Here is a 131,768-nt window from a genome sequence, read left to right on the forward strand (position 1 = left end):
CTAGGTATATACCCATGAAAATTAAAAACATTAAGTCCACACCAACATTTGTACAGGAATATTCATAGCAGCATTATTCATAATAGTTACAAGGTGAAAACAACTCAAATGTCCATAAATTGATGAATGGGTCAATAAAATGCAGTACATTCATATACTGAGATATTATTTGGCAATAAAAAGGAATAGAGCACTGATGTATGCTACAACATGGATGGACTGGAAAAACATTGTGCTAAGTGAAACAGAGCCAGACACAGACGCAAAACACATATTGTATGATTCCATTTACATGAAATGTCCAGACTAGGTAAATCCATAGAAAGGGAAAGTAGATCAATGGTTGTCCAAGGCTGAGGGAAGTAGAGAATGGGTGACTGCTAATGGACACAGAACTTCCTTTGGGGAGATACTCTGGGATTACACAGTAGTGATAGTTGTACAACTCTGTGAATATACTAATAACTATTCAACTGTGCACTTTAAAAGGGTGAATTGTGTGGTATGTGAATTATACCTCATTAAAGCTGTATTTTTTAAAAATTATTTTGTTGAACTTGTTTGGATCCCGATTCAAACCAGTGAAGTATAAAAAGACATGTAGGCGACAATCCGGGAAGTCTGAACACTGAGTATTAAATAATGTTAAGAAGTTATTGTGGGGCCGGGCATGGTGGCTTACGCCTGTAATTCTAGCACTCTGGGAGGCCGAGGCGGGAGGATCACTTGAAGTCAGGAGTTTGAGACCAGCCTGAGCAAAAGCAAGACCCCATCTGTACCAAAAATAGAAAAAAATAGCCAAGCCTGGTGGTGCTTGCCTGTAGTCCCAGCTACTTGGGAGACCAAGTAAGGGAGGATCACTTGAGCCCAGGAGTGTGAGGTTGCAAGTGAGCTATGATAACACCACTGCACTCTAGCCTGGACGACAGAACGAGACTGTCTCCAAAAAAAAAAAAAAAAGAAGTTATTGCTAATTTTGCTTTAGATGTGATAATGGTGTCATGGTTATTTAAAAATTATCTTCTACAGATACATTTTTAAGTACTTACAGATTAAACCATATGATACCTGGGATTTACTTTTAGATAATTTGGTGGGGTGGGGCATAATAGGTATAGAAACAAGTTTGGCCACATGTTGATTTTTGACAAAGCTGGGTGAGGACAACATGCTCATTCATTATACTTCTCTCTCTACTATTGAATATGTTTTCAAATTTCCATAATAAAAATGTTAATTAATGATCTGTTCATTTGTGTTCTAAAAGTCTCCCTTCCAGATCATCTATTTCCCAAAGCTCGTCTTAGCCAGGCCCAATTCCTTTTTTGCTCTGGGCTTCCCCAGCACATAGCTTACTCTTCTAGTAGGGTGTCAGAGTTACTTGTCTGTTGAGTTGTATTTTCTGTATAAATACATATTTATTATAATTTCAGTTCTCTAAAATTGTCAAGGTTGAGTCATTCTAAATAAATACCTTTTTTTTGGATCATTGAGGATTTATCCCTTGAGAGGTTAATCATTTTAGTATTTTGGATAAAAATCTTTGTAAAATATGTGACATAACCTGTAGCTTTCTAGTCAGTATTTATTAAATTGATATATCTTATATGAGTTTTTAAAAATTAATCATTATGAACATTAATCTTTGTGCTTGCTGTACTACTGTGCGTGTTCCCTGTACTACATGAGCCCACGTTGCTTTGTTTGTTTGAACATCTCTTCATTTTGTGATATTTCTGTCCCTTCACTTGCTGGTCCTGTCCTTTCTCTCTGCCCTGAGTGTCCTCTTCAACCCATTTCTAATTTGCTACTCTTAATTTACCATATGTGTGAAGGAACCAGACAATTAAACTTCTTACAATTATACATAGAATGACCATACTTCCTACCCAGAACAATTTCAGTTAACCTATTTCAGTTTATACCCATTGTCCCTGTGTAATTAATAAATAGCATCCTTTTAAAAATTCTTGGATGCATCCTGGATTTTAATAACAAATGATCTGATCATCCTAGGTATATGCCAAATAAGGGCATATCCCTATTAAAGGGCATGGTGGGCCAGTCTTATCAGTTCTGTTAAATGGCCTCAGGGGCTACACTTATATTCTCTCCGTTCAAGTGCTAAAGTGTAAAGGTATTGAGGTTTTTCTTTAAAATTTATTGTGCATCCAGCAGGTGCCACGCACAGCACTAGTTCTTGTTCACTGGGAGCTCATAGAATAGTAAGGAGATAATGGAAACAAGTTATTTCAGTGCAGTGTTGTAGGAGCTTATGTCTAAAGCTAGAGGCATGTATTTGGGTGCCCCATTGTCAAGGTCAGCCTTATTGACATTTTAGACTGGATACTTTTTTGTTGTTGCGTGGGCTGCCCTGTGCATTGTAGGCTGTTTTAGCGGCATCCCTGGCCTCTACCCACTGGAAGCCAGCAGTACCCCTTCAAATCATGACAGGGAAAAGTGTCTGCAGACATTGTCAAATGCCTCCTGGAGAACAAACTGCCCCCGGGGGTTGAGAACTACCCTAGTCTAAGAACGACAAGGTCAGCGTGGGGCACTGCCTGAAGATTCTTCCTGGAGGAGACAGTGCTGAGCTAGGTCCGGCGGACTGAGGAGAAGTTAGACAAAGAAAGAAAATGGAGTGGAGGAGAGGTCTTTGCAGACAGAGTGACAGTGTAGGGGCTTCGTTTGGTATTATGAATCTATGTATTTCTTCATTTTTTGACTTGTTTTCCTCACTCTCTGTGTTTGGGTTAGTTCAAGGTCAGACTGACAGCTGAATTCTGAACAGATAATATATGCAAAAGCACTTTGCAAACCCTGTGAAGCGCTATTAGTATGTAAATAATATTATTGCCCTAACAGCAGGGAAAACAATGTACTTTAAGTCTTTATTTTATTCGTATGCACTCTATAATCCTTAGGAATTCTGAAGAACAGAACATTGGTGTGCTGCTTATTAAAACATTGTCTCCCAGCTTCAAACACTCCTATTCTCTTGTTGTGACGCTGGGGCAACCCCTGCAAACCTTCTTTCTCCTTTGCCAGCCTGCTGCTGGTTAGGATTGGCCAGGAGGGGGCAGTAAAGGGAGATTGCAAGGCTGGAGAAGAGAAAAGGAATTATTCCCCTGCTTCCTATTGCTCTCAGGGTCTCCTTGACAGTGTTTCTTCACCCCAGTAGCTCAGTTTGAGTTTCTGCAAGTAGCTGCTGGATTGACAGACTCCTCAATCACACAAGGACCACTGATGTTTTCTGGATAATGCAGAAAGCACTTGAAGAATCGGAAGAACCATAGCACCAATTTCCATTAACCAGTAGATGAGAAGGTGGACAAGTGTGAATGACTCAACATTGATTCCTTTTTTTTTTCTTTTTTGAGACAGAGTCTCACTCTGTTGCCTGGGCTAGGGTGCCAAGGCATCAGCCTGGCTCACAGCACCCTCAAACTCTTGGGCTCAAGCAATCCTTCCATCTCAGCCTCCCAAGTAGCTGGGACCATGCCCGGCTAATTTTTTCTAAATATTTTTAGTTGGCCAACTAATTTCTTTCTATTTTTAGTGGAGACAGGGTCTCGCTCTTGCTCAGGCTGGTTTCAAACTCCTGACCTTGAGAGATCCTCTTGCCTCAGCTTCCCAGAGTGGGAGCATTAGAGGCGTGAGCCACCACACCTGGCCTCAGCATTGATTCTTTAACATATTCTGGAAGCCACTATGAGGAACAAGTTCTGCTTGGGATTTGTTTGCATATTTGTTTTTGCTCTAATGACAACACCAATGTTTTCACCTATTTTGCTTTTATTTCTTCAACTCATATTGAGGTCCTGCTGTACACTTATAAGACAAAGTCTCTCCCATCAAAAAAAATTTAAAAATCTAATGCTAATAAAAGATAAAAACAAAAATGCCAAAACCAAGTAGTAAGGACATTTTCCAATTCCCTAAGTTTCCTATTATTAATGAGGCAACTGGTATTGAAGCAGTCTTGCCTCTTTGAAAACAGTTATTCAAATCTACATGTGGTTTTAATGCTAGTTTAATGTGCATGTAATTCCCATCACTTCCTTTCTTTACTCTTCTTTGAAACCTTTTTTGATAGTGAAATGTTATGCAAATATATAAATGTACAGCTTAAGGAACTGTTGTAAGATGAACATCTTTGTAAGCACCATTAAGGTTAGGAAATACAACTTCAAAAGCACTCTTTCCCATAACTCTCACCCTAGATACCAGAACTAACCACAATCCTTACTTTATGGTAATCACTAGTTTGCTTCCCCCCCACACACACACAACATATTCTCCACTAAATATGCATCCATAAGCATAGTAGAGTGTAATTTAGCATGTCTTTAATTTTTATACACAACATCAAGCAGTATATATTTTCTGGATTTTTGTTGTTCGATATTAAATGTTTAAGATGCCTCCTCTATGTTGTTGCATGTAGCTATATGTCATTCATTTTCACTGCTGTGTAGTATGGCAGTGTATGGAATACCACAATTAAATTAACCATTCTATCGTTCATGGGCATTTCACTTATTTCCAGTTCAGACACACACAAGCACACACTTCTTTAGGATCAATACCTAAAAGTGAAATCACTGGACCCTAAGGTACATCTATCCTGGCTGTACCAAACCATTGTCATAGCTCAGTTGCAGCAGTTCACACCCCCGCCAGCAGCAGATGAGGGTCTTTGCCCTACCTGCACCCCCCCCCCCACTTGGCACTGTCAGACGTGTCAACTTCCACCTGTTTGGTGAGTGCGGTATCCACTGCGGCTTTAATTTGCCATCTTCTGATTATTAATGAATCAAGCACCTTTGCAATTAACCACAAATATTTATTGGCCATTTGGATTTCCGTGTGTGTGTGTGTGTGTGTGTGTGTGTGTGTGTGTGTGTTGGCCATTTGGATTTCCTTGTGTGTGTGTGTGTGTGTGTGTGTGTGTGTGTGTGTGTGTGTGTGTGTGAAATACCTGTTGCAGTCATTTACCCATTCTTGGAATTGGCTTCTTTTCCTCCTTGATTTGCAGGAGTTCTTGCGTGTCCTAGCAGTTTTATTTGTGGTCCCTCCTCCCACTCGGCGGCCTGCCTTTCCTTACTTAGCCTTCCCACTTTGGAAGTCAGGGTGGCCGACAGCAGCCCCTCCCGGACGACGCCCTTGTCCCAAGGGTTTGCAGCGGGGTGCGGGCGGCGACGCGGGGAGGCCCAGGCCGCGCCCCGCCCGGCGGCGCTGTGTTGCCCGCGGTCTCCAGGGCAGCGCCTGGCGGCGGCGGCGACAACGCGGAAGGATGCCGGGCCGCCGGGGTCGCGGCCACCGAGGAGCGCCGGGCAGGTGACGGGTGGTGGCCTCCCGCGACGGGGGTGGGCGGCGCGCCCGGGCAGGGAAACGGCGACGGCCGGGGCTGCGGGTGGGGACGGCAGGGGACCGCGGGAGCGACTGGACCGGGTCGGGGGAGCTCAGCGGCGCCGGCGCCGGCGCCGGGGCTTCGGGCCGCGGCGGACAGGACGCAGGGCGGCCGCGGCTGGGCAGGCCCCGGCCCGCGACCTGGGAGCCCCCGGCGCCGGGCTCCCGCCTCAGCGGGAAATGCTCGGTAATCGAGGCAGGGTAGGGCAGCGGGCCCGCGGACCCGGCACTTCCTGGGCCTAAAACGCCCCTTGCGGCGGGTCTTGTCCCTCAGAAGCTAGCACAGGTAGAAAACAACCCGAACGCCTCTTAGGGGCAGCTTCCGGCCTGTTCCAAACGGGGCGCCGTTTTCTTTACATCCATCCTGGTGAGGCTAGCGGGGCTCCTTCTCACCTCCAGACGGAAATTCGTTTGTCCCCGTGCTGGTGGACTAAACCTAGGGTCTTGCAGGGGTCCCTGGGGAACTACTGGTCGTTTCTTAGCCCTTAGGTACCATCAGCGATGTCCCTGTCTTTCTGTTTACTTAGGAGACTGGCCAGCCTGTCTTGGTCAGAAATGTCAGTAGCACAACCATTTCCCCCCCCACTGCACTATAGTACCACGGAGCCACATTCATTAAATTGAAAACGCACACTTTCTAATTTATTCAAGCTGTCAGCTTTTCCCTCTTCGATCCCATGCTTTTATAGGACCAGGCCCCCACGGAAAACCCAGCTTTTGTAGTATTTGGCTGTGCTCCTTTCACACCCTTCCCAAATTTCACACTGATCTGTTAACGACAACAAAATTATCCTCTTTGGTCATTGTTTTACTATTTGTTAATTCTAAGAAACCCTAGTCTATCTCATTTAAGAAGAGAAATTTAAAGGACTGAATTATTTTATGAAAGAGTAATTGTAAATTGAACTATAATGATTATTTTAAGCTTGTTCTTCAAGATCCCAAATCCAGTGACCTGCCTCTTACAGTAAAACCAGTGTTTATACAAACTGTTTTAGATAAAATGTGTATCAATATTTGATGGATTTGTTGCTTTCTAAAAACAGCCTAAAAAGCAGCAGTTCTATCTGCTTATCCGTATCAAAACAGTAAAGCAGACTGCAATGTATATATTTTTAAATAAAATCTTAATACAGCAAAACAGTCTGTAAAATTAGACAATAATATATTAGTCTGCCAACAGGGGGAACTCTGAGTTAAAAAGAAAAACCACTTCATGTGTATTTAAATATTCACATTGCCTTTTGTCTGTCATGTTTGTTAAGGTGCTTTCCTCCAAGGAGTTGATGATGTTCCTTGGAAACCCTAGCAACAAGGTCAACATTATAAGCAATCCTAGGAATAGGAATAAGGTCGTGTTATTTAATTAAAGTTAGGATTTGCCAAAAGAACAAGAGCAAGCCATAAAAGCAAATTTTACAGTAACCTCCGATGGTGTAGGTTTCTGTTATCTGACTTACAGGAAAAAAAAATGGCATAAAGGCAGTGAGATAGAAGACAGACCAAAATAGAAATGCTAGGTAGAGATGAAAGGAAGCTCAATCCAAAAACATCATCTCCTTTCTATTCTACATGAACACAAAGCACCCTCTCCATGGGTTTTTACAATAGCCTTTAGAGATAGTGAGGGTTCACTTGGAATCACACCGTGGACTCCAACTAACTCTTAACTATTATTCAGGCCAATCTCCCACCCATCCAGCTTTCCCCAGCTCAGCATCCCTTTCAGGTATGTGGAGTTCCAGCCTCTTCTTTGAGTCACTCGATGGCAGAATTCATAAGGCCGTGAAATCTTTTGTTGAACAGTTTTAACCTTTATTATGGGTTTTTTTTAGATACTGAGCTAAGACTGATCTCCATATATGTCCACCTAAATTAAACATTCCTATCCAGTAGCAATATGGGTATCAAAAAAGTCTTTTCCAAACAATGTAACCAGTCACAATAGATCTAGGAACAAAACAGGTTCCCATTTACAGTTCCAACTATGGGAAGTCACACTCTTCTCTCTTTCTTTTCCTGCCCAAAAGGTAGAGCCTGAACCTGTTTTACTCTATCCATGAATACTACCGAACAGAGCATGTTTATATTGTTGCTCTGGGCATTTGAAAATGGCCATGAAAGAACTGTCCCTAATTAACCATTTGGCTTTTTCCGGGCTTGTCAGTAACAAGCCCTTGAACGCTAGAAATAGGAATCTGCTTCCCAGCAGCCATTTATTTCCTCAATAAAACCGCATTCGATTCCTCCGTCTGTTTATGAGCTCTACAGCTCTACATCAGATTTGTTTCTATAGAGAGAAAAATAGTCTTTCCAAGAGACCTTTCTCATGCTCGCAAAAGGGTGCATGCAAAAGCCTGCAGATAATATAACAAGGTTCTCTTACTCATTTAAATTTTTGATTAACATTGGCATTAAAGAGATTTCCATAGTCACACAGTAACATAAATATCATCTTTTTCAGGTAATGTGTTTAATGTGTTTGCAAACCACAACTTTAAACATCAGCCAACTGCTCCTGTCAACAAGAGTATCCCCTGTTAATCTCTGTATTTTTCAAGATGAGTAACAGTAAACTAATTCCCAAGCTCTCTACCCATTCTCCTGTCCGTCATGCCAACTTCAATAAACAGTCCACACACCCACCTGTCAAGAAAGAAGACTTACATGTGATTTCAAGAGACTCCTTGGAATCTGATTCAGGAAGCCTCCCTCAAGACATTAAGTCTCAGCCTGAACTTGAGGACCAAGTCCATGACATGGAGCCCGACAGCTTAGAGGAGGACAGCATGAGTGAGACGGAGGAGGAAGCCAGCCGAAAAGCAGCTCCGGTGGCTGGCGAGGAACACCTTCGTGCCCAGGACAACAGCGCCAATGACAGGTAAGGAAAGGGCTTGTGTAAGATAATAATGGGTTCTAGAACATATTGTTGAATAATACTGATACCATTCCCGGCGAGAGTTAGGACAGGCTCTCTTAACAAGCGCCTTATAATTGTGCATGAGACAGGCCTCCAGCAGGCTGGGTACCGTGCTTTTTGCCACATTCATTTCTTTAAAATTAAAAAATGCAATAGGTGTTAATAAGTGCATTTGCATTTCTCATACTATTTATTTCTTGTCCATATGCCAAATGTCTCCATTGTTATGAAATCAAAGAAGCCTGATATAGAAAATCACATGACTTGGAGTCAGGTGGTCTTGATCTGGTCCAGGCCCTGCTCTGCTGTTTAGTGTATAATTTGGAATAAGTCATGTAACTCTTTTTCATCTCACTTTTTGTCGTCTGTCAAATGGTCTGGCCTATCTGCCTCATAGGATTGCTATGAATGTCAATAAAGTACAAATAGTGGAAGATAGAATTCTATTTGGCCCATTCCTTCAGAGCTGGTAGGGGTCTACCTCGTGGGGCTTGTATGAGCATATAAGACTGTGGTCCCCAACCCCCCGGGCCAGGGACTGGTAGCAGAGCTCCACCGCCCACCTCCCATCCATGGAAAAACTGTCTTCCATGAAAGGTGGGGTGGGTGATGGGGAAGGAGGGAAGGGGGGAGGGAATCACTGCAGGAGGTGAGCAGTGAAGCTTCACTTACAGCCACTCCCCACCGCTGGCACTGCCTGAGCTCCGCTTCTCCCCCTGCTCCACCTCCCCCCATCCGTGGAAAAATTGAAAAATTGTCTTCAATGAAACTGGTCCTTGGTGTCAAAAAGGTTGGGGGCCCCTGATATAAGAATATACTCCAATAACCAATATTTATGGGATTTAACTTTATGCCATGAGCTACCAAAAATGTAAGGAAATATAAAATAATGTGGTGATATCCCTTGTTTTCACTGACTCACTAAATCATATAATAGAGTACAGAAGAAGTTAAAAGCTACTGATCTGAAAGGGGTTTTAGTGCAGTGGTGAAGGGCATAGGGTCTGAAGCAGACCACTTGGGTTCAAATACTGGTTCTGCCACTTACTAGCTTATGACCTTGGCCAAGCCCACTTAATGTGTCTGTGCCTCAGTTTCTTCATCAGTAAAAGTGGGGTAATGATAACAGTTATCTCATGGAGTTATCATGAGGCTAAAATGAATTAATACATATAAAGTGTTTAGAACAGTGAATGATTCTTTATAAGTTATATTGAATTCAAAAATTTTTTTTTTAATTATGGCTGAAATACATTAAGGAAAGTTTATTGAAAGGCCTAGAACTTGGGCAGGATCTTGAAGACAATGTAAGATTTGGATAATAGAATAGAATTAGAGCACATTAGGGAGCCCAGCTGGATTACAGAGGATTTGTTTTGAATGTAAGGAAAATAGACTGAGTTGGAGTCTGATTATAGGGCTTTGAAAATATGCCTTTAGTATTGGAAGGTGAATTTTCAAGTCAAGCATAACCATTCCACACTACAGATGAGGACATTGAGTAGCAAGAACTCAAACAACTTGTCCCAGGGATACACTCACTGCCAGGGCCCCTGTGGGAGCCTGAATTCCAGCCCAGACCCCAGTCTTTTTCTTCCTTTCTCTTCTGCTCCTTTCTTTCCCTGGGGATATCAGTCGAATCAAACTCCTACACTCTTAGGGGCTCTCACAGTACCACAATGAAAGTGATAAATGCTGCCACCAAGATGCTGGAGGCTGAAGAAGGGCTCAGGATGGCTTCAGAGAGACAGACAAGGTTGATTGGACTGGCCCGGGCAAGCCGGGAGGAGAGAATACAGCTTCCTGGGGAGGGAGCGAGTGGAAGCAGTGTTTAAGAAAGATTATTCTGCAAGCTGGTGCATTTTGAATTAGACAGTAAACAGCCAGTGGGCAAAGAGACTACCAGATGGACATGAGAGCAATAACGGTTATAATGGAAGCATTAAATCCTATAATAGAGTACAGGAGAAGTATCCGTATCTCATTTTAAAGGCATCGCTGTTAGTGTCACTTAATTCTTCATCATAATCCTGCAGGGAAAGTGCTGCTTTTCCCATTTTACAGATAAGGAAAATGAGGCTACCAGAGATGAAATTCTAAGGTTATAGTGCTCTGAGGGGATGTTTATTGTTTTGTTATTGATGTTGGTTTTTTTCATTATGAAAACATTCTGACCTACAGAAAAGTACAAGGAAAAACACAGGATAACCCATATTGCCATATTTGATTCAGATATACTTTTAAAGTCATTGAAATATTACAGATAAAGTTTCCTTGTAACGGCTTCTCAAACCCATTCCTTTGTCTTCCTCTTCTTCTTCCTCAGAGGTATTCATACTCTTACATGGGTGTGCATCCTTCTTACCAAGCTTTTACTCGTTTCTTTCATAGGTAGTCTATAATTCATGGGTAAATCTATATCTGCATATCTATATAGATATATATAGTGCCCTGTTTTGTTCAGTCAACATTATGTTTTTGACATTTTACTATCATGGTTTTGAATTAAAACATGTGGTCTGTATTCATTCATTTTTAACTGCTGTATAAATTGCATTATCTGAACATAAAATGTATCCATTTCCCTATTGATGAATACCTAGGTTGTTTTCAGTTCTTGTTATTTTAAACAATGCTCTGTGCACATCCTTGTATGCCTCCCCGGGTACGTGTGTAAGAGTGTCTTTAGGATATAAGAATCCAGAGGTAGAATTGCTGGTTCATAGGAGAATTGATGTCTTCAACTTTTCCTACTCACAGTGCTGTGAGTTCCCAGGCCACACAATTACCTGGTCTTTTAAAATTTTGCCTTTCTGACAGGTTATAAAATCCTATCTTTTTACAGATTTAAATTATTTTTCTCTGATTATTTGTGAGCTTGAGTATCTTTCTATGTGTTTTTAGCCAAAGGAGATCGATTTAAACATACTCCTTGGGATCTGGTTATTTTCCTTTAGTGAAACATCATGCATATCTTGGGTACCTTTCTATTCAGTCACCCTTTGTCTCTGTGGCTTCTGCATCTGTGGATTCAACCAATCGAGGATCAAAAATACGTGGGGAGAGAAAAGGATGGTTGTGTCTGTGCAGAACATGTATAGCACTGACTTTTCTTCTTGTCATTATTCCCTAAACAATATGACAACTATTTATGTAGCATTTATATTGTATTAGGTATTTTCGATAATCTAGAGATGATTTAAAGTATATGGGAGAATGTGCGTAGGTTATTTGCAAATATTTACCCCATTTTATATAAGGGATTTGAGCACCCCATGGATTTTTGGTCCTGGAACCAATCCCCAACAGATTCTGAGAGATAACTATATTCGTATTTATTGATTTACTTTGTGCTACATCGTATTCCAGTATCAGGAGGTGCCATAATGTATTTATCTAGTTGCCTATGGGTGGACATTGGGTGTTTCTAGTTGTTTGTTTTTTTAGTAATTTTTTAATCAAAATTTTGTATATATAAATGAAAGAATTGACAGAGCTTGGTGACAGATTGGATATGAGGATTGAAGGAACAAGAGACGCCAAAGACTAATTAAGGGTTCTAATAACAATAGCTAGCATTTATAGAAAGCGTCTCATGGGCCCGCCACTGTGCTAAATGCTTTACGTGTATTATCTCATTTAATACTTATTGCAGCCCTGGTAGACAGCTACTATAATGATCTATCATTTTGAAGATTGCAAATGAGGCTTAAAGAGGTTATACTATACCCATTTATTGCATTCAGTGAATGGTTGAGCAGAAAACTCGGGTAGTCTGACTCCATGCTCTAAATCTGCTGTCCCCAACCCCTGGAGTGTGGCCTGGTGCTGCTCGGTGGCCTGTTAGGAACCGGGCCACACAGCAGGAGGTGAGTGGCGGGTGAGCAAGCAGAGCTTCCTCTGTATTTGCAGCTGCTCCCCATTGCCAGCATCACCGCTGGAGCTCCACCTGCCCCCACCCCGCAGCTCTGCACCCCCAATCCATGAAAAAATTGTCTTCCGTGAAACCAGTTCCTTGTGCCAAAAATGTTGGAGACCACTGCTCTAAACAGACCACTGTTTCTATCCTGCCTCTAATCTAAGAGATTCATAGTCTCCTAGGTAATAAATGGAAGTCGATTTATTTACAGAAATGGGAGCATTGGGAAGGAGAAGTCTTTTGAAATGGATAGGTTTTCTTGTCTGTGCTTTTAAGATGAAGAAACCCAGGCAAGGATCCATTAAGTGACCTAATTTCCCCACTTGTTGAGTTTTTCCTCCTTTTGTCCAGTGCCCAGAGACCTGACTTTAACTCTTGTTCTTACCAAAGTACAATTTAAATACCACTTAATATTTTTTCTTTTTTCTTTCTTTTTTTTTTTGAGACAGAGTCTCACTCTCTTGCCTGGGCTAGAGTGCTGTGATGTCAGCCTAGCTCACAGCATCCTCAAACTCCTGGGCTCAAGCAATCCTCCTTCCTCAGGCTCCCAGGTAGCTGGGACTATAGGCATGCGCCACCATGCCAACTAATATTTTTTTTGAGACAGAATCTCACTCTGTTGCCCGAGCTACAGTGCTGTGGTATCAGCCTAGCTCACAGCAACCTCAAACTCCTGGGCTCAAGCCATCCTCCTTCCTCAGGCTCCCAGGGAGCTGGGACTACAGGCATGTGCCACCATGCCCAGCTAATTTTTTCTATTTTTAGTAGAGATGGGGTCTCGCTCTTGCTCAGGCTGGTCTCGAACTCCTGAGCTCAAGCAATTCTCCCGCCTCGACCTCCCAGAGTGCTAGGATTACAGGAGTAATCCTAGGGGGCCACTGCGCCCGGCCCAAGATATTTTAAAATAAAGAATAATGCTTATAGAGATTGAAATTAGGGTTAGAGTCTTGGTCTTCTGATTTAGAGATCCTTAAATAATGCTATTTTCCTTAGATTGATTTGACATACAAATTTTTAATAATAAACTATAAACCTGAGGGTTAGAATAGGTTATAGCCCTAGTAATTGTTTGGCTGTACAGTGCTACATTCATTGAACATTAGGATGATCAGTTTTTCACTACAAAGAAAAACCGAACTGAAGCATTTAGCCAAATAATGCCTCAAAAATATTATTCAGGTGAGTGTTTAGTTGTTTGCCTCTTTCTCTGCCTCACTTTAGTCTTGGAAACCTTTCCTAGGTGTTTTGTTGCTTGCGTTTGAGTAGTTTATGAGCCATAAAATAGACTAGTAAATTGATCTCAGACTCTCGATATGAAAGTAAGTGGGCCTTTATTTCTGTAAGGTAGATGGAATTCTGGGAATTGTAGTTCAAAAACATTAGTCAAAGCCTTGCCTTAAAACCAAGGAAAATTTCTTTCTCCTTGCTTTTATAGCAATAATTTTAAAAGCTGCCTGACAAATCACTTGAGCCTTACTCTTGTGTTTTGATGTTGCTAGAACCTCCTCAAAGCAATTACTCCCTTGTATCTCACCAAAGTCAAGCCATAGTTCAATATATATGGATGAGAGAAAACCTTTTACTTAATGGAAATTGGAGCAGTATTGACTGTAGTGAATGAATTAAGACTGGAGAGAGGGTCTTCATGTGATAATCCTTAAACCCCACTCCAGCACTGGCCTTACGACACTCAGCATTCACAAAGAAAGAGATCAATGTCATTCCTAGAGCATTAGAAATAACCTCTTCAGTCCTGGGGCCTTCTCAAATCTTGTATGTTAAAAAGCAAAAATCAGAGAGCAGCCATACCGTACGTTATATCTGTGTTCAATAAGGCCTTGTTTACAGGAATACTTAACATAATTAGCTACCATTCGTAGAACTGTTTGCTTCATATATACATCGCATTTATCCTTACAAGGGCCTCTTAGACAAGCATTATTATCCCTATTTTGCAGATAAGGAACCAAGGCTCTAGGAGTTGTGTAGGTATACATAATTACTAATACCAGAGACAGAAATTGAACTGAACTCTCTTCTATGTCCAAAGCCTGAGCCTCTAATTGTAAGTATCCAGCTAGATAATCAAGGATTGATGTGATAAAGGATTCCATTTTCATAATTAGACAAATTAAAGATAGAAGAATTTCAATTTGAACTAAACTGAAGCCAGAGTAAATATGCATGTAAAATTATATACTTTAGGAAAAATAATAAGAATTTTTAAGAGTGCTGTGTCCTTGGGATAAATAGACATGAATTGTATTTTCCTTTGGGCCTTGAGGTCATAGTGACCTTTATTCTTTGGCACCTCTCCTGGAAAACAGAAATGTTGTCATGCGGTGAGGGCTGCAATGCCTTCCTGTCTCATCACCTGGGACCATAACCTCCACGAAAGGGCCCATATTCTGTCTAATAAAACACCTCGTGTTAGATATTAATAGGAGGGAGATAAGGCATGATGAGGAATTGCTAGTTAAATAGAGTATTCAGAATTGTCTGAAATTCAAAAAGGGACTCAGTAATAATCATATGCATTTTACTGTGTTGTGGTGTATCATTTTTTTCTCCTGAACACTTCTATGAGTGTTGTTTCTGACTAATGATATGAGAGTCCGATGTAGTACTGAATGAAAATTTCTAGGACTTGAAGAGCAGCACTGGGTAACCAAAAGAGATAATGGGTAAAGAGAGACTTAGTGAAGACCAAAACTCAGAATTTTCTTTTCCCCCAAATTTCCTTCCCAGGGCTGCTTTGTAGAAAACATTGGGAATACTTATGTTGAGCCTAGACTACTGTCTCTCAGGGGTCTTGTAGAGATTTTTTTGTACTGGTTGGGAGATTAAAGAAGACATTTGAAACCAATTTTAATATACTAGGATTATTGAGAACATTCTAGGAGATTCTAGGAGTCAACTTTCCTTCCTGTTGATTTCTAGCAACATTCATCCATATTGTTTTCTATTGTCTTTTATTGTATATATTTTCAACTAAGGCCATTGGTTGGCCAAACTTTTCAAATACATCACACTACATACCATGTTCTAGGGGTTTCCGCGCAGTATTTTGGGAATAAATGCTAGCATTTTATTTATTTGTTTCTAATAACATGGAAACAGTTATATCAAAGAAGTTACTTTTTGTTGCAGGTATAGTCATTTCTGTTTTATGTTCAAATTATGCTTTGGTTAAACCCTGACACACTCCTCAGAGCAGGCATGGTGCCATCCTAACAGATGAACAGTCAGAAGGAAGGGAAGGGTGTGCATGGGCATGAATTGTGTCTATTAAAGGCAGAGTCTCCGCCAGAAATGCTAAAGCCATTGTGACTCCTGGGGCTTATTGCCCCCCGAGACAACCACTAGTTCCTGTCTAGGTTATTCCAAATTTGGGATGCGTTATTGTGTTAAAATAAGTAAATAAATAGTGAGTTTGAAAGCTCACAAAGTGTGAATTAAATTCAACTCTACAACTCTGTGAGTTTATCAAGAGGATCAAGAAGATTGTAACCAAATTACTAAAGGGATGGTTTAATTCATGACCTTTATATCTTCATTTATTTCTACTCCCTGACAAGCTTGAAAATATAGAAAACTGATTAATATAATTTTTAATGGTGTTGCATTTAAACTAAATTATTTTCCCAACACTTCTATATATTGCTGAGTTTTGCATCATAGGCTTAATCCTACTAAGAAAATAATAAATTCTTAGAGCTGTTAGGGCTCTTAAGGGTCAGCCCATTCCCTTCTTGCACAAAAGAGGAGCCTGTGATCTAGAGTGGGGAAGAGTCCCACCCAAGTTTCCTACCGTTAGTCGGCGGCAAAACCTAGACTAGAACCCAGAGGTCAAGACCTGTTCACTGCTTTTGCCATGATATCACAGCTACCATGAAATTTTAATGCTGTTATATCTGGCATTTAACAATATAAGAAACTCTATCTAAAGAAAGTTTAAGCATCCGGAAATTTTACAAGTCTAAGTCTCTGCCTCTAAGCCATTATTTTGGAGGATGAAAGGAACACCCACGCCTTCCATGGAAAATGTCTGGCGTTAGTGTTGTAAACTCTCACTGGATGAGAGGAATTAAGTTTCTAAATACTGTTCATTTCCCTTGCGAAAATGTAGCCTTGCTTTCACATAACTTAATTTTAATAGAAGTGAGGTACTAGAATTTTACATTGCAATTACTAATACGTCCTCTTTAGATAATTTATTTTCATTTAACCCTCAGATAGTCCTTGAATCATGACTGGTACTAATAAGAACTCAGGACAAATATCTGGTTATTTTGCAGCCACAAATATGTTGTCAAAGGAAAAAAAGGGACTTTGGTCGGAATTATCCAAATTGTATAATTGATGTAAATAAAATTCACTAGATAACAATCCAACCCCTTCACTTTAGTGTGTTTCTGTAGACAGTTTTTGGTCTTCATTTCCTAACACCATCTTATTTCTATTACAATGTTTAATTTTTTTTAGCAAAATAAATGCCTGCCTTAAATGAAATTTTCTTTGTTATAAATGATCTCCAAGAAGCATTTCAGTATATTTGTGGAACCGCTTTATTTCATACTTGCAAAAGTGAATTTTTAAACTTTTGGATTTATTTCATTTTATTTACTTAAAAAGCCATTGATAAGAAGACTAAGATGAGCATAGAATTTAGAAATCCTCGTAAACAATGGTCAGTTTTATAGCTTTTTTAAAGAAGCATTAAAAACTTTACACTTAAATGAAAATGAATTTGCTGTTCATAAACATAAAAGATTTAATGGCATATAAATTAGGAATAATTATTCTGTTTAAAAGGATTAAATTAAACCTAAATCAATAATAACATGTGCGGTTTCAATTTAACTGCCTACTTTAAACAAAGTGGCAAATAAATAACAGCTAAATGATTAATAGCAATGCTTTTATTCACCTCTCAACAGGCAAAATGGCCAGTTATTGAATATTCTATTGTAAGTGCAAAGGATGTTAATTGTACTAGAAACATGCTCTAATTTTAGTGATTTTTTGATTGAATACAATACTGAATATGAAGCTCTTCATTAAATGGAGATTTTATTTTATTTTGTTTGAAGTTATCATAGTAAGTAATCAAATGTGGTCCATTAAAGCCAGCAAATATCATGGCATATGCATGTGAGACCGTCCCCCACCCCCTTTCTCTCTGCTTGCATTTCTAACCTAGGCATCTGTTCTCTGAACAAAAGAGTTGTGTGCTCATTGTCTGTGTAACCTTTCTACCAAATGGGGAGGAAGAGAGGTGCATGTTTTGCGTGTAGATCATTACTGATGAAAGGGCACTTCACACTCATTTTGTCCCAGTGTGTTGACCCGGACCACAAAAACACAATTGAGCTTGTAAGCACGCGAGCTCAGTACAATGGGGTTCTTTAGTATCATGTTCTATTTCAACCATTAGATTTGTTTCTGTGAAGTATTACAGCTTTCCATGCTCATGATTTTGCAAAACATAACCTCCTATTTGTTTCAACATATGGTTTCCATCTAGAAAGGAGAGAAAGAGAATGTTTTAAGATAGTCATTGCTGGTGTAAATGGTGCAGCAAAATTAGAGTTCTAAGAGCCACATTTTCAGACTTTACCCCTGCTTGTACACATTCTTAGAGTTTTTCCGGTTCAAAAACATTATCAGCCAAAACAACTCATTCTCTCTGGCTTGTTGCTAAATGCTTTGTATTTTCTAGGTTCCACTGAATACATCAGTAGTGCTGAAAGGACCAGATGAATTATATATGTAAATGCAGAGAACCATGCCTTGCATGTGTAGTGTGTGATATTACTTCTACAGCCATTTAAGAATGGAAACTTGTTGAGGCTAGAGATTACAACTTTTTCAGAAGGTCTAAGTAATTTAATTCTCCCAGTTTTATACTATTCATCATCTTTCAGCAGCTGTTAAAATATCTCATCATGCGGAAACACTGACATTTCTTAATCCTGTTTCCTAAATTACGGTTCAGACATTCTCCACTGTGCCTCAGTTGTGATTTAAAAATGGATTTTTGAAGATAAGTGTTAATTCTTTCAGGCCACCAAGGTACCACTTAGTGCAGCACAAGATAACTTTGTGCCTTGGAAATAACTTAAGTCCCGGGGAAGGAAGAATCCCTTGAGATCTGTCAGCAGGAAACACAATACACAGCACTGTTATGTCGTGGTAACTGAATGTGACACACAGCAAGCAAAGCTCGCTGACATGCACTTTCACAGCTAGTCCTCAAGGCATCCTCACTCTGGGCCAGGGACATAGTTCTCTGCATTTACAGATATTCACTCACCTAATCCTTTCAGCAACACTATGAGGTAGACACTATTATTATCCCCATTTTATGGATGAGGAAACTAAGGCACAGAAGTTAAATAACTTGTCCACGTTCACAGAGTCTGGTGGCACCAAGAATTGAGTGTGAGCAGTTGAGGACCCTTGTCTTTAGTTGCTCTTCTGTATCATTTCTCAGAACCATAATACTCCACATCATTTTCAGAGACACAAAGCGCCACGAATATTACGTATGACTGAGGGAGGTCTGTAGCCAAGACTGGGGACGTTATGCCATAGTCAGCTGACACTGGTTACACACCATGACCAGTCTGAGTCCACCGGATTTCTTAGCATAACTGCAGAAGTGGAACCCAGGAAATCCATTTCGTTCAACCATCGAAGACTATCTAATTTAAAACAATGGTGGGCATCACTCGGTCGTTGATTCTTTTGTGAATCTATCACAGGATCATAGAACAATGGAGTTGGAATGAACTTTGAGGTATCATCTAGCAGTTGCATGTGGAAATAAGGAGTTAACATATTTTCAGTGATAAACAAGGTTATGCCCTTCTGTTTTAAATACCCATAACATGCTGTATTTATGTATGCATCTAAATCACTAGTTGATTACTGTATTATAGGTGGCGCATAAAGTCTGTCCTCACTGGAGGGTAAGATCCGTCAGCCTGCTTCTGTTTTCCTGACTGCTGCATCTTCTGTGTCCAATGTTCTGCCTGCCCACAGGGGGGTGCTCGATGCTTGCTTGGGGAATGGCCGCCTGCCCGATCCATACACTAAACTCCCTTAAGGCACTTGCTTCGCTCTTACCTGCGGGAATAACTGTAGGATACAAGGCAACGGATGGGCAGGAGCCTGTTCCGAGCAGACTGCCGGGCTCTATACTTTGGCTCCACCACTTGTTAGCTCTGTGACCTTGGGAGACTTCCATAAGCTCGCTAAGCCTTTATTTCCTCATCTATTAAATGGGTGTGATAATAGTACTTCCCTCAGCTTTGTTCTAAGGAAAACACTGAAGACTCACTACAGACATTCCCTACATCGCCACACAATAATGTGTGCTGTCTTTCCACATCCCACCCTGACTGAGTGGCAGAGCAGTGACCCTCAGTGTTGTCCCCTTTGAAAGGTGGCCAGCCCTGCTCTCAGCAGCCCAAAGGAGAGCACTACAAAGAGTCTGCGAAGTCCTTCGAGGTTTGACTTCTGCTTAACCTACTCCTCAGCCCTCCCTCGTCTCACCCTCTGTCTTACCCGCACCGAGTTTGTGCTGTGAGGGCGCCACGTCCTCCCTCCCCTTCACACCTCTGTACCTGCTGTTCCCTCAGCCGGGCGTGCCCTTCCTGTCCTTATCCTCAGGCCATCGCTTGCTCCAGAAAGCTTGCCCCGACCTCCCTAGACAGGATCGGATGTCCCTCCTGAGCCATCAGAGCATGCGTCACTCCAGGTTGTCAAGTGCTTATTTCCTGGTCTGTGTCCCTCCCTAGGCTGGGAGTTCACCGCTGCGCCATTTACCGCGTGTCCCCTCGCTTAGTACGCGCTCCATAGATCACGCCTGTCGAATCAATGAGTGTGCAAACGCGTGCGAAAGTTAAATTCAGTTTTATCTTTCAATATAGCATGGATATGGGAAAATAGCGCCCTTCTTCAATTAAAAAGAAATATTTATTTACTTAAAGTTAGTAGTTGAGCTTTCTTCTCCACCTAAACAACCACAGTCGAACCTTATGCTTAAACCTCTGTACAAAATAAGCCCCCAAAAATCATTCATTCATTTGATCTAATGCAAGAAGCCTCTGCATGTTTAGACTCTAATTCATTGCTATTGGTTTTTTTAAAATAAATATTCGATGCTATATTTGTGTTGACTGGAGTATTTTTAGAGACACAGTTATTTATTCAAGAAGCATTTGACTTTTCTGTCTGCAGCCCTATGCAGCTTACTAGGGCAAAGGGGAGGGAAGGACAGATCACTCACTGTCCCTGCCGCCCAGGAATCTATCTAGGTGATGAGACAAGATTATCACAGTGAAAAGTTAAAGAAGCACTTTAAGGCGCATTCTCTCATGTTGATCCTTTATGTAGTCCCGAGAAAGAAAAGAAATATAATTTATTCTTATTTACCGATGGGAGAAACTGGCTCAGAGATGACATGATTTGCCAACTGACACATAATACAGGTAGTGGCAGACCCAGAACTTGGGCCCAGGTCTGTGCCCTGCTGGGCGGTGCCATGTCCCATGTACATACCCGTGACCCTTAAGGGCCAAGTGAAAGGCAAGGCTGAAGCATACAGTGCGTCACAGATCGCGACATCACCTGGGGAAAAAGCTCCCCATCAAAGCCGCGGGGCATCCCGCGGTGCAGGCAGTGGGGAGGCTCACAGCTAAGCGTCCGTCCCATTTCCGGACGGATGTGGACCGTCCCCCTTTTGCCGGAGAAGAGTCTGTGTCTCTTCTCTTGTTGGAAAAGGGAGAGCAACCTATTTCGAGAAGTTTCCCATCTTAATATGTGAACTAAATAATTCAAAAAATGACACTTTAGCAAGGTATGGGAGTTTTGGCTTTTTGCTCTAGCTTTTGCTTTACATCAAATCAAAGAAATTGAAGTCCACATTAAAAAGAGTAAATTAACCCTAGGGGGACCATTAGTTTGTTTACTCAGCATGAAATTATGTCCTCTGTAAACGGGAATATCAAATAGCATAAAAAGCCTAGGTGATTTACATTTTCTTTTTGATTAGAGGATTGCATCTACTGTACTCAAGGAAGGAAAATCTCTCCCATTTAGCTTTTGAAGATCAAGGAGGCCATTAAATATGCCATATTACCAGCTTTTTTTTTTCTTCCTTTTTTGGTTATGACTAGGGGATGCTTTATAGATGGAGATTGTCATGGGGGAAAGGGAGGACTTTATTTGGGCTCATATGAACTGATTGTGGACTGGTTCACTTCCCTCAGGCAGGACCATGTGCTTAGCTTTTTATTCAAATGGGGCTCTCCTGCAGCTTCACGTGCACTCTGACCTGTCTGCTGAGTTTGTGTGCGTAGACCTGACAACCACCAGACTAAGACCCTTTCGGTGAGCCGTGGCCGGGTCTGACTCTAAGCCTTGAGGATATCTCTATAGTACATTGAATAAAAAAAATCTGCAAAGACAAAAATGAAGTGAAAAGTAAAATCACTGAAAGGAAGGATGAACCTATATATGTATTCAGTTGGGATAAAATCTTGGTTTCCTCCTAAAAGGAATGTGTCTAGGCAACAATCTATATTTCCCTTCCTGGATAAATAGCCAAATGTATATACAGCCATGTGTAGCTTAACCACAGGGGGCATATATTCTGAGTAATGTGTCACCAGGTGATGTCGTCGTCGTCGTCCTGCGAACACCATGTTGCACACTTACCCAAACCTAGATGGTACAGCCTGCCACTCACCTTGGCTGTATGGTATGGCCTATGTCTCCTGGGCTGCAAACCTGCACAGCATGTTACTGTGAATAGTGTAGGCAATTGTAACACAGTGGCAAGCATCTGTGTATTTAAACACATCTGAACATAGAGAAGGTACGGTAAAAAATAACAATATAAAAGATTAAAATAAAATAAAATAAAATGGTATACCTGTCTAGGGCACTTACTGTGAATGGAGCTTGCTAGACTGGAAGTTGCTCTGGGTGAATCAATGAGTGAATTTGAAGGACCAGGACATTACTATATACTACTGTGAGCCTCATAGACACTATACACTTAGACTTCTCTAAGTTTATTTTATAATAATAATAATAAATTAACCTTTCTTCAGTATAATTAACCTTTCTTCAATAATCAATTAATCTTAGCTTACTGTAATTTTTATACTTTATAAACTTAAAAAGTTTTTTTAACTCTTTTGTAATAACACAGCTTAAAACACAAAGACATTGTACAGTTGTACAAAAATATGTTCTCTCTTTATATCCTTATTCTATAAGCTTTTTAGTTTTAAATTTTTTTTTATTTTTTTACTTTTTAAACTTTGTTAAAAACGATGACACAGACACACACATTAGCCTAGGCCTACACAGGGTCAGGATCATAAATATCTCTGTCTTCCCCCTCCACAATCTTGTCCCATGGGAGGGTCTTCAGGGATAACACCATGCATGGAGCTGTCATCTCCTGTGATCACAGTGCCTTCTTCCTAAATACCTTCTGAAGGACCTGCCAGAGGCTGTTTTACAATTAAATATTTTTTTTATAAGTAGAAGGCGTGTAATCCAAAATAATGATAAAAAGTATAGTATAGTAAATACATAATGCAGTACAGTGTTTTATGATCATTATCAAGTATTAACTACCGTACTTAATTGTATTGCTATCCTTTTATATGGCTGCCGGCACAGTAGGTTTTATACCAGCATCACCACAAACAGGTGAGCAATGTGTTACGTTACGGCGTTATGAGGACTACGACGTCACCTAGGAGATACGAATTTTTTAGCTCCACTATAATGTTATGGGACCCCCGTGCCCGCCGTATATGTGGCTTGGCCTTGACCAAAACATCGTGAGTCAGTGCATGACTGTATTACTAGCTAAAGTGTGAAATACAATTTTACCTTCACCAGCTGAAATACTGAGTCATTGTTGGTGTGCATAAGTAATTGCATTCTTTGAACCACAGTGATTCATGGCTTAACAATAATTATTTCAGTTGTTTTCTGGCATTTAGAAATTAACTATCCCTTATTTTTATTCCATATTGCAATGAACTTGGCTAAGTAAGACCTTTTGCCCTTATGTGTAGTGTGTGGGTCTAATCGGAGCCTGGGATCCATCTTTAACATATAGACAGTAAGAGGAAAATTCTGGGAGAAAGACTGAGATTGATTTCAAATAAAATGATCAACTGAATACAATAAGTGAATTTATTTTGATTAAGGACTTGCCTTTTTTTTTTTTTTTTCCCTGCTTTGGGCAGCCAACAACCAATAGAAGACAAATATTCAGACCTTCGATATGACCCAAACTGGAAGAATAAGAAAGAGGAAGGGCAGCTGACTGCAGAAACATTGTCAGGGTCTGCCGACAGCTCTTCAGAAAACCTGCCTTTGGGTCCCCTCTACCCTTCCAAGGAGCCATCAATGGAACTTTCAAAGGAGAAGGACGGACAGAAAAAGAGTCCACAGAGTGCAGCCTCCTTACTTGGAAGTGAATTTTTAAGCCCAAAGTATGAGCATGGCACCCATGGCCATGAGCCCTTTTTCGAGCTGAGTGACAGTGACCCGGAGGAGAAGTCGAGCAGCAATCTCTCTCAGTACGTGAAGAGTTCAAGTTCACACAACGAGGTTTTCCTGCCAGGATCACGTGGCCCTCGGGGAAGGAAGTCCAAACAATATTTTGTGGAAAAAAACAAGCAGACTTTGGGACTACCAACTCCCAAAACAGACTCTTACCTTCAACTTCACAATAAAAAAATGGGGGAAATTCACCTAGAACAGGTACGTAGTCTCTACTTACCTACTTTAAATCTACTTAAAAATCTCGTCTGAAACACTAAACTAGAACTTGCATTTGTTTGAAATGCCCAGATATCACTTCCTTTGGGGTGACAGTATCATTGCAATCACAATCACCTGGCAGGGGAGAACAAACCCTTTCATAGTGTACCCTGTGTTGCCCATTCGTGTAGAATGATGGGAATTATTCCACAAATTCTTAAGAGCAAAATAAAAGCCATCAGTGGTTTATAGTGCTGTAATTGCTGCAATCACTATATCCAAAATTTTCCATTTTGGATACCACAGAATTTTTTTAAAGTGTGTATTCCAAAAGATAAAATACAGGGCTGAGCATCGGATTCCCTGTGTTGATTGCCTTTGTTTCCACCAAAGCATTGGTTTTCAACCCTTGTAAATGCCCCAACACGTTGGGGGTAACGTGACACTCCTATTAGTAACCACAGCTCACCTAGAGAGATGATTCTCTACTCAAATTCTATATACATATTGGGTGGTAGTGGGAGGAGCACAGGGTACAACATAGGAGATTGTTTTTTATTCCTCAGATGCTTCTATTACCTTTTTCAACCCCTATTGATAATCACTACACCATCCTTAATTGTCCTGTGCAAATATTATATGACTAAAGGTTAGTTTCTTCGTCCATAAAATTGGAAAAATAATAAATGCCCCCTCTTCCTCATCTGATCATTTTGAGGGTAAATTCTACCCCAAATGATGGATGCAAAACCTTTTGGGGCCAGTAAACTTCGTTCTATTTCATGGGTGCACATAAAGATCTTATTAGCCCTCCTCCTAGTGGATATGTCCATGGACACAAAGAAAGTATATGTCTGAATCATATAATCCACTACCCTTATTGGATAAACATCTTGAAATTCGTCACCTAGTAATGTGGGGTCATTTTTAAACACAAAGAAGAGGTTATTGTGTTAAATGTGGATGTCCTTAAACCTATTCCAAATCCAAATTGGTGTTATTTAACATACTCTAATCTGTCCTAACCTCTCAGCATTTTCTGGTGGAACAAGATGGATGAGATAGATGACTATTCATGCTGTTTCTTGATTCAGAAACTCCCCTGATAGTTTTAAAGGATTATGTCACATCTTTGTAACTAATAATAAAATGAAGAAGTAGGTATAGTATATTTAGCTGCATTATCATAACAAAACCTTAGGTCAATTCAAGCAGTTTTCAGCATTTTTTACCCAATTTTGGAATGTTAATGTACCTCTTTGTTTCATAAAACTTATGTAAAATTTTGAATTCTGTTTGATTGCTCACTTAAAAATACAAACAAATTCAACAGCCCTTTTAATATCTTTAAAAAATGTTTATAGCTAGCATTTTTTTCCCAGACCAGGACAATTTTTTTTTCTTCAGTGACACTGCAGTAGGACAAAATTTTTCATTACTTTAAAAAGTGTTCTTAGAAGAAGCTCAGGAGAGGCAAATAGTAAAAGGGGAAAAAATAAGTAAAACGGAAAATAATAAAAGGGAAAAATGATTTATTTATTTATTTATTATAAACTCTTTAATAGCTGAATTCTAAATTGCTAATTATATTAGTTGTTATAAATATTAATGTTAATTTCCTAGACAATACTGGGGTGTACTGATTGTCAGTGATTTCAAAGACTAATTTTCTTTTTGTTAAGCTATGGAGGAAACTTTCTTTAAGCTCTGGTGTTATTCTGTGAAGGAGCCATTGACCTTTTCCACCACTTTCTCCAGATTCAAATCTAAGTGCTAATTGTTAATTGTATTTAAAACTGTTCCTTCACCATTTTTCCAACTTACATATATTTCCTTCTTCTTACTCCTATTTTTTTTAAGAGACAGGTCTTGCTATGTTGCACAGGCTGGAGTGCAGTGGCTTTTCATAGGCACAATCACTGCACAGCATGGCCTCAAACTCCTGGGCTCAAGCAATTCTCCTGCCTCAGCCTCCCAAGTAGCTGGGACTACTGGCACATGCTGCCACACCTGGCTTCCTATTGTTTTAAAAAGGATAGAAATGAGTTTGACCTAACAGTGACATAATGATATGTGTAACTTATTCTAGTGAAGTATAGTCAGTAGCATGAAATGGTGTGGGGTTTTTTAAAATCATTGTTCATATATGCAGATCTGTTCTGCCCATATAGATTTTATGTTCCCTAAGGCCAGGAATTATGGTTTGTACATATTTTTAATCTTCTTAGTAACTAGCCTAACACATTTTGAGGGCTCAGTAAATATATAGGAAATGAAAAATATCTCACTTCCACTACTTCCAAACCATTCTCTTTAGTATGACTTGAAGTTTATGTGGGGAAAATGGCATTCCTACAGCAGTGGTTTGCAATCCTGGCTGCATATTAGAATCACCTGAGAAGCTGATTTTAAAAAGCGATTCTTGGCTCCATCCAGACCAATTTAAATCTCTAGGTGAGATCCTGAGCATCAGTTTTGTGGTGTGTGGTTTTTTTCCCCCTAAAGCTCCTCAGGTAATTCTAACATGAAGCTGGGTTCGAGAACCATTGTTCCAGACTAGAGCAGTTGACTTTTGATTTTTAGCATGCATCAAAATCAGCTGGAGGGCTTATTAAACTAGATTGCCAGATGTAGCCTCCCAAATTTCTGATTCAGCACATGTAGGGTGGGGCCCAAGGATTTGAATTTTCTGGGTAGTTTCAGGTGATGCTACTGCTACTATCAGACCTGCACTTAGAGAACTACTAATCTTTTCCTTCTCAAAATTTAAAATGCTTATGAACCACTTCAGAATCTTGTTAAAATACAGATTCTCAGCCAGTAGATTTGGGTAGGACTCAGAGTGTGTGCATTTCTAACAAGCTTCAGGCGATGCAAGGCTGCTGGCCAGTGGAGCAGCAAGGGGCTAGAATAAAGAACATAGAGGTTTTTATCATAAAGGTTTTATCAGAAATCTCAAAGTAAAAGTTGCATAACTTAGTATCCACAAATCACTGATTTTTTCAATGGCTGATAGGATTCTTCGATTGATTCGTGGGTAGGAGGTGGGAAGGTAGATGTGGCAGGTTTGGAAGCCTTTGTTTTTAGATTAAGCAGCATCCATCTGGAAGTTTTTAATATTTGAATATCTTTTGTTCCCCTTGTAATTTCTTTGAAAGAGTTGACAAATGTCTCACAACTAGAAACTTTAAAAGGTTAAATTACATCTACTGTTGAATGAATGAATGAATGAATGAATTACCATTACACAGCCAGGAAAACTCAGCTTTTTAATACATCATTTTGTTGCAAACATCCATGTCCAGCTGAATCAGAGAGGGGCTTAAAGTAGTGTGTTGTATTTTGGAAGATTTGAAAGTAAGTCTAAGTATACAACATCCCAATTAATGTGTCAATTTTTTAAAGTGAAAGTTGAAAAGCTGATCATTAAATTCATATGAAAAATATGCAAGAATACCAAAGAAAACTGTGGAAATTAAGAGTAATGAGAGGATCTAGCCATACTAGACAATATAGTATATTGTAAAGCCTCAATAATTAAGTACTAAGGTAATATTTACTGCATATACAGACAGGAAAATGGAATAGAACAGAATAGAAAGTCTAGAAATAGAACCAAGTTACTTATGAGAATACATTATGTGATGCTATGATTTTGATTTGATAAAAGCAGCATCTCAAATCAATGAGGAAATGATGGGCTATTTAATAAAACAAGTGGATAGTCATCAGGGAAAAAAAAAGTTGGATCCATACCTCATATCATACAGGATAAATTCCCAATGGATCAAATATTTAGTTTTTAAAAACTAAATCATAAAAATCCTAGAAAAAACATGGGGAAATTCTTCTATAACTTTGAAATATTTCAAAATTCAAAATCTATAAAAGATTGACAAATTTGATTTCATAAATACCAAAAAACTTCTGCAGGTAAAAAGAATAAGCAAAGTCAAAATATAAAGAACGAACTAGGAAAAATATTCCTACTTCATATTACAGACAAAACACTAATATCTCTAACATATAAAGAGCTCCTAGAAGTCAATAAGAAAATGACCAAAATCCCAAAGCAAAATACACAAAAGGTATGAATGGACAATTCACAGAAAAGTTACTACAAATGACTATTACACATATGAAAACATACCCAACCTCAGTCATTATAAGAGAAATACAGATTTATACTATAATGAGATTTCATTTTTCAACTATAATCAAACCATCAAAATTCTAAAAGTTTGAAAAATCTGTGGGCAAAAAAGTAAAGTCGAGCCAGGCAAGAGAATAAATTAGCATAACCCTTATGGGGGACAATTTGTTAATGTCTCTATTCAAAATACAAATACATTCCTTGAATGTAAAACATAATGGCTGAGACTTTGGAGCCAGGTCGATGGGCACTGCCACCTGCTGGCTGTCTGACCTTGTGCAGGTTACTAAACCTCTCTTTGCCTTAGTTTCCTCATCTTTACAATGGGGCTAATAATAGTACTTTCCTCATAGGATTATTAAGAAGATTAAATAAATGGGTTATATACAGAGTGCTTAGATTGGTGCTTGGCCCATAGCAAGCACTATATTAATATTTGCAATTATAATTTTTATTTGACACAACACATCCCACTCCTAGGAATTTATCCCAGATACATGTGTGCAGTTTTTAAATCACACCTGTATAAGGTTATTCATTTCAGCCTTATTTTTAATAGCAAAAGATTGGAAACTACCCAAATGTCTGTCTTATTTGGGGAGTAGTTTAATACATTATGGTACATCCATACCACACAGTACACTGTAGCTGTTAAGAAAAATGAGGACAGTTTCCAAGAACTGTTATAGACAACTTACTAGGATTTATTATGAAGAGAGAAATTCAAGGTGTAGCACAGTGTATACGATATTTAAAAAGTGGGAAGAAATAAAAATAAATATGTAATCGAAACGTTTGTACCCCTGTAATATTCTGAAATCAATAAAATAAAACAAAAATAAAATCAGCTAAGCCCTTCCTTAGGCAAATAAAATAAACCTGCAACAGAAATCAATTTACTTAAACTTCAGTATCACCAACACTACATTAACCCCCGTCCAATCTGAAATAATGAAAGCAGTTGTAAATATCTGGGGCATATTTATCTGACATCAGGTTTAAGATTTTAAATAAATAATAATTGAGATATAAAAATATATATTGTATTTGCTTGGTATGCATAAAAATTATGAAAGGCTGCATAAGTATAAGGGGTGTGGAGGGAATGGATGGGAACATAACTTTTCATTTTATACCTTTTCAAATTTCTCATTTTTGAACCATGCTTATGTACTATCTTTTTAAAAATTAAATTGAAAAATAGCAACAAAATTGGGGGGAACACTTACACATTTTATAGTAACCCATATAACTTCACTCCCCCGATTGCTCAGGCTCACATAAATTGCATTTATTGCTTATAATTAATGGCTTAGAGCAGAACCATTGATTTTTAAATTCAGTCGCTCCACAATCTTTTTGCCATTTTGCATAAATCTGTTGATTGTACGTTAAAATGCACTGGAAAAATTACCTTTGAATGCATGGTAAGATCTTAATCACACGGTGTGCGAAGCGAGGAACTGGCGTAAAAACCAGCACACGCTAGAGGGCACCTGAGCGTCACCGTCAGGCGATAACTCTGCTGCTGAATATTCAGCGCTTACTTTTATTCCTGCTGTATTCGGTAGCCACAAGTATTGGTCTGAAGCTCATTACAGTTTGAGTCCATTTATGATCCACATTAAAGGAAACTGTGTTTCGAAAAATGAACTACCTTTCTATCTTGATTCTAATGTTACTTTGAAGACTAATGAAGGTGAAATTTAGTATAGGTTCAGAAAAGAGCTATAAGTGCTTTATACATGTTATTCAGCTCTTTCTTTGTAATGTCTTGGAAAGAAATTACAGCTAGTTTACAAATGTGAATATAGAAAGCTTATTCAATCGCCTATAGCCTTAAAGACAACATAAAGCCACAAATAGAATTCACGATCCACTCTTCAGATTAACACACCTTAGTGGTTGTTGCTAAGACAGCAGGTCAGTCAGCCAACAAATATTTTACTGAGCGCCAAATATGTGCTAGGTGCTCTTCTCAATGCTAGGGCCAGTCACAAAAAACAATACACAACAGAGCTCCTGTCTTCAAGGAGTTTACATTCCTATCATGTGACAAAGATGAGAAACACGTAACAAAATAATTTTAGCTACTGATAAACCCCTCAAAGGAGACTGAATAAACTTGAATAAAATAATGAGGGGGGAATAAATTCCTTTATTTAATAAAGTAATGACTTCACTAAGTAAACTGGGATGTTTAGCCAGGCGCTTGGAGGTCTCTCCGAGGAGTCAGCGTTCGAGCCAAGACGTGAACAACTGAGAAAGAGAAGAGCACAACCCCGGGGGAAGAGCCTTGATTGCCCCCAGCCTTGGTGGCATTATCTTTGCCTATGAAGCAACAAAACATTGTGGGAGAAAAAAATAAAATCAAAACAAAATGCTGGTTTGGGGGTCAGACAATCACGGATTAAATCCTGGCTCTTGAGCATAGCACTTGTTAAGTATTTGAGCAAGTGACTCTAAACCTTATTTCCCTCACCTGTTACGTGGGGTCAATTTCTGCCTTGGAGGGCTATTCGAAGAATTTATACAAAGCTCCTGACATGCGGTAGACCCTCAGGAAAAGCCCATCATTACCACTAGGCATTCCGTGAGCCATGGCAAAGGAAAGGAGTCCACCCAGGGACTAGGCCCTTCTAAACAGCTCTCTCTTGTTTTCAAGCTACAGCGCCTCAACATGAAAGAGATAGAACTTCAGATAGAATAAGGGCAAAGTGTAGCCAAAAGGAGAATAACACCGCTATGCCCTCGTAGCCCATTCTATAGCGAGGCTCCCAAAAGACTGCCTACTAAGAGGTCTATCTAGGGACACCTCTCACCTGCCATGCTGTCTCTCGAGGTCCCCAAATCAATCAAACACCGTCCCATACATTACAGAGCCCGACAATCTTGTATCCAACTAGTCGGCAGTTGAACAATTACACTTGGCTTCAAATACTGTTTCAAATATGTACGCTTCGTAAAGAAGCTTTCGTAAGGAGCTTATGAATGATTTTGGGTCGTATATTTGGTACTTTTGAAGTACAACACCATAGCATTATTCTTCCAACACTTGCCCTCGTCAATTCCGTCTTCTCTGCTGTGTTCACGGTGCGCTTCTTGGGTGCAAATCTGATCATATCAACATGCCACCTAACGTGCCTCCCTGTTATCTTCAAGACAAAATCCTCGATCATTCCCCACTGCATCCTGTGTTGCCGCCATACTCTGGGAACTCACGGTGCCCAGACCCAGCTTTCCCGCTGGGCCCTTCTTTGTCCCCCTCTCTCCTCGCTCGTTTGCTTGGGAAAACGTTACCCCCCTTTTGAGATTCAGCCTAAATGTCTCTGCCTTTATGAAGACTTTCTGAAAACCCTCCCTCCCACTACTTGCCTCCTGTCTGAACATCTACCCCAGAACCCATAAAACCACACTGCACTGTTCTGCTTGTGTGTCTGTCTTTATGTGACCGTGAGCTCTTTAAGGCCGTGCACCTGTTCATCTCTGAATTCCGACTGCCTGGCCTACAGTAAGCATTAGCTGAATATTTGATGAAAAAATGTAATTTTTAAATACTTTTTCTTAGGCCCAAAATGAAAAAAAAAAAAAAACAAAAAAACCAGGGGCTAAGTCAAGCTGTGCTGTTGACTTAAACACTGGTATTTGAAACCAAAAGACCCAATTTGAGCCCCATTATTATTGGAGCCATTACTTTGGCGAATCACAAAATCTTGCCAAGCCTTATTTTTCCTCATTAAAGTAAGGCCAGAAATATTTGCCTTATCCCACAGATTCAAGATTATTGGGATGATCAACTGAGATACTGTTTGTGAAAGCTTTTTATAATCATATAGCCCTATATAAATGTAAGTTACTTTTATTATTGAACGTTTGGCTTGAATTTACAGTCAGTCTCTTAGGGGACAAAGTTACTACTCAAGTGAGAAATTGCTCTTTTCCATAGTTTTGACTTGAGTGAAACTTTTAGTTGTCCATAAGATTAAGCTTTACCTTTATTTAAATTATGGTCATCATTTTGTAATTATATTTGGTTACAAACATAGCATTCTTTTTTACAGAATTCTTCCAGTTTGGTAGTGCTGTTTGAGTCCCACCTATTATACTTGTAAAAAATCATTCTTCTGTATACGTAAAGCAATAAGCATAAAAAAAGAAAAAAAAAATCATTCTTCTGCAGCATAGGAACTCTGTAGATGTTCATTGATTAATACATTTTCTTAGTTTTCCCTGTACCACTACCACAAGAGCACTTACTTACGACAGTATAATTTCAATTGAACTTTATGCTTTTTTCAGTACAAGACATTTCTGAAGGCATCTTTCTTGTGTGCACTACTGAGCATTTAGTTGCTTAAACTACCAATTTGTATGATCTACAGAGTGGACACTTCATTAATTCGACATTATTGAGGAGGGATCCATAAAAAAAGTACTTTCCACATATCTAAAGCATGCCCTTTTGAAACCCAGAAATTTGACATAATTAAATGTTTTTAAGGATAGCTTTCAAAAATCTACCTGGTGTACCTGATTATCCTGTAGTATTTTACACAGGGCACGTTGCACTGTTCTGTGGTAAAGTCAGAAGCTGTGGCCACGTGACTGCGTCTTTGCCTCTTTGTTAAGTGACCCCGACTGCTATGAGTCTCTGGTCATTTCATGCTGCTGTCAGTGCATCTGCATGCAAGGGGCCTATGGCCGAGTGACAAGCAGACATGTGAACAGTCAGTACCAAGTGAAAACTGCTGTACTGGTAACAGGTAAGGTCCCAAAGGAACCAAGAAGAAAAAGTGCTTAAGTCTGTCCAGGGAAATCAGAGAGGGCTTCACAGAAGAGGCAATCGTCAAACTGATTCTTCTTCTTTTTTCTTTTTAGGTTTCAAATGTACTTTATTTCTTCAATAATGCCATATTTTAATGGGTACACAGTGCTTTTACTTGGCACCAATTATGAGTTGGTTTTGAAACAATTCGTTATTACATCAGCTGGGATGATTACTGCTCTCTCCACTTCTTGGGGTGACTCTGCCAACAGGGGACAGGTTCCATTGTATTCCAATCTGTGTTGCTACATATGTCCATACAGCAATACAGAAAGTGGCCCCAGTAGCTAATATAGCATTACCACATTTGTCATGAAAATCAGGTGTTCGTTTCTGGTGGCTCTGCCTTGCCATTGTTTGCTGAATGTTTCAAACTTGTAGACGGCCTAGTACGTTTTTGGCCAAGGGAAACATCATGAAGCTGAAGATAGAACTGTGAGAATTCCAGCTGCTGCTTGGGTGCAAATCTGCTTCAGGTACCCTTGCAAAAAAACCCTGAAAAACCCAAACTGATTCTTTTTTTTTTTTTTGAGACAGAGTCTCACTTTGTTGCCCAGGCTAGAGTGAGTGCCGTGGCATCAGCCTAGCTCACAGCAACCTCAAACTCCTGGGCTCAAGCAATCCTTCTGACTTGGCCTCCCGAGTAGCTGGGACTACAGGCATGCGCCACCATGCCCGGCTAATTTTTTCTATATATATTAGTTGGCCAAGTAATTTTCTTTCTATTTATAGTAGAGACGGGGTCTTGCTCTTGCTCAGGCTGGTTTCGAACTCCTGACCTCGAGCCATCCGCCCGCCTCAGCCTCCCGAGTGCTAGGATTACAGGCATGAGCCACCGCGCCCGGCCCCGAACTGATTCTTTAAAAGAAGTAGAAGCTAACAGGTGGAGGTGGGTAAGAAAGGCATTGCAGGCAGAGGGAGTTTGTGCAATGGTAAAAAGTCATGTAGAAAACTGTCAGTGTGGTAGGAACCTCTATACTGCTAGGCATGAATTGGTAGTTGGCCAGTTAAATCAAAGATCTCATGGAAGTAGAGTAGAATGATAGTAAACAGAAGCTGGAAGGGGGCGGGGGAGGATGAAGAGAGGTCAGTTAATGTATAAAAGCATACAGTTAGATAGAAGGAATAAGTTCTAGTGTTCAATAGCAGAGTATGGTGACTATATTTAACAGCAATGTATTGCATATTTCAAAGTAGCTAGAAGAGAGGACTTGAAACGTTCCTATCACATAGATATGATAAATAATCAAGTTGATGGATACCCCGAATACCCTGACTTGATTATTACACATTCTATGCATGCAACAAAATATCACATGTACCCTATACCCTATAAATATTTATAAACATTATGTATCAATAACAATTTTTAATTGGTTAAGGCAGATATGAAAAACCATAACTACATACCATAACTATTTGGCTTTCACTTAAAGTATATAAATATACATTGATTCACCAGTTTTTTACCTAGGGACCAAGGCCTCTTCTGTTAACATGAATTCTATTGATTGCAGTTTCATATTGTCTTGCATCAGTTTGACAGCATCTGTGATACTCAGTTTTGATTTCTTGAAAGCAAAGTGCAAACTTAAAAAACTTTTTGAAACAATGTTAGAACATAATCTCTAGATTTTTGTGAATGTTTCCCCTAATCTTTTACAGTTTTCTCCCCACATATTATTTTGCCATTTGCTTTTATTAGACCATTCTCAATCATTTAACATCTCTCTAGTCATCCTCAGATTTCTCCACATTACCTAATCTTTAAATAAATTTCATAATTTTAATAACATAATAGGAATAAACAGGTTTGTGAACAAATGTAACAGATTCTTGGTAAACATAAAACTCAACTGTTGGAAGCAGAAGTGCCAAGACAAACTAGAGAGAGCCGACCAGCTATGAGCATTCAGCTGTGGCCTCAGTTAGGATATCTTCGAGAAGGACTGGAAAGTGTCGCTTAAACCAGTGAGTTAGTTAAGTAGAAGGGAGATACTGCTGTAGCTGTATGTGGCTAGATCGTGAGGATGAGAGTATGGATATTAGGATGAGCGTGTGGATATTAGGATGAGAGTGTGGATATTAGGCTAGAGAAATTGGCGGGTGCTTTTCACATAGGCTCTTGCATGTCCTTCCAAAGCAGAAGTTCTCAGAACGTGTTCCCAGATCAGGAACATCACCATGACCTGGCAACCTTATACAAGTGCAAATTCTTGCACTCCATCCCAGACCTCCTGAATCAGAAAATCTGGGGTGAGGTCCAGAAATCTGTGCTTTAATAAGCCTTCCAGGGGATTCTGATACATCCTGAAGTTTTAGAACCTCTGTGCTAAAGAGTTGGGTCTTTCTTCCAGTTAATATGGATTCAATGAAGGATTTTATTAGGAATGGAGCGATTTGAGTACGATGTTTGTGAGCTTTGTGGCAAATGGGTTTTTTTAAATCTCTACTGTGACCAGAAGTCACACTTCCATGTTCTTAGTTTGCTATGGAGAGTTCAGATTGCTGGATAATCAACCTTCCCGTAAGTGATACAAGATATTCCTAAAAATCTCTCACATTCTTGAAAATGGCCAATTACTTCATTCATTAGTGTATATTTATTGTGAGCACTGTAAATCGATCTTTTCATTCAGTCATATTTATTGAGCATCTATATGCCAGGCACCTTCAGAGCCCTGGTGGGTAGCACCCCTGGAGCCGTGCAGCACGGCCACCCTGAACACAGTCCCTCCTTCTTCCTGCCATCCTGGAATTTACAGTCCAAAAGGGAAAACAAGCCATTCCCAAGATGACACTTGTTATAAAGGGAAAGCACAAAGTACTAAGGGCACGAGCTCAGGTGCAGCTATCGGTAGCCTCCGCTGGGGTGTCAGGGCTGACTTCCTGGAGGAAGTTAGGTTTCAGCCAAACCTGGAGCAGTGAATGGGATGGGTCAGAATAAGGGAAGTGAAGGGAATTTTCCAGCCCGTGGCCCATCAGAGAATTGGAAGGGGCACGAGGAGGAAGACAGGAAGCCACAGCTGGGACAGTGAACAGGAACTCGAGGCCCAGGGCGTGCAGCCCCGTAATGACTGAGGGCAGTGCAAAAGCATGGAAGAAGGGCTTTTAAGTAGGTTACTGACAACCAGTTTGGGGGTTTTAAAGCCTCAAGTACCTTATACTGAAAATGAATGTAGAAAATAATATATGCACAGGTTTCAGTGTCATCAAATTCTTATTAAGCATGTGCATGCTGAATACACTAGGAAATGTTCTCTAGGAATGGAAAAAATGGCCAAGAGCAGAGCCAATATATTTGATGTGTTTTGTCTCTAAATAGCTGAATCATACAAACCTTTGCATAATTTAAACAGCTGTGCTAAATATCAGTGTTGCAAACTGACAGTGGTAGACTACTGGCATTGTCATGCCTCAGCCTCTTTTGCTGGCCACGTATAAACACAGGCACAGCCGTGCTAACGCAAGCAGGCCTAAACTGACACACAGCAAAACGTATTAGAAGTAGGACAGACAAATACTTCAGATCACTGATTAGCCAAGTTAATAAAGAAATGCTCACTGAATCCAGTGATTATGCTTGGAAGAGAGAGACTAAATAACAGATGTGTTGGAATGATAGTAAGCACATACTACATTAATAAATCCAACTCTTTGGCCTATTTGATTTGGATGTGTGCTAGTTGTCGATACCACCAAAAAAGGACAGTTAACAAAGAACCCAATAAATTAATGTGGGGCTCCCTACAATATCTAAACATAAGGTTAGTAGTAAAAAACAGAATATAACGGAAAAAAGAGGCAAAACCTCCAGTGATTGCAGAACTTAATGGTAACATGCTTATTTAAACACGTTTCAGTGTGTGTCTATGCAGATCCACTAATTCACATATAGCGCCTGGTACAACATCAACTTCTTTTTTTGTGGTGCTGTCTGATTCTCTAAGAACCTGATGAGTTTCTTTGAGAGAGAAGTAGCAGCCCAATCTAGCTCAGCTGTACTCAATCTGAGTTGCTTTCCTACCTACAAACCCTCACTTCAAAGCAAGGAACATAATGTACAATTTTTTAATGGCTCTAGACCCAGGCACTCAGACTCTCTGCTCTGCGCCTTACCTCAGTGTAAACACCTAATCAAGATTGCCTGCGCTTCAACAATAGCAGCCAAATGCAATTGGAGAACCACAAGCCTTTGAAGTCCTCCCTGCAAAGGCCGGTTTTCTAGTCTGGGATAATGACATGCCATGATTGCTGTCTTTGTTGTATCTTTTCAGTAGAGAAGCAATTATAGGCCCCAATTTAACAGAATAGACATTACACAGCTTATGATGCTCAAAATGCAATTTCATTTGATCATTTTCTCGATTTGATTGGTATTAATAGAATAGTTCACAAAAAAAAAAAAAAATAGCTGGCAGAGGTTGTGTCCCATTCCACTTTCAAAGAGATAATGTAGAAGTATGCTTTACTTGCCCAGAGACTCTTGCTGGGTGATTCAGCCACTGAGTTCCACCAAAACAGCCGGTGGAGGGAAATATCGTGCATCCTATGCTCTCTGGGAAAGGAAGCATGGGACACTATATTTTTAATTTGTAAGCTTTAAATCAGAGCTGTGTAAGAGATCCCAGTGCCATCAATTGAACAATTAATGTCACCAGTGACAAACCGAATTAACTAAACCAAGTCCCCTTTATTTCTCAGACATTTACAAAAGTCAGGGAATCGACATCCTCGTGACAGATCTAAGAGAGAGCTCACCTTCTCTTTCTCCCAGCTCCAGACAACAGTTCATCTGAGAAGTCACCACTTTTTGAGGTTTGAAAAAGGATAATTTCCTCGCCTGCTTAGTCAGCCTAGTTAGACTTTTTTAGTCTTGACTTGCACTTCTCTTCCAAGACAGGGTTGATTTTTCTTTTAAATGATTCGTGCTTCTATTTAACATTGTGATCATAAGGGATTGAAACCTTTGCTATAATAATGACAAAAATTGTAAAAATCTGATATTTTATAATGATCCAGAGTTTCATCTTGAGCCAGCACTTGTGAGAGGGACGGAAAGATGCAAACCTGAGAAATGGCCCCTGACCTTGAGCAGTAGCATTCATAGTTCCAAACTTTCACGTGAGCACGAGTTAAACTGTTCCGTGATGTGAAGTTTTCGGTTTGCAGAGTAGGTGAATCATTCAGAGCCTGGTGATTACTTCCATTCATAATCAGAAGAACACTATGATCAAATAGTACATTTTTGTTCCTTTTTTAGGAGTAAAAATTCAAGCACAAGAATATTTTAGTTTCATTTTTTCCCATTTTTGGCTCTACCTTTAAGTAAACTTTTACCTCATCCATCTGCCTTATTTCTCTATAAATACAGGAATTGTGAAAGTTACTTCAGTGGAATTAGTAGAGAGAGTTCAGGTAGAGATAAGCTTCCACCCAAAATGACAGAAACAAAACGCCGTCTCTTTTGTCCCAGGGAAGCCACAGCGAGTGGTAGGGAATGAGAGTATCTTCCCTGTCAAATATTTGCTTATCAATTAATATTTGACAAATAAGTGGAAGTTAGCAGCAGAGGGGGAATTTGAACACAGACACGACAGATCCCAAATCCCATGTTCTGTCCGGTTTCACACGTTGCTGCTCCTCACGGTTACTACACAGCCCAGCAGGGGAAGTGTATCGGTAACAAAGCAAGTGTAAAGTCACGAATCTGAATTCACACAAATGAATCGCATCAATTCAGAAAGGAGAAACTTGACAGCACTTACAAGTGATGAACCAGAGAGTGGGCAAAGGAACCCGACCTGAGGACTGCGGCATAGGAGGGGTGGCAAAGAAATATTGAGAGAGGGTCTCTAAATAGGAGGAGGGTCAGAAGCAACACCCGGGCCAGCTTCTACCAGTGTAAGGCTGTCGTCTGAAAGAGGGATGGACCTATTCAATGGTATTCCAGAGGGCAGAGGGATAGAAAATATGGAAAGACATATTTGTGCTCGAATAAGGAAGAGCTTTCTGGCATTTAGGTTGCTCAGTGATGGAACAATATGTTTGTCGTGAAATGAAACAGAGATTTCTTCTCTCCTCCCCGATTCATAGATCTTTAAACATGTGCTAAAACTGACAAACAGGTGACTCCCACCGGGAGATGGGGCATGTGTTTCGGCAGAGAGTGGGGGAACATCTTCCAGGGATGGTATGGAGGTATTGGAGATTGAACTGGATGTTCTCCAGAATCTTTTCCAACATTAAGATTGTAGAACCTTAAAGTTGCTTTCCGCAACGCATCCTGATGGCTAGAATTCCACATGGCGCAGAGACTGTCTGATTTAAAACAAATAGCCAATGGAGGTAATGAAGGACCCTTGGATACTTAGGGGACCTAAATCCCATGTAGCTGCCTTCATCTGTGGTTCCCTAACCTGGCTGCAGATTAGACCCTCCTAGAGAGCTTTTCTTTTTTCTTCTTCTTGATTTTTAAATAGTAGATGGGGAGCTTTTAAAATATGCTGACATCTAGGGCCACCTCCAGAGCTTTAATTGGTTTGGGGTGGGACCAGGGCATTAGTACTTTTAAAAAGCTTCCTAGGTTTTCCTAATATCTAAAGTTGAAAACTACTGATCTACACCATTCAAATTCACTGAGTACCAAAACTAAAAATTCTGCAGATCTAAGATGGTATTTTAAATAAGTGAGTTAGCTTAGCAGAATTGTGAAATGTGCAGGTTCTGGAGTTAGACTGCCCGCTGCTCTACTTACTAGCTGATGATCCTGGAAAAATTACTTAACTTCTCTGTACTTTTGTTTTCTCTTTTGCAAAAAGGGTATAAAAATATTAATACATATCTGGTAAGGTTGTTGTGAGGATTGACGATATGTTATATGCGAGGTGCCGAGGACAACTACTGCCACACCATGAGCATTACCTGTATATTAATGATTTCTGTTGTTGTTATCATCCTGGAGTACAGTGTTATTTCACAGTGTTTCTATTGGCATAATCAAACATTACTCGCAGCATCCAGTTCACATAACTGTCCTAATATTGGGTCTCCTGAGTATGTATTGAATATTTAAAGTAAGTAGTAGTTTGACCTCAAAGCACCAGTTCTCCCTTCATGCCTGCAAGAGAAAATATTGTTTATTCCCATTTTTCTTGGGAACAACCCAGGTCCTTAAAGACTAAAGAGATGAATCCCTGATATTAACTGAAAATAAAACCTAGCCCTGCGGGACCTCTTTCTAAAGTACACAGACCTGAGCCTCATGGCTCTAAGCATAAAATGAATTCAGTTAACATGCTATATGTGTTTTCCCCACCTAGATCTCCTACTCCATCAGAGTAACTGACAAGACGCCTATTCAAAATGCCAAAGAGATTGAAAATGCTGCCATCGATCCTGAAGACAAATGGCATCGAAAAGCACAACAGCTAAAGGTTACCTGCTAGATTGCATTTTAAGTGTGTTTCCAGCGATACTGCTGAATATAAGCAATGCTTGCGACTGAGTTCTTATCACTTAAGGGTTCATTTTTATGCCTGACAATAAGTACCTACCTTCCCATGGGTTAAACTGGCTTCTGCCCAGATGAGCCATTGTTTGTTCAGCCAGCCCTACCTGTTTTTCCAAAGGTTCTATTGCATAGAAGAAAATCATATCCCACTTTAAACATACAGAGTTAAAATCCCTCCAGAAGGAAGGCATGGAAAAATGCAGGAAAAAAAATCACAGTTCCAAAGTATTGCGAATCAATATCCAATTCTGTGCTGCCTCCCAAGTCTGTTTCCTTTTTGGGTTGGCAGTTGCATGTGATGTCTCGGTGAGGGGAACACTATTTCTAAAAACGGATGGGAATCCCCAAAGCCTCACCAAACCCTCGTTCTTAGGATGTGAACGCTTACCAAGTGGTAATGTAACACGACAACACCCTTTTTGGCCACGAGTTTACTACTTTGAAATCATAAACATGATTTTGGGCAAGGTTTTTCTGAAATTGTCCCCACACACTGTTTTTCTAGAAGAAACAGAAAAAAACACTAGCAGTTGATTTCTTTCTTGAACCAGTGTATGCAGTTATGTGGAGCCATTCTTGGACCAGGTTTGATCCCTGCTTAGGAAGGGATGAGACCTCTGACACCACTGAGCCCATAGAGCCTGTTGACATCATCAGTTAAAACGTACAGTGGTTAACGTAATAAAAATAACAAAGTTGGTCCGAGCTTTGAAGAAGGGAGAAAGGGAGGCCAGCCCAAATTATTTCTCTTTCTCCCCAGTGGCCTCCAGGCAAATCTTAAGAGATGCAAAAAAAGAAATAAAAACAGTCCATTTGCCCAGAGTTTCCTGAAAGTTGATGCCAGGGAGGCCACAGCCAGAAATAGAGAGGAAGAGGACGGCAGTGGGATGCAGAGGACAGGATCTACTACCAGACCTGATAGAGAGCCGGGAACCTGGCCAACAGGATCCAGAGGACACAGGAAACACTTTAAGGCTTGTTATGCATTATGGTTATGGACTGAGTCAGAGGACATGAGTTTCTGGGGCTTACTTGATGCATGACTTTGGCCAAAACTCAACTTTCCCCAAGCCTTAAATTTCTTTTATTAAATGAAAGATTGACCTAAATGATCTTCAAGGTCCATCTCAGCTGCAAAATGCTATAATTCTAAGACCATTTAGGCCAGGTGTGTTGGCTCACACCTGTAATCCTAGCACTCTGGGACATCAAGGCAGGAGGATCGCTTGAGACCAGCTTGAGCAAGAGCAGAACCCTGTCTCTACTAAAAATAGAAAAATTAGCCAGGCGTTGTTACGCACACCTATAGGCCCAGCTACTTGGGAGCCGGAGGCAGAAGGATCACTTGAGCCCAGAAATCTGAGGTCACAGTGAGCTATAATGATACCACTGCACTGTACTCAAGAAACAGAGCAAGACTGTCTAAAAAAAAAAAAGACTTTATTTCTAGTTATTTAAATTATTATAGAAAACACATTTGAAGCATATAAAATTATTACAACCTAGAACTTTCATAATTGTCACTAAGGAAAAATTGTAGAATTTTCAGTCAATGATAAAATAATTAGGGTAATATCACAGTGCTTAATTCATGGCATGAACCTAGATAGAGCAGTAAAAAACTTTTTTTTTTTTTTTTTTTTTTTTTAAGACTAGTCAAGTGCAGTAGTGAGGAGGGGGGAAAGTAGTAGAACAAGGAGTTCAATCTGTAACTGACTGTGAACAATCACGTGAGATAACTCACTACCTTCGGACCAGCCAGTAAAAAACTTTTTATGGAAGAAAATCGGGAGAAAGCCAAAAGAATGCTTTTTGTTCTCTGTGTGCACCATAATTAACTTGTTTATAATCACTCCTGAATAAAGACAAAATGCAGCAAAACATCTAAGGGTTGGTAGACTTAACATGACAGCAACAAAGACTGGCCCAAAGGGTGTTCCCCTTTCTTTACTTAGAAAGGATTTGACCGCCCACTGCACGCTACACTCTGGCCAGACACTTGGGCACACGAACACTCAAGGCAGCCTTTCTTTTTCCTCTTCGACTTCCCAAGTTCCATGCCTTCGTTTTGGTCCCCCTCAAGTGCCACCTCCTGCATGAAGAGTTCTATCCCCACCCCATCCCCCGCCCCCACCCTCGGCCCCGTGGTGCCTGTGGTCTGGACACTCACTCAGGGCTGCCATACTCGGCCATGACTCCTTAGTTGCTACCTGTGATTCTTTTGTACACACTACACCATGAGCTCTTAAAGGTCAGGATTGTATTTTTCTCCACATCCCTTGCCACAATGCTTTGACCAAAGCTTATGCTCAATAAATATTTACTGGCTGATTAAAGAAACATTTAAAGGGGATTTAGTGTGTCTTCAAGTGAAAATGGACCTCATTTGAAATTTTTTTTTCTTGAAAGATGACTTTCAAATAATCTACAGATCCCATAGTGAACCTAACCTAACAACAAGTAACCCTCACTAATCAGAAATATCTTTATGAGAAATCAAAATAATTCACACAACAAATATTTACTGAGTATCTACTATATTCTAGGCACTGGGAGTTAGGTGCCTGGCCCAAAAAATATGGTTAAAAAAAATGAGCAAATAACAAACAAACAAAAATTCTTCAAAACAATAAAAAAATTTGAAGAAAGATTTTTTTTCAAATGGTCCCTCTGCTTTAGGAGTGCAAAACTTTAGTGGGAATAGTTATGTAATTATTATAATGCTATCATATGGAAGTGGATACGAAATGCAGGGAAACTAACTTCTGCCTGATTCTCTGAAGACAGAGAGAGCCTTCCCAGAAGAGATAGCATCTCAGCTGCCCCCACAAGGATGAATCAAAGGGTGCCATGCAGACAAATGGGGGGCAAAGGTATGGAAGAGGAAGAGAACATAGTACACACTGAGAATTGCATATAGTTCAATAACTAAGGAGAAAGTGTGCGGGAGGGAAAGGTGAAATGGCACTGGACTGGGTAGGTAGGGGACAGATTATGAAAGGTTTCTTATGTCAGTCAAACAGTTTAGATTTTATCCTGTGGACAGGAGGAAGCCAACTGGGTGTCCCTTTGTCGCCCAGGCTGGAGTACAGTGCCACCATCATTGCTCACTGCAACCTCGAGCTCCTGCACTGCAGTGATCCTCCTGCCTCAGCTTCCTGAGTAGCTGGGGCTACAGGTGCACACTACCAGGCCTGGCTAATTTTTCTTATTTTTTGTAGACACGGGGCCTTGCTATGTTGCCAGGCTGGTCTCAGTCTCCTGGGTTCAAGTGATCCTTCTGCCTTGGCCTTCCGAAGTGCTGGGATTATAAGCATGAGCCATTGTGCCCAGCCATTGACAACTTTTGAGCAACTTAATGACATAGTCAAACTCGCAAGTGTTAGCAAAATCACTCTATTCGTGATCTGAGGAATAGATGGAAAGGGAATAAGACTAGAAAGACAGCAAAACCAGTAAGGTAACGTGTGCAGTGGTTTCTACAAGAGATGAGAGGACTGGACTGATGGCGGCACTTGCTTTGTGTTTGTCATACAATCCACGTACCGTGAGTTAACTTTTCAGTATGTGGATATATCTTACTCCAACAACTGGATTAGACTTTTTGCAGGTCAGGACAGCACCTGGTTCCCCTGAGCCCCTGTATAGAGATGGTTAGGAATTGGGAGCAGCAGATTTAGCAATTACTTTAGTGGGGAATGGTTTCTTAGTGTCTGATTAGTGGCACTAATACCACTGAGAAGAAAAGGAGGTCTCTTGGTGCTGGGGATGGAAGGGGGAAGGGCATGAGGACAGGAGTGGCCGAAAGTGGAGTTTGGAGGTATCTGTAGAAAGGAGGGCATCTCATCTAGGGACAGAACTAGGAAGAGACATCTGTGTTAGCCATGGACATTTGTGTCAAAAGCACTTCCTGATGGATTGAAGCTGTAGGAATTGCTGACATGACCCAAGAAGTGTGGGGAGTGGGAGAAGAGAGTCAAAAACAGGGCCCCGCAAAGAGTGGCAGAATTTTAAGGGTGGGCAGAGGTAGAGGACAGAAGAGACTAAGAAGAGATTTCCAGAGTGGTGGAAAGCTAACCAGGAAAAAAATAATGTCACCTAATAATGAACCTAAGATGTGAACATTTAAAGAAAGAGGATTAGTGGACAACACAGTCAAACACTGCAGAGAAGACAAGTAAGAAAGTGCCATGGAAGGGGCATGATATATACAACTCCTTTATATGCAAAGCTCCAATGGTTCAGAAAAAACTAAATACCAAAAATGTAAATAATAATAGTATAAATTATATATGTGCATATATACCTATTTTGTGTGTTTATGTGTAGAGTGACAGAGGGATAAAAACTGGTGAATCTAGGTAAGGATCTTTGAGAGTTCTCTGCACTGGCAATTTTTCCGTAAGCTGGAAATAAATTAAAAATAAAAAGGTAAAGAAAAAATACCCATAGGTCTTATCCACTAAGAGGTTATCGGTGGTCTGAGCAGAGCAGCTTCAGTAGGGTGAGGAGAATGAACGCTCTAAGGCAGGAAGCAGAGGTCAGAATGAGAGATAGTGAGTGAGGACCGGGGCAGCCAACACTGGCAAGATGCTTGGCTATGAGCTGAGAGCTAGACAGAGAAGGGGATCAAGTGAGGTTTCTTTCGTTTTTTTTCACAGGAGAGACTTAAATACATTTACATGCTTGAAAGAACGAGAAACTAGAGATGGGGTGAGGAAAGAGAGAAGATATGCCCTAGAACACCCAAGTCTATGTATTTCCACTTTGAAAATACTGAGAATGGATAGTCATCATTTTCTTTGTTAGAATCTTCTACATGCCTTGGATCTTTGCTTCAAGCCAAGTAATCCCTCTTCATTTAAACTTTCCACATAGGTCTCACTGTCCTGAACCATTTTGTGCTCTCCCGTGAATCTTCCCAGGTTTTCCAAATCCCACTGCAGTTGTGTGCCCAGGGCTACTGCTGGGCAGTTCGAGGGAGCACACTGCCAATGGCAGAAGACTCTTCTCAGGTATATAGTCCACTTGGGCTGATATGACAAAATATCATAGGACTGAATGACTTACAAAGAACAGAAATTTTTTTTTTTTCTCACGGTTCTGGAGGCTGGGAAGTCCAAGGTCAAGACACCAGCAGATTCCGTGTCTAGGGAGGACTGGCTTCCTGGTTCACAGATGGTGACTTCTCACTGTGTCCTCCTGTGGTGGGAAGGGCAAAAGAACTCCCTCGGGCCTATTTTATAGGGACACTAATCCCATTTAGGAGGGCTGTCCCCTCGTGATCTAATCATCCCCCCCAAAAGGTCCTGCCTTTAAATAGCATCACCTTGGGGAATAGGACGTGACATATGAATTTTGGGAGGACACAAACATTCAAACCATAGCAACAGGCAAGGAACATGCCAGTAGAGAAAACAGAGAGTTCTGTAATTAATTAAGGTTTCAGAAGAATAAAATAGGATGCTTTCTGTCTTATCCCTCTAAAATAATTTTTGACTTTCCAAGCAAGGACAATGTAATGATAGTATCAAAGGTATGGAAGACCTTTCACTAATCATTAACGTGAAAGTCCTTATAATCACATCCTAAGTACTCTTCACACCTTTCCAATTTGTTTTTGCGCCCAATATTATCAGTTGATCTATGCTTCTTCTCTTATCTGAACACAGAGTTCTCCCTTATCCACAGTGGAAATTAGAGCCAATTAATAGCTGTGCTCAAAATTTTCTTAATATTATCGGATGGAATTTAGAACCCAAGTTCAAAGTATTCATGTTTTATTATTCATAAATACACAGAAAAATGGAACACAATAGAAACTTCTCTACATCAGAGCTGATCTTGCAGCCCAGGCTCCACTCTCAGGACTCCATGATTGAGTTAGGTTAACTAAGAACAAGAGTGGCTTTTGTGTTAAAGCAGATGAACTTTTTGGTTGAGATCATAGCATGCATTTTCCTTTCTGCTTATGACATGTGAACAAGGAAGTCATAAAAGATAGACAGCCAAGCACTGCCTTTCACAGGGTTAGGGGTAAACTTCCCTTGGATGGCATAGTATGAATGAACATTAATAACTAAGGATGGGTCTTACTAAGAAATTATCATCCCAGCTTTGGGCACCAGGATTCCCCCATGCTAACGCTCTGTGTGACACAGAAACCTACTGGATTAAGCAGTTATTCTGAGTGCATGTAGTATGTACTGACTGTGAGTGTTGGCAACAAAAGAACCCCAGTGAGAACAGGAGGGAATAGAGGATTTCAGTGCTGATGGAGATTAAATCGCCTGAGAATGGCTTTGTATATTAACTTCAGGGAACTCAGCTCTTGCCACCTAAAGAGTGACACCTGATGCCCAATTGTAGGGTAATAAATCTTCAGTAAACCACAGATCTTAAGTAGGCTGCTTGGAAGGTGAGAAAAATCGCATCAAGCCCATAAATGCCTTCCTTTCTGGGGACTGAAATGCCATCTCTGGGCACTTACATTTACATGAATAGCGGATTTAACACTTGAGACAATTGAAGTTTTTGTGAAATGATGAGTCCTTGGCCTTGTTGACAAAGCACCCTGCGAAGAGTACTATTGTGATCTGAGTTGTCTGTCAGCAGCAAAGGTAATGACATGATTAAAATCAAGTGGTGACCCAGAATTTCAGGCCTGGTCCCCAAGAAAAGAAATTTCTGATAGGCTTTTCCTTTTTTGGTGGGAAAGAGGAGAGAAAACTGGGAAAAGTACATTCAGATGTCAGCAGAAAGAGAGTTCCTGGTCACTTATTTCTTTAGTGTGTTAAAGGCTGAACAAATATTAGGAAGAAATGACATTATCAGCATCAATTAATATTTATAGCTCATAGTAAAGAAGAGCTTACTTGACCTTCATCAACAGTGATGACAGCTGTAAAAAGAGCTGTTGTCTTTCACGAACACAAATATACGATTGTAACACGGTGATTTTTTTTCTGGCTCCTCTACAAGGAAGGGTGCTCCTGGGTGATGTATTTGCAGAGACTTCTTGCTCCTACTTCCCCATGTAGCTCAGTATCCTGCATGGAAGGAAGGACTTCTTCTTATCTGGAGTACAGAAAAGGAAGTCTTTCTTTCTTTCTTTTTTAAGAGCATCACAGGTAAAAACCTAATGTAGGAGCAAATCAGAGCCTGGCTAATCTTGCAGAAAGTTCAAATTCCCTAGAGAACATACTCTAAATTTTAAATTAGAAGTCATTTTGGGCTGGCCAAAGTAGCTCACACCTATAATACCAGCACTTGGGAAGCCAAGGCAGGAGGATCACTTGAGGCCAGGAGTTTGAGATTGCAGTGAGCTGTGATGATGCCACTGCACTCTAGCCCTGGAGACAGAGCAAGACCACCTTGTTTTAAAAAAAAAAAATAATAATTGTCTTAAAAATTTGCTGTAATAAGGAATATTGTATATTACTGTTTTAAATTTAACAATCTCTCAACCTGATCATTACGTGATTTCATTAGAAATAGAATAGCCCTTAATATTATAGAGGAATAAGATGAGTCTTGTAATTGTATCAGAAAAGTGAAAGAAAAGCTGAACTCCTGCCACAATAATTTGATCATTTTTCACAGCGAGCTAAAAAACATCTGAGCAAAATATGATTTATTCACTTCAAGATATTTTTTCTTGAATAATCCAGCTAACTGCTGCATTTTCAGATTAATATTGCATAGATACAGGCAATAGAGATATTTTTTTACCTGTGCTTAGAAAGGGTGAAGTATGTTGCAGTTATATAATACACTGATGCATATTGTCATCTTACTGTTTTCAATAAGCATTTAATCATTCTTTCCAAAGGCCTCTTAACTCAGCTAGTTTTTCACAAAGTAATGAGTGCTTTATTCCTTGAAAAATATTTCTAAATAGCTATAGCACAATATAGTTACATAGTGTATCTATTATACTAGGAGTACATTTTGTTGTTAGGAGATTTTGAAAAGCATAAAGACTGTTCTGAAATTGAAATATTTCCCCCAGATGTTTGGTTGCCTAAGTGCAGGCTATATTAAGGAACAGAAGCAAAACAACTCTTGTGGTTTCACAAATGTCCTATCACAGCCCAGATTCTTTTATAACCACTCTGAATAAAATTTAATTTGTTTCATCTGGTGAAGAGGTCATTTCTAGCTTCTGACCTCTATGAGTAAGAAAATCTGATAATCTGAATTGTATTTCATATTAAACTTGTACTTGGTTGGTAAAGCAAATTGTTGGTGTTTTCTGGTTACGATTTTTTTAAATATTCACTTTAGTTAAAATAAGCTTGCATATTTTGATGTCGATTTGCATTTGCACTTTCTTTCAATGCATCTCTTTATAAATAAAGCTTCTCTGCCCCACCCCCACCCCACCCTACCCCCATCCCTACAATTTGGCAACACTTCATTTTTAAGTCAAAGATTTAACTTTTAAGACGTAAATTTTTATTTAATAAGTCAAATACTTGGCCTTAATATAAAGCCCATCCTAAGCTCTCTATTTCTTTCTAGGCTCATAATCCTAAATTTCCAGGAGGAATTACTCAGCTATTCACTCTCCAAATGCCTGAAATTAGGAAGGAACCCTCTCTAACCTTTCGTTACCTGTTTTCAATTCTGTGGTCACCTTCCTAGATGTTACAATCCTCAGTTTGAAAAATACTAATTTAAGATTTGTGAAGAGTGCCAATCTTCTAATTTTACATTAACCAAGACTATCTTTTTAGGATTATCAGGAACATTGGTCTCAATATGAAAGTGCAAAATCAAGCAATGTTCCAAAACGTCAATCTTCTGAAACAGCTCATGGCCAGCAACCTTCCAGAAAACCCTCCAAGCCCAAGATTAGAAAACAGCATAAACGCCAGAAGGGTCTGAAGTCTTTCGTGACTGAAAAGGTGGTTGTCAGCCAAGAAAACCAGAATAACACTCCCAGGCAACAGCAAAACCAAAATAAGCCTATTGATACTTCAATAAAGCACAAATCAATTGTGATTATAAATGCCTCTAAGAATGATGTACAAGACTCAAGTGCACTTAGGAGCCAGAATCCCAAAGTAACCTCCAATACATTTGTTCCACCAAAACAGGCTTTTGACAAGGTATTATATAAAAACTCTACTGGATATCACTCAGGGCTGAATGCTAATAGAGAAAGAGGACACAAAGACCAAGAAGAGAAAAGATTTTCCTATCAGCAGCTATACGGCAACACTCTTTCCAATATGGATTTGAACAACCTTAATGAACTTTCTAAGAGACAAGTGCTCCTGAGTCAGAAAAGCTCTCAGCCCGTCTATAACATCAATGTTCATGGACTAACCGAAAATAAGAAACAAATCAAACAGCCTTATACAGAGACAAAATATAAGAACTTAGAAATATTATGGTAAGAATTCCCTTTTCTCAGGTGGTTTTCTAGAGGAGAAAGGGGAGAGGCTGCTGAAGACAGGAGAGGGAGGAGAAGAAGGGGAGTCCCTAGGGAAATGTCCAGGCGAGAGGAAAAGTCCCCCCAACTTCCGAAGCTCTGATTCCTGCCCAAAACAGTCCACTTTTAATGTATTTCTTTTTCCTCTTCCCTGTCTCCTCTACTTTTTCACTGCCGTTAAACCAGAAGTTGGAGGGAGGGGAGAAGGACAGAGGAACCCAGTCACAAAACCTCTGTGTGTTTTGAGGATTGCAAGTAATGTTTGGAGGCAACAAATGATCTCTAACACTGTAATGGCCTATCCTGAGAAAATATATCTAAAATATAGAAAAATATCGTCCTTTATAGAAATGACCTAAAAATCCAACAATAGGGAAATGGTTAGATAAATTATGATATTTAGTATCATGTAACCATTAAAAATTATAGAAATTCTTCTATAAAAAGAAAATAGTAAGGTAGCAACTCATACGTAAGGACTATGAGCTCTACCATGATAAAAGGTGCACAGAAGAAGAAAAATTCACCAAAATGTCAATAGTAGTTATCTCTGGCAAGAGAGATTGGGATTATTTTCAATTTCTTCTTTATATTCTTTTAATTATTCAATTCCCATAAAATGTAGATGTATAACTTCTATAAATAGGAGAAATAAATTTATTACTTCAGGAACCATTTCTTGATGTTATTCAATCTAACATATTTTCTATATATCTAATGTGCTGAATATAATGCTAAAATGCTATAGAAGATACAAAAGAAGTATGATGCATGGGGCATCTTCAAAGAACTTACTTTCAAAGTAGGAGGACAATTATACACATATGAGTTGATCAGAAGGCATTTGAGTGCTACCCTTGGTGGTATGGAATGTACATTTAATAAGATTCAAAGGTAGCTTTCTAGAAGAGATAATGGCAGATAGTAGGTATCCTTGACTTTTTTCTGACTTCAGAAGAATTGCTTCCAACATTTTTACCATTAAAAATAATATATTTTTTAATTTTAATTTTCTTTTTTTTCTTTTCATCTAAACTTCAAATGTATAGTCAAAAAAAATAATAGTTTTTGACGCATAGAGAAATAGATAAGAAATTTCCTCCTAGTCCTCTTTACAAAGGACTTTTATCATAAATGGGTATTTAATTTTATCAAATACTTTTTCTATATTAATTGAAAAATTTTCTCCATTAATCCTTTAATATGATAAAATACATTAACAGATTTTCTAATGTTACACAATCCTTTTATTACTAGGGTTAACCCAACCTGTCATATTGTATTTTTAATAAGTTGCTTGATTTGATTTGTTAACACTTTGTTTTGGATTTAACATTCACATGCAGGAAGTGAGATTGGCTTATAGTTTTCCTATCTGTGCCTGGCCGTGTCTTGTTATCAAGATTATATCAGCCTTATAAAATTGAGTTGAGGACTATTTCCTCTATTCACATATTCTGGGACACTTGCTATATAATTGGAAGTATCTGTTACTTGAAGATTTGATAGAATTTTCCTGTAAAAGTATTTGGGCCATGTGTGGTTTTTGTGTGGCTTTTTATGTTATTTGTAGGCAGATTTCAAACTCCTGATTCATTTATTATAATGGTTATAAGACTTTACAATCTTTTTATTTCTTCTCTAGTCAGTTTGATAAATTACATTTTTCTGAAAAACTTTTTACTTTTGCTAAGTTTTAAAATGTATGATCATAAAACTTTTCATACTATTTACATAACTTTCATATTATTATTCAACCTCTACTATATTTGTAATCATGTCCCATGTCCCTCTTTTCATTTTTTTTTCTTAGACATAGAGTGTCACTCTGTTGCCTAGGCTGGAGTGCAATGGTGCAATCATAGCTCATTGTAACCTTGAATTCCTAGGCTCAAGTGATCCTCCCTCCTCAGCCTGCCAAAGTGCTGAGATTACAGGTGTGAGACACTGCACCTAGCCTCCTCTTTTCATTTCTAATGTTATCTTTTCTTTTTTACTTTTTAAATTATTATTTTTTATTATTTTTTTAGACAGGGTCTTGCTCTGTCTCTAGGGCTAAGGTGCTGTGGCATCATCATAGCTCACAGCAATCTCAAACTTCTGGGCTGGAGCAATCCTGCCTCAGCCTCTCAAGTAGCTGGGACTACAGGCTCAACCCACCACACCTGGCCAATTTTTCTATTGTTTTGTAGAAACAGAGTTTCACTCTTGCTTAGGATGGTCTTTAACTCCTGAGCTCAAGCCATCCTCCTGCCTCAGCCTCCCACAGAGCTAGGATTACAGGCATGAGCCACTGCACCACGCCGTAAATTAATTTTTCAACCAAAGTAATGCATGCACATATATTAAAAAGTCAAACATCACTTAAAGCCTGTGACAGTACAGTATTTTCCTGCCCATCCCCCCTCATTCTTTCCAGTTATCTATTCCCCAATGCTTGACTGTGAATAATATTTGCAATGGTAGAATAATGAAAACACTGAATATCAGCAATCTCTTTTGACTTTTTTATTTTTTCCTCTGTCATTTGCATGTGTCCATAATTTGCAGTTATGCGTATTATTTCTATATTTTGCTGCATCAATTTTAGATGTTTCTATTGACTTGCTGTTTTCATAGATGAGGATTTAGTTTTCTTATATCACCATCAGATCTGCTTCCCCTCACCTATCCTCCAAAAATAGTTATGTTACAATTTTTGGTCAAGCCAATAGTCACCATTTTCATTATGCCAATGCATCTATAATTCATGGTCTAACATTGTAAGAGTACCATGATTATACTTCACTTTTTCTTTTTTCCAAAAGTTAATAATTAGCTTGGCTTTATTTTTAACTTTTACTTCATTTTCTCTGTACATATAGCTATTTCCAGACTTTCCAGGAGCCTCTCGGTACAAGCCTCCACAGGGACAAACCCGTCAGCTGATCTATCAGTTCTTTTTTTCTTTCTTGGGGACAGTTTTCCCAGAGACCTTTCTTTTCTTTCTGTCTCTAGACCTGCTACGCAACTGTCCTGCTGAGAATTCCCTTTGTCTTTTTACCGATCAGATTCTCTTTTTCAGTATCTCACGTTGTCCTTATTTTGTTAGAGCACATCTTCCTGTATTTTCTTCAGATTAGAGACATGGTATCATGGCGGAGGAGAGGGTGATGGGCAGTCCTCAACGTGCCAGTGTCTCATTCTGCTCTCCCTTTCCAGACTGCGTTCTTCTGTGACAAGTGCTCACATGCTCCTTGCAGAACCTCCCTTCATTTCCTCATGGAGATTCTCTTCACTTTTCTCCTTCCTTGAGCCTCCTGTTTTCTCCATCCTCTGTTTTTCTCTTAGTTCCCTCACGCATTTTGGTAGAGAACATCCTCCTTGGGAGGCAAATGTTTTGAGATCTTTCATGACTGAAATTGTCTTATTCTGCCCTCACCCCCACTGATAGCTTGGCAGAGTGTTGTAGAATTCGAGATTGTAAAACCATTTTCTCTCAGAATTGTAGTCTTGCTTCCCTGGTGCTTTGAGAAATCTGAAGCCACCATATTCCTGATCCATTGTGCATGACCTGTTTATTTTTTCTCTGAAAACTGTAGGATCTTTTCTTTTTCTCTTATAAAGTGAAATTTCATAATAATATGCCTTGGTATAGATCTATTTCCATAGATTATGCTGGGCCCGTTTAACCCAGAAACTTGTGTCCTTTGGTTCTAGGAAAATTTCTTGAATCATCTCACGGGTAATTCCTTTCAGCTGTTTTCTTTCTAGAAACTCCTGTTACGCAGTTGTGTTCTTCCAGGAACATTCCTATGATTTTCTTCTGTCTCTTGTTCTTCATTTCTTTATAATTCTGTTCTACTTTCTAAAAGTGTTTTTCAGTTCTAGCTTCCAACCTTTCGACTGTTATCATGTCTTTCAATTTCCAAGCGTGTGTTTTGCTTTTGTTATAATAACATTTTCTGAATGTTCCTTTTTTTTAATAGCTTCTTTTTTTTTTTTCATCAATACAACAGTTTCTTCTCAACATCTTACATTCTCAACAAGGCAAAATGGGCTGTGAGGGCCCTTGTGACAGAATTTTTAAGTGTTTTTAATTTCCTGCTTCATTTCTCTTTCCTCTAAGTTTTTGTTGGTGATATTGTTTGTTTGTTTGTTTCTCTTCACCCATTTTGCTGTCTTTTGTATTAGGGCTTGTCTCAATGTCTGGTAATTTTTGATTATCTGCTCATAATTAAGTGTAAAGGACTAAAAAGCTTGTTGGAAACTCTGAGTGACGATACTTGTTGCCTCAGAATTTCTGTGGAATGATCTGTGTGGGCCATCTGATAGGAAGCCCCTCCTGTCAGCTTTAGGTCTTTTATCTTGGAGTCAGAGTTATTATGCATGTCTGGAGCTTCACAGGCAAGAGACTCCTTTTTCCTTCTTCAGAAGGCAAATCCCCATGTGCTGTGGAGATGGGGAGGGGACGGTCGCTTAGCTGAACAAAATGGGGAAAAAGATCTAGAGACTTGACTGTTTCTTAAACGGATCTTCAACCAATTCTTATTTAAAGTAATTCTCACATAGACTTTCCCCACCTCCTCCGGACATGCAGTGTATGAGCCTTTAAGGATTCTGCGGTGTAAACTAGGTTGCTTCTCAGCCTTAACCGCTGTTAAGATAGAGTTCTAGTTCTGCTTTCTTTTCCTTTTGTCTTACTCGACTAGAGTGCAGTGGCCTAATCATAGCTCACAGCAACCTCAAACTCCTGGGCTCAAGCCATCATTCTGCCTCAGCCTCCCAAGTAGCTGGGACTACAGGCACGTCCCACCATGCCTGGCTAATTTTTCTATTTTTTTGTAGAGATGGGGTCTCGCTCTTTTTCATGCTGGTCTCGAACTCCTGGCCTCCAGCAATTCTGCCACCTCAGCCTCCCAGAGTGCTAGAATCACAGGCGTGAGCCACGGTGCCCAGCCCTAGTTCTGCTTTCTTGAGCCTGCTACAACAGTTACCACTCAACCATTTATTTGCTGCTTACAACATTTTTGCTTTTTCCTGTCTCTTTTGTTTTCCATATCCTTGTGGGTTTGAGTCTCTTTAAAATGTCTTTATATAATTTTAATTTGCATTGGGTGTTAAATCATATATGTTTATTCTGCCATGTTTTTTCTACCAAATTTTCATTTTGAAGATGTGCACACCTAGTATTAATAAAAACTTCAGAGGAAAAAATCTACAATGAATAACTGTAGTCCTTTATCTATTTAGGTCATTAAATATGAAATGTCTGATTCCAAATCAAACGTGTAGTTTGTTATATCTCAAACAAGAAGCAGTATGATTAGTCAAAGTATGCACCTAAACTATCCACACCATTTTGCCATCTTAACGGTAGCTTGTTTATGCCAGCAGCAGAGAAGCCTAGAAAGCAAGTCGCAATGAAATTGCGAAAGGTGTTTTCCACAGCTTGCTGAGAATTGAATATTTTTCCTTGCAAGAAGTGGTCCAAATCCTGGAAGAAGTGGTAGTCAGTTGGTGCAAGGTCTGGTGAATACAGTGGATGACAGAGTGTTTCCAAGTCCAACCTCCGTAGTTTGGGCAGCATTGTTTGTGCGACTTGTGGTCGAACAATGTCTTGCAAGAGGATTGGCCTGTTTCTGTGAACCAATCTTAACTGCTTAATCGCAAGCACCCTCATCATTGTGTTCAACTGGTTGCAGTAAACATCTGCTGTAATCGACTGACCAGGTTTCGTGAAGCTGTAGTGGATAATACGGTGTTGGACCACCAAACAGACGCCATTAGCTTTTCTTGATGAATATTCCGTTTTGGACCCTGTTTGGGCACTTCATCTTTATCCAACCATTGTGCTGAACGCTTACGATTATCAAAAAGAATCCCTTTTTTATCACATGTAACATACGGTGTAGAAATGGTTCTCCTCTATGTTGTGACAGCAAAGAAAGGCAACCTTGGAGATGGTTTCTCTTCTGACGCTCACTTAATTCATATGGAACCCATCTATCCAGCTTCTTTACCTTGCCCATTTGTTTCAAATGGTCCAGTATTGTTGGAATAGTAATGTCAAACCTTGCTGCTAATGAGATGGATTCGCTTCCACTACAGCTTTCAGCTCGTCATTATCCACCTTGGTCTCAGGTCACCCACGTGACTCATTTTCAAGATTAAAATCATCAGAATGGAACTTCTCAAACCATTGAACTACTGTTCGTTCACTAGCCACGTCCTTCCCAAACACTTCATTAATATTTCGAGCTGTGTGTGCTGCACTGGTTCCACAATGGAACTTATATTGGAAAATAACACAAATTTTTTACTTATCCATGGTTTCACAAAAATTGCTCTAAAAGAATTTTGAAAAATAGCTACAAACTAAAACATGCATTTGAAAGATTGAGCATGCACCTTCGCAATAAAAATAAAACAAGAAATGTCAAAGTGAAATGTCAGATGTCAACCGTCAAACTTAGCACTTAAGGAAATTGGACATTTCATACTTAATAACCCTAAATAGATTCATCTGTTGCTAACATTTTGCTGAATTTGCTATTATTATCCATTGATCTATTATCTATTCATCTCTCTTTCAACCTACCTATTTGCCAAACCATTTGAAATTAAGTTCAGACATCACAACATTTTATCTCTAAACACTTTAACATGCATCTCCTAAGAATAAGGACATTGTCCTATGTAACAATCATACCATTATCACATCTAAGAACATTAACATTAATTCACTATATCATATCAATACATATTTACATTTTCTTAGTTGTCCCAAAAATGTCCTTTATGGCTGGGATTTTTTCTTTTTTTAATTCCTGATCCAGGATCCAATCAGCGTTCATGCATTGCATTTGCTTTTTGTGTGTCTTTATTTTTTAAATCTAGAACAAATTCTTCAACCCCCACTTTTCATTATTTTGGATAATAATGCCTTTTTTAACTGGTTGTTTTCTCATAGTAATATTTAAGTTAAACATTTTTGGCAAGAATATTGCTTAGGTGATTTGGTGTGGTTTTTTTTTTTTTTTTAATTATTTTTTTATTTTGGTATATTATGGGGGTACAGATTTTAAGGTTTCAATAAATGCCCATTTCCCCCCCTCCCCCCAAAAGTCTGAGTCTCCATCATGACCATCCCCCAGATGGTGTACATCTCACTCACTATGTATGTATATACCCGTCCCCCTCCCCCCTCCCACCTGCCCAATACCCTATTACTGTAGCACCTATGTGTCCACTTAGGTGCTACTCAGTTAATACCAGTTTGCTGGAGAATATATCTGGTGCTTGTTTTTCCATTCTTGGGATACTTCACTTAGTAGTATGGGTTCCAGCTCTAACCAGGAAAATATAAGGTGTGCTATATCACCATTGTTTCTTAGAGCTGAATAGTACTCCATGGTGTACATATACCACATTTTATTAATCCATTCTTTGATTGATGGGCACTTGGGCTGTTTCCACAGCCTTGCAATTATGAATTGTGCTGCTATAAACATTCGAGTGCAGGTGTCTTTTTTGTAGAGTGTCACTGGATCATTTGGGTAGATGCCCAGCAATGGGATTGCTGGATCAAATGGTAGATTCACTTGTATCGCTTTAAGGTATCTCCATATTGCTTTCCACAGAGGTTGAACTAGTTTGCAGTCCCACCAGCAGTGTAGGAGTGTTCCTCTCTCTCCGCAACCACCCCAGCATTTATTGTTTGGAGATTTTTTGTAAAGGCCATTCTCACTGGAGTTAAGTGATATCTCATTGTGGTTTTGATTTGCATTTCCCTGATGATTAGAGATGTTGAGCATTTCTTCATATGTTTGTTGGCCATTCTTCTGTCTTCTTTAGAAAAATTTCTGTTCAAGTCCTTTGCCCACTTTTTAATGGGGTTATTTGATTTTTTTCTTCCTAATTTTCATGAGTTCTAAGTATATTCTAGTTATCAGTCCCTTATCGGATGCATAGGATGCAAAAATTTTCTCCCATTCTGTAGGTTGTCTGTTTACTTTCATGACTATTTCTTTGGCTGTGCAGAAGCTTTGTAGTTTGATCATGTCCCATTTATTTATTTTTGTTGCTGCTGTGATTGCCTTTGGGGACTTCTTCATAAACTCTTTGCCCAGGCCGATGTCTAGGAGAGTGTTTCCAACTTTTTCCTCTAGAGTTCTAATAGTTTCATATCTTAGGTTTAAGTCTGTTATCCAGCGTGAGTTGGTTTTTGTGAGAGGTGAAAGGTGTGGGTCCTGTTTTAGCCTTCTACAGGTGGCTATCCAGTTTTCCCAGCACCATTTATTGAAGAGGGATTCTTTTCCCCAGCGTATGTTTTTGTCTGCTTTGTCAAAGATTAGATGGCTATATGAGGATGGTTTTATATCAGGATTCTCACATCTGTTCCACTGGTCAATATTCCTGTTTTTGTGCCAATACCATATTGTTTTAATTACTACAGCTTTGTAGTATAGTTTGATATCTGGCATATTAATGCCTCCCATTTTGTTTTTGTTGCCTAGAATTGCTCTTGATATTCGGGGTCTTCTTTGGTTCCATACGAAGCGTAAAATTATTTTTTCTATATCTGTGAAGAATGCTGATGGGATTTTAATAGGTATTGCATTGAATCTGTAGATCAGTTTGGGTAGTATAGACATTTTGATGATATTGAGTCTGCCGATCCACGAGCATGGTATGGATTTCCATCTGTTTACATCCTCTGCTATTTCCTTCCTCAGTGTTTCATAGTTCTCCCTGTAGAGGTCTTTTACCTCTTTGGTTAAATATATTCCTAGGTACTTTAATTTCTTTGTTGCTATTGTGAAGGGAATTGAGTCTTTGATTTGGTTCTCAATTAGATTGTTGTTGGCGTATATGAATGCCTCTGATTTCTGTGTATTGATTTTGTATCCTGAGACTTGACTAAATTCATTGATCAGTTCCAGGAGTTTCTTGGTTGAATCCTTGGGGTTTTCTAGATACAATATCATATCATCAGCAAACAGTGAAAGTTTGATCTCTTCTGCCCCTATTTGGATACCTTTGATTCCATTTTCCTGTCTGATTGCTGTAGCCAAGACTTCCAGCACTATGTTGAACAGAAGTGGAGATAGTGGGCAGCCTTGTCTGGTTCCAGTTCTAAGTGGGAATGATTTCAATCTTTCCCCATTCAGTATGATGTTGGCTAGGGTCTGTCATATATGGCTTGTATCATTTTTAGGTATGTCCCTTCTATGCCTATTTTCTTAAGTGTTCGTATCATGAAAGGGTGTTGAATTTTGTCAAAAGCTTTTTCTGCATCTATTGAAAGAATCATGTGGTCTTTGTTTTTGCTTCTGTTTATGTGGTGAATTGCATTTATAGATTTACGTATGTTGAACCATCCCTGCATCCCTGGGATGAAGCCCACTTAGTCGTGGTGGATTATTTTTTTGATAAGTGTCTGGATTCGGTTAGCTAAGATTTTGTTGAAAATTTTTGCATCTATATTCATTAGGGATATTGGTCTGTAGTTTTCTTTTTTTGTTGCATCCTTTCCTGGTTTTGGTATCAGAGTAATATTCGCTTCATAAAAGGTGTCGGGGAGGTTTCCGTTCTTCTCGATGTTGTGGAATAGTTTCTGCAAGATAGGTACTAGTTCTTCTTTGTAAGTATGGTAAAATTCAGGTGTGAAGCCATCTGGACCAGGACTTTTCTTTTTAGGGAGATTTTTAATTGCTGTTTCTATTTCAGCTGTTGAGATTGGTCTGTTCAGGGAATCTATTTCTTCCTGGTTGAGCCTAGGGAGGCTGTGTGTTTCTAGAAATTTGTCCATTTCCTCCACATTTTCCAGTTTGTGTGCATAAAGATTTTTGTAGTATTCATAAATTGTATCTTGTATCTCTTTGGGATCAGTTGTGATATCTCCTTTTTTATTCCTGATGGAGCTTATTAGAGATTTCTCTTTTCTGCTTTTCGTTAGCTTAGCCAATGGCGTGTCAATCTTGTTTATTTTTTCAAAGAACCAACTTTTTGTTTTATTAATCTCCTGAATAGCTTTCCTGTTTTCAATTTCGTTTAGTTCTGATTTGATCTTGTTGATTTCACTTCTTCTGCTGGGTTTGGGGTTGGTCTGTTCTTCTTTTTCCAGCTCTTTGAGTCGTTTCATTAGATTGTCTATTTGTGATCTTCTTGCCTTTTGGTTATAGGCATTTATGGAGATAAACTTTCCTCTCAGAACTGCTTTAGCTGTGTCCCAGAGGAGTTGATAACTTGTCTCTCCATTGTCGTTTTCTTCATAGAAGTTTTTTATTTCCGTCTTGATTTCTTCATTTACGAAGTAATCATTTAGTAGGAGGTTGTTTAATTTCCACGTTTTTGTGTAGAAATGTGAGTTTCTGTTAGGGTTGATTTCTAGTTTTATTCCACTGTGATCTGAGAAGGTACATGGTATGATTTCTATTTTTTTAAATTTCTTTTTTTTTTTTTTTCTTTTTTTTTTTTGACACTTCTTAGAAGTCAAATATTTTTTTAAATTTCTTGAGATTTTCTTTGTGTCCTAGGATATGGTCAATCTTAGAGAATGTCCCGTGAGCTGATGAGAAGAACGTATATTCAGTGGATTTTGGGTAGAATGTTCTGTAGATGTCTGTCAGACCCAATTGTTCTAGAGTTTTGTTTAAGTCCATTATTTCTTTATTAATTTTCTGTTTGGAGGATCTGTCTCGTGCCGTCAGTGGGGTGTTGAAATCCCCGGCGATTATGGAGTTGCTATTAATCCATTTGCTTAGCTCCAGTAAGGTTTGCTTTATGAATCTGGGTGCACCTAAGTTGGGTGCATATATATTTAAAATTGTTATCTCTTCTTGTTGGACTGTGCCCTTCACCATTATATAATGACCCTCTTTGTCTTTTACTACTTTTGTTGGTTTAAAAACTAAATCGTCTGAAATTAGAACTGCCACACCAGCCTTCTTTTGGCTTCTATTTGCTTGGAATATTGATCTCCACCCTTTTATTTTTAGTCTATGTGCATCCTTGCAGGTTAGATGTATTTCCTGAAGACAGCATATACTTGGCCTGTATTTTCTTATCCATTCAGCCAGCCTATGTCTCTTGAGTGGAGAGTTTAAGCCATTCACATTTATTGAGAGAACTGATAGGTAAGGTAGATTACTGATCATTCTGTTGGGTTGGATGTTGTTGCTATGATTTCTGTCTTGAGCCATTGTAATATCTGGCCTTTAATATCTTTGGGTTTTGGTTGTTTTTATATCCGTGGATTATTATTATGATGTTCCGTGCATAACGCTCTTTTAAGTACTTCTTGTAGGGCTGGTCTTGTCTTGGTGAATTCTCTGAGCCTTTGCTTGTCTGAGAATGTTTTTATTTCTCCTTCATATATGAAGCTTAGTTTTGCAGGGAATAATATTCTAGGCTGGGCATTGTTTTGTTTCAAAAGAGTGAGAATGGGACCCCAGTCTCTCCTTGCTTGTAAAGTCTCATTAGAGAAGTCTGATGTTATTCGAATTGGCTTTCCCTTGTATGTCACTTGCTTCTTTTGTCTTACAGCTCTTAGAAGGGCCTCTTTAGTTGATACTTTGGTCAGTCTGATGACTGCATGACGTGACGTCTTCCTGTTTGCATTGAATCTCCCAGGGGTCCTCTGGGCTTCTTGAACTTGTATATCGAGATTTTGAGCAAGGCCTGGGAAATTTTCCTCTATTATATCTTCAAAAAGCTTGTCCAGCCCTTGAGTGTTGTCTTCCTCCCCTTCGGCTAAACCTATGACCCTCACGTTAGGTTTTTTCACATAATCCCACAGCTCTTGTAGGCTTTGGTCTTTTCTCTTGTTTCTCTGCTGTATTTCTGTGACTGATTTATTTAATTGGAAGGTGTTATCTTCAAGCTCTGAGATTCTTTCTTCTGCTTGATCTACCCTGTTCTTGAGACTTTCCACAGTATTTTGTAGTTCTCTGAGTTGATTCTTCATCTCCAGGACTTCGGTTAAAGTTTTCTTCACTGTGTCAATCTCTTTGTTGAACCTTTGTTCCATTTCTTGGAGGTTTTTTGTGTTTTCTTGGTGTTGGTTATTGAGTTGTTGTTGCAGCTGGGTGAGTGTTCTTATGATCCACATACGAAATTCCTTTTCTGTCATATTGGTTGCCTGATTTTGGTCGGTGTCCGTTTCTAGGGGGCTGGTGCTCCTCCTTGGGGGTGTGTTTTCCGTTTGGTTCTTCATATTTCCTGAGTTCTTTCGCTGATTTCTTCCCATGTCGATCAGTTGTTGTTTCTTTCCTTAGGTTATTGTTTGGGTATTCACACACCTTGTTTAGTTTCTGAGGCGTTAGGTGGTGCCTGTGGGTGAAATTGGACCACTCCCTGTATATTGAGTCAGTGGATGCCGTGGCAAGGCTGTGCAAGATGCTGTCCCTGTCAGTAGGTGGCGTTTGCTTGGAGGAACAGGCTATGGTGTTGATTTTGAGTCCTGTTATCAGCTCTCGTTCTGGGCAGAGCTGGGTTGGATAAGCCTGCCCTCAGGCCGTTAGCAGGGGTCAAAGTTCTGTTCTCAGCTTCCAGGGAAAGCTGTCAGGGCAGGGCTGGAATGGTCCCGCTCAGCCAGAAAGTCTGGGTGTGGGGGTGGGGCTGTCTGAGACCCGCAGTCTGCAGCAGGCCTCGCTTCTTTCCACCCTCCCCAACTCTGCAGCTACTCCTGGGCCTCTGCCAGCAGGCCAGACCACAAGCCACCAGGCCTCCCCGGACTGTGGTGCCGGCGGGGAGGTTCCCTGCACAGGAACGCCACCTGGGTTGGGCGCACGGCCTCCTCCTGGGAGGAGGGTTGTTCTCTAGGGCGCCGATCTGCCCCTGGAGGCACACAGCCCTCAGTAGGCTGTTCACGTATAACCCTTCTGTGCCCCGGGCAATGCTAGCCCTCGGTGCAGGGGATCTGGTCTGCAGGTCTGACCTCTGGGTCCCAGAGTTCAAACTGTATTCCCACCAGGGAGAGGATTTCCGGTCCTAATTCACCCACAGGGAGCCCAAGCTGGGTCTATGTCTCTCAGCCTCTGAGTCGGCACCGTTTTCCTGGGAACACGGTGCCAGCAGCACCTGGGAGGGCGGGCGGGGTCCCAAACGGGAAGGTCCCGTTCCCTGGAGGTGCCTCCGGCTGGTGGCTGTATTGTCTCTCTGGGCAGCCCCGGGTAGGGTCGGCAGAGGGGAGGAGGAGGCAATATGGCGCCTGCCGCGCGGCTCGGGTCCGTGCACACGGAGGTGCCCGGAGGAAGTTGGGAACCTGGTGCCACGTCTGCTACAGGCTCACCGTTGGCAGGCGGCGGCAGTCTCTGGGCTGATGTCCGCAGGTCTCTCCACCCGCTGGGGAGCCCACCAGCAGTCCCGAATGCAGGGGAGGGGAAACAGCAGATCCACCTACCCTTGCCGCTGGTCTCCGGGCTGCTCCGGTGGTCTCAGCCTCCAGTTCTCCTCCGCAGCCTCCTCCCGTGGAGTCTCCCGGGGTCTCAGGTACCCCTCCTTCCGGCCCTTGTCCGCTGTATGCTCGTCTTCTTGCTTCTTTCCTCTAGTTTCTGCTAGAATCGGTCTTTTCTGCAGAGACCCTCTGTCTGGCGGTGTTATTCGTCCGCCATCTTGCTCCGCCCCCTGTGCAGTCTTGGTGTGGTTTTTATTGCATTATATCAAGAAGCACATACTGTCAGGTTGTCATATTATTGGTGATGCTGAGTTAGAACTCCTGGTTAAGGAAGTGATGACCAGATTCCTGCATTGTAAAAGTACATTTTCCCTTTTTATTTATTTTTTCATTTTATTGTGTATATTTGAGGTTAGCAACATAATGTTACATTATATATTCTTTTCTTTTAGGGACAGAGTCTTGCTCTGTCAGCCAGGCTGGTGTGCAGTGGTGCTATTAATATAGCTCACTGCAGCCTCAAACTCATGGGCTCAAGCAATCCTCCAGCCTCAGCCTCCCGAGTAGCTGGGACTATAGGCACAAACCACTACACTTAACTATTTTTTTTTTTTTTTTGGAGACAGAGTCTTGTTCTGTTGCCGAGGCTAGAGTGCAGTGGCATCAGCCTAGCTCACAGCAACCTCAGACTCCTGGGCTCAAGTGAACCTCCTGTCTTAGCCTCCCAAGTAGCTGGGACTACTGGCATGTGCCACAATGCCCAGCTAATTTTTTCTGTAAATTTTTTTTAGATGTCCAGCTAATTTCTTTCTATTTTCAGTAGAAAATAGGGGTCTCACTCTTGCTCAGGCTGTAGAATTCAGGGGTCTCACTCTTGCTCAGGCTGGTCTCAAATGCCTGATCTCGAGCAATTCTCTCGCCTTGGCCTCCCATAGTTCTAGGATCACAGGTGTGAGCCACCACGTAGAAATTTCTTTTTCAAAGTAGGAATCTATTCTGCCCTCCTGTTCTTACATTTACTTCCTTCCTTTGACATTCCTTTAGTTTACTCTTGGTGTTTTTCCCTTAACTTTTCTTTTAAATGTTTAGCTCATTATTTCTAAGTCTTTCTTCTTCTTCAATATACTTTTTATTTTTATTTATTTATTTATTTTTTGTGACAGAGTCTCACTCTGTTGTCCGGGCTAGAGTGCTGTGGCATCAGCCTAGCTCACAGCAACCTCAAACTCCTGGGCTCAAGCAATCCTTCTGCCTCAGCCTCCCGAGTAGCTGGGACTACAGGCATGCGCCACCATGCTTGGCTAATTTTTTCTATATATTTTTGGTTGGCCAATTAATTTCTTTCTATTTTTAATAGAGACGGGTCTTGCTCTTACTCAGGCTTATTTCAAACTCCTGATCTTGAGTGATCCTCCCACCTTGGCCTCCCAAGAATTCAACTTTTTGACAACATTATTTTTCTGTCTCCTGGTTTCTTTGTTGCTTTGAAAAATCTTTTTGTCAATATAATTATCATTCCTTTTGCTTTTAATTTGTCTTTTTTTTTCCTATTAATGGTTTTTCAATTCTGTCCTCTGTTTTTGGTGTTCTGAAGTTTCCCTGTGATATGTCTAGATATGAACTTTTTAAATCTGCTTTAGACTCTTCCATAATTCCTAAATCTCAGGATTCGTCTCTTTCATAAATTCAGGAAAATTATCACCTATTTTCCTTTTGAATATCATGTTTCCCAAATTTGCTCTATTTTCTCCTCCAGGAATGCCAAATATATATGTATTGGATTCTTTTATTCTAGATTTTATGCCTTTTTAACTGTATTAGCTATGGTCCATCTTTTATCTCTTAGTGCTTCTTTCTGAGAAATCTCCTCAGATAAGTTTTCCAGTGCAATAACTTTCCCTTCAGCTGCATCCAATGTGCTCTTATTTTTCACATCTAGAATTTCTGTTTGGTTCTGATTAAAATCTCTCTTCTTTTTTCAAAGTATAGTTTTTCAAAATATGTTTCTTAGGATTTTTATTTCTTCTTTTATGTCTTTAATCATTTTAAACATACTTTATGGGCCGGGCACGGTGGCTCACGCCTGTAATCCTAGCACTCTGGGACGCCGAGGCGGGAGGATTGCTCGAGGTCAGGAGTTCGAAACCAGCCTGAGCAAGAGTGAGACCCCGTCTCTACTATAAATAGAAAGAAAGTAATTGGCCAACTAATATATATAGAAACAAGTAGCCGGGCATGGTGGCGCATGCCTGTAGTCCCAGCTACTTGGGAGGCTGAGGCAGGAGGATTGCTTGAGCCCAGGAGTTCGAGGTTGCTGTGAGCTAGGCTGACGCCACGGCACTCATTCTAGCCTGGGCAACAAAGCGAGACTCTGTCTCAAAAAAAACAACAACAACAACAAAAAAAAACAAAACCAGCCTGAGCAAGAGCGAGACCCCATCTCTACTATAAATAGAAAGAAATTAATTGGCCAACTAATATACATAGAAAAGAAAAATTATCTGGGCATGGTGGCGCATGCCTGTAGTTCCAGCTACTCGGGTGGCTGAGGCAGTAGGATTGCTTGAGTTCAGGAGTTTGAGGCTGCTGTGAGCTAGGCTGACGCCACGACACTCACTCTAGCCTGGGCAACAAAGTGAGACTGTGTCTCAAAAAGAAAAAAACAAAAACAAAATCATACTTTATGAATACTATCTAATATTCTATTACCTGAAGTTCTTAGAAGTCTATTACTGCTATTTGCATGTGTGTACATGTATGTATGTTGACTTTCATACTTGGTAGATTATTTCCTCTTATGTGCTAGGATTTTGCGTTGCGAACTTATGTTTAGCAGGCTTTAGAAACCTAGGAAGGCTTGGGCCAGAATGTTTCCCTCCAGAGAAGTTTTGTTTTGTTTTGTTTTGTTATAAAATTTTATTTTTATTTATTTATTTATTTTTTTGAGACAGAGTCTTTCTCTTGCCTGGGCTAGAGTGCCATGGTGTCAGTCAGCCTAGCTCACAGCAACCTCAAACTCCTGGGCTCAAGTGATCCTCTTGCCTCAGCCTCCCTGGTAGCTGGGACTACAGGCATGTGCCACTGTGCCCGGCTAATTTTTTTCTATCTTTAGTTATTTGGCTAATTTCTTTCTATTTATAGTAGAGATGGGATCTCGCTCTTGCTCAGGCTGGTCTCAGGCTCCTGAGCTCAAGCAATCCTCCCACCTCAGCCTCCCAGAGTGCTAGGATTACAGGCGTGAGCCACTGCCCCCAACCCAGAGAAGTTTTATATTTGCTTCTGCCAGATACTACAGAAGTATATCTCCTCCACAATCATTTTTATATTAATTTCTTGGTGTTGGATTTCCATGATTATATGGGTAATGTAAACTTGAACCCCAAATATTGTCCCATAGACTTTCATATAAGTTTTTTTTCCAATTCAAAGCTCAGACCAAGAGAGATAGGCTTGTTTTATTGTTTCTCAAGGCTGATAATTGGGTTTTTAATTAACTCACCATTTTGTTGAGGATGTGGCCCTTCAAGAGTTACAGTTTTTATGCAGGGATCTCAATCTGATTCCCTTCTTCCCATGGGGCCAAGACCTCACATGTCCTGCACCAGTGTTCACTGGTAAAACTCAAGTCCTTACATCAAAAACTTCCACAAAGAAACCCATAGCTTCAGCTAATCCAAAATCTCCATGGTTTGAACTACCTTTTTGTTTTTGGTCCTTGGAGATTCCTGCCTCTCTTAGGAATTCCACTATGTATTTAAAGGATGTTTGTTTGATTTAATCCAACATTTCTAGATATTCTGTAGATATTTTAGAAGGTCTTTGACTTTTCAAAAGGGTGTTTTTCCTATTCCAAATGCACTCAATCAAAGTTCTAAATAAGAGCAAGAAGGTCCTAAAGAAAAAAGACGACGATTCTTAAGAAAAATAAGAAATGAATGTATTCATGAAAAGATTAAGCTAAAGGTCATTAATTTGATTTGGGAGTGATAAATACATCAAATTAATAGTTCATAAAGACTTTTACACTAAGGATGTTATGTATCTGGGTTTTATTAACAGATTTGTGCTTCTTTTTTTCATTAAGGAAATTCCATCCTGCCTCTGAGAGCCAGCCTGTCCGAGCGTCTCCAGACTCGCGGCTCGCTCAGATAATGGAGCAGCACCAGCAAGCCCTGGTGCAGCTGACGGAGGTGCAGCCCAGCGCAGGGGCCTCGTCCAGCGTCACCCTTCCCCCTATACTGTCAAGAGTAGAAAGCGAATCCCAACTCAGTTCAGAGAGAAGCCAAAGAAACCAAATGAAAATTAATCGTAGCAATTCTGAAGGTTATCTGTTTCAACTGGAAAAAGGAAAAAAACATAGGAAAAGGAGCAGCATTAAGGTAATAAAAGCATCATTTTACCAAGTAACCTTTCGATTTTTTTTTTTTTTTTTGAGACAGAGTCTCACTTTGTTGTCCAGGCTAGAGTGAGTGCCGTGGCGTCAGCCTAGCTCACAGCAACCTCAAACTCCTGGGCTCAAGCGATCCTCTTGCCTCAGCCTCCCGAGTAGCTGGGACTACAGGCATGCGCCACCATGCCCGGCTAATTTTTTATATATATATCAGTTGGCCAATTAATTTCTTTCTATTTATAGTAGAGACGGGGTCTCGCTCTTGCTCAGGCTGGTTTTGAACTCCTGACCTTGAGCAATCTGCCCGCCTCAGCCTCCCAAGAGCTAGGATTACAGCGTGAGCCACAGCGCCCGGCCTAACCTTTCGATTTTGATAAGACCGATGGACCTTGGTTTTCATTCCCCTAATTATGGCCCTGGAGTAGGGATGGCCGTTACTGAGCTGCTGCCACAGCAAGTGGCCCAGAGGACCGGACCATCTTCACTCCAGCCCCTGCTGCTCCCTGGATTTCCCTCCCCTTCTTTCTAGAAGTTGTTGCTGCCAGGGATGTCCATCCCAGCCTCCTTTTCAAGGCTGAGGCGCGAGGATCGCTCAACGTCAGGAGTTCGAAACCGGCCTCCTTGTCGAGCCGTCTCAGGGAAGGGTTTACATTTACAGAGAGTCAACAATCCTCCCTCATCCCCCAGCTTAAACTTCACTTTCTCAGAAAAACTTCCACTCCCCACCCCAAGCCCTACTCTAACCTGAGTCTCCCCAGGTACGTTCTCATATCTGAAATGAAGAGAAAGGGGTTGAGTGAGTGAAGCCCCCCGTAGGAGGGTGAGGGAGCCAGGGCTGGGCACAGGGAGAAAGTAGACAGACGCAGCAGAAGCCTCGGCCAGGGTTCTCAGGGTTCTGAGGTCGGGATGGCCCTTCAAAGGCAAGTGGCCCAGGCTTTTGTCCCCCCCACACACCAGCCAGCCATTGGGCAATGACTGCCGTGGGGATGGGTGGTGACTGGGCACAACAGCTCCATTGGCTGAGGGCAGTTTTGGGGGAGGGACTCATCTGTGAGCCACAGACAGACAGCACTCCCAGGGATGGTGGAGTGACCACCTCAGTCCAGAAGGGCCTCCTCCCAAACGCAGTGTTGGAGGACTTAAGCAGATCATTCTTCAATCCAGCTCAGTAGATATTTGTTGAATTCCTACTAGGAGCTTTGTAGGTGCTGGGATGTAAAGATGAATGAGCCATGGCCCTTCCCCGGAGAAGCTTACAGTTATATGAAACTGGGGAAGACCGATATCATGTGAATGCTTCAGTATAATGTAGCAAGCCAAAAAAAGAAAAGCAAAGAAAGTAGGCATGCATGAGGAGCACAGAGGAATATAAAAAAGAACACATATCCTAACCCAGGAGCCAAACAAAACTTCAGGAGAAAATTTCGAGCTGAGTCTTCGAAGATGGTAGAGAGTAGGCAAAGAAGAAAGATGGATTTTGCAACCATTTAGAGTAGATGAGAAAAAGAAATGAAAAATTGTATAATAAATATATATAAAAAAAAGAAGGAGAAAGATGGAAACAGCATTTCAGGCAGGGGGACAGCCTGAGTAAAAGTTCAAAAGCTGTGACAACATGACACCCACTGGGAAGAGAAGCATTTTGTGTCATGTGACTGAACCCCTGAAGGCATGGAGTGTTGAGAGGTGTGAACAGAGAGGTAGGGAGGGGCTAGGTCTTATCAGATCTTGTTTTCTATTCAAAGAAGGACTTTATTCTTTAGGCCAGAGGGGAGCCATTGAAGAATTCTGAGCAGGGTCAGATTTGTATTTTAGAAAGGCCATTCTGGCTGCCGTGTGTTGGCAAGACATCCAAGTTACAGGATTGTGAAGTCAGAGGACCCTTACGTGGAGCCCTTAGAGAAAAGAAAACCGGTAGCCTCAAGGAGAAGCTGGCCTAGAACAGGCCTCAGGTGACATTAAAGAGAAGAAAAGGAGGAAGGCTCAAGGCTGAGCTATGACCTCAGCCCACTTCTGCAGCTCCCGCCTGGGAGCCCCTCTGTGAACCCCAGGCGTTCTGCTCACTCCCAATCCTGGAGTCCTTAACGCAGCTCCTTCATGGACCCCCTCGTCCCCAACCAAGGGCTCTCTGAACTCCTCTTCTAACTCCACTCCCTTGCATCGTCCCTTCTGCTGGGTCCCTAAGCCCTGCCCAAGCCGTGGGAACTGCTACTAGCAGCTTGGAGCTGGGAGAATCCCTGGTTCCGCTGTAAGGAAGGAGGAACATGTGTCTTGAATCCAGGTAACTTCTTTTTTCTATCAAAGCATCATCATATGGTAGCTAGGCTTTAAGATACTATTAGACTTTTTTCAAGTATTTCAAAAATCAAATAGATGTTGTAAACTAGACTAGGAAACTGGACATCACACATACTATTGTTTTATAGGGACCTGTATTCAGAGCTTTGGAACCAACTCATTCTCATGGTGAAGACAGCCTGTTCACGCTGGAGTTTATAGATTGCCAGGGCCTAAAAAATAGCTCAAACACACTACCTCAGAAGGGAACCTTCTGGGTCAGGGTTCTTGCCAACTATGGATTGTTGTTGAAAAAGCAGGCTTTTAACTCAATACTCTGTCAGCAGAGATTAGTGGAAGTCATGGACTCAGTCATTCCTGGGTTCTCATCTCACCTCTGTCACCTGGTATCTCTGTGACTTGGGCAAGTTCTTAGTAATTCGCCTGAGCCCCTGTTTCCTCATAGGCACAGTTATAATTATTCTTGCTTTTTGTAGATTTTGTGTGATATCAAATGAAATAATGTATTAAAATCCTCTGGGAGGCTGAGGCAGGCGGATCGCTCAAGGTCAGGAGTTCAAAACCAGCCTGAGCAAGAGTGAGACCCCCGTCTCTTCTGAAAATAGAAAAAAATTAACTAAAAATATATAGAAAAAATTAGTTGGGCATGGTGGCGCATGCCTGTAGTCCCAGCTACTCAGGAGGCTGAGGCAGAAGGATCACTTGAGCCCAGGAGTTTGAGGTTGCTGTGAGCTAGGCTGACGCCATGGCACTCTGGCCAGGGCAACAGAGTGAGACTCTGTCTCCAAAAAAAAAAAAAAAGGAAATCTTAGCTTAGTCCCTAGCAAAGAATACACATCAACTAAATGTGTTTCCTTTTCCTTCTTCTTTCTTTTAATAATTTGAATGTATGTTTTACTGAGGAAAGTTCTCCAGCAACGGTGTTCATCCCCAGAAATCTAAGAGCATGGGCAGGTAGGGAAGAGGAAGGAGAATTTCAGTTACTGCATCCCCAACCCTCTTCCCAGCTGGGAAGACCCCTCCCCTTCCTGCCCTCCATCGGAAATGTCACAATCCACACGTATCCATTTTCCACTCCAACACCTTCAGCCCACATCTGACCAACACACAGAAGCACTCTTTGTCCTTTAAGCTATTCCAGAGGCTAAAATGAGTCATTTGTATAGGACAGCAGGTAGCCGGGGCCCCAGACAGAGGGGATCATTATCCAGGTCGTGCCCATTTGCTGGTCACATCAAATCTTGTGGTTTCCAAGGGAATCGCCCTGAATCACATCAGAAATTTGAGGATTTGTAAAGATAATAGGCCCAAGCACCCTTCCTCTTCTCCTGGCAGTTCTGTTGTGACCCATTTGTGAATACCAGGCATTGTCCTTACCGTTAAACCCAGACGTCAGACAGTGAGAGATTAACATAGTGCAAGGGATGACAAAAATATAAAAACATCTGTTGCAACCCACCGCAAAATAACTGCTTAAGGAGCTCTCTGACAGCTGACTGTGTTGAGCTGAAGTAATTAACTCATGTGTTTGTTGTCACAGACAATCTGGGCATTGCCGCTTGACTGCTTCTAAGAAGAGGTTTATTTGGATTAAGTTTAGCAACTGCAGAGCAAATTTCCTTCACTTGCTGTTCCCCTAGTATTGAAGGCATTGTTTCTCCTCCCGTTTTTTCAGTAAGTTTCTCACACTTACACCTCTGAGGAATTTTCTGGAGAATAGCTCCACAGTGTCCCCCACAGCAGGGTACAGCATTTCAGAGCCGGGGCCGGTCCTCAGAGGACAGTCAATGTCATTTCCAAGTTAGGCACACTGTGTCCCAACTTTATGATAAGAAATCCTTCTGGCCTGAGAAGAATTGTCACTGATTACTGATAGAAACCTTCCATCGGCAAAGCCCTGGGCCATCGCCTGCCAAAGCGACCAACTGTGAACACCGGAGCCAGGGGCGGGTCTGGTCTTAACAAGCCTCAAAGTAGCGCCAAGGTCTGTCCACATCAGCTCGTGTGTGTGATGCAAAGACCAGCAGCGAGTCCCATCGGGGATGGGTGGAGAGCACGTCTGTACTTTCCAATTTGTCCTCCTATGTTTGCAGACTTAACAAGACTATCATTGTTGATTTACTTTTTTTTTTTTTTTCTTTTGGCATTGTGCTACTGTGACCTTTTAGTTTTTGTAACGGCCAAAGAGAAGTAAGTCAAAGTAAATTCTGGGGATTATTTTCCTACAAAAGACTTCTGAAGAGACAGAAAGTAGATTAGTGGTTGCCTAGGGCTGGGGGTGGAGGGGGAAAGGGAGCGACTGCTAATGGGTACAGAGTTTCTTTTTAGGGTGATGAAAATGTCCTAAAATTGGATTGTGGTGATGTTGCCACAATTTAGTGGATATAAGCAAAACCAGTGAATTGTACAGCTTCAAGCAGGTGAATTTTATGGTATGTGAGTCGCATCTCAATAAAGCTGCGAGGAAGACTTCTGATGGAGAGAGATCAAACGGAACTGCAGCGCTGAGAACACATCAAGATTACTTGCGCCAAACTGAAGTAAATCCAGGATTTTTCATTGCCAGTCACCCAGAACAAACTCCGTTAGGAGCCATCACTATCCCTTGAGAAAGGTCCCTTTGCCGTAAGCGCTTCATCCTATAAAGGGATCAACAGCACTTGCGGTTGGCCCCTCTGGGCCACACTCTGTCCCTTCATGTCGCCGTGTGATGCTAGACCCTCAGCTCTGTGTTTCTGTGATCGCCAAGACGCCAAGACGTCTTTTGGAGGCGACAGTGAGAGCCCTGGCCGGAGGGCAGTGGGCGATTATTCATGCCTCACAATGTGTCTTTTGTGAGTCAGCGGCATGATTAAAAGTTAAGCCGCTTCAGACTAAGGATGTGATTTGTGGGCACTGATCATTTCTTTCTCATCATCTTTGGACAAATTGGATTTATGGCTTGGATATGAGCAGGGGCTTTTTTTTCCTTCCTTTTCATTATTGGTTTTCTTTGGCAAATAGTAATTCAGTGATTACACTACAATGATACAGATGGCATGCATGAAAGAAAGAACAAATTTGCAATTGGAAAGTGTAAGTCATCTGAGTTCATTCACCTATCAAAAATTAGTAAAGGTTTTAAAATGTGATAATACCCAGTGTAATCAAGGTTTGGACAAAAAGAGCAATCCTGTTGCTCCATTGCTAATGCAAGTGTTAATTGATGGCCTTAAAGATGTTCATTTTGTCTCAATAATTCTAATGCTATTAACTTATCTCAAAGAAATAATCAGAGTAGCCCACAAACAATGCTTACCCTAGGTGATCTCAAATGTTCAACATTTAGAGGATTAGCTACACAATCCAGCTATAACTAGACAATAGAATGTTATGCACAAAACCCACATTTTTGAAAAACATTTAGTGACAAGGAAATACAGTGTAATGCTAAAGTGCTTAGTGGAAAAAATAATTTGTAGCATATGGACAATTTTGCAAAAGTATGAACAGATAAAATGAACGGCAAGCAGCTATAGTCTTGCTGGGTAATGACTTCTCTTTTCTTAAAGGGGATTTGTGATCTTGAAATGCCCTTCAGTGAACAATATGTCTTCCATATACTTTAATGTTATTAATTTTTTAATGATTTTAGTCCAAAGACTTCCTTAAGAAAAAATCTCTCACATTTTAGAATTAGATGCACTGAAAGAGTTTTAGCCATAACTGTTCACATTCTAATGGAGAAAATTCTATTAGAATAGAACTTCTAATCCTTGCAATGCAGCAGTGTTGCCTCTATAGCACATTATATTGGCCCTTATGAATGACAACACTGAAGCACTAAGATGTTAGAAACATTGGCTTCAGCTGCAAGTGACAGAATTACCATTTGCAGCAATTTCCAAAATATTAGTTCATTCTTCTTACATGCAATTAATGGTCAATGGTTGCTGGCACTGGTGGTTCCACAGCTCAAAACATCACAACTTTACCTCTGAGGAAGACACAATTAAAAAAAAAAAATCAGAGCCAGTATTTTTTCCTGGCTACAAAATTGCTGCTGTAGCTGCAGCTTCGGCTCTAGGAATCACATCCACATCTGAGGCAAGAAAAAAGGGAAGGAAGAGGCAAGGGCCTGTGCCAGCCTGAATAAAAGCTTTTTATGTATCTACAATAGCATTCAAATATTTGGCATTCAAATATCTATAGTGGGAGGTGACAGTGGAGAAGCTAATTGGGATGACTCTGGGTAGTCAGTAGACCATTATGAGTAGGACGTGTTTTGTAATGGTTGATACAATGTATATACACAGCTTCATTTTTCAGATTGGGGAGTTACATGCAGTAATTATATCTAATATGATGAAATGTCCTATTTTAAGTCCTGGATTATCTCTGCTCAATCTATCTTCGAAAAGGACAAATTAGGCCAGGCACAGTAGCTCACACCTGTAATCCCAGCAGTTTGGGAGGCTGAAGTGGGAGAATCGCTTGAGCCCAGGAGTTCAAGATCATCCTGGGCAACATAGTGAGACCCCATCTTTACACACAAAAAATGGTAAAAAAAAATAAAATAAAATAAAATAAGCCAGGTGTGGAGGCATGCACCTGCTCCAGGAGGCTAACTGCTCAGGAGGCTGAGATGGGAGGACCATTTGAGCCCAGGAGTTTGAGGTTACAGAGAATGCCACTGCATTCTCTAGCCTGGGCAACAGAGCAAGACCCTGTCTCAAAAAAGAAATAAAAGGAAAAATTAGATGTATATCTTAGGACTTAATTAACAGGAGCTTCCAAAATTCATAAAAATCCTGTGCCTTGTCATGAACATACAGACAGGTAGTATCATCCATAGTTAGTACATAACAGCTGCCTCTTCAATATGGCTAGTTCTCCTCCATTTTATATGTAAGCTTAGATACACTAAGATAATTCTGCCATCTGAACCATCTCTCTTGTATTGTCTTTCCTATCCTTCCCAGAAAGGAAACCAAATTAACTAACAAACTGGAAGAAAAAAGGATTTGGTTTCCCCACAAGGCAAAGTTGCAAGTCTAAACTTCAGTTTTGACTTTGAAAGCAGCAGTTTGGGGACTGTCTTAAGCTCTCCCATGCCAAATGTATGCCCTTCAAGACATCCAAAATCACACTGACTGAACAAAATGTGTTTCTTAGTGGGGTCTTGCCAAGACTCTTAGATACTCTCTTTTGAGTATTATAAATGGATTATACTTGTTTTTCCTTTAAAATCATCTCCCCCCCCAATCAATCAATAGATAGCAAAATTTTAAAGCTACCTTCGTTTCTCTTACGTGGCATCTCTAATGGGCAATGCTATGACATAGTTGGACAAGGGACTCTCTTCCTGAAGCACTGGGCTTCTCTGATGCGTTCAGGTTGCTTCTTCCAGGAAAGTCATTTGGCTCAGCGAGCTGTCCAGCAGCAGTGGCAAAAGTGGTGATACGTATGTTATGTGAAAAATCTTAATAACAAAACAGCACATCACTAGCTTGAACATTTTTATTTATAATTTTCAAAATTTCAATTTTCTTTATTGCAGAAGTGGAAAAGTCAAAACGTGTTAGCTAACCAGCTACAAATCACCAAAAAGATTATCATCGATAACTACCGTTAAAATGGAAGAGTTGTCAGGAAATGCATTCCCATTCCCCAGCAGTGCGCCGCAGGCTTCCATTCTTCACTTTCCTTCTTACCTTACGTGCCTGTGACAATCTGGGGGAGACACACGCGTCCTTAAAAGAAACTGTTTCATACAACTGTATTAACTCCCCTTAAAAAAAGAAAAAAAAAAAAAAAAAAAAAAGAAACTGTTTCTCTGGTTGTATTTTTAGAGTTCCAAGCTGAAAGGGTATCAGAAGAGAGACGTGAAGCTTGGTGGCCTCGGACCTGACTTTGAGTCCATCAGAGACAAAGTGAGTGAAATGTACCTCTAGTGTTTCCAGGCCCATCTGTTAATATTTTAGCAAACGGTATAAGGAATTCAGCTCTAATTCAGATGCCTCACTCTGAATAGAGACTCTTTTGAAATAGCATTGGTACTAGAGACCCGCACCCTCCTTTTACCATAAAATAAAAATGCTCAGCCCATGTTGTTATGTGTATCCGACTTTGAGTCAGTTTCGAAGGCCTGCACAGAAAAGCGGGACACGTGGCCATGAAAAGAGATGTGTATGTTATGTGGTTGTTGGTCTTTCCCGATAGAGTTATCTTGATAATTTTGAAGAGTGGCTACAAAGAAGACACTTAGGGTAAGAGTTTTTCAGCCCCTGAAAAGTGCATCCACTTTATTCTCTTTCCTCTAGTGAAAGGAGATCTTCATTTAATGTGTTTTAACTGCAGTTGCACTCAAGGCATAAAAAGAGAGTATAGTTCAAAGTTGGAGGCAAAAATGAAAATAAATTGGGTAAATGCAACAAAGAAGGGGCTGAATGTGATTTAGCCACTGTTAAGGGACCACTGGGCGTGCGACTGCAGTGATGTTCCTCCTGGCAGAGAGACTGTTTTGAAGAGGAACATTAACTTAACCATTTCACTGCTGTCACCTTACGAGAGGTAATTCTATTTCCACTGTGCTGCTGATACAATACGCCCCGCCCAGCTCACGAAAACCAGTGTGACTTTAAATAGAGAGCAGAGAGGACTAGCATGAGCTGTCATTCATCATAACTTTGTTGCTCTGAACAGATGCAAAAATTAATGCAGCAAAAGGAATACGCAAGACAAGTTAAGGAGTACAACATGAAGACACTATCTGTTCTGTCAAAACCACAAACAGCAAAAATTGAAAATAAATCTTCCGTCCCCCGGCAGAAGGTAAGAAATTCACACCAAGGCATTTATATTTTCGATCAGAATTAAAATGAAATTTCATTACCTCTTAACTTAAAAAAGAATCCCCCACGTTTTGGGAGCACAGGTGTTTTAGCTACTGCCATTCCTGCAGCGACCATCACCCATAGATATGGACGCAACGGTGACACACACACAATGCTGTGAGGCTGGCCTTTTTTTATTCCCCCAAAGTTTATTATCTCCACATCTTTTCTTCCAAGTATAGTATTTTAAGTTTGTCACACATAACAATGTAATAAGGGAGTTTCTGAGAAGAAACTAGCAATCCCAATTAACTATCAATTTCATTCTGTATCATTAAATAAATTTTGTAAGAAAAGGACTGTTGGCGAGGCACGGTGGCTCACGCCTGTAATCCTAGCACTCTGGGAAGCCGAGGTGGGTGGATAGCTCGAGGTCAGGAGTTCGAAACCAGCCTGAGCAAGAGCGAGACCCCGTCTCTACTAAAACTAGAAAGAAATTAATTGACCAACTAAAAATATATATAGAAAAAATTATCCAGGCATGGTGGTGCATGCCTGTAGTCCTAGCTACTCGGGAGGCTGAGGCAGGAGGATTGCTTGAGCCCAGGAGTTTGAGGTTGCTGTGAGGGAGGCTGAGGCCATGGCACTCACTCTAGCCTGGGCAACAAAGGGAGACTCTGTCTCAAAAAAAGAAAAGAAAAGTACTGTTTTCTTTGCTGTTCATAGGTCAAAGAAAGAGCCTTCCTTGTTTCTTTCAAGTTCATTAACCTACACTTTTCCATAGGAATCATAATATAGGTCCCTCTAGTGAAGAAGAATGATTTCATGAAATACAGAATGTTCTCCTTCTCAGATGGCATCCAACCATCAGTAAAGATGTGAATGAAGGATGTACTATGGAGACACAGGGCTTTGCAATGCAACTCTCTGCCTCAATTGATCTGTCCAATCCCAGTAAGGATATGGGACCCTTTGCATGAGGAACAAGTGATCCTTTGGTACCTCTAGGAATTTGTACTTTGTGTTCTCTTTCACAGACCATCATTTTTCTATTTATTGCCTTTCTTCCTCATACCTTGACGACCTCAATCCACTTGATTGAGTTTCCATGGTGCCACTTTTTCTTTTCTCTCTGACCCATTATTTTTTCATGAAGAGCTTCAAGGCAACAAATCTATAATTTGAAATTCCTAAAGAATTCACCTACATACACTGAAAAGTCTAGATTTTCTTTCTGTTTTAGATGTTTTCCCCCTTACAGGACCTAAAGTATACTATCCATTCCCATTTCAGCTATCAATAAACTCTTATTAAAATACAAAACTGATATAAAGGCAAATTTAGAAATCGTATTTAGTAATCTCATTATTATTATAATGCCTTTCAGAACTGCCATCACTGAAAGAAAAAAAAAAGACTGTGCTCTTTCAGCATGTAGGTTTCTATCGATATAATAATTTCAGCCTCTAATACTGTCCAGAGCTTAGGAGCAAGAATAGTTGGTGTAATAATTGGGGCTCAATTTATATCAACTGCAGTGATGTCGTTGGCCTCACGCTATGACAAGTCCTCTTTGGATAGAAAGGTCTGTTAATATCTCCATAAATAGATGTTTGGCTTTGATAAAAAAAAACTGCCAGAAACTAGATTAAACGTACAAACAATCTATTTCCAAAGACTTGAAAGAAACTCAGTTTTATGAAGAAAACATCCAAAGGACACAACTGTAGGCATGTGTCCTTCAACTCTTTCCCCACCCCACCCCTGCCATAACACATTATTTTGTGGCTAAATTATTTTGTTTAAACTGTGCATTATATTGCATTATTTGCATTTTCCACTGATCTCCATTTTCACCCATGTTTTAGTAAGTTATTGTAGCAATAGTCTCCATTTGTATTATAAATAGACATTTCCTAATTCTAGATGTAATTTAAGGAATCTAGGCTCACTTGTCATTTGAAATAATATGTCATCTTTATGCTTTTAGGCTTTGGAATATGCTAAGACCATTCCAAAACCCAAACCATCAAATCTCACTGATCGAGCATCAAAGGAAAAAAAAAATCCAACTTATGCTGGAAAAGAAGAAGGCTTACCTGACATCTCACTGCTGGAAATACTGCAGAGCAGACACGAAAGGGAAAAACAGGCTGTGGCTGCCTTCAAAGTCCTTCACATTGTATAGACAACCTTAGGTAGGAGACCAAAAGCACTCCAGGAATGGACATGAAGAAAAGAAACCCCATCCAACCTGTCTGCATTGGGAGTGGTGACCTGTCATTCCTATCGGTGTCATCTAACTGCAGCCCACGTTTGCTTTTTGCAGGATTTAAAATACGGGGCCCAATCAGATTTTAGTGCCATATTTTACTTTCTGGGAAGAAAAAAATTTTCAATTATTTATTTTCAAATCAATTAGAATTTGGGCTTGAATAAGAACTAGAGAATAAAGCCTTTGGTTTTATATTGGATCTTTTGATTTCTTAAACTATCTTTATCCTCCCTTAGCATAATGAAAATCTTGAAATTACCCAGAAATGAATTTATCTACTTGTGTTTCCCTCTTACCTTCTTAATAAGGAAAAAAAAAAGTATGAACACTTCAGTTTCTCCTAAAATGAACTCATTTGGACTAATCAGTAAATTTCGAGACAACACTTCAAAAAATTACTAAAATCTCTAAGTTTAGCAAAGGGTTTCCATATAAAATTGAATAAAATGAAGGTACATCTGACGAACCTACTCAGATAGAATAAATCCCAATGTTGTCCTAATAGACCATCAAGACATTAATTAGAAATCCTCCAATAAGTCCAGAAATGCCCAACTTAGGCAACTTTGAGATACATTCTTTATCAAAGCTACTTACTCCAAGTATATAAATTTGTGCATCTTGACATCACAAATATTTTTAAATGTTGTAAAATGTGTGTTTTCACACCCCCCAAAAAATAATATTAGATAAGACAGTAGCCAGGCACTGTGGCTCATGCCTGTAATCCCAACAACTTGAGAGTCTTTGGCAGAAAGATTGCTTAAGGCCAGGAGTTTGAGACCAGCCTGGGCAACACATCAAGACCTTGTCTCTACAAAAAAATTTAAAAATTAGCAGAGAATGGTGGGGCATGCCTGTAGTCCCAGCTAGTTGGAAGGCTGAGATAGGAGGATCCCTTCAGCCCAAGAATTCAAGGTTACAGTGAGCTATGATGATGCCACTGCACTCTAGCCTGGGCAACAGAGTGAGACCCTGGCTCAAAACAAAAATTAATAATAGTAATACTAATAAGACAAAAACATTCTATGGTTTACTACTGATTGTGACTATTAATAAATATTGTTTAATATTTTTATCTTTTGAAACATAAAAATTCCCTGTCTTAAAATAATGATTGGAGGATTTAATTTTTACTTCCTTCTTTATATTAGATGGGCATTGCATTCTTAGATGAGCCTATCTAGAAAAGGCTATTTTTAACACCAATTTGGGACAAATTTGTTTATCTATACATGTTGCATAAGGATTAGCTTTGGAGATTGACTCCTGTGTTCTATATATTTTACATATACCATGGTGTCGTATAAAAGCTGCATATACGTAACTTTCTCTTAAAACTGGAAGCAGTTAGAATTGGGAGTCTGGAAAGATAAGTGTCTGAAGATAAATAGAAAACTGGCAAATATGTTTCACTGGTATTTGAAATATATATATGAGGCATTAGTTAAAAAAAAATCACAGGTCACATTGCTCCTAAAATATATTTGTAAAAGAAGAGGCTCCTTCTGACACATGCTGAAGACATTTCTAGAAACATGAGATAGAATGAATAACCTTCATTAATTTTTTCCTAAATGGGCTTAAATTTAAACTTAAATGCACATAGAGACATTTCTCATATTTTCATATTAAAGGAACAGGGTAAACTTTTTAAATATTCCATTTCTATGAGAGTACCTTTTTTTTTTTTTTTTTTTTTGAGACCGAGTCTCGCTTTGTTGCCCAGGCTAGAGTGAGTGCCGTGGCATCAGCCTAGCTCACAGCAACCTCAAATGCCTGGGCTCAAGCGATCCTCCTGCCTCAGCCTCCCGAGTAGCTGGGACTACAGGCATGTGCCACCATGCCCGGCTAATTTTTTCTATATATATTAGTTGACCAATTAATTTCTTTCTATTTATAGTAGAGACGGGGTCTCGCTCTTGCTCAGGCTGGTCTCGAACTCCTGACCTTGAGCAATCCGCCCACCTCGGCCTCCCAGAGTGCTAGGATTACAGGTGTGAGCCTCTGCACCCGGCCTTATTAGAATATCTTAAAAGAATTTAGAGCTTGGAAAGAGTTTATCTTGTTCCACTGCCAATTTTTCAGAAGAGGAAATGGAGGTCAAGAAAGGATAAGTGACTGTGAAGTCCATCAGCCCTACTGAAGAGTAACGGGAGAGTAGCCGGGTCTGAATCAATCCCTGGCCTTCAACATCAAGAATAGACTGAGTATTTGTCTGTGGAAGGAGGTTGTTCTTGTTTCTTTCTGTGGGCAAGGAGCATGAAGTTGCTATGAGTTTCAAGTTTGGAACTTAATTTCCATCAAGTTCACCTTTTATAAATATGCATTACTATGTACCTAACAATTTTTTAACATGTACAATCTGGCAACTTTTTGACTACATTGCTAAAGTTGTAGTAGCAACTACGAACTTAGATGTTGACCAATAAAAAAGGCACTATTCTTTTTTCCAGAACATTTCAAAAACTTTGCAACTGTTTTTCTATTAATATTAGCCTGAGCATTATTAAATCCTTCAAACACGTTCCCACATACTGTCAAGAGCCCACACTTAGCTGAAGCAGGCTAGGTGAAGGGTTAAGTGAAAGTCCTTACCATCCAGGACATAAGAATCTAGAACCTCAGAATGCTTTATATAGTGCTAAGTGGCATCTAAAATGACTTTGACTAAAGAAATAAAATGTATTTGCTGAAAGTTTGTGGTTCAAATCAAAGAACGGACCAAAATGGCCATTCATTTGACCCCACGTCACCTCACAATAGTAAGATAGAGCAGAATGTCACTAACCTACCATGATACTAAGATGGGGTGGGTGGTGGGTGGTGGGGAAGAAACAGTGAATGGCAAACACTTTTTTGCTTCTTTAGAGTAAATTATACTATGACAACAATATTGATCTTTTATGGGCCCAAGTTGATCAGTGATCAATTTTATAGTATTTCTGTTTCAAATACCCAAGAAGTAAAAACAATCTGCCTATTAGAAAACAAGGAACTTCAAATTTGAATGATGTAATGATGGAGGGCTTGCATTTGACCAGATGTTATATACATGCCATTGAAAGACATAGTACCTACACTGCCTGATCTCTGTGAGCTGGTGCAAATAAAGGACCTTTAAACCATGTATTGTTTCTTATTACAGCCTCTTTTTTATTGTGTTTGTCCATCTTGAGTTTCCAACAAGAGCATCCTCTTAAATGGAGCTTTTTTACAAGTAGCTGAATTTAATGACAGCTGTCTTCATGATATTGTTTTGTATAGTAGAGAGTCTCTTGGGAGGTATCCAGAAACCAAGTCAAGAAAAGACAATATTGAGAAACAAAATAAAAGGTAAGCCTAGCAAAGGCACTGATGCCTAATGGTTCCAATCGGGGCCTTATTATTGGTTAATGAATCATTGTCAAAACATCACAGCAAGCATGAACGTGCACAGTCTAGTCTATAGTGAGAAAATGACTCTTCATCCCAACAGTTATTAACTGGGAGTTGTTTGAAAACACGTCCAGTAATTATAACAACACAGGAGCTAATTGAGAACTTTGAGTTGATAGCAAATGGCTTACAATAGCAGACTAGATCAACTCAGGGGGATTCTTTTTTAATTACTTATTGAAAAATAGCAGAAAATGAATTGAAGTTTAGCTAATTCCCTGCCAAGATGTTCTTCAAAACATATATATTACCATCCTATTAGAAGTAACATTTAAAAACATAAAGTTCTTAAGGAAAAATCAGAGTTGCTGTCCTGAATATGCCTTTTTTTTTTTTTTAAGATTACGTTTTCCTCTTAGAGAAATAATAAGACTTGAATAATACAAATTTCACCCGGCTGTCAAGTATTCATAGGATAACTACAGGACTTCTCTTCCCTAATGCTACCCACGTTTTCATAATTTCTGTTCCCAATGGGTAAAAACAGAGAGACAGAAAGATACAGAAACACTCCACTTGCCTCTTTAGTTGTTTTCTCAGTAAGGAAAGGATTTAAAATGGCAACACCAAGTGAGATTTGTTAATGACTGTGGATTTCGCTTATCCATAGTATTAGCTCTCCCTGTAACAATGATTTCAAGAATTTGTCTATGTTGGCAGATAAAATAATATCTCTATACTAAAGGCAAAATAAAGGCAAGAGATGTATTATAATAAAAATTATATTTAGATTTTTATTCAACTTTTAAAAACACACTGAAGTAGGATCTCAGAGTAGCTGAAAATCTGATACTCAAACCTGCCCCCCACCACACTGCCTTCTAGACTAGTCCAGTATTTGTTCCCACTCTCCCTGTAGCCTCGTTAAGCAAAACCACACATCTTTCTCACAAAGAGACTGATAAAACATAAAATGTTCCAATTTCCTAAGCAAATTTACCTGGCCAGTAAAAAGCAAAAGGTTTTAGATGGCAGACTTTTCATTTATTTATGCATGCATGCATTCATTCATTAATTCATTCATTCATTCATCTCATTCCCTAAATTACTCCCCAGTTCAAAATATTCCCATTTTTCATGTATGGTTACTTAATTTTGGCTCAGTAAAATAACTAGAAAGCTGAGACCTTTCCAAAATATTATAAAAACAACACAATTGCCGGATACAATAAGAGGCAAAATGAATAGATTTTTCAGCTCTCTCTAGCCCTCAACAGAGGGGCTCTTTGGAAAATATGAAGAGACTAAGAAAAAATTTGGTGAACAGGGTTTATCTCCCTTGCTGCCTCTCCACTGCCTTTTCATTTCTCCCTTGCAAACCTGGATAATGTAAGTAATTAATTTTCAATAAGCCGAATAAATGGTCTTCCGCTATTAAATAGCTCTAACAGGTTGAGAGGATTACAATGATGTGAGCATTCCAGGCAACTGTATTTAGTGAAATTTCTGATAAGATTTCAAAAAATACCCTTTACTGAATTAGCAGATTGTAGAGACCAGCGCGGATACTGGGGCTGCCAAACTGGCTTCTCAGGGTACCCTCTGTCACCAGGGTGTCGAGCTTTTGCAAGAGATGTTTAAGTAATAGGTATCCCTAGGGTGCCAATGTGCCACTAGGAGAAATAACTGTCAGAAATTTAAAAACCAGAAAGTCTGATCGGCCACCCTTTGGGAAGCTGTCAACACAGAGGTAGCAAGTTGAGAACATACAGAATAAAACCAATGAAGATCTCTACATTGTACTCTTTCCTCAATGGCAAATCACCTCACAAATTAATCTTACACTTTCTTTTTTTTTTTTTTTTTTTACCATCAAACAACTATGAAAATCACTGTCAGGAAGCCGGGTTGGCCCTGTCTCATATCATATCATGACCCTGTCACCTGGCAGTGACGTCTTTTCCCATTTTCCCTGCTTCCACACAATGGTGACACTTTGAAGCAGTGCTGATGAGGTCCCTAAATTTGTTGTCTCTACTTAAAATTGATAATCTCCTATGATACAAACCTCAAGCACCTATTTTTAATGAAACCTTCAGATGAATATCAAAGAACTATTTAACCATGTCTAATATTTTAATTAGATTATATTCTCAATTTAACCCATTAAACCTCCTTTGATGATCCCCATATTTAGTGTTTAGCCTCAGATGCACGAGGTAATGAATACTGGACCTTTTGATTTAATGAGAATTTCGGCTCTTCCAGCCTGCGCCTCTTTGTATACCTTTTATTTTGCTGGCCATAGAATTCAGTTAATTGAAGGAGTCTCTTACCGTCACACATTAAGGAGGATAAATTAGCATCCCTATTCTGATTGGAAAATGCAAGCAGACAGTTTTGCTTTGATCTGAGCAGTGAGCTGCAGAAGGCAGCCGCCCTCTGAAAATGAGCTGATGGCCCTTCTTCTCAGGGCAAAATGCAGACGTCCATGTGTCACAAAACGCTTAATGTCTTAATTGATCACCTCCCAATTCTCCCTGTCCTGTTTGCTTCATTCTCTTTAGAAGCTTGTATACTCGGTGTGTCTGTGTGTGTCTGTGTGGGTGTTTGCATCTCTGCCTCGCTTACCCTGTGTATCCTTCCTGTTTCTCTCCCCTCCTGTCGGTTAGGGACCTAGGTTTGAAATTAATCTGAGACCAAGGAATGCGAAACAACATAAATTTCCTCTCAGAAAATTGAAATTTCTGAGAATATCTTGTAGAACTATCCAGGACCTTCCACAGACAAAGATTCCAAGGGGCTTACTCTAACTTCCAATGCTCTCAATCTGGTAGACCCCAAGCCATTGGTACTGTATCACTTAATATGAGGTATATTGGGCCATTCTGTGCTTTGGCAAGGAAATGAGCCTTTTAATCTGTTCTAGTGATAATGCAATGCTGGACCTCAACAGTTCAGTTACATAAAAGAAATATCAGGATAAAAGATCAACACCTCTATCAATCAACTCTATCACTCAGTGTAAAAACCAAAATAAAATGACATTCAATTCAAATCCTAGGCCGGGTACAGTGGCTCACACCTGTAACCCTAGCACTCTGGGATGCCCAGGTGGGAAAATCGCCTGAGGTCAGGAGTTCGAGACCAGCCTGAGCAAGAAAGAGACCCTGTCTCTACAAAAAAATAGAAAAACTAGCCGGGCATGGTGGCGCACTCCTGTAGTGCCAGTTACGGGAAGCTGAGGCAAGAGTCTCGCTACTCCACTCTGGGGGGGGGGGGTGACAGAGTCTCAAAAAATTGTGACGCTTCTGGATCAATGTAATAGACTGAATGCACACACTCAGACACATGCACATCTACTTCACTCCCTTGATAAATCCCCGCTAACATCACAGTAAAAGGCTTTAAAAAGCCTAAACAATATAAGAACGGAGAGAACAGGAGGAGGGAAAATAGTAACAACATTTTGGAAACTGGAAAGCATACGAATGAGTTGTTTAAAAAAAACTTGTCAGACTCCAAAAACACTAAATTCTAAGCTAGCGAAGAAGAAAGCCAAGAATCCATCTGACCTGCAAAATGCTCGGGAATTGGTGGTGTCGGTGAGCTCTGGAAGTAGGAGTGAATGGAGACGAGGGGGCTAAATGAAGGGTGACTGGATGAAAGCCTGCAAAGTCATTCCCCTGTTTCCACGCAGCCGAGCGCAGCCCTCCACGGCCCAGTGTCTCTGGAGTGAGGGACAACCGGCTCTGTGGATGACACGCTATACTGAAAAAGAGTCCATAGTGAACATGTGTGTTGGAAATGCAGGGACCTCTGGTCTCCTTCTTCCACTTGGCTTCCAGAAAGTTGAAACTTCATCCCACAAGCAGGAATTTAGAAAATTCTCCTCTGGAGAATCTGACCAGCCTAAAAGAAAAGACCTAAAAGTCCTGATTTCAGAGGTTCTCCAACTAAAGAACCCAACCATGTTACCACAAAGGAAAGCTCACAGTAACAAGTCACACCCAGGGACTCATAGTTTCCTGTCAGCTCTTTAGTTTCTTACACTTAAATATAAACAGACAATCAAAGATTTATAAACATCTGAAGATATGACAAAGGATATCATTTTTAAAAGGAGGAGGACATAAAAATTAGAAAGAAATCTCGGGAATGAGAAGTTTGGCAGAACTTGCACTCTGGGAGGCCAAGGCAGGTGGATTGTTTGAGCTCAGGAGTTCAAGACCAGCCTAAGCAAGAGCAAGACCCTGTCTCTACTAAAAAAAAAAAAATAGAAAGAAATTAATTGGACAGCTAGAAATATATAGAAAAAATTAGCCGGGCATGGTGGCATGCCTGTAGTGCTAGCTTCTTGGGAGGCTGAGGCAGGAGGATCACTTGAGCCCAGGAGTTTGAGGTTGCCATGAGCTAGGCTGACGCTATGGCACTCTAGCCCAAGCAACCAAGTGAGACTCTGTCTCAGAAAAAAAGAAGTTTGGCAGAGAGATGAAAAACTCAAAAGTAAGATTAGATAATAACATTGAGGAATTTTCTGAGAAATCAGAGAAAAAAGGCAAAGAGATTAAAAAAAAATAGGAGAGAAAAGATAAAAATTTAAAGGATAAATCCAGGGGTAAAATTTCAAATAATAGGAGTTCTATAAAAAGCAAACATATTATAGAAAAATAGGGATAGAAATCATCAAAAAATTAACTCAACAAAATTCCCCATTGCCGAAAAAAGTGAGTTTTCAGACTGAAGTGCCTATTGGGTATCCAGAACAATGGGTGAACTAGACCTAAAACAAGGCACGTAATTATAAAATTTTAGTACACTGCCTACATAGATGAATAAATAAAACAGGATACACAAAGAATCAAGAAGTAGCTTTAGACTTCACCATAGCAACTGGAAGTTAAAAATCAGTGGAGTAATACATTCTAAATTATTCAAAAATTATTTTCAACGTAGACTTCTATGCTAATAAAGTATGAGACTAGAATAAAGATATTTTTAAACAAGGATGATCTCAAAACATTTAACCCTCATGCACCAATTCTCAAAAAACTTCACTAGACTGGGCTCCACCAAAATGAGAGGGTAAACCAAGAAAGAAGGTGTGGAAAACAAGAGTAAAATAAAATGAGAAGAATCCCTGGAATAATGGAGAAGAGAAACCCACTGACATAGAATCTAGAGTGGAACAGGTTGCAAGGCTCTCGCAGAGATTTGTTCAGGAAAACGAAATGTTAGGAGCATGTGAATATCGTAGGAGTGGGATATAGAGAAACGGTGAAAGAGTTTGGGATTAAATTAGTCATAAGTACATTTAAAATGTAAGAATAATCAAATAAGACATATTAATTTCAAGGAAAACAAGAAGTGTTGCACAAAAGAAAAGTAGTTGATCACCTGGCTTAGCTGAGAATTGCATATACATATCACAACCATGATCTAAACCAAATTGCCATATTGGGAAAAGCAATAGAGAAGGTGCATCTATGTGGTGGGACTATGGGAGGAAAAGTGAAATTTTCAACTTTTATACTGTGAAGTACTAGATAATTCCTAAAATAGAAATATCAAAAAGCAGCAATTCAGTCAAATGACTTAGAGACATGGAGATAAATGCCAAAATTGTCAGCCAAAAATGGAAAGTGCTACGATTACAGGCATGAGCCACCATGCTTGGCCAAACCCCTGATCTTTAAAATTAAAAAGAGGGAATTTAGGAATTGAAGAAAAAAAATATAGATGGAAAAAAGAGCAGGGCAAGTGTAAAGTATTAGTTTTTTGCTCTCAGCTTGTAAAGTATTCCCATTTGAAACTCAGGATAAGAAGCCACCCCTTTCCCATGGCTTTCCCCACCTTTTTTCCCCACCTTAAGTCAAATACCGAAGGAGGAATAAAGACTATTTGGCTATTCTTTAACTGTCTGCTAGATTACTAGCAAGTAACACTTAACTTCTCCATTATCTGTTACCATGGAGGCTAGGAAGAGAATGGATGTTAAAAATGTTCAACTTGAGGCCGGGCGCGGTGGCTCACGCCTGTAATCCTAGCACTCTGGGAGGCCGAGGCGGGCGGATTGCTCGAGGTCAGGAGTTCGAAACCAGCCTGAGCAAGAGCGAGACCCCGTCTCTACTTTAAATAGAAAGAAATTAATTGGCCAACTAGTACATATAGAAAAAATTAGCCAGGCATGGTGGCGCATGCCTTTAGTCTCAGCTACTCAGGAGGCTGGGGCAGCAGGATTGCTTGAGCCAGGAGATTGAGGTTGCTGTGAGCTAGGCTGATGCCATGACACTCACTCTAGCCTGGGCGACAAAGCAAGACTCTGTCTCAAAAAAAAAAAGTTCAACTTGTCCCCAAAGATTATATTAGTCAATATTTTTAAACAACTCTGTTACTTATTCTTGTCCTAAAGATATATTCATCAAGTGTTTCTTTTTTCAAGTTAAAAAATTCCCTTAAAAGGCAATTTGAATGGCACAGTAGCACGCCTATAATCCCAGCACATTGGGAGGCCTAGATTACTTGAGCCCAGGAGTTCAAAACCAGGCCAAGCAATATAGCAAGTCTCCCATCTCTACAAAAGATTTAGAAATTGGCTGTGCATGGTGGCGGGCATCTGTAGTCCTAGCTACTCAGAATTCGAGGTTGCAGTGAGCTATGATCATGCCACTGCACTTTAGCCTGGGCAACAGAGTGGGACACTGGCTCTAAAACAATGAACAAAAAATTTTAATAAAAAAAATTAAAAGTTTCAGAAGGAAGCTTAAATCATAGATTTCCCCTGGTAGATTCCATACTAGAGTCATAGTCAATTCTTTGTCACTTAAGAGGGTTTCCATGAATTTGAATTCTAATTTCCCTCCTTCCATAGCATTGTCTCTCTCACCAAATAGGATAACAGAAACCCTGGGACTGGATGAAGGTGGGGCTAGGTAAGGGATGGGGGAAGGAGTGGTCTAATGAAACATCTTCAATGAAGGCTCTGGATCCTATGTCATTCAGGGCTTACAAGTCCTCTCTTAGCCCAAAAAGACAATGATAGACAAAGAGAAAATATGATGAAGTTATTACAAAAACAAAATTCCTTTGAAAGAGACATAATAATCCCTTTGTAATGATGTGATGAGGCACAAGACTAATATCTTTTAGTTAACCGTGTTGTAACAGTTGTCATTCGATGAAGTTCAATCAAGGACTTTACCAGTGATATGTTCATTTCCATATTGTAATTCACTATCTTCCTCTAGCTCGTTTCATCCAAGATCTCACAGTAGGTACATTCATAGCTTTTATCTCACATCCCCTCACCATCCTTAACTGATTTATAGGGCACTCACCTCATTTTTCAGATGGCAAGTAAGAGAAATAATGTCACCACTCACAAAAGTAAGATTAGAATTTAAGCCTCTAAACCAAGACATCTCTGATGCTAAATCAGATGTGGCTCCCTAATGCCACAAAGAGAATAATAAGAGAAGGCTCGTGGTATTGTGAATAAAATCATGGAGGAAAGACTATTGGTGTACACACTGGGAATTCTGAGAAGGAAAGAGCAAATATAATGGGAAAAAAAATGTGTCATTGGGAGGAGGGGGCGTTACAACCAGAAAATACAATGGAGAGGAAACATGAGAACCATTTCGAATTTTCATCTCACTCCTAAATATTTATTGGAATTCTCTGATCTCTAGATGTATTTATTCTGTAACTCACCAAACTAATAGGCTGTATGACATTGGATAAGTCAGTCTCTCTCTCAGTTGACTCTTCTGTAACTAAAAGAAATTAGGTCAAACTTTTTAGATAAGGAAATGTAGAAATTTGAGATGGCTTAGAGATCATCCTTTTGGATATAAGAACATCTTCTAAAACAACCCAGCAAGTGGTTATTCAACCTTGGCTTGAGTGAAAACAGAGTTAGGAGATTTAGTGCCTTTAGGAGAGCCCATTCAAGTTGCAGATTGCTCTTAACGAGAAGTTTTTCCAAAAGTTCATCTAAGATTTTACTAGATGATTTCCAGCTACGATTTTTTTTAAAATGTGACATTCAAAATTGCTATGAAAATCTTCTCTATGTACTACAACGACAATAGCCCCACCATCACTCTTCTCACAGCATGAGTTACTTGTAAGGTATGAAAATTAAAATTGGCTTCTACTCAATTCTGCCACTATGGGACACTGACAAAACACTCACTATATCTGGGCCTTAATTTTTCTCCAACCTATAAAAAGAAGGGTTCAAATTTTGCCAAATGTCTCTTCTTGCACTGACAGTTTTTCCCTGCCTATATCTTTGTCCTTAACCTAGTGGAATATAACTTTGTTTTCACTTACTTTCTAGAGTGAGGGGCTGAGACTTCTTTAATAAAGAAATATCTTTTTCTTCTCTTTCTTGTTTCTCTTAATTCTTCTAATAGCTATGGATATATCTGTTTAAATTAGAATATATAAACTGAAACCTTAGTAAGATAACGATTTTGATAACTTGGAGTTTATAGTTCCTTACCTACCAAAAAAAAAAGATAGAATATGAGAGTATTCACAGTTAGAAAGACCCATACAAGATATCTAGCCCAACTTCTCCTTAATGCAGAAAACCATAATAAAGAATCCCTTATGTTTTGCCTTCCAGTCTCTGCTTAAACTTTTCTAGTGAAAAGATGCTCAGTGTTTTGTGGACTTAGCCTGTTTGATGTATAGCCCAGTACCTGACCTATAGGAGCCACTCGAATGCCATTCCAAAATCTGATTCCCTGGAATCACCCACTGGTTCTGGTTCTGATAGCTTTAGCATGGCAGAATAGATACACCCCTTGATAATGAATAGCCTCATAACCATTTAAACACAACTACTGGGCTAACTTCCTCCCCACTCCCCAAAGCTTTGCTCCCCCAAGTTAAAAGGCTCACACTCCTTTGTTTTTTCCACACCCTTTACTATGTAGGTTCCTGCATACTGAATGAATTTTAGCTTGTCAACACCCTCTTTAAAATGTGATGCCAAAAATACAACATAGATATATAAAATATTTCAATTTACTCATTATTTTGCATATATATTGAGCCCAATTCAGGAAGACTAGGGAGTCACTGCTTCAACTAAATATATTTATTGCACGATTCTCTTAGCACCAAAAAGCATTCTGTGCCTTCACATCTATAACTCTCTAATTATCATATACATCGATGGAAGCCAGTGCTGTCTCTTTCGAAGCCGTGTCATGGATTCCAATTAAGTATTTTTTTAGTGCCACCGTCAGCTAATATAGGGCCAGATGATGTATTGTCTATTTTTCATGTCCTTATATGAGCAAAAATATTATCAAGAGTCCCTCTCTGAGAATCTATGAAATAAAGTCCATCAGAAACAGAGCATTAAAAACAAATATGGAACAAAGTACTTATTATATTTGGGGTTAGATCTGGGATGACTTGCCCACCTTGACTATTTCGAGATGTTCTTGCTTCTTCTGACCTATGTTTGCTTTCCTTAATATATCATAATGAACATAGTTTGTCAGATTTTCACCACCAAGTGAAACTGAGTTGAAGCAAAAACCCAGGTTATTCAGACAAAATACCTTTCAGCCTATAGAAGCCTTGATCACTATTAAAGACCAAAACCAAAAATTGTTGTCATGTTACAAATTGAGACTAAATTCTATCTATCCTCTAACACCATCACTAACTCACTGTATAAAAATAAAAGTAAAGATTTAAAAAAAAAAGAAACTAGGAGAGTTTTGCTACCAGATTGTTTGCCACCAATTTCAAGAACTTTTTTGATGAGAAAATTGTCCCATAGTCCCATAGTCACTGTGCCTGGTGCCACAATTCTGAGCCTTCTCTTTCCATCTAATCCAACAAGAAATAGGGAGGACCAGGATAAGAGGGAATGAGCATCTACCAATGTTTAATGCTCATGAATCAAAGACCCAGCTATTCCCAGGGCTCCAGAACTCACCCCACCTTCAGTCAAAGCAGAGCTGTGCTTATGCCAACAGCTTTCCTATTTACCTGCTTTTTCAAGACAAAAAGGTCATGAAATGCACAGAATCTGCTTCTCTTAGACTTAGAATAAGCCCTGGCATCTTGTTGTGAAGGCAAGAGGAGAAAAACATAAATGCTTGATACTTTTGAGTTTGTGTTCACCATCTAATTTAAACACACACACACACACACACACACACGCACACATACACACTTTCCCACAAATACACAGTATTTCTACTCACTTTAAAGATTCTTCCCAAATCTAATTTAGTAATTGTTCTTCCTGGGATTAGAATTCCATTTTTCCCTTGGCTCCACAATCTTGTATAATAGAGTATCTACTTTCCCTTCCAGCTCACCAGGAACATTCTCATTCACAAATTACTTCTTTTTCTCTAACCAAGTCTTTTGTCTCATTAAAGCATTTGTCATAAACTTCTGCCTTAAACCAGTACTGCCATTATCTGAACAGGGAAGGAAGGGAGAAATCTGAGCCTAGATTTGCTTTTAATAACCACAATCTATACAATCTAAAGAAACTAGAGTGGTGTTCTTATAAAGTGATAGAGGCAAAATGCCAACCAATGCATTCTTACCAGAAAAAATTACATACTGCATAGGAAAAGAAGTGAACAAGGAGTCAGAAAATATATTTTTGTCCTTTGGCTGTTAGCTAGCCTTGATTTCATGGGTAAATCATTCAATCTTGCCAAGCCTTGATTTCCTCATCTATGAAAGGGAAAAATAATTCTTGTCATCTATGACTCACAGGATCATTGATAGATTATTACAAAGCACTTTGGAAAATCCACAAGGCTAGACAATGCCCATGTTTTAAAAGCAATAGTTTTGTGTCCTAAATGATGCAGATTGGATAAAGCTCTGGCTCTGACACTCATCTTTGCCTCAGGTAATGTTTCCCCAGCAAGCCTATTGCAGGGGGAAAAAAATGCCCATTGCTACATTCACAGAATCATAGAAACTAGACCTATAAGGACCTTCGGCATTCATCCCCTTATTGGAGAAATAAGAAAATAAAAAATTAAATGTAACCTAAGCTCACACCACTGTGGTTTATATAATTATTATTAATCATTAGAACCCCAGGGCCAGGATTCCACCCAGCAGTACTTTACTCACTGTTTCCTAGCCTCTCTGGGCACACTTACCTAAAGACACCACCAGAATCGAAAGGAGGATCGGAAGCTGAGGTTGCCTCTGGCAGGGCTGCTATATTTGCTAAGTGTACTGGGTACGTAGGATCGTCACATGATTCGTTACTATAATTTTAAACTCCAAATATCAGGAGATGTCTGTTCCTTCACCATTTCAGAGCCACAGGATACCATTTGGGGCGACCTTTTCCATGTAAGTGGAGCTCAAGACCATTAATCAAACGATTAGAAACAGAAAAATTGGAGTGAGGGAAACAGGAATGTGTTAATGAAAGGTTATTAGCCAAGTTCATTTCCACCGGGAATAGGAAACTGCCTAGCGCGGAGGGGAGGGGCGTGCGCGTGGGAGGACGCGGTAACAAACAATTCCGGGAAAGGTGTGAGCAGTCCCAGTTTTGCCCTAGAGCCTTTTATTGTCTAAAGAGCCCGCAAACCCAGTGAGAGAATAAGAGACCTCCGGGTGGAAAAGGAGAGGGGTAACGCGCAAAGCCAATCAGAGCCCTCCCCCCGTCCCCCCATCCCCCGCCGCCGCATCTAGTCCCCAAACAGGTGCACGGCCGGAAACCCGGTGACGCTAAAACTCCACTTTCCCTGAAATGCGCTGAGGATGAGCGTTTCCACCCACAACCCGAGGAAAACTCACTTTTCAAATATCAGTAGCCTGTGGGGCGTGGAAGAGTTTCGGGACAAGAGTGCAACAAGTTCGGGAAGCAGAAATCGCCCTGGGGTTTCCTCTGCCCTCGTGGCCCGCCGAGCCCGGGCGCCGCTGGGCGCGGGAGGGAGCGCGTAAAGGGCGTCCGCGCCTGCGGGCCCCAAGCTCAGGAAGGGTGCGGGGAGCGGGACCGCGAGCTCTGGATGAGGACGCAGGTGGGAGAAGATGGAAGCGCCGCCCAGAAACGAGGGAGTCGCCTTAGTACTTGAGTCAGAGTTGGGGCGCGGGGAGTGGGGGACGGAAGCGAGTGGGAGGCTAGTGACCAGCGGCGCACGAGTCTGTCCTGGCCCCGGGCCTTCGAAAGACCACGCTGCTACGGCTCAGCCTGGATCCCTGCAGAGCGCGGAAGCCCCCAGACACTTGGTCCCTTGCCTGTAGCCAATCCGAATGCCCAGGGAAGGGCAAAAGGTCCGCGTGGAGAGGCCGCAAAATCCGAATAACGGAGCTGGGGGCAAGTGGCTGAGAGACGAGACAGGAGCGGGTCTGTGATCGCGGCGGAGAAAAATGTCCCCCACCGAATACAGAGCCGAGAGCCCAATTTGCAGTTTGGGATGCGGTGCTGGCCTGGTCCCCGCCGCTGACCATGCGGGACGCGGGAATGAGCGAACCCAGGCGCACACTCTCCCTGGCAGGGACCGGGCGGGCGGCAGGGAGCGGCAGGTGCCGCGCTGGCTCCGCACCGCCCGAGGTTGCCAGTGGGGTCTGTCTTCCAGGAGCCGGTTTCCGAGGCCCGCCGCGGGGCTGGAGTCTGAGTCTTCCGGTCCGGGGGAGAACCGCGCCGGCCCCGCGGCCCCTCCCCGCCAACCCTCCCCAGCCTGGCGGCTCAGAGCACGTGCGGCCCGGAGCCGAGCTCGCCCTCGTCCCCGATGTCCACCTCGTCCTCTGGCTCGGCGAGCACGAAGGGGCCGGCGGGCAGGCTCAGCCCCGCCTCGGCGGCAGCGGCCTCTGGGCCGCGCGGGCTGCCCTCGGGGCTCTCGGGCCCGTCCGGCGCTTTCGGCTCGTCTTGACTTTTCCGCAGCTGCTTTTTATGCTTCATCCGCCTGTTCTGGAACCACGTTTTCACCTGATTTCGGGGAGACAGAAATAAAATCGTGTCATTCCTCCAGATCTGAGCGACGGCTCCGGGTTTAGGAAAATGGGCCGCAATCCACTGACGAATTACCGAAGAGCTGCGACAGCCCCAACTCCTCACAAATAGGTGGAATGAGAATCACACATCCCAGGGCTCCCAGGGGTAACTGTCCCAAAATAACGATGAGGATCAAAGTGGTGTGGTTAGTAATTGCCAATACTGTCAGTAATTAGAATCACTAATAGTAAGTGCTGCGTGGAGGAGCCTCTTTTACGCTCAACTTAGGTTCCTCTGTTGAGATAGCTAAGTACCTGACCCAGCAAGACTCCTGGACAGAAAGATGAGAGTTGAACTTGCTGGTTCTCCTTGGAGAAAAAAAAAAAAATCAGACCCAGACCTGGCAAGTCTAGTGATTTCACAGCAAATCGCCTTTCTGGGTACAGAGAACACGAGGGAGGAAGTAGAAAGAAGAAGGGTTTTGAGGTTGCAGGTGAACAGCGCCTGGAGGAAGATGAAAACAGTTCTTCCACTCAGGACAGCGGGATAGGGAGGGGACTTAAACCACAGCGTATGGGGGGGGGAGGTGCATACGAATATTTGCTGCTGAGAGATTGAAATAAGAAAAAAAAGTCTCCTGTGTGGGCGTCTCTCAGGACAAGCACCCATCGAATTATTATCATTTTACCTCTGACTCTGTTACGTCCTTGGCCTGTGGGGAGTAAGGAAGGCAAGGAAATAAGTTCCTAACTGGAGGTGACCATCAAAATCACGGGAGGAGTTTTTCCTTCATGTCCAGAGCCCCGCTCCATTAATTCTGCGTGGGTAAGTCTGACATGAGGTTGGGATATCGGTACTTTTACTAAGGATCCTGGGGAAAGCCTAGAATAAGGGGGGGCGTGCTGGTCGTGCCTGCTCAAAGACCCCCGCCATGGGTCCCGAGGGTATTAAGAGTTGAAGGGAGGGAAGAACCAAGCAGAGATCGAGGCTGCCCTCTCCTTCCGCGCACCTGCGTCTCGGACAGGCTGAGGGCCGTGGCCAGCTCCACCCGCTCCGGCGTGGACAGGTAGCGCTGGATCTCGAACCTCTTCTCCAGGCCGGAGAGCTGCGAGTCAGAGAAAACCGTGCGAGCTTTGCGGCGGCGGCAGTGCTTCCCCGGCAGCTCGGCGTGCTGCGGGTGCGGGAACAGCGCGGGGACCGGCATCCCTGCGGAGAGAAGAGCGACCAGGTGGGCAGATCCCGCATCGCCCGGAACAACCTCCGCCCGCTCCCATCTCCTGGTACCCAGCGCCTCCCTCGCCTCTTGCCTCCACCAGTCTCCTGCTCGCCCCAAACTCCCTCAAGCCCTTCTCCCAGGAATCCCAGGACAGGGGGTGGAAGAGCAGCAAGTACAGCGCTTGGAGATCTTTATCGGGAAGGCCATCTAGAAACACAAACAATAAACAGTAAATAAAACGGGAAGAAAATTGGGAAATAGATCCGAGGGCCTTTTAAAATGTCTTCATGGAGAGGCTTCCGTAGGGATCTGTTGCGCCTGGAGAAGTTTTCTTGCAAACGTCAGATGGTCCAGGAGCTGTCCTCCCCTTAGCCCACCCCCCACTGTATCCTCCCAGACCCTTGATACTCGGTGCTGCTCTGGGGCTAGTAGAAGAGCAGATATCTTGCCTCCCAACCTCACTAAGAAAACACTTTTTCCTCTCGAGCTTCCCTCGTCCTCCTGCAACCAAAAGGGACAGAGCCAAAGTCTCTTATCCAGAGAAGCTGCAGAGCGAGGACAGAGGAGCAATCCCCGCCTCTCACGTTTCCTAGTCAGCTTCAGGGCCACTCTGGGGAGCTGCTCTCTAATGTAGTCCTTGTTCTTTTTCTCATTCTTTCCCTCGGACTCCAAGCCCAGCAAAGTAGAAGGGTTGAAGCGCTTTTTCCCCTGGCCAGGTCAGGGGAAACGTCTCATCTTTCCTGGTCCTTGCAGGCTTTATTCGGCATCTGAGATGCACAAAGCACACAGAAGCTGGCGCACGCAGTATCCGCCAGTTCCAACGGGGAAACACACACACACCCCACACGTTCGGGTAAGGCCGGCTTTGGTCACTACTGTGCGGAGGGAACACCGTTGCAGCCAAGAATATCTTGCCGCCAGCGGAGCGGTGAAGCCGGCTTGGTAACTGCCTCTCCAACCCAGTGCCTCGGAGTCTGGGTTTCACTGATTCACCAACACTCTTAGCTTTTGTTCTGGATTCTAGCACCCACATTTCACAAACTGCCTCCTGTCTCCCCCCCACCCCCATCTCCCTGCTCCAACCAGGGTTGTTTCCACCTGCACTCAGAACCGGGACTCAAGGAATGATTCTATACTATATGGAATGAAAGTGCTGGAGAAAAAAAAGTGTGCATGTGGCTTTTTGGAGAGAGACAGAAAAGAATCTGGTTATTCCTCCACATCTTCCTGTCCCAACCAGACTTTGCTAGTCCCGGCTTTTTGTCAGGCCAGAGAAATCAAAATACTTTAACGGCCAGTTCTAGCAACTCTGGTAACTAGGGCAGAGAAGGGAAGGCCCCTCCCCAAGATTGTGCGTTAAATGCTAGATGTGAGGGGTGAAGAGAGTTTAAAAGCTGTGTTCCTCTCTCCTTTTTCTTACCATTTCTCTGTTATTCTGGCCAGCCCAAACCTTTCCTCCTCAAAGAATGCCAACCCTCATTCACTTCTGTGCCCCCAGCAGGGTCTGCAAATGCTCAGCACCTGGAAGATGACAGCTGAACTGGCATGGGGCATTTCAAGCTTCTGAGCTCAAAAGTTCAGTTCCATTCCCTGGGACAGGATGCTCAAGGGTCTCCCTCTGAGCAGGGAGAGGCAGAGAAGAATGCGAATTGAGAGATGGACCAAAGTGGCCAGGAAGATCATGAGTAGGGAGACTGAGCACTGCCCACTAAGACTATTGTCAGGCTCATTCGCCTGCAGGTACCTCTTGGCCAGGCATGTCTTCTCCGTTATAAAAAGTGCAGAGGGATCATGAATTATCCCCGTGAGTTGGCATGCCTTGAGGGAGCTCCATGTGCTCTCAGATATATCCTCAACCTTCCACTGTCACTTAGGAAAGGAGACCACCAAGCCAGGCCAAGCCAGCTCTGGCCTTTCCTTAGCTCCATCACAGGACTGGGGTTTGCACTAGAGGACCGAGTCTCTCACTGCCCACACCATGCGGCCCCTGTTACTTACCCGAGGTGGTGAGGAAATAAGGGTGATGGTGGTCTCCCTTATGCAGAGGGTGATGGGCGTGAGGAGCCAGGAGGGTGGGTGTGGGCATGAGGGGGTAGCCATAGTCTAGCAGAGGCACCCGAGAGGCCAGAGAGCTGGCAAAATGGTCGGGGGCCACCTCCCTCAGCGGCTTGGGCTTGTGCAGCAGGATGTCCTCGATGAAGAAGGATGTGGGTCTCTGCGAAGACGCCGGGTGTAGAGGAGAGGTGAAGTTGAGATTCATCTTGAGCGGAGCACCTGCCACAGGGCGAAGGCCGTGAACGAAGTGTAGGAAGCAGGCAGCGTCTCAGCAAGCCTAGTGGAAAGCCGGCAACCACCCTGCGAGGCCGGAGTCTCTGCTGCTCTCTCCTCGGCCTGGGCTACCCCGGGCGCTGGAGAGGCGAGAAGACAAGCTCCTGGGTAGGTTGGGCCTATGTGTTGGAGAATTGGCAGCTTGGAGAGGGGAGCCGGGAGAGCCAATGACGAGGCTGCCAGAGGCAGAGGGGAGGGTGCGGTGGGCGCGGGGCGGGGCGGGGAGCTGTCCGCGGTGCTGAATACTCCCGGCCAAGCCTGCGGAGAGCAAAGCCGACAGGCGCTTCTTGCTCCTACCAGGTTTCTCCACCTTAATTTCTGCTCTGACACTGCAAGAGCTGCTGCTTCCCACTCGTTTTTTAAAGAAAGTTAAAAGTAAAAAGTCTCTGTTGTCCAGTAAACTCCTCTTTAGAGAGGAGAAGGCACTAAAAGGGCCCAAAGCCATAGGGATAAAACACTTACTCAGGCATTTAGGCCTGGATTTTAAGAGTTTCCTTAATTGATAGCAAAGGAAAAGAGAAGAAATGAGAAGAAAGAGCATCCACTACTTTAAATTGCTAGACTCAAATTGATGGCTGAGGGCTGACTGGATTATTGAGGTAAATAAAGAAAATGATGATGATGATAATCATGATCATAACATTCTTTACCTTAGTTATAGGGAGTAGGCAGGAAGAGTGTTATAGCTACATTAGTCAAGTTATTAGGTCTGTGTAAATATGTCCAGAGCCACCTCTTGGTGCCATCCTCCATGTCCCTTCAAATTTCCATTACTTTTTCCTCACTTCACTCATACAGTTTGCTTTTTCTGCTACATTATTTTTTTCAACCCTAGCTCCCCCAAATTGTACTAGGTTTTTGTTTCCCATTCCTTTTTCCATTCTCATTCCTTTCATTTTCCTCCTTCTCAATCTTTTGTTTTTTCTGTTTGTCTTTTTCTAATCTGTCACATTTATTTCCCCGGAGTCAATTTGCTAAAATTAAGGTGATCATCTACAACACAGCAGGGGTAATTTCAGCTCACATCTCCGAAAATTGCTCTAATTATTGATGTTAAACTCAGGAAAATTAAAAGAAGCCACTTCTCTTCCATCTCCCCATTTTTAAGCTCTAATTTGTTGAAATCTAGTCGTCATCACAATTCCAATCACTACCGCTAATAGTAAAAGTGTTTTAATAGAGACTGAGTCCTCACAACCCATGCTATTAGATAATTAGAGGAGGTGTTAGAAAGCCAAGTGCTAATCCTTGGGCACATGAGTAGGATTTCCATCTGATCTAGCAGGTAGAACAAATTAATTACCAGAATCAATTAGGCCCCAAACTACAGTGCTCCTGGAAGTAGGAACATTCTATTCCATACGGATGGACTGGTAAATGGTAAGTAAATGAGGAGGGTGAGATGAAGGAGGAAGGAAGGTGTGGGAGAGAGACTTTAAAATAAGATCTTGACAAGTAGGTATCTAAATGAAGTCAGAACCCTTTGTCCTGAGGTCTGAAATGTGATTTAAAAGTATATATATATATATTAAGAACCGAGAACCTGAGAGCAGGCAGCTATGGAGAGGAAGAAGTCCTTCCCTATCCCTAAGCCCTGGTCCATCATCTCCCGCAGGGCTAAGGGGAGACAGAGGAAGCTTGGTGAAGAGGCACTGGGGGTGACGGTGCACATTTTCCGACTTCTACTTCCCTTCCATTGTGAGCTTACTGTATCTGACTGGTGGAAATCAGGCCGTCCTGTCTCCCAATGCCATAAAGGCTGAATGGCCATTGAGGGCCGGCGGGTGAACGACCGGACTTTGGCTGGGCCTGGGCGCCCTACACACACTCCATCCCTACAGAGAGCACAGAGTGGCGCCCAGCCTTGGGGGCCGGATTTCAGCTTCCTTCTGAGGCGGGGGCTCTCTGCTGCTGCAGACTTGGGCATGAAGAGATTATGGAATGAGAGCAGGGGCAATACAAACGTCTTCAGGCCAACGTTACCTTTGAGCCAAGGCTCTGCAACCCCTCCCTCAGAACTTAGCCTTACACTCCTCTCAGAACGTCTGAGGGATGGGAGGAGGGGCGGGGTACACCCGCCCCCTCAGTTGCTATGCCTCCTCTTATTTCGGGTACCCCGGGCTCGGGTCCTGCTTTCCCCCAAAGCGCAGGCAGTGTCCCCGGCCCCGCGTCCTGGCCGAGAAGCCGGGTTGGTGACGGGGCCGGGCGGCTGTCGCCTGTCCCTTTTCCTAGTTCGGCTCCCGCCCGGACCGGCCTTGCCGGGAGCCCGCGCTGCGGAGGGGGAGACGCGAAGGCGTTTCCTCGGAAGTCCAGCTGCCCCTTTTTGCCTAAGCCCCAGTCGGAACCTAAGAAATGCGAGGCGCAGAGAGGACACTGCGTCGCTTCAGGAGGGGGCAGGACCTCGATGACCGAACGCGGTTTTTTGTTGTTGTTGTTTTTGTTTTTATTTTTCTTTCCCTTTCAGCAACGCTGGGAAACAAAGCCCCGTGGCCGACAGAACACCACGGGGCGCCGGGACCAGCGCAGGCTCCTGGGGGTTCGGAGGGAGAAATAGGGCATCCGAAGTGGAAGCGCAGACGGGGATTCTTCCGGGAGCCCCTCTTCTCCCAGGGCGCCCCGATAGATCACAGCTGGGACTGGTCACCGACCGGCTGTGGGGCCTGAGCCCAGCGCCCGAAAGGCCGGGCTATGCAGGCGGGTCTTGTCCTCAAAGGTTATGAACCTGTCCGAGCCTCACGGTCCTTTTAGAACTCTGCCCCAAATCCTCGGGCAAATCCCAAATCCGGCAAAGCAGGAAAGTTTCCCTGCAGTGCGAGGCTACCGAGCAGAACGGGTGGTTGGGAGACGGGGTGGGGTGGGGGATCGCTAGGGTTACTAGAATCCGTAGGTACTTTTCGCTCAAAACTCTGGCCTGGCCCATCTGATAGTACTTTCGCGGTGGGGTTAAGGGTTCTGCCCCTCTGGAGACTCGATCCTAGATATGTCCTAGAAGAGGCATAGCAAAGCCAGCAGTTCACACGCAGCAGCATCTTCCCTGCCTCCTCCAGCCCCCCCTCCCTCGCCGGCCCCAGGGCAGCCCAGGTAGGGAGTATTCTTAGTCTGTAAAGATCGTCCATGGCAAGGAAACAATTTTCTCTTTTAAAGCAGAGATGTTTCATTGCCTGGTTTATCTGTAAAGTCCAGACCAGTGCTGTCCAGTAAATATATAATGCAAGCCACGCAGATAATTTTAAATTATCCATTGGTCATATTTTTAAAAGGCAGGAAGTCACATTTTAAAAGTAGGAAAAATCAGGTGAAATATTAACATATTTTACTTAACCCTAATATATTAAAATATTATTATTAAACATATATATATATATTTTTGAGACAGTGTCACTCTGTCGCCCAGGCTAAAGTGCAATGGTGTCATTATAGTTCACTGTAGCCTCAAATTCCTGGGCTGGGGCAATTTTCCTGCCCCAGACTTCCTAGTAGCTGGGACTACAGGGGTACACCACTAGGCCTGGCTAATTTTTCTCTATTTTTTGTGGAGATGGGGTCTAGCTCTTGCTCAGGCTGGTCTTAAGCAATCCTCCCACCTTGGCCTTCCAGAGTGCTAGGATTACAGATGTGAGCCACCCCACCCGGCCCAATATAAATATTAATGAGATTTTTGCATTTTTTCTTTCATACTAAATCTTCAAAATCCATTGTGCATTTTATACTTACTGCACATCTCAATTCAGACTAGCCATATTTCATGTGCTCAGTAGCCGCGTATGGCTAGTGGCTATTGTACTGCGCAGCACATGTGTAGTTAATTGACATAGTCCTTTTTGCCTCTGTAGAATGTTAGATAGGTACACACAATGTGAAACCCAGTTGTTGAACCCAACCTAGCATATTCTCAATGCTTGCCCTTCATGCATCCATTGTATTCAATTATTTTGAGCATTCGTTGAGCACCTACTATATGTTAAAGCTTCTTTCCACATACCTTCCCAAGCTTTCCCTGAGTCTTAGGAGATTAAATAAATGCAACTAAATTACATTTGCTTTTGATTCTTATTTAACGAAAATCTGTCACCTAGGGCCAGTAGGCTTTATCTGTCTGCAAGGCTGACACATAAAGCCAGGTCCTGCACACTGCACAGAGTAAAGAAATAAAGATCAAATGAATCCCCCTCAACCCAAAAGCACTCCTGTTTGTGGTTTCAGCTGAAGAATTATTAATTTAAAGAGTGAAAAAAACATGCTGTTCAGAAAGGTAATAATTAAACAGTCCCTCTCTCTTTCATGTCAGCCTCAGCTAAAGCTGTCATCTGAGCTGGGACTTAGTTTCCCAAAAAGAAAACTCTATTGATGATCAAAGGGAGAGACTGGTTCCATTAGCCAAGTTGCCTATACCGTGGCCTTCAAAATAAAGGGAGAAATGTATTTTAGAAGTATCTGAGCAACACACTTTACCCATAACATTTTGTATTATATTGCTTGTTGTCTGTTTCAACTTACCTTCTATCTGAGTACTTTATTTTAAGCACTACCAAAGTGGATGACATGTCTACAAAAAGAAAGGGCGTTGATGGCTTCTTCCAGCAAATGCATCTTCAAAAATGATGTTTTTGCACTGGAAATTAGGGTGTCATCCTAATATGGATGAGAACACATTTAAGGATGTGATATTCAAATCACAATGTTCCTAATATAAAGAGAACTAAATGCATCCAATTTACTCCTACAGGTAAATTGGGTCAGAGTCTGTCTATAGGGTCAAAACTTTCATTTCATTTTTCTCTTGAAGTTCCCTGTGCTGCTTTTGGCATCTCAATTCTAAACATGTTTCTTGAAGTTATATAGAGAAAAGTAGATCCAGATCAGGGAACTAAAGGTTTAAAATATGAGAAATTCTATGCTATTTCTCAACCCTCTAAAAGATACATGGCAGGATGAGAACGATATTTACTCAATCCCTTATTAGTATTCCATTATTTTCCCCATTGGATTCCAAAGAGTAGTCAAATACATTACCAGGAAAAAAACAATCCATTAAACTAACAAATATGGCTTTTGAGTATTCTTTTCTTCCATTCAAAACCATCCAAATTCTATGATCAGATTTAAAATGTAGGACCTACTGATACAACAAATTTCAAATAATAACACCAAATCAGTGCACATAGTTTTGAAAATAAAATGGCATGAATTGCTATCATCATATGTTGTGAGTTTCTGGTGTTAGAGATTGTAAGACCCTTTCAAATTCTATCATAAGGTACAGAGACGAGCTTGTAAACATTTCCCAAAAGGACTTTGTGCAAGGTGCTAAATATTTAGTAGGTTTAAAAAATGCTATGTTATTTACTGTTTGAGGATACTGTTCATGAAGCCAAATTGATTTTTATTCTGCTAACTCCCATTGATAATGCAATCAACTTATGGACCAAAAAAATGGAAGGTACAAATGTCATCATTATAAAGGAATAATTATCCCTTTATAAAGGAATAAAAATTGATCCACACCTTTCACCTCTCACAAAAATCAACTCATACTGGGTAAGACTTAAACCTAAGGTGTGAAACTATTAGAATTCTAGAGGAAAATGTTGGAAATACTCTTCTAGACATTGGCCTAGGCAAAGAATTTATGAAGAAGACCCCCAAAGCAATCACAGCAACAACAAAAATAACTAAATGGGACTTGATCAAACTAAAAAGCTTCTGCACAACCAAAGAAACTGTCACAAGAGCAAACAGACAATCTACAGAATGGGAGAAAATTTCACACGCTACATATCCAATAAGGGGCTGATAACTAGAATCTATTTAGAACTCAGGAAAATCAGCAAGAAAAAAATCAAACAACCCTATCAAAAAGTGGGCTAAGGACATGAGCAGAAACTTTTCAAAAGAAGACAGAATAATGGCCAACAAACATATGAAAATATGCTCAACATCTCTAATCATCAGGGAAATGCAAATCAAAACCATAATGTGATCTCACTTATCTCTAGTGAGACTGGCCTTTATCAAAAAGTCCCCAAACAATAAATATTGGCATGGATACAGGGAGATAGGAACACTCATACACTACTGGTAGGAATGCAAAGTAGTACAACCTCTGTGGAAAGCAATATGGAGATACCTAAAAGCGATACAAGTAGATCTACCATTTGATTCAGCAATCCCATTACTGGGCATCTACCCAAAAGAACAAAAGGCGCTCTATAAAAAAGACATCTGCACTCGAATGTTTATAGCAGCACAATTCACAATTGCAAAGATGTGGAAACAACCCAAGTGCCCATCGATACATGAGTGGATTAATAAAATGTGGTGTATGTATACCATGGAGTACTATTCAATTATAAGAAACAATAGTGATGGACACGCTTGAAGCTCTGACTCCGGGGGGTGAGGGGGGAAAAGGCAACACACATAACCTAAACATTTGTGCCCCTATAATATGCTGAAATTTAAAAAATTCTGAAATTAAAAAAAAAAAAAAGAAAATGGTGATATAGTACCTCTTATATTTTCCTGGATAGAGCTGGAACCCATTCTACTAAGTGAAGTATCCCAAGAATAGAAAAATAAGCACCACATGTACTCACCAGCAAATTGGTTTCACTGATCAACACCTAAGTGGACATATAGGAATAACATTTATCGGGTGTTGGGTAGATGGGCGGGGGGAGGAAGGGATGGGTATACATATACATAATGAGTGCAATGCGCACCATCTGGGGGATAGACACACATTAAGCTCTGACTTGAGGTGGGAGGGAGCGTAAGGGCAATATACCTTAACATTTGTACCCCCATAGTATGCTGAAATAAAAAAAAATAAAATAAAATAAAGGGATAATATTAAATTTTGAATTGAATTTGTCTAACAATGACCAAGTGGTAGATATCCTTAAAAAGAAACAGAAGGAAAATTATTGGAAATGTATTCTTAAATAAAGTTAAAATAGGAAAGACCATTCTGTGTAGAAAATAAAAACTTAGAAGCCATAAGAGAAAATATTGATAAAATTAACCATATTAATTTTTTAAAAATTCTGTATGGCAAAAATTGTCAAAAGCAAAATAAAAAGACAAACAACAAACTGGGAGAAAGTATTTGAAACTCATCACAGACACAGGGTAATTTGTTATATATAAAAAGTTCCTACAAATCAACAAGAAAAATTATTAAGAGCACAATTTTTAAATGGGCAAAAAATAGGAAGAATCAGTTCACTAAAAAAGAAACTATAAGTGACTCAAACATATGAAAAGATGCAAACAAGTCTAACACAAATTTAACTACACCAAGACAACATCTTTCACCTATCAAATTCAAAAATCAAAAACCTAATTAACCACTTTGTAAATCTGTGGGGAAAGAATTGCAGTCATACATTAATGCAAAGAATGTAAATTTATACAATCTCTATGTAGAACAATTTGGCAATACCTATCAAAATTACAAATGCATATTGAAATTTATCCAACATACACGATTTGCACATTATGCCTAAATGATATGCACTCAGAGTAAAAGGAACTGTAAGATATATTAAATGGACAAAAAGGAAAGTACAGAATGCTAATATTTCTGGAGGAGAAGAAAACTATACAAATGTGATTATATATGTTATACATACCTCTAGAAAGATGCATGAGAAACTCACAACATTAATTACCTATAGGGATTGAGTGCTGAGGACTTGGTGAGAAGGTCTTTTGTACCACTTGAGTACAAATCATATAAATGTAACTTTTATTCAAAAGTAAATAATATTAAAATTTCAAAAACTGAAACACAAAGGGAAAATGACTTACTTTATTTCAACATAAAAATGTCCAAATCAAAATTCAATAAATTTTTTATTATAATTTGAGCTCTTTTCCCTAAGTTATTGGACCCAAATTAATAGATAGTTGCATTTAACTGACATCTGCTTATAAGGGACATTAAACCTTTATTCCTCAGTAATTATAAAATGCAAAGGTTATACAACTGTTTACTTTCACATAAATTATATGTGGTTTCAAAAAGTTGACATACCTCACCCTCATCTAGAAATTAGGGATAATGTTTACTAATCACCTAAAAGAAGGTCTTTTTAAATTTTTGTTTATTTATAGGCAGTGTCTCGCCTTGTCACCCATATTGGAGTGCAGTGGCCTGATCACAACTCACTGTAGCTTCCAAAACCAGGGTTCAAGCAAGCAATCTTCCCATCAACCTCCTGAGTAGCTGGGACTATGGGCATGTGCTGCGAAGCCCAGCTGATTTTAAAATTTTTTTGTAGAGACAGGTTCTATATTGCCCAGGCTGGTCTGGCTGCTTTTGAACATCTGGCCTCAAGCGATCTTTTTGCTTCAGCCTCCCAAAGTGCTGGGATTACAGGCACAAACCGCCACTCCTGGCCTTAGGGAAAGTCTTTAAAGAATGCTTTTTTTTTTTTTACTATTACTATGAAGGTTCTTTTGATAATGAGGTGGATTTATTACCTTTATATTATACATCATATCTTTTGTTCTGCCTTCTCCTTTGAATATCATAATTTTATTTTTTTACAGATAAGGAAATAGGGGAGTCACTTAGGTGAAGGCATGAGTTTGAGATTACATAGTTTGTATGCCAGGATTTGAATTCAGGTTTATCTAAACCCAGAATTCAGACTTTATTCATTTTAACAGGTTATCTTTGAAAAATAAACAAGCAAAGCAATAATAGAATCTGCTTATTTCTCATCTTGAATGGAACTTGAAACTATAGCCCTTGATGTAAGAGGCCACTCTCCCCAATTCTTTTCACTGGAGGGCTTATAAATTCACACTATGGCTACAATAACTAGAACCTAAAATACTAAAAAGGATGTTAAACATACACACACACACTGTAAAGTCAATACTTCAAAACAGCCTTTGTAGGCTGGGCATGGTGGCTCACACCTGTAATCCTAGCACTACTGGGAGGCCAAGGCAGGAGGATCGCTTGAGGTCAGGAGTTCAAGACCAGCCTGAGCAAGAGCAAAACCCCGACTCTACTAAAAAAAAGAGAAAGAAATTAATTGGCCAACTAAAAATATATAGAAAAAATTAGCCAGTCATGGTGGCGCATGCCTATAGTCCCAGCTACTCGGGAGGCTGAGGCAGAAGGATTGCTTGAGCCCAGGAGTCTGAGGTTGTTGTGAGCTAGGCTGATGCCATGGCACTCTAGCCCAGGCAACAGAGTGAGACTCTGTCTCAAAACAAAACAAAACAAAACAAAAAAACAGCCTTTCTAGTATTTAGGTTCTAGCTATGTACACATGGTGATGATGGTGGTGGTGGTGGTGATAGTGATGGGGGTAGTGCCAGTGGTGATGGTGATGTGGTAGTAATGGTGGAAATGATGATAGTGGTGGTGCTAATGGGCATGTTGGTAGTAGTGATGGTGGTAGTGGTGGTAGTAATGGCAATGATAGTAGCGGTGATGGTGGTGGTGGTGGTGGTATTAATGTGGTGGTGGTAGTGATGGTAATGATAGTGGTGGTGGTGGTGGTAGTAATGGTAATGATAGTAGCGGTGATGGTGGTGGTGGTGATGGTGGTGGTGGTGGCGGTGGTGATCTAATGCAGGCAATGGTGGCCTGACTAACTGATAAAAACAAGGCCAAATATTCAATACTGAAACTCTAGAGCTGCCATGGATATGAGTGGTTAATGAATCCAACACCATGTTGCTAGGTAAAAGTAGGCTTATATAATTCTAGAAGGAGTCTCATGTCAAGAAAAAAAAGTATCGAGAAGAAGGTGACAAGCAATAAGGAGTGTTCTCCTGGGTAAAAGCGGGGAATCTCCATTTAGCTCTAGAAGATACCTTAAAAATAATTTTAAACATCTTCCTATTCGATGTCTGCAATATCTGTGTTCCTACTTACCCCCAGCCAGAGGTCAAAAACATCAGATTAGACAATACGTTAGGATCAACACTAAGTCTGTTTTCTTCTGGGTGTGTGTGTGGGGGTGTGTGGGGGGGTTGAGCGAGAAACTAGTCAGGCAAAGAGTATTTATTGAGAGTCCACCACGCTGTGTGGCATGGTTTGGAGAGAGAGGGCAGAGAGAAGTGCAGGGAACAAAGAAATACAAGAAAAGTAGAAGCCTTACATCTGCTTCAAATACATACACACACACCCCTAAATACATACTACCACAAACATGTAAAACGAAGAAGCAAACAAAAACAAGAGCTTCTCTGTGCATTTTACTTAATTAATAAAATAATTTCATCATTAAGGTGGTGCAGACTGAGTTGTCTCTGTAATTCAGATAAGAAATGATAGTGGGAGATGGTGAATCCGAGAGCTCTGTGATTTACGCAGCTCATATCTGCAAGCATTTATTAAATATATAAAGGTGGGTATGCATTTGGAGGTTTTTTCTCACAAGTATATATGTCTTGCTTCCACTTTTAGGCCAAGGATTTAATTTTATCTATTGTGTTTTTAATATTTTCCAATGCCTAGTAATGGACTCTCCCAAAATTGACACACAAGTACTTCTATGATTGACTGCAGTATTATTGGACAGCTCCCAGGTAAAAGAATAATTTAATGTTGGTTGCCAGATCCTTCCCTGTTGGCTGGAAGGTGAGCAGCTCCTTGGGGTAATATGGAATAGCATATGTTGCTGTTGCTGCTGTTTCTTTAAATACCATGTGGTTTCATGGAGTATAGAAGGAACAATGGGCTGGTGAATTTGGGTAAAGCTCTTCAAAACTGAGCGAAAACATGGCCTCCACTTTGCACACTGGCATCCTAGCCTCTCAATTATTAGCTCAATTATTACAAGTTGCTTTCATCTGTCTTCTTTCTGGAAGATCTTCCCTATCACCTCTCCTTCTGCATAGATAATCTCCATCCAAATCTGGGTCCAGTTTATTCCCTTCTCTCCCAGAAAACCACTCCTCCCGCAATATTTAGTCAGCATAGTCTTAACAGATGTACAACTCACTGGACTTTTGGCAGAGGCTAAATACTACATTGATATTTTTTTGTCTTTTTTCATGACCACATTCTGTTTTCCCAACTAGAAGGTGCATTAATTTTCTATAGATAACACATGCAAATAATTCAAAAGTCAAAAATTATTAAAAAAAAAAATAATGAAGTGAAAAATCTCCCCTTTCCCTCTCTTACAGTCACCCAATTCTCCCTTTGGAGGCAACCACTGTTATCACTTTCTTGGTATCTTTCCAGAGATATTTTAAGCATAACACACACACACACCATTGGTCCTCTATATCACAAGTTCTGGATCTGCAGATTCAACCAACCATGGATCAGAAATATTCTGGCTGGGTGCGGTGGCTCACACCTGTAATCCTAGCACTCTGGGAGGCCAAGGTGGTGGATCGCTCAAGGTCAGGAGTTCGAGACCAGACTGAGCAAGAGTGAGACCCCGTCTCTACTAAAAATAGAAAGAAATTATCTGGACAACTAAAAATATATATATAATTAAAATATATATATTCTAAGGAAAAAAAACAATACAAATTAATGCAAATTTAAAATCCAATAAATATATCATTTATTTATATAGCATTTATATTGTATCAGATATTCCAAGTAATCTAATGTTGATTTAAAGTACACAGCAGGATGTGCATAGGTTATATGCAAATACTACACCATTTCATATTAGGGACATGAGCATCCATGGATTTGGATACCCACAAGGGTTCTGGAACCAATCCCCCAGGGATGGTGAGGTATCACCATATATATTAAGATACTCCTCACACACTTGCATATCCTTTCTCTCTCTCTTTACATAAGGGGTAGCATACTACATATTCCTTTGTATCCTTTTTTTTTACTTAACTTTTTTTAATGGATGAGCCATGATTTATTTAACCAGTTTCCTGTTGATGATAATAATATCATCATAAATCAATATTTAGGATGTTTCCAATCTTTTGCTATTGCAAACAATGCTGCAATAAATCAATATAATAAATAATTATACACATAAATCACTTTGCACATGAGCAAATATATCTGTAGAAATTCTAAGAATATGAATTGCTGCATCAAATGTGTAATTTTGATAGGCTTTGCCAAACTGTTCTCTACAGAGGTAATATCAATTTATGCTCCTATGTGTGGCATATCAGAGAGCCCCAGGTAATTCTCGTCCAAACGATCTAAGGACAATACTCTTGTTTGTTATTAGATCCCTTAACCCATGTGAGCTTTAATTATTCTATCTGCAAAATGGGGATGTTGCCTCCCTCAGAGGCCTATTGTAGGAATAATTTTGTGATGAAAATATACAATAGAGGCTGGGTAGTGGCTCTCACCTGTAATCCTGGCACTCTGGGAGCCTGAGGCAGGAGGATAGCTTGAGGTCAGGAGTTGGAGACCAACCTAAGCAAGAGTGCGACCCCATCTCCACTAAAAACAGAACAAATTAGCTGGGCACACTGGCATGCGCCTGTAGTCCCAGCTACTTGGGAGGCTGAAGCAGGAGGAGTGCTTAAACCCAGGAGTTTGAGGTTGCTGTGAGCTATGATGGCACTGTACTTTCACCGGGGTGACAAGAGTGAGACTCTATCTCAAAAAAAAAAAAAAAAGGTTAATTTAAATATTTAAAAATAAAAGAAATATATGCAATAGAGCTTTAAAAACTGTCCCAAAAGATAAAAAAACGTTAATTATTATTAAGGATAATAGCTCCTAGTACTTACTCTGCAATGGGCATTGTGTTAGGTGCTTTAATGTATTTTCTCTAATCCACACTGCCAAGTTACCATAATTAGTTTTACATCTCAAGAAACTAAAGCTCAGAAAGGGGATTTACAAGGCCACACAGGTGGCAAGTGGCAGAACAGGTACAAAGACTGGGCTCTTTCAACTGAACCACATTTTGACTTATAATTTAAATAAATAAGCTATTACTGCTTTAATTTTTAATGAAATTTTATTTAAATCATCCATCAAATATGATGAGTGAAGGTTTCACGCAGGATGTGGGGCTAGAGCTGGACCATCAAGGATTTGTGGACTCTGTGCAGGCAGATGGAGCTGAGCTTGATGAAACTGCTCCAGCTGAGAATAGCATGACCAGTGCTCAGAGGCGGGATGGAACACGGTGCAGGCACAGGACACTGAGATTCTTATAACTGGAGCAGGGGACTTGGAGGAGTAGTTGGAAGTGTGGTCAGGATCTTATTAATGAGGCCTGCTGTGAAAGAGAGTCAGAAGACTGCCCTTAATTTTGAAGACGGTAAGGTAGGGGTAGAGGCCAATGAAGGATTTTTGATCAGAGCTGTAACCACAAATAGTCATGTGGTAGAAAATTCTATCTCAAGTCTCTACACATGAGGAAATAGAGGAAAGATACTGGAAAATCCACAAAGTCAATTATTGGTGTTTCCAGATTGTCCACTCAGTCATTTAGTCAACAATCATTCATTCATTCAACAAACATTTATTAGTCAGTTTCTTTTTTCTTTTTTTTTTTGAGACAGAGTCTTACTCTGTTGCCCAGGCTAGAGTGCCGTGGCATCAGCCTGGCTCACAGCAACCTCAAACTCCTGGGCTCAAGCAATCCTCCTGCCTCGGCCTCCCAAGTAGCTGGGACTACAGGCATGTGCCACCATGCCCGGCTAATTTTTTCTATATATTTTTAGTTGGCCAATTAATTTCTTTCTATTTTTAGTAGAGACAGGGTCTTGTTCTTGCTCAGGCTGGTTTCGAACTCCTGACCTTAAGCGATCCTTCCCGCCTTAGCCTCCCAGAGTGCTAGGATTATAAGCGTGAGCCACCGGGCACTCAGCCTATTAGTCAGTTTCTATGGATGTCAGACAGGGTTGTAATAGCTTAAAAGATATAAATTCAAATGGCTTTTAAATCTCATGATAATGGCATGATAGTAACTGCTGGCCGCCTCTCTGTCCTTCTTTTATTACTCCTTCCAATCCTTTCTTCATTAGCCAGAGGGATCACTCAAAAATGTAAATCTGATTATGTCAGTACATGCTCAAAATCCTTTTGTAGTATGTTATATATATTTTACTAATAAATAAAAGAAATATAATAATAGAAGAAAAAAAGAGAATAAAAGAAAAAAATAAAAGAAATAAAATTTAAAAAAAAGAAAAAAAAAAACAATTGGTAGTTTCCCAGTGACCTAAACTCTAAATATACTACATCCTCTCTCATCTTTATTAGTAGAAGCTACTCCCTTTGTCAGGAACATTTACTGTCCTAGCCATCTCTCACTCAAGCACTGCCTTATGGTTCTCAGCTGAAACATCTCACCCAAAAGAAAAAAAAAAAAAAAAAACAGTTCTTCCCAGAAGTCTTCTTTGATGCCACGAGGTGGATTAGGTGCTACCACACACTTCTGGTATCATCCTATGTGTTTCACTATATTGTAATGACCTCTTTAATTGTCTTCCTATTTAGACTGCAAACTCCATGCAAGGGGAACCAATTATTGATATATCCCAAGCATCTAGCACAACGTCTGGTGTATGGTAAGGTCTCAATAAATACTAACTGAACAAATGAGTGGATAAATAGATAAATGCATTGATAAAAGAGCCACTCAAATGACACAGCCTGGAACGTTTTACTTTGCTTGGGAAAGAAGCAAGTATTTTCCATCATTTATAAAATGGCATGAAGGCTGGTCACCTTTTCAATTCGATACCAAATGGGGCAGAGATCCAAGGTAGCAATGGAGTTGGAATGGCTGGTTATCAGATAACAAGCTGTAGGGAGGTGGTTGCTATGACAACCTTTAAGCTTATTAAACACCACAAGCCTATAGTGCACAGGAAAAACCCAGATTCAAGTGGGTTTAAGATCTGTAGGCTCCAACTAGCTTTATAATTTTTAGAATCCTAGAATGCCAAGGCTAATAGAGTCTAAGGGATTTTTTTTTCCTTTTTGTATTCCTTGTTGTACAAATAAGCTCCAGAGAAGGTAAGTGATTTGTCCAAAGTCACACAGCAAATCAGAGACAAACCTGAGGCTAGAAAACCTGAGTCTCTCCACATCCAGTAAAATGTTAGCATTTCATGACTTCCAAAGACATTTGACTTTTTCACAAATGTATCGATCACAGGTAGGGTTGCAGCATTTCTCACTATGTTAAATTTTTCATTTAGTCACTCAAAACATTTTGTATTCATTCATTCATTCATTCACACTTCAACTCATATTCACTGAATGTTACTATTAATATATATCTTGCTCATTCTCCAAGGTCTATGTGAAAAAACAAACAACAACAACAACAAAAAAATATATATATATATCTTGCATTACTAGGTGCTGCAGAAAATATTAATAGAAAGCTCTCTAATGCAGTATCCCTGGCTCTCATTTGATTTTGACTATGAAATGGGAGAAATTGGATTTTTTCATGGTGCCAAAGTATCAGCCTAAGGATAAAAAAAGAAAGTATATATGCAGCCTAAGGATAAAAAAAGAAAGTTTATATGCAATGATCAGCCTGTTGCCACTTTAACCCAGTGGACCATCTTAGCATCCCTAAAGCTGGGACAACTAAACATTATGGGTGTCCCTGTCATGGTGCTAACTGAAGAACTTACAAAGTATCTGTACCAAAATGTTTAACCTGAATCCAATCAGGTTTAGACCTAACTTCAAGTTACAGAAAAGACAGAGGCCAGAAGAGCAAGTTAAAGTACACTGCACGGAAGCAGTCAGACAAATCCAAGAGGTCTGACATTCTGTGGGGCAATTCCCCACTTCCTTCAACAAGGCAGTATCATGAGGAAATTTTAAACAAGTGAGGACTAGACACTTAGACAAAATCAAACACAGGCCGGGCGCTGTGGCTCACGCCTGTAATCCTAGCTCTTGGGAGGCCGAGGCGGGCGGATTGCTCAAGGTCAGGAGTTCAAAACCAGCCTGAGCAAGAGCGAGACCCTGTCTCTACTATAAATAGAAAGAAATTAATTGGCCAACTGATATATATAAAAAATTAGCCGGGCATGGTGGCGCATGCCTGTAGTCCCAGCTACCCGGGAGGCTGAGGCAGAAGGATCACTCGAGCCCAGGAGTTTGAGGTTGCTGTGAGCTAGGCTGACGCCATGGCACTCACTCTAGCCTGGGCAACAAAGCGAGACTCTGTCTCAAAAAAAAAAAAAAAAAAAAAAAAAAATCAAACACAATGCGTGGTTCTTGATCAGATATTGCTTTGAGCAAACCAACCATAAAGATAGTTTTGAGAAATGGGAAATTTTGAATATGGACTAGGTATTGAATGGTATTAAGGAACCATTGTTAATTTTGTTAGATGTGATAATGATATTGTGGTTATACAGGAAAAAATGTCCTTTAACAAAAGAAGTACATTCTTTTTTGTTGTTGTTTTGTTTTGAGAGAGAGTCTCCCTTTGTTGCCCAGGCTAGAGTGAGTGCCATAGCATCAGCCTAGCTCACAGCAACCTCAAACTCCTGGGCTCAAGCAATCCTGCTGCCTCAGCCTCCCAAGTAGCTGGGACTACAGGCATGTGCCACCATGCCCAGCTAATTTTTTCTATATATATTAGTTGGCCAATTAATTTCTTTCTATGTATAGTAGAGACAGGCTGGTTTTGCTCTTGCTCAGGCTGGTTTCAAACTCCTGACCTGGAGCAATCCTCCCGCCTAGGCCTCCCAGAGTGCTAGGATTACAAGCGTGAGCCACCGGGCTCAGCCAAGAAGTACATTCTTAATTAGGGTGCCAACATCATGATATCTGAATTTACTTTAAGTAAACCTCAGGGGGAGAAAAGATAAAATAAAATAAATATGACAAAAGGTTAATAATGGTTAAGTTTTAGTGATAGATACATGGAGTTTCCTCATACCAATTTCTTGTTTTTCTATTTGCTGGAAATTCCCATTACAAAAAGGAAAAAGGAAGTATCCAAAATACCATTCAACCAAAGAAAGTTGAACAATGGCAAAAGTTAAAAGCTTTCTAGAAGTCTAGAGAAAAAAAAGATCTCTTGGCCTGAGGCGGGCAAAGGATACTTCATGGAGAAGGTGGGACTTGGATGGACGGAACTGAAGTGTGCGTGGGTAGAGTCAGGGGCTGGAAACCGGAGAAGAAGGAAGCCAGAGGCCAGCTTAAAACACTCTCCTCCCGCTGTGGGCTGCAGGACGGGCGCTGGCGAATCCCACCCGCAGAAAAGCCAGACCTCGTTGCCTAATTTCATATTAAAAGCCCACCCTCTATTGGTCTATGCATGAACCCAGAGCCTGACCTCTCCCAGTACACCGAGGTACACTCTGGCCCGAATAATCAAAGCTAATTACAAACACAAAGGGATGTTCATTTGCAAAGAAATGACCCCCAGCTACTTGTTGCTCCAGTCCGAGGTCATCTCCGTCCAACCCAATTAGCACTTTCCCGAGAGATTCCTTTGACCCCGGCTCCCAGCACAATAGCGGGCTCTGCTTCCAACAGGGGCAAAACCACCCGGAAGCCTCTAAAAAAAAGCCAGAGGGCCATGTTTTCTCTCCAGCACAATGTTGCCCGTTTTTTACCCACCCCTTATCCCTTAGGAACAAATTCAGTGAGTTTACATCAAACAAAACAACAGCCAAATGGATGATGTTGCCATTTATACGCTCTGACTAATGCAGCTCCTGATTTCCCTTCCAAATTAAATGCATTTCGCTTAGTACATTTTCAACAGACGTTACTCATCTGCTCGATTAATGAGTTTGCTGTGAAAGCATACTTTGGTAGCAATTTGAAACAAAAGCACCTTAACGTGACTGAGGCTCTGCTTCCCCTTCTCTCTTCATCTTAGCCTCTCATCGTCCCTCTCCCTCCCCAGGGCAAATGCACTGCGGATGGGAGGATGGGAAAGCTGGAGCCAGCAGAGGGTTCTCTTCTGTGTCACTACACTACATTAGGAATAAAACCTTCCACTTAAACACTTAAATGAAAACATCGAGAAACTAATTTACTATTTGCAATCACATGATTTAAGCCGAAGCTGCCTTAATTTCCTTCCCATTTTGCTTCATATTCAATGTGAGCGCACCCTAGATTGGTCTATGAAAAGGCTGTCTTCAAATCACAACACTTAAGACCTCTTTCATTTTCTTTTTGATTAAATAATTGAAATTCCTGTCAGGGCCTGCACTTTACTGACGCACAGATTCGGTGTGTGTGGATAAAGACCACTTTTTGTTTGCTGCCCGGGTCTTAAAAGCCAGTGGGGCTTTGCTTCATGGAAGGGCTGATCAAAATGGACCCGCACTATTCACCCATTGCGCAGAAATTTCCTGCAGCCATTAAGTGATTGTTGGAGACAAATTACAGAAAGGACGTCCCCTTGTTTAGCCATCCTTGTTCACCTAGAGGCTTCTGTTTACTGAAAAGAGCTCAGCTACTCTGATGCCAACTTTTCCATTTTGGAAAACAAAACCAGCACCCCACATGTAAATACACACACAGACACACAAATACCTAAAAGAACTAATAAATCACAGAAAACTTCATTTGTTGCAACCACTAGTACAAAACCTGAGATTATTTACACCCCATGACGGCCATGGTAAGAAAACCGCAGAATATCATGGTCCAGCATGTGCACGGGCCTCTGGGCTCCCTGTGGTTAAAGTACATGATTCTAAAGGAAGGAAGGAGAGAGCCTCACTTACAAGAGAAGCTATGGGAGTCTGAGGCTGGTGGATCGCTCAAGGTCAGGACTTGGAAAGTAGCCTGAGCGAGAGCGAGACCCCCGTCTTTACTAAGAATACAAAGAAATTAATTGGCCAGCTAAAAAATATATAGAAAAAATTAGCCGGGCATGGTGGCACATGCCTGTAGCCCCAGCTACTTGGGAGGCTGAGGCAGAAAGATCTCTTGAGCCCAGGAGTTTGAGGTTGACGTCATGGCACTCTAGCCAGGGCAACAGAGTGAGACTCTGTCTCAAAAAAAAAAATAAAATAAAAGAGAAGCTAAACCTCCCCTTCTCCAGGCCCATCATCGGATGAGCAGGACTGAATTGGATAGCAGCAGGTATTTATGTGGCTCTGCCCTTTGACACTGGTCTCTAACACATGTATAGTCTTAGAACATGTGTCTGTGTTTAAACACAAATCATGAGTCCTCTTTAATAAGGCTGATCATCAGACACACCAGATGTACAACCCAACTCTACCTAGCTGTGTGCTCTTGGCCAAATTATTTGTGACCTCTCAGAGCCTCAATCTCATCTGTAAAATGGGGGCATAAGTAAATGGCCCCTACCTCCTCACAGAATGGTTGGAAGCTTTGAATGGAACAATGCAGGGAAAGTAGTTAGGACAGAGTCTGGCATATGGTAGGTGCTTCATAAAAAATAATACATATGCCAGGTGTGGTGGCTCACACCTGTAATCCTAGCACTCTGGGAGGCTGAGGTGGGTGGATCGTTTGAGCTCAGGAGTTAGAGACCAGCCTCAGCAAGAGCGAGACCCCGTCTCTACTAAAAACAGAAAGAAATTAATTGGCCAACTAAAAACATATAGAAAAAATTAGCCGAGCATGGTGGCGCATGCCTGTAGTCCCAGCTATCTGGGAGGCTGAGGCAGGAGGATTGCTTGAGCCCAGGAGTTGGAGGTTGCTGTGAGCTAGGCTGACACCACGGCACTGTAGCCCGGACAACAGAGGGAGACTGTCTCAAAATAAAAATAATAATAATAATAATAATAATAATACATAAATATATAAATAATATATAAAATAATATATACATATAAAATATATTATATGTAAATATACATAAATATATACTTGTATATAACATATAAAACTATATAATGTACATGCACACACATACTCACATAATTTTATAGCAAAAAAGGATCATAAAGGATATCTGGCCCAGCCTCCACCCAAAGTAGGCCTCCCATCTAAAACATCTAAGACAGTTCAATGTCTTCCTCATAGAAGCCACAACTCACTTCCACGTGACCCCTACTACTGACCTCTACTACCTCTACTACTCAGATCTCTGGACTCATATAGAAGAAAATTGCCACAAAGAAGCCCTTCCAATATTTAAAAAGAAAAAAAAAAAGGTCCTACTATCATATCTGAGTATTCTTTTTCTCAAAAATAAATATCCCAGAAGGGCTGGGCGTGGTGGCTCATGCCTGTAATCCTAGCACTCTGGGAGGCCGAGGCGGTTGGATCTCTCGAGGTCAGGAGTTCAAAACCAGCCTGAACAAGAGCGAGACCCCGTCTCTACTGTAAATAGAAAGAAATTAATTGGCCAAGTAAAATTATATACAAAAAAATAAAATTAGCCGGGCATGGTGGCACATGCCTGTAGTCCCAGCTACTCGGGAGGCTGAGGCAGGAGTATCTCTTGAGCCCAGGAGTTTGAGGCTGCTGTGAGCTAGGCTGACACCACGGCACTCATTCTAACATGGGCAACAAAGTGAGACTCTGTCTCAAAAAAAAAAAAATATCCCAGAAGCTTCAGCTGTTCCTCCTAACACATTGTTTTAGTCCTCTTACTGTTACAGATCTCTGAACTTTAAAAGAGTATATGCCGGCCGGGCGCGGTGGCTCACACCTGTAATCCCAGCTCTCTGGGAGGCCGAGGCGGGTGGATTGCTCGAGGTCAGGAGTTCGAAACCAGCCTGAGCAAGAGCGAGACCCCGTCTCTACTATAAATAGAAAGAAATTAATTGGCCAACTAATATATATAGAAAAAATTAGCCGGGTATGGTGGCGCATGCCTGTAGTCCCAGCTACTTGGGAGGCTGAGGCAGAAGGATTGCTTGAGCCAGGAGTTTGAGGTTGCTGTGAGCTAGGCTGACGCCACGGCACTCACTCTAGCCTGGGCAACAAAGTGAGACTCTGTCTCAAAAAAAAAGAGTATATGCCTGTGTTGAACATAACATTCCAAGTGTGGTCTGAGTAATGCTGGATGGAAACACATATTGTATTCATTAATTGACTAATCAAACCAATATGTAGTAACAGAAACTATGCTGGCCACATACATGGCATACATATTAAGCAACATAATAAATACCGTCTATAAAAAATTACCTCCTGATTGTGCATGTTGAAGATTATCCATGGCAAAGCACGAATTCCAAGGCAGGTGCTCCCATCCCAACCTTCCTTCCTGGGATTCTTCATTTTGTTTTTAGTTTTTATGGGCTCAGGCAATAGGAGTTTATTTGTAGCCTTAGCTTAAAGAATAAAAAAAGTCACTTCCCTCAAAAAGTCACTTCACATTTCTCAGTGGCAAACAGAAAGATCTCGGTTCTAGCCACTGTTCCATACTGTCGCCTAGCCGCCCTTCTTCTTGGTGATGGCACTGGTGAGTGGCTGAGAAAGAATTCCATGGTTGATGAAGAAAAGTAAATGAGCTATCAAGGTCGGGACTGTGAATGTGTGAGTTGGAAAGAGCACGTTTGTGAACAGGCGCTTAGATGGAGGAGACCAAGAGTCCGTGCAGGGCTGGCAGGAAGACGAGGAGCACTCCCTAACTCAGCCACCAGGAATGAATGACGCGGACACTGCTCCACTTGGAGGCCAAGCGAGGGACATGATGCTTTTTAAAGATTCTAGCCAGCCAGATTCCCTTTCCCTAAAGCAAAACTAACCGACCATATTCACATAGAGGAGGAAAAGCTGGGTATTTATTTCCCAACTGTTAGGGTAGGACAAGGATCCTGGCCTTCTGGTGCCTGCACTGGGGATTTTGGTGGCCCCAGGGAGCTAACAGAACCATCTTCCAGCCTCAGACTTTCACCTCCTACCCTGCTCCTCCCACTTTACTCTTAACTCTTCATTGTGTTCTCCCCCAGGTTTGTCAGTGTTTGAACATTTATTTCCATTTCTAAGCCTGCTAGACAGCTCAGGAGGTAAGAGATATTAGTCATGCAAACCTGTTACCCTAAACTCCCAGGAGCACCTGCTTTGGGCAAAATGGGAAGGAGTGATTTTTGCAGAGCTAGAACCTAAATAATCAAGGGGAAAAAATAAACATTGTTGTTCTTATAGAGGCCATGGAAAATATGCTTCTTGCCTTTTCTATTCTGAACAGAGATGATTCTCTGCCTTGTCCAATGAATAAATCCATAGATTGAAGCAGAAGAGTTGGGGTTTGGTCCTCAAGCCCTTTCTGCCTTCCCAGGTGACCTCTCACTGGGGCTCAGTTTCCCTATGTGTGAAATGAACTTAGCCTTCCAGGACTGCTAATGAACTACAATGACTGACAGATAAAACTCTGCTTGGGATGTATTGGAGCATTTCCAGGCGTATTAGGGAAGTATAGAAAATGCAGGCAAAGGCCAGGCATGAGTTTGATGTTACTGTGAGCTATGGTTGTGCAACTGCACTCCAGCCTGGGCAACAGGGTGAGACTCTGAAAAAGAAGGAAGGAAGGGGCCGGGCGCTGTGGCTCATGCCTGTAATCCTAGCTCTTGGGAGGCCAAGGTGGGCGGATTGCTCAAGGTCAGGAGTTCGAAACCAGCCTGAGCAAGAGCGAGACCCCGTCTCTACTATAAATAGAAAGAAATTAATTGGCCAACTGATATATATATAAAAAATTAGCCGGGCATGGTGGCGCATGCCTGTAGTCCCAGCTACCCGGGAGGCTGAGGCAGAAGGATCACTCGAGCCCAGGAGTTTGAGGTTGCTGTGAGCTAGGCTGACGCCACGGCACTCACTCTAGCCTGGGCAACAAAGCGAGACTCTGTCTCAAAAAAAAAAAAAAAAAAGAAGGAAGGAAGGAAGGAAGGAAGGAAGGAAGGAAGGAAGGAAGGAAGGAAGGAGGGAAGGAGGGAAGGAGGGAAGGAGGGAAGGAGGGAAGGAGGGAAGGAAGGAAGGAGGGAAGGAGGGAAGGAGGGAAGGAGGGAAGGAGGGAAGGAGGGAGGAAGGGAGGGAGGGAGGGAGGGAGGGAGGGAGGGGAGGGGAAGGAAGGAAGGAAGGAAGGAAGGAAGGAAGGAAGGAAGGAAGGAAGGAAGGAAGGAAGGAAGGAAGGAAGGAAGGAAGGAAGGAAGGAAGGAAAAAAACAGGCAAAGCAAGGTGCTGTGGAAAATGGCATTTTACTGGTTGAACCAAAGAGCCAGGAGTTGCACTCACAGACACCTGACTCAGACTGTCCACAGTGCACAATAAATATCACACTTTATTTCTCAGCTGAGCCATGAACTCTGGTCCCTAGGCGAATCCAAGTTGCATCTAAGTTTTGCTTGGATTTCCTTCCATCTGTGATAACATTAGTGTTCTGTCCCTGGAGGCAGACAAATGAGCTAGATCCAGAGTTCCTAAATGCTGGTCTACATATCAATGCTGACACATGGCAAGGTTTTTGTTAATTAAATGAGAACAGTATGGACATTGTAAGGAGTCTGTCAGAGTTCAGTTTATTTCACTTCAAGAACTGTCTTTTAGTCCGAGGTTATATCATTGGAATGTAAGCTCCAGGAGGGCCACTTTGATGTTCTTGTTCTCTGTTTGTTCACCAACATCTAGAAGAACACCTGTAAGGTGAATGAAGGAAAGAATTATTTCATTTCTACTTTTCTGGTATTAAAATATTCTTTCTTCAATGAAATGTTATTGATAGTAAGTAGCAGGGTTGGTTTTTAGAAATGTTTTTCCTGGCCAGGCGCGGTGGCTCTCGCCTATAATCCTAGCACTCTGGGAGGATTGCTCGAGGTCAGGAGTTCAAAACCAGCCTGAGCAAGAGCGAGACCCCGTCTCTACTATAAATAGAAAGAAATTAATTGGCCAACTAATATATATAGAAAAAATTAGCCGGGCATGGTGGCACATGCCTGTAGTCCCAGCTACTTGGGGGGCTGAGGCAGCAGGATTGCTTGAGCCCAGGAGTTTGAGGTTGCTGTGAACTAGGCTGACGCCACGGCACTCACTCTAGCCTTGGCAACAAAGCGAGACACTGTCTCAAAAAAAAAAAAAATGTTTTTCCTTGGACAAGTCAAAGTACATAATTATTTTTAAAAGTTTTGTTGATCTGTAATGTCTAAGTTTGGAAATGTCTGGACAGGATGATCCTTTAAAGACCATTCAATCTTAAGATCCATTAGATATGGAGTGAGAATGAGTTCAAAGCCTTTTAGTCAAATCATGGCAGAAATGTTTCTCCTCTGAGGCCTTGGAGGCAGAGAGCTGGGTTAAGAGACTGGAAAACGCAAATTAGCGATATAACCTTGGGCCAGTCACAAAAGCTTATTTTTCTTATGCAAAATGAGAATAACACTGCCTTAAAGGATTGTGGTGGCTTTAAATGAGAGCAATACGGGAAAGCTCATGGGGTCTGGAACCCTGTTAGTGTATGATGATATAGATCTTTTTTTGTCCTTTAGTAATTGACAGACTTGTACCATTTGTGTTTTTCCAGCATTGTGAAAAAAGAGCCTTGGAAATTGTCCCAGTGGCCTGGCTGCCTGAAGATTTTCTCACCCTTCTCTAGGAAAGATGTTCCTCCTTCGAAGCTAACACCTGGATCCAAGAATCCCTTTAAAGACAGCAAGACAAACTTCGCTCTTAAATTGCCAGGACGAGGGGAAACTGATTGCTTGAGCCCAGGAGTTTGAGGTTGCTGTGAGCTAGGCTGACGCCACGGCACTCACTCTAGCCCAAGCAACAGAGTGAGACTCTGTCTCAAAAAAAAAAAAAAAAAAAAAATGTTTTTCCTTGGACAAGTCAAAGTATATAATTATTTTTAAAAGTTTTGCAATTCCTTATGCAATGAATTGAGAAAATAAGTGCATCTCTTTCTTAATGCTAAATGTATTTCATTTGAAAGATTGGTCTTTATTACATGTCCATGGTATTAAAGTGTTTTATTCTGCTATTAAATGACAGGATAGTAGAGGATAGTTGTTTGTTTTTAAAGTCTGGAATTAACAAAATTTAAAGCACCGCCATCTCCCCCCGCCCTAAAAAAAAAGCAGAATCTACACTACTGTTTCAAACTGAGCTAAGACAACTTGGTTATGTACGATTACTAGACCTTTTTTGATAGATATTGGTAACCTCTAATATTTAAGATGAAAGAAGGATCTAGGTTTCTTCCCCCACACCTTTACCATCAGATCATCAATTACAGCGAAAAAAGCACAGACTATAATTCAGCCACACACACAAACACTAGCAGTCAGATGTAAAAGCAGTAATACAGCCAGTTCTGCAAACTCAATGACGTTGAAGCTCCCTGTGTTTTTCCAGAGTTTCTTCGCACTATTGACATTTGGGGCTTGGCTGTGGGGGCCGCCTTTTGTGTTTTATTAATAGGATGGTCAGCAGCATCTCTGGCTTCTACCACTAGATGCCGGTGACATCCACACACATACATACGTACATATAATTGTGACAAACAAAACTGTCTTGAGACATTGCAAATGTCCCCTAGAAGGGTTGGAGTAGAGACAAAATTGTCCCCAGTTGAGAACTACTCACTCCAATTAGCATCCTCCATGCAAGGTTCACTCACAGTGGATCAGATCATTTCTTTTTTCTTTTGGGCTTTTTGTTTGTTTGTTTGTTTGCTTATTTTGAGACAGAGTCAGGCTCTCGTTCTGTCGCCCAGTGATCACAGCTCACTGCAGCCTCAATCTCCTGGGTTCAAATGATCTCCTCTCTCAGCCTCCTGAGTAGCTTGGACTATAAGCATGCACCACCACACCTGGTTCACTTTTTTACTTTTTATTTTTTGTAGGGATGGGATCTCGCTATGTTGCCCAGGCTACAATTCATTTCTTAGTCAGAGCCAAGCAACCAAATCCTGTATAAGCTTCCCGTTAATAAAACAGGACCAGGCAAAATTCTAGGCCTAGGGCACTATTCCAAAGGGTATAGGCTACAAGCCATGTGTAAAGCACACTCCCTGTTCATTCATGAAAGTACCTAGTCAATATTTCTAACCAATTCATACATCTTGAATATCACTCATTTCACCAGTAAAAAAATAATTTCTAACACTAGTTGTGCACATTAACAAAACTCTGGTGTTAATGGGAAATAAAGGTCATTAAAGTGCCTGTACTAGCCACTTAAGGGTATGGACTTTTGATTAGAGATATTCAAAGGCTAACTACTAACCTACCCTGAAGTGTGAGAAATAGACCACACTCTTCATAGAAAAGTAATTTTAAATAAAAGCAATATAGTAGTTCAATATAACAGCTATTTAGATATCAAAAATCTTTATGCTCTTGTTATTCTTATTTTAGAGATGTTATTGATCTATGAAATCCTGAAGGCTGAAAACCACTGCCCTGCATCAGGTTGCTTCTTTGTAAAAGGCTGTTCAGGTAGGAATGAATCTCTGCAAAGGGACTCTGGCTCTCAGGCTGATCCTACATGTGATTTGTAGCCAAATTTTAATAAAAACCAAGGTCCCCAGCCACTTTTCCCAACTGATGGTGAGGCTGGTTTAGAACAGAAGTCGGCCTGGAGTCCATCTTGGGGTTGAATTGCATCATTGCCAACCAGAGTTTGTTTCTCAGTGAGTTTGTGTGTATAAGAATGCACAAGTTGCAATTAATTCCCAGCGAAGTCACTTCTCAAGTTAATTAGAAATGCAAAGTGTGAGTCTAAATGTTATGAGATTATAAAATGGCTTAATAATGGGAACAATGAGATTGAAGCATATGCATTCTGGCCATGTAAATATTTCATAACAGTGCCAATCTGATTTCATTTGCCTAATCATGCCATTGATATGCAGCCACCGGCCTGCAAATAGAAAGGCTGAATTGCAGCAGATCACCCTTCTAATGTCATAATTATTAATATTGGAGGGAAATGGAGCTGCTACACTCCAATGGAAGCTTCTAGGCCTTTTGAATTGAGATGGGGATGGCACTGCTGGGGAAAGAGGGGGAGGGTGATATACCAGCCCCTCCAGCCCCATTCTGCTTGTTGGCCAGAAGTATTTAGGTAATTAGGCAGCTCAACAAATTAAAGTGATGAGAATGCTGGAGAGAAGAGTTGCAGGGCATCAATTCCCCAGCCCTCAATCAAAATCTTAATGAAACACACACACACACACACACACACACACACACACACAACTTGAGAAAAAGAAAAAGAAGAGATGCTTTGTAACAATGAAGGATTCTATGCATGAGAGTTCAGATCTTGCTGAATGGATCCTTTGCTCCCAGCAGGGCAACAACACCCTCACCCCCTCGGCTTCCTCTATTTGGTCAATATGTTCTTATATAGTATTTTGCACACACATTCCTTTTACCTGCATAGAATCTGACTTTCCCATTCGCGTTTGAGAACTGCTTTCCCCACCTTTCCAATTGTACAGTTTTGGAATATTTCTCCTCTCATTAACTCACATTAACTTATTTCCCCATTGTGTCTTGTCTTTCCACTTTTTTGTTTGTTTGCTCTGTTGCCCAAGCTGAAGTGCAGTGGCCCCATCATAGCTCACTGTAACCTCAAATTCCTGGGCTCAAGCGATCCCCCCACCTCTGCCTCCCAAGAAGCTGGTACTACAGGCGTGTGCCACCACACCGGCTAATTTCTTTATTTTTATTTTTTGTAGAGATAGGATCTCACTATGTGTCTCAGGCTGGTCTCAAACTCCTGGCCTCAAGCAATTGTCTCGTGTTGGCTTCCCAAAGTGATTGCAGGCATGAGCCTGTCTCTCCACTTTGAGTGTCAGCGATGTCTAGTAGGGATACTCTCTGTATCTTTCACCTTGTTTAGTAGGCTACCATAAATATGTTGGCTTGACTGATTCCATTGATGAAGGCATGAACCCTTCTAGGTAGCTTGGTGAAGGAAAGGCTGCTAGACAGAAATAGGATGTGGGTTTGAGTCCTGGCCCTGAACTTAGCTGTGTAACCTTGGGCAACTCACCCAACCTGTTCAGGTCTTATTTTTTCCATTTGCATATTGGGATCACTTGCCTTTCTCACAGTTTTTTTTGCAGAGGATTTAAAAAAAAAAAAAAAGAATGTGATCATCACTATTCAGTTACACTCCATCTTGTTTTTAAAAGGATGTGGGCCAGGCGCAGTAGCTCACGCCTGTAATCCTAGCACTCTGGGAGGCCATGGCAGGAGGATTGCTCAAGGTCAGGAGTTTGAAACCAGCCTGAGCAAGAGCGAGACCTCATCTCTACTAAAAAAGAAAGAAATTAATTGGCCAACTAAAGAAAAAAATTAGCCGGGCAAGGTGGCACATGCCTGTAGGCCCAGCTACTCGGGAGGCTGAGGCAGGAGGATCACTTGAGCCCAGGAGTTTGAGATTGCTGTGAGCTAGGCTGACGCCACGGCACTCACTCTAGCCTGGGCAACAAAGTGAGACTCTGTCTCAAAAACAATAAAAAATAAAAAGGATCTGGAGCAACCAAAAAGCACTTAATAAAATGGCAAATGCTATGCAAATATTTAAAATGCACCTTTTCAGCCTTAAGTTTCTCTGCTTCCAAGTAGCCTCTTCCTAGCCAAATGGCATTACTTAGAAAGAAATGCTAGTAGGGTTTTTTTTTTAAAGAATAAGTTTTGTATCCAGAACTTCTTGTCTATCAGATTCATAGATATTGGCATAGGATTATATTAAATCTAGGCAGTAAAGTTCTATATGCTTTTAAAGAATTGACTGAGAGGCCAGGCATAGTGGCTCACACCTATAATCCTAGCACTTTGGGAGGCTGAGGCCGGAGGATTTCTTGAGGCTGGGAGTTAAAGACCAGCCTGAGCAAAAGTGAGACTTCATCTCTATAAGAAATAGAAAAAAATTAGCTGAGTGCAGTGGTGTGTGTCTACAGTCCCAGCTACTGGGAAGACTGAGGCAGGAGGATGGGTTGAGCCCAGGAGTTTGGGGTTGCAGTGAGCTATGATGACATCATTGCACTCCAGCCCAGGCGACACAGTGAGACCTTGTCTCAAAAAAAAAAAAAAAGAAAAAAAATTGACTGAGCAAATTATTTAACTTCTCTAAACTTCAATATCCTCATCTATAAAATAGGGATTAGTGTAAAAATTGAGATAACATATATAAAACATTTAGTATAGTACTCGGCTCATAGAAAGCTCTCTCTATATGTCACCTATTAGTTCGATTATTGCTTTTATTTTATTATTAATATATTATATAATAAATAATACTATTATGTTATTGCTAATTTTTAATTCATTACTATTTGTTACGGAATGAGAAATTGAGTTGTAAAGGTAACTGCAGGAAGCCCAGGAAGCTAGAGATACTGTCACAAGTGAAGCTCTTGATTACCTTCTTGCTGTCAGGCTGTATATAGAACTATAGATTATTACATATCCACAGCCTCCAGAACTGTGAAACGTGTACTGTAAAAATAATACTCGCTAAAACTTACATGGCACTAAATATTTGCCAGGCACTACCCTAAGCATCTTACATATAACTCATTTAATTCCTATAGCAGCTCTAATGAAGTGGGCTCTATCCTTATCCCCATCTTGCAGATGAAGACACTGAGGCAGAGGCCTGCATGGAACTTGTCCCAGGCTATACAGCCAATAAATAGTAGAACTGGAATAAAAATCACATAATCTGGCTTTGGAATCCATCCATGCCCTTACGGTGTGGTTGGATTACACTCTGCTCCTTCCTTACTATGAAGAAATTCACAGGAAAGAAGAAATTCTGGGTCCACTCCCATCGTTCCTCCTGCTTGGAGCTAAGAGCCAGAAGGGTTTTGCTGATCAGCATGGTATAGTCAAATATTTTTTATTTTAAAAGCCTTTAGGCAAAACGTGTACTCTACAGGTTACAGTAGCCCGCACCACTCACTATCGGATTATACCTCTGTTATTTGTTTATTTTATCTGCCTGGCCCCCGAGGACATTTGAAAGTGCAACACTGAGCTCGAAGAAACAGAAGAATCGGGAATCTGGCATTTGGATTTGAACTCAAGCAGTTTTACTCTAATGAGGAAGGTGTTGGGCTTTGCCAGTAGGGTTAAAATGAGAAGAAGCTGCTACTTGGAAGGGAGATTTCTTCTTTTCAGCCTTCATCCAAGGCCAGAACTCTGAGGCTGGGGAGGCTGGCAAAGGGGGAGGAGAGGCCTTGCACACTTTATTCAGGAGTCTGGGCTTTGGGTCCCTGGCAGTTGGCCACTAATGGCAGGTATTAACTTGCCTCTGCTTATCTCAATCTTTCACAAAATCTTGTTTTGGCTCTCCGGAAGCCTGCTTCTCTTTCCTCTGCATCTTCCACTCTGCAGCCAAGTCAGGTCTGCAGCAGGCAACAGTCCCTCCCCGTGTGCATCACGGCCGTCTAGCCGATAACGGGGAGATCAAAAAGACGGAGGCTTGCAGGTTTCTTAGCAGGAGTTTCTTCCTCAGCACCAGCCACAGCTGGACGTGAGTCTTTGCTCCAATGTTGAGGCTTAGATCTTAGCTCCCTGAGAACAGCCAAGCGGCCTGCGACGGCATGAAGTGAAACATGGTAGCCCAAACCTTGATTTCCTGCCTATCTAATTGTGTCACCTTGGGCAAGTCCTTATCTCTTACTGCCTCTATTATCCTCATTTATAAATGGGATCTATTAATAGTAATAGCCCCTAATGTGTGGAGTCGTTGTGATGATTAATTCTGTTAATCCTACAACGCATTTAGAATAGTACAGGGTGCATACGAGCTCAAGAAAGATTCATTTTGTTGTTTTTCTTTTTCTTTTCTTTTTTTTTTTTTTTTTTGAGACAGAGTCTTACTCTGTCTCCCTGGGTATGATGAGTGCAGTAGCCTCATCATAGCTCACTGCAACCTCCAACTCCTGGGCAGATCCTCCTGCCTCAGCCTCCTGAGTAGCTGGGACTATAGGCATGTGCCACTGCACCTGGCTAATTTTTCTATTTGTTATTAGAGACAGAGTCTTGCTCTTGCTCAGGCTGGTCTTGAACTCCTGACCTAGAGCGATCCTCCCACCTCGGCCTCCCAGAGTGCTAGGATTACTGGCATGAGCCACTGCACTGGTCCATTTTGTTGTTTCTCGTTCCCTGTAAACCATCCACTCTGTCCAGGTAGTTCCTCCGTCGCTGACCTCTGATTGCTTGGGCCAGTGGCCCTCTCTCTTGATTGCCTTCCTCTAGGCTAAAGACAAAGGAAGACAAAGCCCCCTCCCTCTTACCCTTACTCTTCTCTCTTGGGGCTCTGAAGAACAATTGATAACAGCACAGGTTGGACTCAATTAGGACAAGATCCCAAAGCAGATGCTGCTTATGTGCAGAAGATGGAGCAAAAGAATTGGCTCCAGAAGGCGTGGGACCTGCTCGTAGAGGATGCTAATTGGTTTCTTGCTGGCAATTTTTCACCCCTAAGTGAACAAGAAAGAGGGCATCTCTCAGGCTCATCTGCCTTGCAGGTGATAGGTCAAATGAATATCTGAGTCCAGGGAGAGTGGAGATTGCCCTTTTTTTTCCTTTCCAAGGGGAATATAATCTCATTTGTGTCAGGCAAAGATTTAATTCCTGGCAGGTTTGCAGAGCTCGAAGAGGATAAAGGTCACCTCCAAAACTGCGTGTGGGCTCTGCCTCTTGCACACTCTCAGGAAGTCCAAGGTAGTTCGTGGAGATTTAGTGGTCATTTTGCTCACCAAGGTGTTTGGGAAGATGAATGAGGATGAAACACTGGCCATGGAAACTGTGAAAAGAGCTTGGTTTTCAGTGGGAGAAGATCGGGTTGAACAGTAGAAAAGGTATCTGTAAGAATCACTCCTGGCCGGGCACGGTGGCTCACGCCTGTAATCCTAGCACTCTGGGAGGCCGAGGCGGGCGGATTGCTCCAGGTCAGGAGTTCAAAACCAGCCTGAGCAAGAGTGAGACCCCTGTCTCTACTATAAATAGAAAGAAATTAATTGGCCAACTAATATATATATATATAAAAATTAGCCGGGCATGGTGGCGCATGCCTGTAGTCCCAGCTACTCTGGAGGCTGAGGCAGCAGGATTGCTTGAGCCCAGGAGTTTGAGGTTGCTGTGAGCCAGGCTGACGTCACGGCACTCACTCTGGCCTGGGCAACAAAACAAGACTCAGTCTCAAAAAAAAAAAAAAAAAAAAAAAAAAGAATCACTCCCCTTTAGGACTCTTTCTGCCCCTTGTGGGTACATCTACTATTGCAGCGTCATGCTGGACTGCATGAACCCGGCTACGTGAGCGTGTCCTTGCAGAGAGGGGCTTTGCCACATACATAACATTAGCAAACCCTTACCAATCACTTACTACATGCCAGACACTGTTCTATTTGCTTTGTCTATATTAACTCATTTAATCCGCACAGCAATCCTGTAAGATAGGTGCAATGATTAGTCCCATTTTATGGCTGAAGAAATTGAAAGGCAGAGGTCACACAGAGATTGAAGTAGGAAGCCTGACGGGGTCCTGCACCTCTGTTCTTGTAGCTCCAACCCCTAACACAGTATGTGCTTAATGCATTTTATTGAACTAAGTGCAAAAAATGTGGCGATGCCGATGCTGTGAGCATATAATACTAAGTGCTCCACAAACATTTGCTAAAGAAATGACCGGCCAGCGGCTCTGCCAAGAAGACGACTACTTTAAAGCTGCGATCCTTCAATAGAAGCTGCCACCCACCTGGGGGCAACTCTCGGAAGAGGAAGGAAACCATCAGGGGAGCAGCCTCCCCCACTTGTCACTGCAGAGCCATCTCTGAACTGTGACTTGGCTCCCTCACTTGGGCTTTTAAGTCTGCTCTGACATCATCCCTGCTTCCCAATCTTATTGTTACCACCTCAATTAACGACTGGTTATCTC

General features: G+C 41.0%; 2 protein-coding genes and 1 pseudogene across 4 annotated transcripts; 1 reads left to right on the forward strand and 2 right to left on the reverse strand.

Annotated features, from left to right (window-relative positions):
* The first annotated feature begins 4,963 nt into the window (after nucleotides 1-4,963).
* JHY (junctional cadherin complex regulator) lies at nucleotides 4,964-79,330 on the forward strand. Of its 3 annotated transcripts, none has more exons than XM_076002598.1 (9): nucleotides 4,964-5,340; nucleotides 7,877-8,293; nucleotides 23,534-24,053; nucleotides 40,354-40,467; nucleotides 49,283-49,944; nucleotides 67,449-67,743; nucleotides 75,884-75,964; nucleotides 76,737-76,865; nucleotides 78,858-79,330. In XM_076002598.1, exons 2-9 carry the CDS (start codon nucleotides 7,974-7,976, stop codon nucleotides 79,053-79,055), a joined length of 2,319 nt encoding a protein of 772 aa, XP_075858713.1. In that variant the 5' UTR covers nucleotides 4,964-5,340; nucleotides 7,877-7,973; the 3' UTR covers nucleotides 79,056-79,330. The 3 variants fall into 3 exon arrangements, with proteins under 3 accessions (XP_075858713.1, XP_075858715.1, XP_075858714.1); XM_076002600.1 differs by lacking the exon at nucleotides 4,964-5,340 and adding an exon at nucleotides 5,370-5,599; XM_076002599.1 differs by lacking the exon at nucleotides 4,964-5,340 and adding an exon at nucleotides 5,606-5,698.
* Nucleotides 33,191-33,445, reverse strand: LOC109730684 (cytochrome c oxidase subunit 7B, mitochondrial pseudogene; annotated as a pseudogene).
* Nucleotides 79,331-95,153: 15,823 nt separating the features above from the next.
* Nucleotides 95,154-99,114, reverse strand: BSX (brain specific homeobox). Its single transcript, XM_012789835.2, has 3 exons — nucleotides 98,687-99,114; nucleotides 96,482-96,678; nucleotides 95,154-95,466 (listed from the first exon to the last, which is right to left on the reverse strand). Exons 1-3 carry the CDS (start codon nucleotides 98,946-98,948, stop codon nucleotides 95,227-95,229), a joined length of 699 nt encoding a protein of 232 aa, XP_012645289.1. The 5' UTR covers nucleotides 98,949-99,114; the 3' UTR covers nucleotides 95,154-95,226.
* Between the last annotated feature and the right edge of the window lie 32,654 nt (nucleotides 99,115-131,768).

The sequence above is a fragment of the Microcebus murinus genome, chromosome 4 (genome assembly GCF_040939455.1).
Source record: "Microcebus murinus isolate Inina chromosome 4, M.murinus_Inina_mat1.0, whole genome shotgun sequence".
NCBI classification, from domain to species: domain Eukaryota; kingdom Metazoa; phylum Chordata; class Mammalia; order Primates; family Cheirogaleidae; genus Microcebus; species Microcebus murinus.

What these genes read in the sequence shown, in the direction of transcription:
- JHY (XM_076002598.1), top strand. Translation starts at nt 7,974, where the DNA reads ATGAGTAACAGTAAACTAATTCCCAAGCTCTCTACCCATTCTCCTGTC. An exon ending in GACAACAGCGCCAATGACAG is followed by an intron (nt 8,294 to 23,533) that starts GTAAGGAAAGGG and finishes TGCTTTGGGCAG; the next exon opens with CCAACAACCAATAGAAGACA. An exon ending in CTTCCGTCCCCCGGCAGAAG is followed by an intron (nt 76,866 to 78,857) that starts GTAAGAAATTCA and finishes TTATGCTTTTAG; the next exon opens with GCTTTGGAATATGCTAAGAC.
- BSX (XM_012789835.2), bottom strand. Translation starts at nt 98,948, where the DNA reads ATGAATCTCAACTTCACCTCTCCTCTACACCCGGCGTCTTCGCAGAGA. An exon ending in TTATTTCCTCACCACCTCGG is followed by an intron (nt 96,679 to 98,686) that starts GTAAGTAACAGG and finishes TTCTCTCCGCAG; the next exon opens with GGATGCCGGTCCCCGCGCTG. An exon ending in TCAGCCTGTCCGAGACGCAG is followed by an intron (nt 95,467 to 96,481) that starts GTGCGCGGAAGG and finishes CCCCGAAATCAG; the next exon opens with GTGAAAACGTGGTTCCAGAA.